Here is a 112,132-nt window from a genome sequence, read left to right on the forward strand (position 1 = left end):
ATTTTCTTATTTAATTTTCAACTTTCGGGGAGGGTCACATGATTTTTTTCCTCAAAAAGATATAGCCATTGGGAAAATTTCTAAGAAAGTATGGTCTGCATATGGTGCTAATATTCTTGTTGAAATTGTACATTTTTTTTGTTCACTAATTTTTATGTATTTATATTATGTTGATTTTTATAATATAATAGAGATCATAACTGGTCAAAAGTATACTATTATTTTTGTGATTTGCTAATGTAATATACTAAACTAAAATAATATCTTATGAAGATATTTGTGCATCTGACTTAAAATTAGTTATTTGTAAATCATACTGAATATATGATGAGCATTAGGAATTGTGACATTTTTTATGATAAATTATAACATTTATTTTATGGAATATTTTTGTCATTTTTAATTACAATAACATTTGATCAACTGTTACCATAATTGAAATTTCCTGGTCATTAGTTTTACTTGTTAAGGATTTTGAAATATTTTACTTAAGATAAGCTTTTGAATTTAAAATGAACTGACTTGATACATCTTTTTTTGAATTTTGAATTATGGATTTGTCAGTATGATTATTTTTCATTTGTTAATTTTTTTGTTTTGTTTTTAAAACTATCCCAAACACTAGCATATATATAAATATTCTATGAAAACTTGTTTATTAAAATATCATGTTTTACTGCAAGTGGAAGGCTTGTACTGATTTGTATGAAGGTATTGTACAAGAATGGAGTTTGTACATGTTGCCTTAATGCTCTGTGATTTTGTTATTTCATATTTTGCCATCTTAAATGTATAAATTTTTAATACCAGTGCCATTGTTATCAATAATATGCCAAAGGTGTAGAATTTTCTTCATTAATAATGCATTTAATTTTTTTTCATGATAATTTGTTAATTGAATATTTTGATGGATTCAGCAGTGTTAGATCCCTGTAAATATACACCTCATTTGTTTAACTATCATTTTTTTTGTTATAGCTTAGTGAATTCGAAGCCACCTTTGCAGTCTAGGTGGTGATTGTTGTACTTAACACCAATCATTCAATCAGTTTGAAAACAGTATGAAATGAGAAAAAATCAAAGTACATTTTGTAATATTTTCTAAATGTAGATAAGCCATAGAATTTGGCCTATTGTAAAATAATAAATTTGCATGTAAATTATCATTAAATTGAGATAATAGAAATATACTTATAAAACAAAAATAAAGCATATGTTTTGTCTTGATTTTAAGTGAGTGTTTATTTTATTATTAAATTATCATTACATCACTACAGGAGAACATAATCTCTACTATTAACAAAGGTAAATGTGTTAGCAATTTTTTTTTTAATTTTAATTAAAAATTAAATCAATTTTTGATGCTTCTCCAGGATAACGTTTGAAAATATTATAGCACAAAAATAATTTTTACATGATTTAAAAATCCAGAATAATAATTATTATCTTTTCATTGTGCTAATTTTTTGCTTTATTATTTTTTCTTTTAATCCATCAAAAAAAATATTTTAAACATGTTTTATAGCAATACATTTCATTGATGAAGTGAAATTCAAGCTGTTTTAATTGTCATTATTAACTTGCTATTCACATTTGCTTTGATTCTACGGTTCAGGATCAACTTATGAAGATTTGATTACTTTTTCCATGTTGTGCAAGTTTCAGTATAAGATATTGTTGTACTTACACTTAAGGTTTGGTTTTAGAATCACACAAATGCAATTTTTTAAAAAAGAGCATTCATTTTAAAATGCTGTTACTCTTTTTCTTGTGATATAATTGGATGTAGAGGATATGGGCACAAAATTAAAGAAATGCTTAGCACAATGAATATGGCAGTGTAAGACTTCTGAAAAAGCATGTTATATGTATGCCAAAATTTGTGATTCAGAAATATATTGATATGGAAGGCATTAAGATAGTGACATAAAATATTTAAATGAAATTTATAACAACCATTGTTTTTGGCAAGCCAACTGGGCAGTTAGAGTGAAATACTATTAGAAGTGAAAATACTATATACCAGAAAGCAAAATATACTATTTGTCGTATGCAAAATGTGCTATTATAATTTTTTATATACAGTGGCTCAAAAAATTGAGAGTACACCTTACTTTTACTTAATAAATTCGACTTTCAATATAAATAACACATTACCGGGTTGTACAAACATGTTTTTGTTTTAACACATAACAAATGGTTTAATTTAGAGTAAAAATAAAGAAAAATCAACGAAAAACTTCAAAATCGAAAAGTTTCAGAAGCATTTTAAATAATCATACGCTGAATTTTGTCTCAAAAAATTGAGAATACACCAATGAAATTTTTGCAATTTCACGCACAGAAACAAAGTGTCACTATTATGTTGCATGTCTTTTGGCTCTTATAATGGCCTCTAAACGTCATTGTACCGATTCGACCCATTTTTGGTGGTATCTGAAGATATTTTACCCAATTCTTCTTGCAACACTTGTTTGAAATGTGTTTTGTTTCGAATTTTGTGTTTTTGAACCACTTTTACGAGTATGGCCCACGAATATTCAATGGCATTGATGTCAGGTTACTGTGGTGGTCTGTGTAACTGCTGTTTACAATGAAAATGACACCATATTTTGACGTTACGTGCATTCTGTTTGGGGTCGTTGTCCTGCTGGAAAATGGAATTTCCATCTAAACCCAAATTTTTAATACTTTCCTTTAAATTGCTGCAACTATATGGTTCATCCAACTTGTTGCAGAAACTTTTGAAATCATAGGCAGAAGTGTAATGCTGAAACTGTGCGAAATGCCATTAGACAAGCTGGATATAAAAGTCACATTGCTAGAGAGAAACCGTTAATCAGCTTGCAAATTCAGAAAAAGCATTTGAAGTTTGCAAAAACTCATCAATTGAAGACCAATAACCTTTGGAAGAAAGCTATATTTAGTAATGAAAGTAAACTCAACATTTTTGGCAGTGACAGCCATCGTACTGTATGAAGAAAGCTTAACGCTTCTTTGGATTCAAAAAATTTACGCCCTACAGTTAAACATGGCGGTGACTCCGTTATGATTTCAGGTTGCATGGTTTCATCTGGGGTAGGAAATTTAATTTTTATAGATGACATTATAAACGATATAGTTTACTTTGATATACTTCGCAGCAATTTAAAGGAAAGTGCTAAAAATTTGGGTTTAGATGGAAATTTCATTTTCCAGTAGGACAACGATCTCAAACAGAATGCACGTAACGTCAAATATGGTGTTTTTAAACAGCAGTTACAAACACCACCACAGTACTCCGACATCAATACAATTGAATATCTGTGGGCCATACTCGAAGCAGTTGTCCAAAAACACAAAATTCGAAACAAAACCCATTTCAAACAAGTGCTGCAGGAAGAATGAGGTGAAATATCTTCAGATACCACCAAAAATTGGTCGAATCGGTACCACGGCGTTTAGAGGCCATTATAAGAGCCAAAAGACATGCAGCTAAATACTGACACGTTCTTTCTATGTGAGATATTACAAGAATTTCATTGGTGTATTCTCAATTTTTTGAGGAAAAATTCTGAGTATGTTTATTTAAAATGCTTCTGAAATTTTTCAATTTAGAAGTTTTAGGTTGGTTTTTCTTTATTTTTACTCTAAATTAAACCATTTGTTATGTGTAAAAACAAAAACATGTTTGCACTACCCGGTAATGTGTTATTTATATTGAAAGTCGGATTTATCAAGTAAAAGTAAGGTGTACTCTCAATTTTTTGAGCCACTGTATATCTACATTTATCTTTATGTAATCATAGACCAGTAGCTAATTTCCGAACCGTAGATGTGGGCTCCAGTTGTTAACAAATAAATAAATGAAAATAAGAGTGATTTTTTATGTTATTTGAGTCAACAAATGCCTACTCAATAATACTTAAAGTATAGAATCTAAAGTTTTATTCAGTCCACTGGTCTTGTTAGATATAACTAATAAAATCTTGATTTATTAACAACAACAAAAAACGACTCTTTGCTATTAAAACTGGCTGAGTATGATGCATTGAACTTTATTACTTGCATTTCAATGGCCATCTAGAGGAAGTTTTTAAGACATCGCTTCAAATTGAAAATAAAACAAATGATATTAGGTTTTGGATCTCTTTTGTCTACATCACTTGAAGAATGTATTAAAATATTTAGAAGCGAATTTTAATACCGATTTATTTTCTTTGAGGAGATTGGTGAATTTGCATGTTTATATTTTAAATATACTTGAATTACCGCTCCAACGGACATATTTCAGTTTTTTAAATATTCTTTTAATATATCTGGTTCCCGACAGGGAATCCTAGAGATTCCAAGTTCGGGGATATTCTGTGGCGAATATATATATATATATATATATATATATATATATATATATATGGCGTATAGCATTTATGACAATTTTGGTGTTAATCTTCTATTCCGTTTCAGCTATATGATGCTCTAAATAAGGAGAGTGTAATTATAACCATTTGTAAATAAAAATGAAATTCTAGAATAGTTGTAGATGTAGAGATTTAAATCATTCCATAGATATTATTTAAATGTTGTCCACAAATACTATGAAGGGCAAAAAATGCTTTAATGAATGTTTCATAATTATGAATTTAATTGTTTGTCTTTTTATTAAAATCATTTTTCGAATTTCAAAAAAGATTTTTGAAACTCTTATTTTAGTCATTCTTATTAAATAAAAATGTTACAGATATTTTAAATCATTTTATATTTGCTTCTAAATAGCCACTGGTAATATATAATTTCTTTTGTCATTCTTTAAAAATTATTAATAATTCACAAAATAAATTTTCTTTTGGCAGTATTCAAAAATCGTTTGGGGAATCGATATTCATTTTAAATAAAAACAAAGCTCCTGATGATGGGAGGACGATTATGTTTTATATTAACTTTTTAGGCTATAGAATTGATTTTTCCTTTTTTTCGTATTCATTTCGAAAGCAGATCATTTGAATTTATACATTTTTTAAACATCCATAGGTATTATTAAGATTTCAATAATATAATTAAATAAAAAAAATAGGTTTTATTCTTTTAAAAACAAATTTTCCGAACTTAAAAACTATAAGATTAAATGAAAAATTATACGTTCGGAGATTTTTAAAATATTTTTATTATACATTAAAAATATTAACACGACGATGCAAAGAACTGTATAAATATAGATTTATTAGTTTGAAGTTTCTAATAACTAGTTTGGCGGCGAAAATATATACTTCGGAGCGTTTCCTTGGAAATTTTAATTAAAATTATAATTCATTAACTATTGAGTGAGATTTGGTTTTCTTTCTTTCTTTGGCGATAACTTCAGAAAATATTGCAGGGACGTTAATTTTTACGCTATTTAATTAATAAAAAAATTGTCTTTCTTAAAATCGCAATTTAATTGCAAATTTTTCTTAAATTTTGGTTATTCTTAAAAAAAAATATTTTTTTTTGTGTGTATGATTTTTAACAACAGATTTCATTGTTGAAATAAAATTCAACGTCTTTTCATTGTTGTGTCAAGTACAAAATCCCGCGATATCCATAAATTGTTGTAAATTAAACAAGACGAATTATGTTTAATATTTGTGTAGCTTACCAGAGAAATAAGAATATCAAGCTTTAATACTCTAAAAGTTAGCAGATAGATTATTCTGAAAGTTTCGTTTTTAATAGCGGTATGATGTCATGAGGAACTCTATTAGAATGTTCATATACACAATGAATGGAACAGATATAAGACCAGTTAAAATAATACAGTTTTGATGTTTACAAGTTGATAAGTAAAAATATTTCTTTGGAGGAATAATAAATTTTAAATTATATGTAAAATATTTAACTGGAAATCACATAAATAAAATTCTTGGCTTACTCTCTTGTAACCGAAGGTAATAGTAAACAATAAATCGCATTTTGAATTAAAACATCAGATTCTGGATTTGACTGCTGTGTTCAATGTTCGAACCACAAAATAGGAGGTGAACAGTTCAATTCTCTACCAACATATTAACGGTAACTGCTAGAATGGATTCTTTAAGAGGCAATGCAATATATGCGTTTTTGTTTTTTTAAATCATGTTTATGCCCGTTTTAGCTTTCCGCCGAGCGCCAGTTAATAGTTTTTGCTTTCTCATAGATGAAATACGCAAACAGAAAGTATTGTAATTGTCAATAAATAAATAAATAAAAAATAGAACTCAAGATTTACACGAATCTCCATGTTTAAGATCCATTTACCGGGGTCCGAAAATAGTTTTCCTGTCTATGAACACAATAATCATAAAGCTTTGAACTAGCAGGATGAAATTTGATATACGATCTTAGCACCAAATTTGTAGATTTCTATAAAGTTTTTAAAAAAAGTCATTAATATATAGGCTTTCTGTCCGTCTATTCAAATATAAATTAACACAATAATAACAAAAAGAGGAAATCTAGACAGATAAAAGCATATGCAAAAGATCCGAGTACAACTGGATGCGATAACTACAAAACGCCATGAAATTTTGAATCCTTTTTACTTTCTCTTAAGCGAAATAAATAGAAAACATTATAATCGTATAGAAAAAATATTGTTTTCCGTATTCAAAGTATAGAAAAAGTATTATAATCGTCAAAAAATTTGAAATTTTGACGAATTTTTACATTTTAGAAGTCTCTGAATCCGAAAAACGCATTTTATTTTTTAAATCTATTTGTAAAAAGGATAATTCGATAACGCTTTGAGTCTTGGCGAATGAAATTTGGTATATATTTACACCAAATTTGTAAAATTCTATTAAATTTTAAAAGAAATCTATTAAGAGGAAGTCTATCTGTCCGGCTGTTCAAATATAAATTAATACGATAATAATTAAAAGTAGAATATCAGATGGATAAAATATGGTACATAGATTCAGCATCTAAAATGCAGATTTTTATCAAATTTGTCATAGATTTGACCTTCTGTAGATCTATGCTTTCAGATAGGTAAGCGCGAAAACTCAAAAGCCCAACTATTTAAATATATAAAATTTGGTATTTGATTTTGTGACTACAATTACAATGACTCTGTCAAATTTTGGAAAAATATATCAAAAAGAAAGGAAGTCCAAAATATGCATTCGGTTTTCTAATGCTTGTATAATAACCACATTACAGGAAATAATTGCAAAAAAAAAAAAAAAAAAAATGTCAAAGATTGAGCGTTAATCGGCTCTTTCCACAAGTACATCTATAAAATCCACAAGTACATCTATTATTGATAGGGATTGCAATACCGGACCAAAATCTCAATACCGGTATTCGGTATTTTTTAGACCTTAATACCGGGATACCGGTTTTAATACCGGTATTAGAAATTTTAGAGAAAGAAAGAAGACCCAGGCGTTTTTTTGTTTTATTTGTCAGTTTTATTAGAGAGTGTAAATATCAGTAAAAATAATTTGTAACATAAATTATAACAGTATATAAAGAATCACAAAAAAGTAAAGGAACAGTTTATTTATTTAAATCACAAAAAAGTGTAAATATAACTAATCAGTCTGTGGTAATATTACAAATTTTTGAAATGTGATCTTAAAAAATACAATGCATCAATTGTAGTGTCATTAAGCCTGGAAAGTAATTTTGTGCAAAAATTAACAGCTGTCGAAAACGCTCTTTCGGCATCTACGCTAGTGGGTGGTATTGTTAGCAATGCGCGATATACTTTTTCCAAGTATTTACCTCTAAATCCATCATCTTCAAATAAATTTTCTCCGTTTACTTTAATAACTCTTGAACATTTTTTACATTGTGCCACCATATTCTTTTCACCATATAAATAATGGAACCAAACCGAAGTATTATCAATTGATTTTTTATGTTCTTTAAAGTTATTCTTATTCATTATTATGGGTTATTATTTATGAGTATACATATAATAAATCTGAAAAATATTTTGATCCCTAAAGCAATCCCTATGATATGCAAATACAATAAGAATAACAAACTCATCAATTTAAAAAAATCAAAATATTACGCACTTTTTTCACAACTGCAACCTTGTGTTCACAGACACGAATATCAGACTACGAATGCTGCGCGTGTGCAATATTGCTCGGAGCTGTTATAGGATAATTTTTACCTTCCTTCTTGGATGATTCACATACTGTTCGTCTACATTTCGACGATTCCATCTCATTAAATGGAGTGAGACGCGGAACAGCGTATTTCCGGTATTCACCCTTGGATTTCCTCTATTAGATACTTTTTAGTTCGATTTTTTTTTTTTTTTTCACATGTATGTACGTGTTATCGCGTGAACATGTAGTGGAGACTAAACTAGAAACTAGAAATCTTTTATAGTAAATACCGAAAAACCGGTATTTAAACTTGTGAATACCGATATTACAAAATGGCAGAAATGGCTCGAAATACCGGTATTCGGTATCCCGGTATACCGGTATTGCAATTCCTAATTATTGAGTATACGAAGAAGTTTAGGGTAGATCGTTCCCGCTGGTTTATATACAAGATAGTCAAAAAACGGCTATCTTGTTTAGAGGCATCTGCACTATAACTTAAGAAAGGAGTGAAACCATATTTTCTATTCTCTTTCAAAAAGGCTCCCAAATAATTGAATATGCAAACAAATAAATTAGTAGCAATAAATTAAATTAGCGCTTCATTAAGACAAACAACTTTTGTATTAAAATTTTTTCGATAACCTCAATTATTAGGGGCTAAAAAGTAATTTTCAACCCGTAATTTTAACTCTTTCTAATATCAACAATTTATGTTGCCATTTTTGAGAAAGATGAAATAAAACTTCTATCTTTATTTTATTTCCGTACTATGAAATTGTTTAAATGCACGTTAACTAAAGACTAAATAATCGAATAAAACTAATTAAATAAAAATAAAGGCAGCGAAAAATTTAATGGCAGTATTATGTAAAAATGACCAGCTTAAAATTTTCTAGAAGGTGCGTGTTATTTTGTTCTTTTAAAAATATTTTATTATAATATTTTTCTTAGAATCGAGAGTGAGAAGGTTTTTATTTTTTTATTTTTACTTATTTATTTATTTTATCTATTTCTCTGATAAAACAGAAGAATCGCCAAGGCTGAAGAAAATTCTTGCCAAAGCTATTAAAATTCGCCAAACTAATAATGTAAAAAAAAAAAAAAAAAAAAAAAAAACACACATTTAGCGACTTATTGATTAAAAAAAATAACAAGTTGTCACCATACGCAGGCATGTATCTGATTCTCCTGTATGGTCATTTCTCCTTAAAATGAAACCACATTATTTTCTAAAATTGTATTTTCTTCGCGAGTATATAAACGAAAGATTAAAAAAAAAAAACTCGCACATTTACTGATTACAGAATCTCATTAACCGTTAGACATTCATTTGAAATTTTTCATTTTATTTGGTGTTTGTTTCTTGGATAGAGAAAGTTTTCTTTAAATGTGATTAAATATTGTCGAAAAGATTTAATTCCTATTTTGAAAAAAATGAAGCTCATTATTATAATGGACTACAAATTTTCTAATCGGCCGTCAAATTTTTGCCAAAGCATAAATTAGATTGTTGCTCTAATTGAATTTTGAATTATATATTATGATATTCATTATATAATTTTTTTAATAAAATTCCATACATTTTGTGCAATAAAAATAATTTTGCTATGTAAAAACGAAATATTCGTTATTCCAAACTTTAATAATTTTATCGGTTCTTTGGTTTGAAGTCTGCCACGTTACTGGGATTAGATTATATAGTATATAAGAAAGACAATCATTAAGGCTTTTACCAAAATATGGGTACTAGTATCAAACAATTAATTGCCAAAAAAATCGCCAAAAATATCCCGTTAATTTATTGATCATACTTGCCGATGACATGGTGTTAAGACTAAAGTTCTCCAATGGTATGCAGTTAATACCCAATTATGAAAGTATATTAAAAAGAACTATGATATATTCCATTTTACTCCATTAAAGTTTATAATTGAAATATTCAAAAAAGTATAATACAAAATCTTAATTCTGATATTAAGAAATGCAAACGATTTTCCCCTTCCAGTGTAATTGGAAAATGAAACGATAAATTCGCACTTTCTACATAAAAAAAAAAAAAAAAAAAACGCATTTTAATAAAAGAAGAAGAATTGCAAACGAAAGTTAAATTCTTCAACCATATTTAAAATACAGAGATAAACTTTTATTTCTTACCAATACAAACCTTTGTCATTTGATTAAAAACTTCAAAGTTTTTCAACAACCTATCATTTGTAACAAACCTCGCTATATTCGTATATTATTTATATGTATAATAATTGTAAATACTATTTACTTTGAAATAAACACTGAATTGTGAAATATCAACCTCTATGATTGCTTCGAAATATAGTAGTTCATTGTTTTAGTCTAAGGATTCAAAGAAATTTGAAAACAATTATTTAAATGAAAAGAAATCTACCCTTGCTTTCCAGCCACCTAGAGAAATTTTTTATGTAAATTATTTATGCAATGTGCTGTTTATTATTCAGTCGAACCTCTGTGTAGCGAACTTGAAAATACTCTGAAAAAAATGCATTATATAGAAATTTCGATAAATAGAAATACAGACATTTTGCAGTATTTTCTTATTAAAAGTAGTCATGCACAGCTAGCAAAAAATATACATGAACAAACAGTTTGAAAAAATAAATAATATTTAAATACCTGTATTAATATGTAATACCGAGTTTTCACTTTATTGCATACGAAACGTAGAGAAAGTACTGTTTTCGTCAAAAAATTCGAAGTCCAAATTTTGACAGATCTCACCGAGTGCGAAAGACGCATTTTTGACTCTATATCTATGTCTGACCGTCCATCTGTTGGTGAGAAGGGTAATTCAAAAACGCATTGAAGACGGATGAAATCTGATTTGATATTGATTTTTACACATACCAAATTTTGAGCGAAATCCGTTCAGAGGAAGTCTGTCTGTCCATCTATCCGAATATAAATGAGCAAGATAACTATTAAATGGATAAAATGTGGTATACAGATAGTTAAAGTTTGGATGGATCGAGATGGATAAAATTTGGTATGCAGATTTAACATCTGAATGTAGATGCTTATCGAATTTGTGAACCAAATCCATTGACTTTCTGTAGGTTTGTGCTTAGACAAACATATAAACCGAAAACCCATTGTCAGAAATATATCAAATTTTGTATGCAATTTTGTGACTACAATTGTAATTCTGAATCAAATTTTGCTTTAGAAAACACACACACACACACACACACACACACACACACACACACACACACACACACACACACACACGCATCTAAAACTCAAATTCGATTTTCGGCTGCATTAACCGCATGTCTGGGATTAATAGCAAAAAAAGTCGAGGATCACATGGCACATTTAGTAAAAAATGTTAAATTCATGCCAAATGGCATTATTTCATAACAATCAATATCTCCATGCAAGGCATTTACAGTTTTATCCTAGGTCAAAGATTTTAAGTAGGGTGAGGGACATAATATTTTTATTAAAGAATGTGCGAGGAGGTTTTGGAGAAACCAATTACACTGGTTCAATCTGTTAACAGTGTATTGGAAAATTTGTGATTGTATGCATAAAACGATTATATATATTTTTATTTTTAAACAAGGTAATTTCTGCAGTCTTTTTGAACAAAATCTTTTGTCAAAGTCTTTCCAAAACAATCACTTTTATTAAAGGAAGTAAAAAAAAAAAGGTATATTAGGTATAAATTTAAAACTGTCAGATAGTTAGGCTTGCTTCCAATACATGTTTACTAATTGACCTCTTAATCCTAAAATGCATCGTATAGTCATTTGGCTACACGTTTATATTTCCATTTATAAGCTTCACTCGACTGCTCCAGTGGGTAACAATGAATGTTTGGAAATCCCTTTTTAAATGCTCTTTGATAAACATTTGTAGAAAAAACCGATATATGGCAATAACGGTACTAGAAAAATATATAAAGTTGAAAATTGGAAAAATACCAAGATGATTGTTGCACCATTAAAAATAGTATCAAAATCTTTTTATTTTGCGATGTAAAAATTTCATTAAAGAATCGTTATACCGCTGTTTGTGTCATTTAGGATATTATTTATTTTAAAATGTATCTATTTGTCGATTTTTTTTTAAATTTTAAGAAAACGAGTAATTTAAAAATGTTTTTAATAATTTTTCTAAATTATATATAGCTATTCAATGCACATATATTTTTTGGAACAAAATAAAACGTCATGCATTCTGGGGTTAGATAATTCATTTTTGCTGCCACCATCGAGGTTGATTCAATTTGATCAAAGCAATCATTCTGATCAATGAGAAAATCAGCCACAGTTAAATTCTCATGCATATGAGTAAAAAACTGTTTGAATCGAATATCATAATTTATTATGGATATTGGATTACTATTTGTTTCATCAATTTTTATTTATTACTAGCCGTCTTTGACGACCAGTTAATTCGCTAGGATTAATGGTTGTTGAAAATTTCAATGAAATATTTTATGTTACTTGATATTAAGAGCTTCCTCAATTTCAAATTTTGATAGATATCCAATTTATACTACTGTAAAAGCCTCGCATCATTCTGTTCAATTATGCAACACATTTCTATAATTTTCTGTCCTTATTTTTATGCTCCCAATTATGTCACATTAAAGAGCAGCAGTATTTAAAAATGGGCAGTATTTTTTTTTTTTTTTTTTTTTTTTTTTTTGCTCATTTCTTGATACTAAAGTTAAACAAATGTAAATATAAAAAAATAAAAAAAATGTTTAAGTATGTCTTATACTGAAACTAATCAATATGAAAAAATAAAAAGTTGCCTTTTTATATTTTGATCATCCACTGCTAAAGAAAAAAAAAAATGCCAGAATGAAAAAACAATAGCAACAATGAAAACAATATGAATTTTAGTTTAATAATAAAATTTATTGTAAAATATGTTTAAAATATTGTTTAAAACCTAAAGAAAATTATGCATCAAAAATTAGCATGATTGAAAAGATAATTTTTAAATTTAAAGATGATCGTACAAATCATTTTTGTGCTGTAACATTTTCGGAAGTTATCTCGGACGGCTATCTCTTGCTAGTTTTTTTTAAAAAAATGTTTGAAAAAAAATGTTTAAATATGTCATACTGAAACTAATCAATATGAAAAAATAAAAAGTTGCCTCTTTATATTTTGATCATCGACTGCGAAAGAAAAAGAAAAAAAAAAAAAAAAAAAAATGCCAGAATGAAGAATCAGTAGCAACAATGAAAACAATATGAATTTTACTTCAATAATAAAATTTATTGTAAAATATGTTTAAAATATTGTTTAAAATCTATTTTTAAAAAATTATGCATCGAAAATTAGCATCATTGGAAAGATAATTTTTTAAATTTAAAGATGATTGTACAAATAATTTTTGTGCTGTAACATTTTCGGAAGTTATCTCGAACGGCTATCTCTTGCTAGTTTTTTTTTTTTTAAAAATGTTTAAATATGCCATACTGAAACTAATCAATATGAAAAATAAATAAATAAATAAATAAAATCAAGTAAAAAATAAAAGGTCGCATCTTATATTTTGATCATCGACTGCGAAAGAAAAAAAAATTCCCAGAATGAAAAATCAGTAGCAACAATGAATACAATATGAGTTTTACTTTAATAATAAAATTTATTGTAATATATGTTTAAAATATTGTTTAAAATCTATTTAAAAAGAAAATTGTGCATCGAAAATTGGCATCATTGAAAAGATATTTTTTTTAAAATTTAAAGATGATCGTACAAATCATTTTTGTGTTGTAACAATTTCGGAAGTTATCTCGGACGGCTATCTCACTAGCGGCTAAATCACAACAAGCTGTGTATGAGACGGACGAGTCCATTGAAAGACGAATTTTTTCGTAGGGACGAGGAAGAGACTAGTTTTTGTTTACAAAACTGCAGGAGTTCGCAAATTGTGCTCTAATTGGTAGATTTCTTTCTCACAGAATTTTCTGTGCTGTATTTGCTGCAACCAATACGTGTTGTTTAGTTTGGTTTATGCGTACTTTTTCGTCTGCTCTTTTTCAAAATGGGGAAAATAAATCTTCCAGGGAAATATATTAAAATAATTGAAATTAATGAAAATTTGGCTATTTTCCGTATTTCCGATATTATAAATAACGAATTAGCGTGAAGAATTATTAAAATAAGACTTGAAAATCAAGCTTTTATAAGCTACCATAAAATATCTATATGCAGATATACTATATTTATTAAGATATTTCGATAACATTAAACGGTATAGAAATCATTATAATTCTTATTGAATATGCATGTGCAAGAAGAGATTTATTTTTTAATTTTATATTAAAATTATTACCATTAGATGTTTATCTGCAAATGCATTATATTTATTAAGATATTTTGGATGAAATTAAATGGCATAGAAAACATTTCAATTCACACTTAATATGCATATAAAATATCACAAGAGGAGACATATTGAATCAAGAGAGATTCAAAATAAATGAATTAAAAATCAAACTTTTTCTTTTGCTGATTTTTTAAAATTTAAATATAAAATTCTTACTTCTGCCAATAAAAAAATTACTTCACTTATAAATTCATATTCTAAAATATGAAACGTTGATGGTATGTATCAAGAAACAGATAGCAGATAAATGTTGTAAAGTGGTGAGCACCAGCTGCTCCTCGAATATTTCAACTCTGGTATGGATAAAAATCGCAATATTTCTGACTTATCTTGCAATGAAGAAATAACATTCCCAATGGTTTCATTTTTTAAGCATTGCCCAGAGATTTCTGACTTTTCTTTGAGATTTAAACTTTTAGGTAGTTCTTTTTGAGCAAACTGGAATTTTCAGAAAACAGAGAATTGAATTCTGTTTAGTTATTAACTTAATATCAAGATTTATAAATATATAACTAGTTTATATATCTCTTTTGAATATTTATTGCTTGCATTTTTGTAACACATATTTTAGGAATAGATTAAAGAATATGAACAAAAATCAGAAACAGTTAGGCGTGTTCAGAAAACACACAAATCAACTGGGCGCCTTAATGTTTATAAATGTGACTTAATATGCCAACACAATGTGCGACAAGTAATAACTAATATTTCATATTTTATTGCTTCAAATGCATTACATGTGTGATTTTAGACACTTTTTATTTTATTATTTAGATAATAACAAGGTTAGATTTAAAGTTTATTTGCATGTGGCAAGAGACAAATTTGTATCTGTCTAGTTACAGATATATTTAATTGCACCAAATTTCATTATAATAAGTATTTGTATTATTCATGTTTTTTAAATTGTTTTAGTGTTACAAATCCTTAAAAGTTTTAGAGTTTCCATACTCTGTACTATATATTGACATATATTTTTAACCAAAGTCCGATCTAAAGTTCATTTTGCTTGATATTTGGTGCCTCTCTTGTTACACAGCACTTGGCAAATGGTGCATAGTTTATATGTATTTTCCTCGTAAGGAAATATTTTTTCTTTTTATTCTATTTTCAATCTTCTGATCAGTTCGATGAACAAAAGAAAATCCAGTGATTTTTTGTGTGTGTGTGCTGTTATTTGTGATCTTTAGAATGCACATTTCATTAATAAGAGCACATTTTATGTTAAGAAAACATTTTAAAAATTTCATATATGGACCTGAATTGAATTTAAAAGCTGTACCTGATAGGCCATTTGCAGCCAATGAAGGGTTAAAAATTGAAATAAAGTATTGATTTATTTATAATTTTAATAAATTTATGATCTTTAAACACATTTGAAATATTGTTAAAATTTTTAAAAAAATAAAGACTTTAGATTGATTTATTATTAGTTGAAATTTTTAAAACACTACTTCATACTCTATAAATAATATTTATTTTCTTCTACTGAAATTCATCCACACTTAATGCTCTCATTATTAATAATTATATGAAAACTATTTTGACAGTTACTAAAATGTAAGAAAGAAAGTAAAAATACTTAATGCTTTGCAGTTCTTAAAATTACTATTCAAAGGTAACTTTTAATTATTTAAATTTTATTTATAATAATAACATAATAACAAATGATTATATATATATATATATATATATATATATATATATATATATATATATATATATATATATATATATATATATATATATATATATATATATATATATATATATATATATATAAAATCATATTTCTGCTGTTGCTGTATCTTAAATGCAGGAACAACATTTCCATAGTTTGCTTTTTAAGAATTGCCCAGGGATAAGGATTGCCCTTAAATTTCTGTCTTTTTTTCTTTTAAGTTTTCAAACTTTTAAAGAAGAAGAAAGTTCTTTTGTTCAGTACTTCGAAACAACCTACAAAAAAAGACCAGAAAAGTGGGCCTACTGCTATAGAGAAGGATTAGGAATAAATACAAACATGAAATTAGAAAGGTGGCACCGCCAGATAAAGTATGAAGAAAGTGCAGGAATTGTAATGAAAAGATTAGATAAATCAATTGCAGTTATTACGAATGCCATCGCTAAGAAACTCCTGGCAAGAGTTATATCAATAGAAAGAGGCAAGCTGACACATAAAATGATTTCAATTCGAAAGAGACATGCCAGCAGCATAGAAAGGAAAGATATTTATAGTTCTATTCAATTAAATGAAAATACATTTATTATTACGAAAACAATTGGAGAATCAATTTTTACTTACAATGTAGAAATAATTAATGCTACAGAATGCTGCCCAATAAAATGTGACCAATGCAATGTGTGCATACACTCTATATCTTGCACCTGCATTGGTTATTCAATAAAATTTTTAATTTGCAAACATATTCATTATATTTGTCAAAAATTAGAAAAGAATGATAACTCACAACAGAATGTAGATAACATTGAAGACAATTTAATTATACAAATCGATGAAAAAAAAGAAAAAGAAAGAAAAGCAAGTTTGTGAAAAAAATGCAATAGTTACAACTCTTCAAATCACTAAAGACCTAAATATTAGGAAAAACTAAATGATTCAACATTTAAAAGAACTGCAGTCAACAATATTAGAATGGGACACATTACATCCTCTTCCAGATGTGGAAGAAAAAATCAAAGCATAAAAGCACTTTTTCAGGTAGCCACTGCTTCGACTAGTAGTTCTCATAAAGAAAAGGAAATGTTAAAAGTATCCAAAGCTCCACCAAACAAACATATTAGCAAACAAAAAAAATTTATAGTAAAGAAGAAAAAATCAAAACAAAATCATCAATAACAATTTTTTAAACTAATTATTGTATTTAAGTTAAATGTTATTTTAAATTATATTAAAAATATTAGTCCTTGAGAAATTTTGGAAAATGTATATTTCTGTATAAATGTGTGTATTTTTTCTTTTTTATTTACATATAAATAAAGTATTTCTATTTTTTTATTTGAAATTTTTATAAATTTACAAGGACTGCCTAGTTATTAATTTAATTTAATTTCAATTTTTCTTTATTTCATTTAAAGGAGTGCAAAATAATAATAATAATAATAAAAAACATGTTGACATAGATTTAAGTAATTGAATGAAAACAAGAGAATAGATATTTGAATAAACAATACAAAAAGCCTTGAGTTTCATTGCAATAACAAAAAATGTGATACTTATGAATTAACAGAGAAAGGTTGGCGATAATACGATTTTTTTTGTATAAACAGCACATACAAATGCGTTTTCTTCTCGTAATTTATCGCTCATAGGTTAATGCACTTTGGTGTTACATTTGGAGCTTTTTGGCCCTTCCGTCGTTAATTACTATCAAAATATACTTAAAAGGGGAAAGTATTGAGTAATTTCTTAAAACATGAAAAATCAATGAATAATATAATTCTTGTATGAAAACCCATATGATATTAAAAAAAAAACCGTCTTAATGGCAGTTTTTAATGATTGAATAAAAATTTTTAAAAAGTGATTGAGTGAAATGGTTTGAGTCCTAGTCCGTCAACAATATATATAAATTTATACTTCTTCAAAGGTAAGGGGGGGGGGAAATCTTCGTAAATTACTCGTAACCTCAAAAGAAGTTTAATCCACAATTAGTAATGTAATAACATTTAAATCGCTGAAAGAGCGCCTTTAAATGGTATTTAATCAGTAGGTAATGTACCTGCAATATATATTTTCATTCAATCGTAGTAAGTTATTAGTAATATAAAATTTAATTCACTACTTAAATTTTAATTAATTTTTTATTTTAAAACTGTGTTGGAAACATTCCCTGAAAAATGAGCTGGTAGAGCAAATTGTAAATTAATTTATAATTTTGAGTTGCGTTTATTTAATAAAGTGATGGGAAATACTCGTTTTCGGATGCAGTATTTCTATAAAAAATTACATAACTTGAATTCTATTATTCATAAAAAAAAAAAAATTAAGAAAACACAGATGTGTCGATCCAAATAAATAGGCTTTAAAACAAAACAATAAAAAACTCAATCTGCCTTTTCAATGCAGTAAGATTCCTTCAACCCTCGATTATGCTTTAACGCTTATCCAACAACATAGCTGCGGAAGAAAGCAGCAACACGGTTGCGTATGATAACTGTACTTACCTACGAATAAAATAGATTCGCCCATCCAATCCACAACCGTGTTGAGCTTTAGCCGCTAGTGGCTATCTCTTGCTTAGTTTTTAATTAAATAAAATTTAGAAAAAAAAAATGCTCCAAGATGCACATTTTCGCCCACCAAAATACAGGGTGGTTATAATTAAACTTCCCCTATAAACATCATCCTACAACGCAAACGGGCGAACGGGTTGCGATGAAATTTGGTATATAGGCTATGCACGAGATGCGCGCATGAAATTTTTTGGGGAAAAAAAATGTAGTTCCAAAATGTCTACCAGGGGGCACCTTTCCCGGAAAAACATAAATTTTAACACAATAAACGATCGAAACGGAATACAGAAACAACATTAACATTTATTGACTCGTTTCTGATCACCTTGTCATCGAACCATATTAAGTAAAGGTAAGGAAAAAATAACAGTACGCTGTTTGAGAAAAGAAAAAGTTCAGTTTTGCAGAAACAAGAACAGATTAGGACGAAATTGCACAAGAGCAGCAGTTGTTAATCGAGTCCAGAACGGTGTAGGGAAAGGTGCTCCATGTGACCACCCTCATTCACCTGCAAAATTTCAAGTCGATGGACAGTATGTTCAACAGCAGATCGTAACTGACCAGTTGTAATGCTTCGCACGTGAAGCATTCTGGAGTTCTTAGTATCATTCAACTTCGCAACAAGATACCGTTACAGCCGGAAACATCGACATAAAACATGACAACGCCTGCAAACATTTCTTATCCTAACCTGTTTTGCATAAAGCTTCCTCTTCTTCGCAGCATGCAAATCTCGGTATTCCCCCCCCCACCCTTAGAATTGACTGCTTTTCCCGGTTTTACATTTTATTACTCACAATTCTTGTTCCGGATTGTTAATATTGTTTCTGTATTCCGTTTTGAGCGTTTATTGAGCGAAATTTGACGTTTTCCGAAAAAGGTGCCCTCTGGTGGACATTTTGGAACTTTTTTTTTTTTTTTTCGAAATTCCGTGAGCGTATCTTGTGTGTACCTATATACCAAATTTTGATGCAATCCGTTCATCCGTTTGCGTTGTAGGATGCTGTTTATAGAGGAAGTTTAATTATAACCATCTTGTATATCGTGTGCAAGTTTGAAGGTTCGAACTCGCACCGTTTGGGTTCATAGCCGAGTAACAAAGCCACTAAACAAAAGTGTACACTCCTTTTCGGAGGTTGTTATCTGGCTTATGAAGTTACCACCACAATCTATGCCAAAATTCGTTTGCTCTAGGTCAGAAGGTCTGCTCTATTGAACTCCGACACACACGCACGCACGCACACACACACATACACACATAGAGAGAGAGAGAAAGAGACACAGACACACACAAGTTCTTCTTCATTATTAGTAGATATCGAGTTATGTAAAGAAAAAACTGGCAATGCTATATATAAAACTATTATGAAATGCTTTTTATCTTTAATTTGTCAATACATTTCTTGCTTTATACCATTTAATCAAAGCAGGATTATTAAACAGATAAGATAGGCAACTGATTAAAGAACCCCTTTACTTTAGCAAAACAATGTGTTGGGTTTTTTTTTTTTTTTGCTTTATTATCAGAGTAATTTAATCCAGTTCTTTAATTCTTTTTAAAGAATCATCTACTCGAATTTATTGAAATTAAAATGAAATATCGTTTAAACTTTAAAATTTCTATAACCATTCTTGGAATATTTTTAATGTTTAAGATTCTCTAACAGATAAATACAATTTATTTTTTATTTTTTAATTTTTTTTTTGTCATTGACTGGGCTAGAATTGTTTAAGATTTGTAGGATTTTGAGGCAATGCATGCTTTGCACTGCCCCCTCCACTTCCAAACCACTAGAAACCAGATAATTTTTATGTGTTTCAATTTGATCGAAAAAGGCAATTTTAAAGTAAAAAAAAAAAATTACAACAAACTGAAATAACAGAACACATAACTTCGAGTCAACTTCATAAACGTTGGATTCAGGATTTTTTTTTTTTATTTTTGGAAAATGAAAAATATTAAAAAAATATTTTTATGAAAGATATTAAAAAGTTTTCGTATTTTAAATACTCAAAAGGGAAATCTACCAAGACTGTTGATTTGTGAATCAGTCAATCAGTTTTTCAAAGAAAAAGACTATAGTGAAAATTGGCAACTGATTTGAAAGAATGAAAATTATCTTAAGAATAATGTTCTGAAATATGAATTATATTTATTTTTATTTTGAACATGCTTTAATAAACGACTTTTACGAACTAAATAAAAACAAAAAATTAAATTACAAAAAAAAATCGATTTTTTTAGGCATTTTTTAAGTATTTCTCTATTTTATAATTCAGTCATGTCTTGATTGATTTAAAAATCCTGCCAAATGTTTTATCAGAATATTTAAATTGCGTCAATCATTTTTTAAATAATTTTATTTAAAATTACCTTTAAATTGCCTTTTTTTAAAGCAATACACAAAAACCAATTTTTTGAAACAAATAAATGCTCTTTTTATTTCTGCTTGTCCTAATCTTTGTTACTTAACAGCTTTTTAAATTGATATTTAATTAATTAAAAAATTGTTTTTGCAAATTAAGAAAAGGAAGAGGGAGGACGCCACATAGTTCTAAAGTTGCATTCTTTAGCAGACATAAATTAAGAAACTTGCATTGCCTACATAGCTTAATCAGACCTGAATATAATGAATGCGTTAAGTTTAATTTCACTTACTATCTATCCCATTATATTTATTTACTCATTAACTTTATTATAGGAAATATTAGTATGAATGTAAAATTCATATAGTTTTCAAAAAGTAGAATTCACTCCTGTTACTTCTTCACTTTCATCAAATATAAGGTACACAAAAGAATTTAGTAATACTTTCCTAAAATTCTTCCTTTGAATTGCGCCAGTTGCCTTATACGCTATAAATATGTTACTATAATACTATAATGTTACTATAAATATGTTCTTTTCCACACATTCGTCACGAATCGAAATGAACGATTTTATACATTCTTCATCACAAAATTCAAAACTAATAATATTTCTCCTAATTATAGCTACAGCTATACCAACAAATTGTGGCAATCTTTCTTATCGTCTGCTTCAGTGGCTAGATATTCGCGGCTGGTAGATAACGCCAAGCAATTTTCTCATCTTTTCGGAGATGTCAACGATTCTCGAGATTCAGGTGCAGTGTCTTTTTATTAGCAGGTGCTCACTTTTCCATGCGGGAACGTGGCTGAGTGACGTCACATCACAAGTCGAATGTTCAGATGTGTTTTATCGCAGATGTCAGAACCTTACGCCTGTAGGAAACACCAGAAGAGGAAGTTCTACATCCTCTAGTGTTCTGTTCGTTCTCTAGTGTCTGCTGTTCGAATACTGAATTCTGAAATGGTGTCTTAATTGTATTCTGCTGTCAGGTATGTGAAAGATTATTTATTTATTATGTAATTAAAAACTGCAACGGAGAACTTTAAAAAGTAATTAGAAATGAATAAATAAAATAAATATTACGGTAACGAAATTCTTGGAACCATATGAATTCAAAGGAATATTTGAAAAGACGGCAAATTTATGTGGGTATCAAAATCAAATTGAACAATTTCTGAGAGTAATTTTATTATTATTATTATTTATACTATTTTCTTGAATTTTTCCAACTTTTAGAGTTGTTCTCAGACTTTTAGAGTTTGGAATTCAAAATTTCATCTTTTATGGACAATCTTACATTGTAAATTTTTGCTTTCCTCCTTTAACCAATTTTGGAATATTAAATAATTAATATTAATTTATTGTTGAATTATTCATTAATATTTATTATTTTAAAGGATTACGCTTTATTTTGATATTAAGAGGATATTTATTTTCTTAAAAAATTACAATAAAGGATTTTTCGAACTTTCTTTTAAGTTTAAATTTCCTTCTTGCTCTTATTAGCTTTAAAACGGGTGCAACTAACACCTCCTAAAGTACTTTTTTGGTGCAACTTAAGATGAAAATCATTGAAATAAAATAATAAAAAAGTTTGGAGATAGAATTTTTAAAATCGTCTGTTTCTCGTGTTACGTCAACAAATTAAAAAATGGAAGTAAAATTTTTTCTTTCATTTCTTTGTTTTATTCTATGTCTTTGTCAAGACTTCTCTCCCTCCCCGCCCATTTTATAAAATTTCATGTCGGCTTGCTTGATGGTTTTCTGTCTGTCGAATCCTCTTGTTTATGTGTCAATATGAAAGTCGTATTTGTCAAACGGGATGTTTTAATGGTTTATTACGTAATTTGTAATCACATTGCAGGTTCAATATAATTGTAAATTATTGAAGAAAATGTTTAAACATTTAAACGGTGAAATTTTTAATTCCACACATTTTTAAATGCGTATTTGAGTATTAACATTTAATAATATTAACATTTAATGTTGATATTTGAAAAATGTAAGTGCCGAATTCAAACGATCAGTTTTTGTTGTCATTTTTTTTTTAAGAGGCTTCATTTTTTTTCTTTTTTCTCCAAAATCTTTGTAATTTTTTCTAAAATATTTATAAATTGTTTGAAAGATCATGTTTGTTCAGCCCGTTGTTCTGAAACATTCATTGCTATTGGTTAGAATCTTGTCTCTTTTTTTTCACTGATTCTTACCCTTCATAAAAAGAATTTCGAAATATTAAATTACCGATTTTAAAAGGGTAATATTTTATTTTTTATAATAAAAGGATATATCTTTATATTTGTTGTCATTTTAATAAATAATGTTCTCCCATAAATAATGTTTAGTTTTTTTTTTCGAGTTTTCTCACTTCCTTTTTGTTACTCTGATATTAATATATTATTAAATTAATATTTAATTAGATAAATAATCATTAATAAATCAAACAACAAATATAATTGTTTAATCACTTTATTATGCATTATTTCTATAATACAATTTACTACGGAAATCTTTTAAATCAATATAATAATGCTTTTGTTTACATTTTTATAGAAAATTCATTGATAACATCTTCACAATTTAGTTTATTTTGACTAATTCAGATTTTATAAATAAATGATTAAGTAAGTAAATAATCCTTAACCAATGCCAGATTTTAATTACTTTTTAAAAAATTATTTTGAAGCTTGAGAAAGATTTTACCTCTGAAGCGATGGTTATTGATGCGATCATCAGAATTTTCAGAACAGAGATAAAATTGGAATACCATTTAAACAAATTATTTTTAAATAAATATTTATTATAATAATATTTGTATTTATGTGGTTTTTGGAAGGCAAAACTCGACAATAAGTTTTGATTCCATTGAGTCCTACAAAATCACACTTAAATCTTTACAAAAGTGGAGGAAATCGTTTGCAGTCTGTTTGTAAGAAAACCATATTCATGTTTCATGTTTATAAAAAATTTCTAACCTTTTCTTAAATGAAACATTAACACTTTAGATTAAGACTAGAATTATGCAATGGAGTAATTATTTAGTAGATATAGCTACTTATAAACTAACTGAAATTCCTAAGTTATTATTTCGAACTATTTCTATTTTTGTTTAATATTTTTCTCCTTCGATTTTTCCTTTTTCTTAAAAAATCAATTTTTGAAAAAAATAAAATGTCTTTGCGTTGAATTTAAACAAAAGCAAAAATGAAAATCATTAAATTTCTTTATGATAATAATGTAAAAAAATCTTTAAAAGAATTTGTATACAGAATTTCAGTATTAATTAAGAATTTAAGTATTCATTTTGAAATTGATTTATTGAGTCAACTTATTTAAGACAAAAATTTAAATTAAATTAAGCAGTACTAAGAATTTTATCCTTTTGATTTTGATTTGAATTAAGATAAAACCAATTTTAGAAAAGCCTAGTTGATATGCCTGTGGTTTTCCGGGATTAAAATTCTTTTATGTATAATATTTTTAACATATAAAATTCCTTTTTATATAAACTTTTATAATGAACAAAATATCATTCATAGACATACGTATTGATAAAAAAATAACGATTGAATAATTCTAAATCTTAATATTGTACCCAAAAATGGAATGCCATAAATGTCCTTCTTGTGCTAAAATTTTCAAATAATTGAAAGAAAAATTGTAGAAACATAATGTTAATACAAGTGTAAAAGTGATTAAAAAATATTTTTAGATGATAAATTTTTTCGGAATAATTTCTGAAGGAAAAAGAAAAGGAAGGGGACAAAACGTCGGCTAACATTTCATAGCCTGAACCCGCGGCTGTCATCGAACATTGCTTCATTGTCTCACAAGAAGTTTACTTTTCTTGTCACTATTTAAGAGAATGACTTATGCCTATTTTTAGTCATTTTGTTAAATCACTATTTTCAAACACAAACAAACCAAATCAGAAGATATGTAACAAAATGAAACAAAAAATTTTTTAAAAAAATTAGTGGTTCAAAATTAACAATTTCAATGTGTTTCAACTTTTAAAAAAGTAATAACTATTGAAAAAATGTTGATAAATGAAATTGATGTCATTGAAATGATGAATTTTTGAATTTTAAGGTAGTTTAAAAATGTTTCTCCGGGAATAATTTTTCCTGAATTTATTGTGTAAAAAAGACGAATTTTACATTAATTCCTAATTAATTAAATATTTAATTAATTCCCCAGCTTCTGGTCTATTTATTTTTAACATAGTAACGTTTATAAATTATAACTAGTTTTATGAATTATGCAAGTGTTTATTTAATTCAATTGAATTAGGAATTATTATTATAGAATATAAAAGTATGAATTATTATTAGAATTTTAATGTGTTTAAACTTTTTAAAAAGTAAAAAAAAGCATTGTTCAAAAATGAAATCAATAAATGATTATGATCATTATTATTGTTATAGAGTTATTAATTATCTAAAAGCTAATAAGGCATACTATCTATAAATTCTGACGTACATAATTCAAAAACGATTTAAAAACCTTTGACCGTTAGGCCTAGAGCTATGAATTTGGAACGTAATTAATTCTCATGTGAACGGTGAGCATATTAAGGAAGCATACTTCAAAATTTTAATCGGTTAATTATTTAAAAATCATTCAAAATTTTAGTATTTTCATAATTACTGCATTTAGAACTATTTTACAATAATCTAAAATTTTTAAAAATAACCTTTTCAATGATATAAATTTTTATTTCTGTGTAGACGTATTTCTCTAATTTTAATAAACTAAAATATCTTTATGCGCTGTTTTGGTTTCGAGATTAATTTTGTTTCTTCTTTTTTTTAGCCAAATGTGTTCAACATTCTTTTGATACTTAAAATGTAAGATGTAAATAAATAGGAAAATAACTGCCATTTTATGGATTTCGGGTTTAAAATACATCTGAGTGTCTAAATTTTGCTACGGAAAATCGAAACGAATCCAATTTTTGTTCTGCAATCTAATTATAATCAAGTTTGAAAAATTTATCATAGAAATTTTTCCTAAAATTTAAAAAATCTCTCAAAATGTATATAATCAAGTTTATTTTCGATTGCACGAATGTGTTGGAATTTTATGATGATTAACTGTGTGCTTCAGTCATTTAAATGTTTTTATGTTCACAAAACTGATACACTATCTGTAAATTCAGCGGTAATAAAAATCGTTCAAAATATTCCGTAGAGTACATTGTTGGACTTAAGCTACCAATTTCACTTCTTGGGTTGTAGAAGCGAAACCAAGAAAAAGGTTTTCAAATTTCTTTTTAGAATTTTGATTAAATAAAAAGTAATAGAAAAAGTTGCCCATTTTCCTCCCAAATAATTATTTATTACCTTCATCACATTACTTTCAATACAAAAAAAATTTCTATACCACTCTAAAATTTCAAATATTAATTTTTAAGCTATAGCTGACAAAAATTGCAAAGAAATAATGACATTAAAACTCAATAAATGCTAAAAACACTTATTACTATGTTTATTGCCATTTGCATAAAATAAATCAATAATAAATGATAAAATTTTCATTAAGATTTCTTTTTCTGATATTAAGCAGTTGTTGTTATTTTTTTTGTTTCAAATATTGTCAGTCAGGATAAACCTATTTGGCTTCTTTTTTTAATAAACAAAAAAATCTTTTCCAATGACAATATTAAAAGTACAAATTGTAAAATGCGATATGCATATTTAAAAAAGAAAATCTTTCAAAATGTTCTGTAGGAGCAAATTGTTGAACCTAGAGGAATTAAATTTGCCAAAAAGTTAATTTGTCTCTGTTATAGATGTTTAGTAAGAAATAATTTTCAAAAGTTTAATGAAATTTCTGATAAAAAATTAATTGAAATTTTATGTTTTCTATTGGATGGATTCTATTGTTGAACAAATATTATTTTTAACTATTTAAAAATTTTTTAAAAAAGCCTTTCAGTGATGCCATTTTTTTTCAATACAATTTTGATCGTTTTAATAAATTTAAAAATAAATACTTTTAACTATATTTTATTATGACAATTTCCATTGCATTAAATACAGGATTTATAATTCACTAGCACTGCTAGATATTAACTACATTTTATATGTGCACGTTATAATACTGCTAATATAATAAAGAGCATATTTTTAAAAATAAAATAACGACAGACGGATCAAATCCAAAACATAATCATGCTATGACCTTTCAGACTCTAGGTTAGAATAACATTTATCATTTTTTTTTACTTATTTTTCTCTTAAAAATAATCACATTTCGCTTTTTAGTGAAAAGATTATCAGAGGAAAAATTAAATTTGTTATTATCACGAGAAGTACCTCTTCCTTTAATCTAAGCATTTAACAAAATCTAGTGTATTTAAGAATTTTTGAGTTTCACTTTAAAATAGTTAATTCCTTTTTTACTTTCTCGTATACGTTGTATAGAGAAAATATAGTAATCGACAAAAATTTCGAATACGAGTTTTTAACGAATCTCCACGTTTTAGACCTTCCTGAGTTCGAAGAACACATTTTTTTGAAAATGTCCATCTGTCATTCTGTGACAAAGACAACTCAAAAACACTTTGAGCTAGACGGTTGAAATTTAGTATACGGCTTTTACATCAAATTTACATATTCCTATTAAGTTTTGAACGAAATCTGACTGTTCAGTCAGTCTGTTCGAATATAAGTTAACACTATTACCACAAAACGTAGAAAGCTAGATAGATAAGATTCGGTACACAGATTTAACATCTATAGTGTAGACATTTGTCAAAGTTTGAGCCAAAACCAACTAAAAGTTGACTGTCTGTCGGTCAGTATTTTTAAAAACACGTAAACTCAATAATTTAGAAATGCTGGGACTTAAATACATCAAATTAGAAGTGGAATTTTGTTTATACAAGTGTAGTTTTGTGGCAAATTTTGATTTCAATCGGTTGGGAGAAAACGAGTACTATTAGAAAAATTTATTTCTTCTCTTATTAATTAAGGAATAATAAGACATTTAACATTTATGTAGTTTGCCAGTCAGATAAAAAAAATGTACAATATCTCTAAATTTAAAGTATGGGTGAACCAGAAATTTAAGCTTTTAATAATAACCCTATAATGTTATGGGATTTCAATTAGGAAAGTGCATGTATATAATGAATAGAACTAAAGTAATATAATTAAAATAATATGACTTTAATGTCAAACAATTTGGCGGAACCAAGACATGAAGTTATGTGTAAACGATGTATTTGAAAATAAATATTACCAACATTTCTGTCGAACCAGCTGGTCTTCTGAGGCGACTAACATACAATAATATCAAGAGACAATGAATTCTTGATGATGTTTATCGGTGACGTCTACATAATTGCAACTCCACTTGAAATTATTCTATTAAAATCCCACAGCAATCAGAATCACGGTCTTCCTGATTATTGAAACATTTGACAAGACTAGACAATAAACCATCTTAAACGAAGAAATTTATTTTTCTCTAATACTATTACTTCAAAAAATAGTTTTAGCCAACTCCAAAGATATTGAATCGCAAACAATTCGACTTGCTCATTGAATGCTCTTTATAACAGATGTGCAAACAAGAAGCCGGATTCAATAAGAATGTTGTGTAGATTTGTGTTGCTCATGCGGCACTATGTTATTTGATCAGTTTTGATAGCTCGTATGATTTCTTGCACGTGAGGTCTGGTGGAATGAAATTGGGGGCGGAAATATTCATAACTTCGTTTTCTTTCAAATTCTTCATTATTTGGAAGAAAAAAAATAAAGAAAAAAAAAATTCTTTGGGGGAGGGGAGATAACATTATTTATATATATCTAATATATTTATATATATCTGCCGAATAGAAGTATCTTTTGAAATTTTAACAACTTCGATTATTCGAACTTTATTTCATTACGGAAGTGATTTTATTTAAAGAAGCGATGATAAAATTGCCGCCCGTTTACATCGCGATATAAGTGCGAAAGAGACAGAAATTTTCCCGTTCAGTGATTTTATGAAATTTTGATAGGGATTTCTTTGGCGAGAGTCGACTAAGGAAAGGAAATCTTAGGTATCTTTAAAAGAATATTGCAAGCATTAAAAATTTCTTATCTCCTAATTTAGAGTGTGGAAAAATATTTAAGACTGTAGTTTTATAGAAAATAAGAGACCATTCTAGAATGAAGTTACCATGAGTTAATTTAAGGCAAAAATTTGGAACTTAATTAGATTTTAAAATATCATTGCAGATATATATAAATTGAATGACCGTTTGTTTGAACCTTCGGCATAATTGAACAACATTTGTCACACACACCCCTTAGCACTCAGAAGGATTAATCGCACTGTTAAAAAAGATTTCTATCATCTCATAAAGGAGGTGAAAAGGGGAATATAATTATTTTTTATTTTCCTCCATGATTTTGGAGCATATCATTTCTCGAAAATTATTTCCACTTTATCTTAATTTTTTTTAAAGTAGCTATTTAATGATATAAATTTCATTTTTATACGACTATTTCTCCAATTTTAATCAATTTTTAAACTTTTTGTTCCATGATAATATTTAAATTATGGTTAAGGGTCCAAAAACATCTTAAGGAGTTGAATATAAGAACTAAAAAACATAGGATTTAAGATTATAAGTATTTTGTTTTGTCTTTATATAAACTAAAATTATCCAGTAAGATCCTCCTGAAAGGCAACATTTTTTCGTCATTCTCTTCATTTGCTATATGTCTTCTTTTTTGAAATCTGTGATGAAAGGATAGACTGCTTTATTTTATTTTTCTGGAATAAAATTTGCAAAATATTCCTTTCCGAATTCCCTTTCCAAAATGAAGCACGACTTCTTCTATTACCAAAATTTCTTTTTTAAGAAACACTCAACAAAGAATTTCAAGATTTTTTTGTCATTTCACAGATGCATCTAAATCGCAGTTTATCAATTCTATCGCAGGCCTATCAAACACTCAATCCTTTTGTTACCAAATTCATTAGATTAATTCTATCCTTACAGCCAAAACTTTTGGAATTTGCCTTGTCACTCATAAGCTCGCAATTCCCGGAAAGAATCTACTAAACTGTCTGTTAATGTTGTTAATATAGTCTTTCTGTCCTTTTAACCTTGAAATTTTTTTTCTAGCCAACCTCTGAGAGTTAATGATAGAATAACTTAAAAAATTAATTTGAACAAATCACAACCAAAAAAATCGCATTGGTATGGATTCCAGGGCATTCAAACATTGTTTGGAATGAAAAGGAGGATTATCTTGCTAAAACAATCACAGAATCATATTCATATTTTGAATAGAATACTTTTGGGATTTCTAGGCCCAATTTCAAATGTATCGAAATGTGAGAAAAATTCACTCTTACCTTGTCATTCCGGGATCTTCTAAATGAAATAGAATCGAGGTATTCTAAGGTGAATTAGACCACATAAAACATCGATAATCCAAGTATTCTCAATTTTATAATCACTTTTATTTGCAGTACACAGGCACAGATAATTATATACAAATATTTACATATTTCATTTTACGTGCATTAATTCTTTATAAAACACACAACTATCTTTGGTTCCATCATACACACTTCATCAATCCAAAGTCAAACCTAAATCATGGGAAATTTTTTCATCGACGTCACCAGAGCGCATGCGCTACAGGGTTACATGTAATTAGGGTTACGCCAGGAATCCCAACAAATACTTTTGAATACTTTACTTACTTTTACACAAATACTTTTGCAGGCTTTTGAATATATACTTTTGAATGCATAATGTCATACTATTAAAAACTCTCTATACCAAATATGCACCGAATTTATCAAAATAGTAAGTACTAAGAATCTCTAGGAGAGATTCCATTCATTATTTTTCCTTACATCATGGCTTAAAAATAGAAGAAAAGATGTAATAAAGGTACTTCTAATTGCCAGGATGATCATCACCCCAGTTGTACTAAATAAATTTGTACTTTATAACAACCCTGATCATCAATCCTATAACCCCTCCCCCCCCAAAAAAAAAGACATTGAACATATTTTCGCGCACTGTTTGAAGTATTCATATCAAACAACAAACCTTTGGAGCGAGCTCAATTTCAATCACCAGGACATTTCGTGATTAAAATTAAAATTTTGAACCATAGAAATGTTTTTCATAAGCGCTTTTTACAAATTTTTCTACATTCACTGAAATTTTTGTTTACTTATTAACTCTGACTCTCTGGCATTAGGGGATGACAGCCTTAGCTGCTAAAACCCCAATTTATCCATTTCAATAATAATAATAATTGCGTATTTTGTAAATTCTTTGAAAATATTTATCGTTTTAAGAAATTACAGCTTGACACCATAGGCCGTGATGTGCCCGATTCTTTTCTATAAGCAATTCACCATTTAAACTAAATTAAATTATTTTCCGAAATAGCATTTTCTTCTTGACAATATATGTAAAAGCGAAAAATCACTGTATAGTAGACTTCTTTAAATGTGATTAAATGCTGTCGGAGAGATTTAATTTATAGTTTGCTATCCAAAGAAAATACTTATATTGAAATTGTCTGTTACAGTGATCAACCAATTTGCCAAATGAATATCAATTATTTTGCAAAAAAAAGTAAAATGGGTTGCTGCTCAACTTTTGAATTACATTTTACAATATTCATTATATGAAAAATATTTTTTTTAAATAAAATTCTGAATATTTTGTGCAATAAACATAAGTTTTCTTATTTAAATGCTTTCATTATTCCGGAGCTTTCGATTTGGCGGTCCTTTGGTTTGATGTCGGCCAAGTTACTGAAAGTATTAAAAAGGACAACCATTATATCTTTTATCCCAGCACGAGTCTTTTACTAAACGCATAATACCAATTAATCGCTAAAGATATCATTTTAGTTTATTGACTATGTTTACCAACTTCAAACGGTATAGCCTAAATTTCGCCAATGACATGCAGTTAATACAAAGACACTGAACTATATTTAAAAAAAAAAAAAAACTGATGATTTTAAATTTTTTTTCGGTTACTCCAATAGTTATTGAAATATTCAAAACTGTAACATATAAGTTCATATTTCAACATTAATTAAGAAAAGCAGACGATTTTTCCTTACAATATAATTGAAAAATAAAACGACAAATTCGTACTTTCTATCATAAAACGGTATTCTCTACATTTAATTGAAAAAAGAATAATTGCAAACGATATTTAATATGCAAAAATAAGCTTTTATTTCTTGTCAAATGATACAAACCGTTGGATTTTTTTTAAAAACTTCCAAGCTTTTCAGTAATATAACTTTTTTAAAATTTATACATAGTAAACATATAATTTTTACAGATTCTCAGATTTTTACTTTCGGAGTCCATGCATTTTGTGCTTCGTAATATTGTGGTGAATAGCTTATAAGCCAGTTAACAACTACGCTGCACGAGCAGTTTCTTTTGTATCGTGGTCATGTTACTGGACTGCGAACCACAAGGTCCCAGATTCTATCCTCGATTATACCAATCCAGCTACAGTATAATGAAGAAAATCAAATTTTTTCTATCCTTTTAGAAGCCTTTTTTAAAGCTAAATTTTGACACAGAACTAGAACTTTAATAAAACGATGACACAAATTTTCAATTACTTAAGTATTCATGTTTTTGAGTTATTTCGTTTATATGCATATGAACGCATTGACCGTCGGTAAAATCTTCGCTTTTAGTTCAAAATGTCTTGCATTTATACATTTTGAATCATGAGACAAATACTTTATCATACAAATATCATCCATCCTGTTTTTTCGGCTTTGTAGTTATCGTGGTCAGTTACTCGAGAACAAACAAACTTTTTTGATCTGGCAGGCAAACTTCATTGAGACAAATTTGATGACCAAGAAAATTAATGTAACGATAACATGCTTAATTCCATCTGTTTGGATCAAAGCCTTTATGAAACATAGTATTTCATAGACAGATAAAATTTTAAACATCTTTTTGGACCCAGAGAAGTCTGAAACGGAAAGATTCATCAAAATCTTTAGGTCAAATCCTTTGACGATTATAATACTTCTCTTTGTGTATTTCGCATGTGAGAAAAGGATAGAAAGAGGTGGATTCTGTTTTAATATTTGTCCTGGGAGCCATCTTATGTAAGCATGCCTCTGACCCAGTGATCTGCCAAGTAGAGAGCCAACACACACACGCACACATGTACAAACATATACACATACGAACAAACATACACACACATACGAACAAACATACACACACACACGTACAAACATACACACACCCACTCATGCACAAACATACACAGACACATACAAACATGCACATATATATATACACACACACACGTATAAACATGCACTCACGCACAAACATACACACACACACATACAAAAAGGCACACATATATACACACACGCGCGCACTCACGCACAAACATACACACACACATATATATACACACACACACACGCACAAACATACACACACACACATATATATATACACACACACACGCACTCACGCACAAACATACACACACACATACAAACATGCACACATATATATATATACACACACACGCACTCACGCACAAACATACACACACACATACAAACATGCACACATATATATATACACACACACACGTACAAACATACATACACGCACTCATGCACAAACATACACACACACATAAAAACATGCACAAATATATATACTCACACACACAAACATGCACACACACACACATACACACACACATACACACACACACAGTATCCGTTATTAGCATAAATAGCGTTATTCACTACAGAACCGAAGTTGGCTTTTGCGCTAATAAAATCTGAAACAAAATCATGAAAGTAAATCTCCAAAATACATAAAAATTATCTTTCTGGCGTTTTGTACTTCTTGTATTTTGATCTTCATTTGGTTTTCTTTCACAGAGACATATTTCTGTTTTCATAAATATTTGTGAATTTCTTTCATAAAGTTACTTTCTCTACTTTAATTAAGATATTCATAAGTCGAATCTTTTTCAAGTAAAAATATACGAGGAAATTGAATGAATACGACTACTGACAGTGACGGACTTTTTGAAAAAAATGTTTCTATTACTTGTTTTTGACAAATTTATGGCCGATCTAGCTACAATTCATCTTTATCTTCCACGTACAAGTATCTTACTTCAGGATAAAGAATATTTGTGCTATCAGGTTATAAATTATAAAAGAGAAAAATAAAGGCTTGCATTACTCTTCCTCGTTTCTAAATTTAAGGCAATTGACCTCCAGAATTTTTACCATTTTTTTTTATTTTTTTTTGCTTTTTAAAAATTAAATTATAGCCAAACAATGAATAAACAATTTTTAAAGAATTAGTCCTTGGAGCATGATAAACATATTAGAATGTATTTGATGTTTTGAGCACAGAAAACAAAATCGCTCAGCAATGATGTCTTATGTATGACAATAGAAATAAACGTAAATTATAAAGCAGTTCAAACTAATGTATAAAATAAAATCATGTTAATAAAAAAAAAATCCCGTTAGTTTTCCAAAAATTATATTTTTAAAATTTTTATGAGACTCTTCTAGAAAAATTCAGTCAATTAGAAACATTTTTTTTATATATATATAATAACATCATTACGAAAAAACCGTATACTCGTATCTTTAAAATTGAATGATTTGATTGAAAATGAACTCACCAAGTTAAACTATATACCAAAATAGAAATAAAATTTGTTACATATTACAAAAAATAAAATGTATAATAATATTAAAGTTAAAACCCTTTATGGTTGTTTAGTGCATATTAGTGGTACCATCACGTACTCTTAAGATTTTTTTTAATGTTCAGATTGTCATTTTTATTTGTTAAAATTAAAATACAAAATAAATACATGTAAGCAATTTATTGTGGAATTTATCATAATTTTTCAAAACGACATTTTAGCAAATTAATTCACAGACGAATTATTTGATTCCATTTAACTGTAATTTAGCTGTTTATGTAAAAACATATAGTAAATGTAAAAATATTTTTTTAAAAAACTGCATAGTGAAATGCAGACGATTTTCTTTTATCACAAGATCTTCCAAAAATACATTTTATAAAATGTCTATCTATTTGTTTGCATGATTTTTTTTATTATATGCACCAACTGCGAAACTTAATAGCAAGAAAGTGGACTTTTCTTTTATTTAACATGTTAATGTCTCAAGAATATTTTACTAAATATGACTCCCATGATCTGGTTCTGTATAATATATATACATTTGTAAAGTTTGTTTTAAATACGAATAGACAAAATTATTAAATTAATAATATAGATAATTTAAAAGTTCCCAGAAATTTTTTTCTTGCATTTATCTTTCTAAAAAACATCATGTTCATTTAACTTTTTCTAGATAAGAGCTGAAACTTACATTTTTCTGTGTTCAGTTTGAAATAAGAGTTAACTCATTCTTCTAATTTGAGCTTTTGTCAACGTGATGGCAACACGTTGATAAAAGCTGCTTTTCTCATGTACGCGTAACGTGCTCATGCAGGCTAAACTTAATTTTTTATTTTGTGCGAAATAAATTCTTAGAAAATATTTTTAAAATTTATTAAAAGGGGAAACTTAATTTATATGTTAAAAGGATTATTATTGAAAAAATAATTATTATTGCTATTTTTTGAGCTTTAAGATGATGTAAAGATAATTTTTGTATTATAATATTTTTATATGTTATCACGAAAAACACCTACATTTCCCTTAATTCTTAATTAATTAAAATTCTTATTAAGATTTCAAAAAAAAAAAATGGCTCCTAGATGCACATTTTCATCTTTCAAAGTATACACATTTTTTTTAGTTCTAAGTCAAACCATTTAGCCTATACAGCGCCAACACACACAGAGATTCATCTTCATTATAACTAAAGACTATGAAGAATTTACAATTCCAAATGCTTTACATGGGTATTGTAAGCATACCTGCATTGACAGGTGTCTACGTAACAATTATTGTAAGCATACCTGCATTGACAGGTGTCTACGTAACAATTATTGTAAGCATACCTGCATTGACAGGTGTCTACGTAACAATTATTGTAAGCATACCTGCATTGACAGGTGTCTACGTAACAATTATTGTAAGCATACCTGCATTGACAGGTATCTACGTAACGATTATTGTAAGCATACCTGCATTGACAGGTGTCTACGTAACGATTATTGTAAGCATACCTGCATTGACAGGTGTCTACGTAACGATTATTGTAAGCATACCTGCATTGACAGGTGTCTACGTAACGATTATTGTAAGCATACCTGCATTGACAGGTGTCTACGTAACGATTATTGTAAGCATACCTGCATTGACAGGTGTCTACGTAACGATTATTGTAAGCATACCTGCATTGACAGGTGTCTACGTAACGATTATTGTAAGCATACCTGCATTGACAGGTGTCTACGTAACGATTATTGTAAGCATACCTGCATTGACAGGTGTCTACGTAACGATTATTGTAAGCATACCTGCATTGACAGGTGTCTACGTAACGATTATTGTAAGCATACCTGCATTGACAGGTGTCTACGTAACGATTATTGTAAGCATACCTGCATTGACAGGTGTCTACGTAACGATTATTGTAAGCATACCTGCATTGACACGTGTCTACGTAACGATTATTGTAAGCATACCTGCATTGACAGGTGTCTACGTAACGATTATTGTAAGCATACCTGCATAGACAGGTGTCTACGTAACGATTATTGTAAGCATACCTGCATTGACAGGTGTCTACGTAACAATTATTGTAAGCATACCTGCATTGACACGTGTCTACGTAACAATTATTGTAAGCATACCTGCATTGACACGTGTCTACGTAACAATTATTGTAAGCATACCTGCATTGACACGTGTCTACGTAACAATTATTGTAAGCATACCTGCATTGACACGTGTCTACGTAACAATTAAAATAAATTGATTAATATAAATTTCTAAGAATTAATTAATTAAAAATTAGAAAATCAATTCTTAGTTAATAAAAAATTCTTAATTAAATAAAATTATGACTATCTACAATTTCTTAAAATCGAATATAAAAAATATTTTTCATAGTATACCTATTTAGTATACGCATCCCAAATATTTTTCCACTACAACTTTTTACCAAGTGCCAAATAAAAGCTTAACAAAGTTATTGTTCATAGTATGAATGGATTCTGGGTTAGAATAATAATATTAAAAATGTAAGAATTGATTTTTTTTTCTACTTTCTCGCATGCGAAGTAGAAAGTATTGTTATCGCCTCTCAAACTCAAGATTTTAAAGAATCTTTACATTTTAGATCTCTCTGAGCTCGAAAAACACATCTTTAGAAACTGTCTAAAAAAATACTTATAGCTACATAGATGAAATTTGGTATACAACTTCGCACCAAATTTGTATATTTCTATCAAATTTTGAGCAATATCCCTTCAACGCAAGTCTTTCTGTCCGGCTGTCCGAATATACGTTAACACGATTGCTGCAGAATGAGGAGAGCTAGAAAGATAAAATTTAGTAACATAGATTTAACATCTCTAGTGTAAACACTTATCAAATTTTTAGCCAAATCCAATAAGGGGTTGACCGTTTGTCGATATGCACTTTCAGAAATATGTAAATGCAATGAATCAAAAATGCAATGACTTACATATATCAAATTCACCATGGAATTTTACGACTACAAATGAAGTTATTTGGGTTTTTTTTATTAGGACATTTATAAAGTTTAAAGCAATCGAAAATTTTCTGAAAAGTGTTTGCTTTTTATATTATAACAGTATTTAATTTTGTCAATTATTTTTCCGTAAGTAATATTATACAAATTTATGACGTCATAAATTTTTAACTCCACTAGAGAGCTAGGAAATTTTAAAGGATTTCAAGTCTATCTTTCTAAGCATTTAATTTATATAAACCAATGCTTCAAATTAAAATGTTTTTTTATATATATTGTTAATGTAAATTAGAATAAAAAATTTATTTATTTATAATTTTTTTTTATTTTAATCAAAATTAATTTTTTAAAACAACTTCTACTATTTTGGTTTACTTTATTTATTTATTTACCTATCCTTTTTTAAATTAATTACGACCAAACAACTCTTTTAAGTAGACGCAAAAAAAAAAAAAAAAAAAAAAAAATCAGGCATACAAGTGTAAAAATCTTACAGCCGGCGTCCTGGCATAGGCGTAGAGCGTTTTCCCCGTAATATGGGAGTCCCGGGTTCGAGTCCCGGTTCGGGCATCATTCTTTTTCTTCTGTGTTCTCTCTGTGAGGTGTGAGAATGTGCCCCCTGCAAAAAGGGGTTGTGCAAACGAATACGACGCATGAAGTAGCTAAGGCGTACTCTTGGCCCAGTTGGTGCTGCTGAAAAAACAAGAGACGCTCACGCGGCTTAAATCGCCGACAGATAACTGTCAGCGGGCTTTTAAAGTACCATAAGTCACAACTTAACAGAAGTCTTACAAGTCAAGCACGTCGAAATTGGCGGACATTGCACGTTCTTCTGTAAAATTTGTAACAAATTATTTCAGTATGAATTGATTATTAACTCAAAATTATTGTCTATATGTTAAGCTGAAAAAATATTTCAATGCTTTTAGCAAAGTGACTTAACTTCGCGTGTAAACTTACTTAGAAAGAGGAAATAAAAAACAGAAAGAACGGAAATACTGGACGGAAGACATCTAATTTACTTCCGGAGACTTAGAATGTCAGAGGAAAGAAATTGAACCCTAAAAGTATATTCTTAAAATGAAAATGGTTGATTAATTTAAAAAATAATATGAATGTTTCTTTTATGTCCAGTTTTACAGCAATATAGTTTTTTTTTCTTATTATTTTTCGAAAATTGTATTCTTGGAAAAATGTGAAACATTATTAAATCAAACAGTTTTTTTTTTTTTTTTTTTCATTCTTGAAAAAATGTGAAACATTGTTAAATCGAACAGTTTTTTTAATTTTAATTCTTGGAAAAATGTGAAACATTGTTAAATCAAACAGGTTCTTTTTTTTTTAAACTCTTCAAAAAATGTAAAACATCATTAAATCGAAGGTTTTTTTTTTAAATTTTATTTCATTTTTTTTTACTCAAATGTGTTTACAGTATCATGGAGATAGAAATAATTTCATTATTATTATTAAAAACTCTAAATATTTCTTTAGGTAGATAGGAAGACTAACTATTGCAATGGTTTTCCTGACGTGACTTCGGGAAAATTTTTAACCGGCTTGGAATATGTTGTAAGAAATATAAAAATCTCGGATGAGCTCATAAATGGCTCTGCTACCTCAAAGAGAGTGTAAATGATGGAAAAGGGGGAAATTTTCATTTAGCTATAACTTCCTTAATATTGAAGATAGAAAATTAAACCAAATAGCCAAACTAGCGTCTTATTAAGGGGACAACTTTTGTATTTAAAGTTTTTCGATAATAGCAATATCTTAGGTGCAAAAAAGTTATCTTTCAAGCCCTAATTTTGATTGTTTCTAATATCAATAATTTATGTTGCTAGTTTTGAAAAAAAAAATGAAATAAAACTTTTACATTTCCTTAGTGTGAAATTGTTTAAGTGAGCATGGTGTAAAGATTAAAAGCTTGGATAAAACTAATTAGATAAAAATAAAGACAAGGAAGATTTAATGGCAAAAAATGATCATTTTAAAAATTTCCAGAATCTGTGTGGTTTTTAGTTCTTTATATATATATATATTTTTTAATAAATCTTGTTATTTCGGAATTTTTGTTAATTTCATGGTTCTTTTGTTTGATATCTGATGTATTGTTGAGAGTATATTGTATTAAAATCTCTGTAATAATAAATAAGTAAAATATAAAATACTACAGTTAATAATAAATACAATAGTGCCAAAGAATATTTTTTTAAAAAAATTAATGATAAATTTCCTTTTGCACCATTTAATAATTATAAATGAAATATTTAAATGCGCAACAAAAAAATCTTGATTCCAGTATTAATTAAGAAAAGCAGACGATTTTTTTCTTCCAATATAAATGAAAAATCAAACGATAAATTCTTACTTTCTACCATAAAACATTATTGTTTGCATTTAATTGACAGAACTATATTTCCAAAAAATAATTAATTTCTTGAAATATTTTTAAAATGCAGTGATAAATTTTCATTTCTTGCCGATTAATATGAACTTTTGGTACTTGCTAAAAACTACAAAACTTTTCAATAATATAAATTTTGTAACAAGCCTAGATTTGTAAAATATTTTTATAATATTTGTACTTTAATATTGTTTATTTTTCATAATTATTAAATTATTCGATAGCAGTATAAATATTACCTATGGTTGCTTCAATATGTAATATTTTTTTCATTACACCATAAACGAAGTGTAGAGATGGTAATGTAATCGTGGAAAAATTCAAATTTGAGATTTTGATGAAATTCTTCGTTTCGGACCTACTCGAGTCCAAAAAACATATTTTTTTGCATTATGCCTATCTGTCAATCAGCTCGTCTGTCTCTCTGTAACAAAGAGAACTCAAAAACATTTGAGGTAGACAAATAAAATTTCATATACAATCTTTTCATTAATTTATAGATTTCGATCCAATGTTGAGCAAAATATGTTCAGAGGAAGTCTATCTGTCTAGCTGTTTAAGTAAAAATAGACTCAATAATTATAAAACGCAAATAGCTATGTGAATAAAATTTGGTACATATGTTTAGCATCTAAAATAGAGATTCATATCAAATTTTGAACCAAATCTGTGGTGCGGTTTACCATCTGTCGGTTCGTACTTCATAAATATAAATACGATAATTCACAAGTGCCATCATTTAAATCAATGAAATTGGTTATGTAGCGTTGTGATTACAATTATAGTTTCAGATTTTGGTGTGAATCTCTCAGCAAAAAGATGTGAAAATCATGTCTTCTCAAAATCGATTCAGTAAAAATGGCAGATTCATGTCAAAAGTCTGTAATATGTAACTACTTTGCATGGCGTTAGTGAACGTAATTCAAGGTATCCGTGGCATTATCCAAGGTCCACAATTTTATGTGGGGAGAGGTGTGGGTGAATTAGTACGAGGGATGCGAGAATGTTTCGGGAAGATCATTCTTGTTGATTTTTGTTTAAGGAATGAAAGCAATTTTAAAATAGTAACTTAGATGAAAAGGAATCTACCTTTCCCTTCCAACTTGCGTAGAGGAATTTTTAATAACCTTTTATAGGCAAATGATAATAATGACAGAAAAAAAAATTCTTTCTAAAACTTATTCACCGATCGAAAGAAATGTTACTGAATACTGTAAAAAGTGTTGTACATTATATTTGACGGTGAAGTGGTTAAGAATATATTGGAGATGGGGGCAGTAAGGATGGGAAACTTGAAAGTCAGTATTCTCTGGGATCAGGTTAGGGTTTCGGTTGCCGGTTTCTGATAAATGTGCTACTGAATTTTATTCACTTCAGTAATGTTATTGACGGCAAGAAACACTAAGGCTATTTTTGAATGGACTTCGCAATTTTGAGTCGCTGTCAGATGACAAGGACACACATGAACTGGCACCCTCTTTCTAAACTTTTGCACCACATCGATGGAAGGATATTCGGTCTCTCGCTGGTGCAGCAGACCCACATACATGATGGTTCTTTGGTGGAATCGGGTCTCGAACCTAGAACCTTCCGGTTCCTAGACCTTACCACCAGACCACCGCGGCTCCAAACTGCTGAATGATAGACACCATAATTTGATCATGCATCTTATCTTATATAGTAAGTTGTCTAGAAAAAGAAATTAGTGAAACATTTGACTACAGGGAAAATAAAATGTTTTATGTTCTCTTGTTCTGTTTAAACAGTATTTTTTTTTTTTTTTTTTATCTCAGTTAGATGTCAAATTATAAACTTTTCAAGTTTTCCTGATTTTTGTATAACTTTTTATCTAAAAAAAATGACGGCAAGAAACGGCAAGATGACGGCAAGAATTTTTAGATGATTTAATAAATCATCTAAAAATCTTTTTATTATATAATAAAGCTTTAGAAACTCTATGTACAATCTCTTAATTTTAAAGATTATTTTAATATTCAAATGATTCAATGGTTTATTTGAAATTCTATGAAAGCATTTCTCACATAAGATATATTAATATTAATATTATATTCTTTCAGATTTCGGATGTAATTTTGAGGACGACTACAATATTATCTCTACGAATTTTTGACTCATCCCTTTTACAAACCATCTCATCATGAAGCTTTTCATCTGCATCTTCTTTCTTGTGGTTGTCATCGGACCTTGCATCGAGGCGAGGAGTTTCAATTTCGGAAATTTCTTCCTCGGAAGTGGCAAGAAAGCTCTCGACAACGATGCAGACGCTCCACCTGCAGCCTCAGAACCCAATCTTTTCGAAAGCGATCCTTTAGACTACAGTACCGATGTTGATTCCGAGGGATACAATTCATCGTCTGATGATATCTTCGATTTTGATTTCCAGAATTCATCATCAGATAGTTTAGAAACCTCCAGTCGTAACGAATCGGATAATATACCCATCAAATCTGATAATACGACAACCCCAGTAGCAGAAGTTCATAACAATGAGACGCATCTTTCTGACAAGAAAGAAACGACAACGTCTGTTTCCTCCACTGTGACCAGCAAAAAAACAACGCTGGCAGAAGCCGCATCAACTGCTGCTAACATATCAAAAGAATCTCAGAGTACAGTCGCTGCTGAACAAGAGGAAGTCGTTTTGGGAACAACAACTGGAGCCACAGCTGTTCCGATTCCAAGTGAGTTTCATAAAAGTATTGTATTGAGATAAATATATTGCAAATATATGAGCTTCATAATGCTTCAATACATTTATTACTTTTAGGAGACAATAATCACTAACTTCTTGATTCGAATCCCAATGTATCGATTTAGTGAAAATATTCCAGATTACGATTTTTACTTTCGCGTGGTCGAGGTATACAAATATATGTAATATGATATTTTAACAATCTAAATTAAATCCTAATTAATTTCCAAAGTTTTATCTTAATTTTACCCATATTAAATTAATTCTAAAATGGTATCTTACTTCCTGATCCAATTCCATCTATTTTATTTAATCAAGGCTACACGAGCTCTGTGAAACTATTTTAACCACTTCACTGTTTTATTTTCTTTACTATCTAATAAGATGACACCTTCTATTGTGGGAATATGCTCTTTTTTCGATTCAAATGAAAATCCATTGAATACTTGATTTATTTATGTATTCTAAGTAATTTTAATTTTGAATTATAATAGTTATGAATGGTTTATTTTTTGCTTACAAATATCAAAATTCGATAAATCGATGCACGTATGGCATACGGGCAAAACAGTTAAGCTGTTAATGAGCATTTTCCAAAGTTCACCGAGTGAAGGGATAAAAATGTGTTATTATAAGCAAATTCTTTTAAAAGATGCCTAAATTCCCTTACCTAAATCGACACGTGTTAAGACAATCCCTGTCAGAATCTCACAGTATAAAATTACTTGGGAAAAATATTTCTATCTCTTTTTCTTTTGCTTTTGTGTCGTGCTGTAAATTGATGTATCTCGTCGCTTCTTGCTTGTACATAAATTATACCTCCCGGGGCGGAATAAATCGGAAGTTTTAAAATTTCAAAGAATCTTCTCTATTCGACCACGAAACTGCTTAAAAAATGTGGTTTCATTATATATATAATCATATTTTGGCAGTTGCATGGCCGAATAGAAGAAATTTTAGAAAATTTAAAACTCTGATTTATTTCATCACAGGAGGCACAGTTTATGTACAAAGAATAAGCAGTAAGAAATACGTTCGTCTACATCGAGACACAAGAGCAGAAAAGCAAAAAGAACAAAAGAGACAGAAATTTTTCCCTGAGGGATTTTATAATGAGATTTTGAAAATTAGTTCTTTGACACTTGTTGATTTAGGCAATGGAATTTTAAGGAATCTTTAAAGAAATGTGGTAAGCATTAAGGATTTTTATTCCTTCACTCGAAATGAGAAAAAATGTTGAATTTGGCAATTTTAGAGAGCGCGTGTGCAATTTATTAAATAAAAAAAAAGTGGAATTGGATCAGGAAATAACAGACCATTTTAGAATGAATTTAATATAGATTGACTTAAGATAAAAATTGGAAAATTAATTAAGACTTAAATTAGATTAAGATATATCATTACATATGTTTATATTAATCGGCAAAAAATATTAAAACTTGAGATTTTGATGAATTTACATGTTTTAGATCCCCCTGAATCCAAAAAGCACATTTTTAATTGCATCTGTATGTCTGTGAACACGATAATCCAAAAAAAGCTTTGAACTAGACAGATGACATTTAATATATGGACTTCATGCCAAAAAAAAAATCCGTTCAGAGGAAGTAGGGCCATCCGAATACAAATGAATATAATAACTATAAAAAGTATAGAATAAGATAAATAGAATTTGCGTCACAAGTATAGCATTTAAAATGTAGATCTGTAGCATACATTCATGCAAATGAAATAACTTAAAATGTCTTTATTTGGCTAAATGAAATTTATGTAATCTTATTTATTATAAGTATAATTATGTATCAAATTTTGACTAAATTGGTGGATCCCTCCCGGCACCCCTCCAAGAAAAAAACATTCTCTTTTTCGTCACTGTATAAAATGCTTGTAGTGAAAGCTTATAAGCCAATTAACAGCTACGCTGAATGAGCAATTGCTTTTGTATTGTGGTCATGATGCTGAGCTGCGAACCACAAGGTCCCAGGTTCTATCCTCGCTCATCACAATTGGCCACATGCTCATGTGGGGGATCCATGGTACAATTTTTATGTTGGGTGGGGTGGGGATACTATCTTTATTATAGAATATGCAAGAAAGTTTCGAGGAGACCAATCCCGCATGTTGCTACGAAAACCTTGATCATAAATCTATATGATCTCTATTTTCACTGAAGCAGCTGTATTTTGAATGGAAAGAAAAACGAGTATGTGTCATCTCTTTGGTTTCATTATAATTCAGTTAATTTTAAATATGCAGGTATGTCGGTTTTTTGTAATGAGCGTATTGTAAGAAAAACTCTTACTTCAATACTTATTTTTATGTAGGGGGACCGTAGAAAAATTTAAAAGGTGAAATAAATATATATATATATATATGCAAATTTGTTATTATGATCATATACAACTTTTCATCCCTTTAGTTCAAAGTATTTATGAGCTATATTATTCGCAGACAGAAAGGTACGATTCCAAAAGTGTATTTTTCGCTTTAGGGGACTAAAACACCAAGAATCATCAAAATTCGGGGTGGGGTGGGAGTGTTTGACGATTGCAATATTTATTTTTTATATATATTTCATGTAGAAAAGTTGCTAATGGCTGATTTAGATCAAAACTCTCATTAGAGATTGTAGTAACTTAGAAGATAATTTTTTAAATGTGGCTTTCATTAATGTTAAATAAAAGGTAGGTTTTTTTTAGTATAATATTGCAGAAACTTTTAAAAGGACTTTTTTTCCAACTGAGATTAATTTCATGACTTTTTTTTGCATATAGTTATTATTATGCGTATAATTATTATATAGTTATTATCGAACTTGAAGGAATCTTCTATGAATAATTTCATTCGTTTTCATCCATCTGGTTTCCTAATTCCAATCTAGATTGAATTCCATCTGGTTTCAGAAGGTGTCTTCTCTTATTAATTTTCGAAGTTTTGAGTTTTATTTTTAGAATTATTTAAAAAGACAACTATTATAATTAATACCTTGTCTTTTTTAAAATTAGTTTTCCTAACCAAAATGAATTACCAAATTGAATCTATTTCCGTGATTATGATGTCACGTGATAAATGTCATATGACGTCAAAATCTTTTTCTTTCACCAGGATGCCCAGTGAAATTAGAAATTAAAAATTTTCCATATCAGAAATGATGTATTTTATACTTAATTCTTGCTTAATTCTTTTCTGAATAGTGCATCGAATTACAGATTTTTTTTAAATTTAAATTTCTACTTATACTAAAGCAGGATGTGTATGTATTGATACTCTAAAAAGTAGACAGTCTAATTTAAAATTATCAAATTTGTTATACATATAATTTGGAGGTAAAAATGCACACATCTGAGCTTTTTTAAAATTTTTTAATTAGAATTTAAATTAACTAAAATTCCAGAGCGATTTTGGAATTCTTTCATGAAAAATTCCGAAAATATTCTTGAAAAGAATTTATTTTTATACCGTTCTAAAATTAATTTTTTTTTTTTTTTAATTCGCGCCATTTTAACTCCCGCGCATTTTTTAAAAATGGGTGACGATTTTTAAAAAAATATTTTTTGAACAATTTTTATTTTTTTAATGAAATTTAAATTCATTATATCGCCAAATATTTAACTGCATGCTTTTTTCAATCGTTAAAATCTTCCATCGCTTATTATCTCATTTTTCTTATTAGAGATTTTTATTTTATTTATTTATCTTATTATCTTATTATATTATATTATTTATTTTATTATCTCTAGTTTATAGTGGTAATTAGTAAATGAATCTACAGTAATGCGAAATACAACATGAAATTAAAAGATAGATCTCTCATACAGCTAATGACCTTGTGATGTCATGATATTTGACATTAGGAAGGTTCATTCACACAATACGCTGAACAAGTGTAAGTCTATTAAAAAAACAACTCTGCTTTAAACTCTGTCATAATTTGATGGTTTGAAAATGCTTCGTTGAGTGAATCATATGAATAAAGTTATGCATAAGAGATTCAATTGAAATTAAACGCAACCAGTAAACTAGCTGGTTGCTAATAGCGGCTAGTCTGTAATTAAATGGTAATTATTTCGAAAGGCAAAATATCGCTTTGGATGTTCAGATATCTCAAATATCCCTTGCGCTCTTATATAGACTCAAATTCCAGTATATATCCCAAATAACTAATGCCATCTCTTTGGGGATTACTTAAATTAGTAGTAGACATTTCAAAGGGAATGTATGGATAAATTTTAATTGTAAATGATAATTTTTAATTTTCAAAATCACGCGTAATGTTTTTTTATTTGACTATCTATCTATTCCATCTAGTGCTATTATTACTATGTGTATTGTTTCATAATTATTTTTCATGTCCGGCAACTTTGCAAAAAAATCTATGGTAAACAAAGAAATAATTTACATACATACAAGCCACAATTAATGGAACAATAATTAGATCAGGAGTTAGATTGATTTTTGTTCCAAAAGGGTTGTACTTCTACATTTCCTGATGAAATCGTAACGCCGTTGTTTTCTAAAATTATTTAGAAGACACTCGGAAATAGATTGCGCAAGAAATGCACTAAAGGAAGCAATGAAATCAAGAAATTATCGTTTGTTTGATTGATGTATTTTCAAATAAGCATTTTTCAAACTAATTATATTGCTGCATCAAAACCAGAACAGAAAAAAAAAAAAAAAACCAAACGATTTTTCGCTATCTTTTCTATTCGTTACTGTATTTTTTTTTTCTTTGTGAAAACGCCAGCTGTATTGATTCGTTGATGATTCAGTAACCGATCCGTGTTTGCCTTCAAATTTAAATTTGCACTATCGTTTCGAAATATTTCTCGTGTAAATGAAGACTTAAATTTGTTGTGACGCCATGGCACTGACGCATAGTTCATGCAATCGATTTGTAATCTGTTTTAACCTGTTAATTGAGATGTTTCAAAATCTGGAATACTTTAACGTGTGATAATGTTTTTAAACTGACGATTTTTTTTTTTCTTTATAAATTCCTTGAGTTAGATATAAAAATCGTTCATAATGTCAGGCTGGATCATCGTATCTAAAGCTAACAAATTTGTCACATAGCTACTTCTTGGGTAATAGGTGCGCATTAAGAAAGATGTTTTAAAATTTTTTAATTAGATTTTTAATTAATTAAGGATTAATATGTTTTTGACGTTTTCTTTCCATATCTTCGAAGTATATTGTTGTACAAAAACCATTATTGCATCACTTTAGAACTAAAAAAAAAATAGATTTTCTGTAGCCTGGTAAATCTTAATTTTGTGCAATTTTTCTTTAATTTCAAATTGTTTTTCAAAATTAATTTTAAACACAATCTATACTACATATTTTTTTACTTCTTCATCTGTTTATTGTACAAAGTTGTGGCTTTTTCAACACTAGGTTCGCGCTGTCACTAATACTACGTACGCTGTTTTATAAATTGTGGACTATGAAAGAGGCTGTAGACGTGAGTGTTCAGATTTTTATTTTCAGCGCTCTTACATGAATGCTTCGTACTTCGTAGTATAGTGAAGAAAGTAAGAATTTTGAACACCTTTTGATCGATTTATTTAAACTAAAATTTTGCACATAACTTGCACATTTAGTAGTAAGACAAATTACCAATTTCATTCATTAACTGTTGTGTTTTTGAGTTATTAACTATATATGTAAGACTGAGTGGGACAAAATGCCCATTCAATCCCATTTGGATTAGTGTCTAGGGTACTGATTAAGGAAAGAAGAAACGTTTAAAGAAAAATAGTTAATTTATTTAGAATAAACAAAATTTACAGGACATTAACAATTAAGACAGGAATGGTTAATTACATTAAATTTAGAAGTTAAAATACTTATATGGTACCAACGGGCGAAGCCAAACAAGATGTCTGCACATAGCAAAACTAACTGTAACAGTAACTAGCAGTAATCACTTTAAGGGACTAAAGTGATTACTTATAAAATGACATAAAACAGGTTACAGCGTTCTTAGCGACGAAATCGGAAAGTTACAGAAAAAATTCAACAAATAAAGGAGAACCACCAAAAAGTCCAGTTAGAATAATATGCATTATACCATAATAAAAACACAGGAAAAGATTTCATGCAGTTATCTTAAGTTGGAAGTGATATTTGCATTTAAAATAATGAGCTCTCCGTGTTTTAAAAAAAGGATTCGTCCTAAATTTGAAAAATATTTTCAATAGAATTCCAACCCTCGAATAATATTTTAGATTTTTCAAATTATTTTTTATTTACTTTCTTCACTACTTAAATATCACTTCGGCGTTGCTGAACTCAGGAAACACTATATGATAATAGTGTTTCCTGAGTTCAGCAACTTGCAACATTCCAAAATATATGTCCTTTATTTTTAAAATGAACTTGTTTTGAAATTACGAAAATTTCATAAATTTAATCGTAAATATCTCCGCCAATTTTTCAGATAACTCCATGATACTTTTTCCTGTTTAATATGATATAGTGTAAATTTTTCTAACTAGACTTTTTTGGACGATAAATCTTTTAATTTTTTCTTTGTCATCTTTTGTAATTTCTTAATTTCGCTGCTAGGGACGCTGTAAATTGTCTCACACAATTCAGCATATTCATTCTGCTGTAGGTAGACTTTACTTCCCTAACTATATGAAATAGTGTTTTGAATTCAAAGGGTTTAAAAGGACTCGATCAACTTGCATATAAATTTTGCTATTTTGTTAAAGTCGTTAAAACAAAGGGAAAATCATCATTACAAAATTATGCTTAAAACTAATTTGTATTATTTATGAAAATAAAAAATAAAAATATTGCAAGAAAATAATATTGATATCACTGCGAAGTTAATTTGTCTAATATTAAAGTGTTGCCAAAATAGTTATGCAGATATATGCTCTGAAATTATTGAAGAAAAACGTTAAAATCTGAATTAATTTTTACTTAAAAACAAAATTACAATTTTCAAAAAACGCTTTTCTTAACGTGTACCTTTAGCCCAAAAGATAATTCTGTGCCAAATTTGGTAACTTGTATCCAAATATTTGTCTTCTACAAATTTTGATCGATTTAAAAACATTGTTCTGTTGAAAATAACATGCCAACGTACAAACTTTTGCCATTACAATGTTTTCTCACTATTTAAGTGAATTTATAATCAACAATTCTGAGTTGAATCATATATTACAATTCTGTTTCAATTTCCCTTTTTTCAATCAAATTTATTTATTAGAATGTTTTAAACCCTGCTTAATTGAGCATGTCTCATAGGAAATGTGACAGTCAGAAAGTTCCCCGAAAGATGATTCACTTTCAACGGTATATTTGTGATCGTAAGACTAATACAGCAAATACCGCATAGTAATTTAATAATCCAGCTGCTCAAACATGTCCGTTGGAAAGATCGCTCTGTGGAATCTAAGTGAAATATCAAACTGTCTACGCACTTTCCTGGATTTTAGATTCTGAAATTTAAACATTGTTATGGGATGCATTTTCCTTTACTGCATTCCAGTTTAAATTATTATTTATTAGTTAAAACCAATGGAAGTGGTCTCTGCAAAACTTTCTCGCATAATCTCTAATAGAAATGTCATCCCAGCGAATGTTTTGCATGACATTGGCACACAATAATCACGAAATATTAATTTTTGTCGTGAATTTAACATTTTTACTGGATTTATCGTGCGATCCTTCGCAAGTTTTTTTAAATCAATTAATCATCACTGGCATGCTGTCAAAAGTATTCTAAAAATCTAATTTGGGTTTCAGACGCGCTTTTCCCAATCGATTGAAACACATAACTACAGTTAAAGTCTCAAAATCCCATACCAAATTTGCACTTACATTTTTCTAAAAGTATAGAAAAACAGATGTTCAATCCTTTGTTAGATTTCTCTAAAAATTTGGCAGGTGTCTTTAATATAGATATTAAATCCGTGTATTGAATTTTGTCTATAATCTACATTCGCTTTGTATATTTTGTTAACATATTCGAACAATCGTGAAGACATATTCAAACGATCGTTTCCTCTGAACGATTTTGCTCAAAATCTGACAGAAATCTACAAATTTGGTTTTAAGCCTTTATACCAAATTTCATCCTTCTAGCTCAAAGATATCTTTGTCACAGACAGACAGATATTTTCCAAAAATGTGTTTTTAGAACTCAAGAAGATGTAAAACGCGGAGATTCGTCAACATCTGGAGTTCAAATTTTTTGTTGATTATTACTTTCTCTATATTACATATACGAAAAAGTAAAAGATAGAGTCGAGTGGAAAAATTAAAAAATAATTTCATATTAAAACCTTTTTATTTATTATGGGTTAATTATTTTATAAATAAATTGATATGAATAATTCATTATTTATTATTCATTAATGTGAAGATTACGTTGTTATCTAGGCTCCGGCAAAATTTTTCCAGGTCAGATTAAAAGTAGACATACATAGAAGTTCGCCATTTCAATAATTTCATCATCGTCACAAACTTGGAACGAATTAAAATAAATTTTAGGCAATAAACTACTCCACTTAATTGTCTTAGAGAATCATTATCTTTCATTAAATGTCATGGAGTCAATTCGCATCAAGTTGGATTTAGCACTCAATTGTAGTGAAAGCTTATAAGCCAGTTAACAGCTACGCTACCAGAGCAATTGCTTTTGTATCATGGTCATGTTACTGGGCTGCGAACCACAAGGTCCCAGGTTCTATTCTCGCTCATTCCAATCCGCCACATTTGTGACCTCGGACGATGAACCTTCGTACAGGTGTTGTGGCACCATCTACCTGCCACCAAAGTCGCCAGATTCACTTGACGCAGCAACCACTCACCCACACACGCTCACTCGCCATGACGCTTGGCAATGCTCAAATGGGCACGAGCGCATTAGAATCAACAACTACTACATCACCACTCAACAGCCATATCATTCGTCTCACCTCCAACTCACTGGAGGGAGAGTCTGTGGTGAAAAGCTTATAAGCCAGTTAACAACTACGCTACCCGAGCAATTGCTTTTGTATCATGGTCATGTTACTGGGCTGCGAACCAGCAGGTCCCAGGTTCTATCCTCACGCATACCGATCCGCCACAATCTAACTTCATAATGTCTTGTATTGTTCTGTGTCATCATATCTTTTTGCTTCCAACAATATATTTCTAAATCACATTTACAAGTACATTTGATTTGAACCATTTGAATGGAATCCCTAATTCCGTTGTTAAAATTCTTATGTTTAATTTCTATATTCTTGAACATGAAGTAAAGAAAGAGATAGGATCATAATTGTTAAAAATAAAATTTGATGTCGATATGTAATTGTCATCAGGAATAATTATTAATTATTTTTCTGATCAATGTTGATTAAAATTCTAGTGCAGATAGATATGTCAAAAAAGAAAAAAAAAAAAAAAAAAACTGGTACGAAAATGAATTCCTGATATTTACAGATAAAATTTTTGAAAATAATCATAAAGTATTTGAGCAATTATTTAAACTTACTCAAGCAGATTCATATTTTCATATTTTTCTTTAAATAAAGAATAATAAGTACAGCATTTTTACTTTTATTGATATTCAAAAAGCGTGGAAAAATGAATTATTTTCCCCCTATTATATTGTTACGAATTTGTAATAATACATCTCTCCGCAATAAATCTCCTTATATTGAAGATCGTTTTGCTATACTAATGATTTATAATATTTATAATCACAAATTATAAAATATATTTTATATAAAATATATAAAATAGTACAAATAAAAAGCTTTTAATCCCCCTTTAAAAAAATTGCGGAGCAATATTTTTTTATCACAAAAACCGAGCAGTATTATGTGGAAATTAAGTGGTAGTGAATATCATAAGAAAAAAAAAAGCATGAACAGTCATCAAAAGTTAAAAAATATACAGTGGCTCAAAAAATTGAGAGTACACCTTACGTTTACTTGATAAATCCGACTTTCAACATAAATAACACATTACTGGGAAGTGCAAACATGTTTTTATTTTTGCACGTAACAAATGGTTTAATTTAGAGTAAAAATAAAGAAAAATCAACGAAAAACTTCTAAATTGAAAAGTTTCAGAAGCATTTTAAATAAACATACGCAGAATTTTGCCTCAAAAAATTGAGAATACACCAATGAAATGTTTGCAATATCACGCATAGAAGCAAACTCTCTCTATTAAGTTGCATGTCTTTTGGCTCTTATAATGGCCTCTAAAAATCATGGTACCGATTCGACCCATTTTTGGTGGTATCGGAAGATATGTTACCCCATTCTTCTGGCAACACTTGTTTTAATTGGGTTTTCTTTCTAATTTTGTGTTTTTGAATCACTTTTTCGAGTATAGCCCACGAATATTCAATGGCATTGATGTCAAGGTACTGTGGTGGCGTGTGTAACTGCTGCTTAAAATGAAAAAGACACCATATTTTGACGTTAGGTGCATTCTGTATGGGGTCGTTGTTCTGATGGAAAATGGAATTTCCATCTAAACCCAAATTTTTAACACATTCCTTTAGATTGCTGCGACCATATGGTTCATCCAACTTGTTGCAGAAACTTTTCAAATCATAGACGAAAATGTAAGTGCTGAAACTGTGTGAAATGAAATTAGACAAGCCGGATATAAAAGTCGCATTGTTAGAGAGAAACCGTACATCAGCTTGCAAATTCAGAAAAAGCATTTAAAGTTTGCAAAAACTCATCAATTGAAGACCAATAACCCTTGGAAGAAATGTATATTTAGCAATGAAAGAAAACTCAACATTTTTGGCATTGACAGTCATCGTTAAGTATGGAGGAATCCTAATACGGCTTTGGATTCAAAAATTTTAGATACTGCAGTTAAACATGATGGTGACTACGTCATGATTGCATGGCTTCATCTGGGATAGGAAATTTAATTTTTATAGATGACATTATATACGATAGGGTTTACTTGGATATACTTCGCAGCAATCTAAAGGAAAGTGCTAAACATTTGAGTTTAGATGGAAATTTCATTTTCCAGTAGGACAACGACCCCAAACAGAATGCACTTAAGGTCAAAATATGGTGTCTTTTTCATTGTAAACAGCAGTTACACACACCACCACAGTACCCCGACATCAATAACATTGAATATTCGTGGGCCACACTCGAAACAGTAGTCCAAAAACGCAAAATTAAAAACAAAACCCATTTAAAACAAGTACTGCAGGAAGAAAGGGGTAAAATATCTTCAGATACCACCAAAAATGGGTCGAATCGGTACCACGACGTTAAGAGGTCATTATAAAAGCCAAAAGACATGCAACTAAATACTGGCACGTTCTTTCTATGCGAGATATTACAAGAATTTCATTGGTGTATTCTCAATTTTTTGAGGCAAAATTCTGCGTATGTGTATTTAAAATGCTTCTGAAATTTTTCAGTTTACAAGTTTTTCGACGATTTTCCTTTATTTTTACTCTAAATTAAACCATTTGTTATGTGTAAAAATAAAAACGTGTTTGCACTTTCCGGTAATGTGTTATTTATATTGAAAGTCGGGTTTATCATGTAAAAGTAAGGTGTACTCTCAATTTTTTGTGCCACTGCATATATTTTTAATTTCATATCCGTATTTTAAATAAAAAGTTAATAAAGATAATACAGAAAGTTGTTGCTTCAACGAAACTGCCAGATTGGCATGATGGTTCTAGATTGTAATGCCAGATGGTTCACAGATTCTTATGCCAGTGAAAGATTGGGTATTTTATAACAGAGTAAATCTATCTTCTCGTAAATGTCAATTAGTAGCATCTTTGATGATATCATTTAGAAAATACATTAAAGATTTAAAAACAATAATAGAAAAATGATTTTTTTTAAAAAGTCCTTTATGAATCTCTTAAAGTAGAAGAATTTTTTTTTTTTTTTATCAAAATGTTGGAGATCAAAGCAAAAATAGTAGTAATGTGGAGCTCAGAAAATAATACGAGAAAGATATAAAATAATTTATTTCATAAAAAACGGATAACTTCCCAAAAGTCATTTCAAAAATACTAAAATGTATTATAAATTTAAGTTAATCTAGAGATAATAAACGATTTGTTCTAACTTTTAATTTCTTGACAAAAAAAAGTATTTTTACTTTTTAATCTATACTTAAAATAAAGCTCAATGTGTGTGTGTGTGTGTGTGTTGGCGCTCTACAGGCCAGGTCATTTGACATAAAGCTACCAAATTTGGTACATGTATACCTTAGAGGTCGGGAATGTGCACCTGGGGTCCCTTTTTTTTGAAATTTTGATTAGAATTTTAATTATTAATTAAAAACTAACTTTCCCGCCAAAAAAATCTTCCATTTTCCCCACCGCCAAATGAGTAAGGCTGTAGTTGTTTTTTTCTCCCAACAGTAATAAGGCTAGGGTTAACATTTTACGGCTAATTATTTCAAACGATTCTGTTTATTTTCTTAATGTTTTATGCATTTAAAATTAAACATTGTTAATTAATCCATGTTTCAGATTCATTCTGAAGTACTTTTGAATTAAAATAAAACAGAATAAAGGAAATTAAAAATGTCTAATCTGCATAGCGCTACCCCAACTGCGGTAGAAAAATTCACGCATTTGCGTTACCGTAACTGGCGTTGAAAATTCACGCATGCGCATTGTGTTCTGATTGTTGGCATGGCAACCATTATCAACGGACGATTTAAATTACTTTTAGGTTAGTTGTATGCTTTTGTAAGTAAATTGTATTTATGTTAGTTATATATTTTTTTGTATATGCTTATAGTTTTAAGTACATCGTTTTTTAAGTAGTTTTTTTTTTAACCTGTTTTCAATGATTTAAATTATTTTTAGGTTAGTTGCATGCTTTTGTAATTAAATTGTATTTATGTTAGTTATATATTTTTTTATATATGCTTATAGTTTTAAGTACATCGTTTTTTAAGTAGTTTTTTTAAACCTGTTTTCGACCGATTATTTTAAACGATTCATTTTATTTTCTTAGTGTTTGGTGCATTTAAAATGAAACATTGTTAATGAATCGATCCGTTCATGATGAATCTGAGAAAATTTTGTTGACAAATTCTTGAGATATTACATAAATTAAGAAAGATATTCTTTAGTGCCCATAAAGTTTAAACGCTCAGTGACTCTATTATCAGTAATCATATTTAAAAAAAAATGCTTCGTTTCAGTAAAAAAATATTATTATATTAATTGCAGATTAATCCTTTACACTTTAATTTAAAGCATAAATTCTACGAGGGGTAACAGAAAATTAGAGAGATACATATCACGTTATGACTGAAGGCCTTTATAATATTATGAGTGAATTATATGACTATCAAAATTTGAAGTTTTAAAATATTTTGCTGAAGAATCTATTAAAGTTGGAATTGCATAAAATATTTAATTATTAAAATTTTAAAGAACATTAAGATTGGCGAAGTGGCTGGTCGCCAAAGGCGGCTAGCACACTAATAATATTATTTTTAGTTATTTAATACTCATTTAATAATTTTTTTCATTTTCTTTCAGAAACAATTTTCCAGAAGAGCATTGATTGGGTGGTAAGTTAATGGACTTATTATCTTTTGGTATCTCACTTTATAAAAATAAAAATATCGTTTGCACATAAGATTTTATTTTAAAAAAAAGATTTTTATTGCGATACGTCCTTATTAACGAAAAATCATTAATAATGCATTTAATAAATAAAATGTATCGAAATAATGCATTTTATCAAAAATTATTCTTTTATTCTTTCAGTCTCATTAAGTCATTATAAGTTAAATAAATTACTTCTAGTCTATAATATTCTGTAGCTTCTAATACTCGCCAATATTGCAATAAAGATTTAATTTTTTTAAAAAAAGATAACGAATATTTAATCTTAAAATGCATACCGAATTCTCTTAATAATATATCTTTCCCTTATACTTAATTTGCAAAAATTTATATCGCGTATGAAAGGATCTGTATATACCCTTATATATATTTGTATATACCCTTATTCCTCATCAATCTTTTCGCCAATGTGATTCTCTTCTCATTTTACCTTCACCTTCTCCCCATTGCGACTGTCTCCGAATTTTTTCTACTGTCTCCGAAAAGTTTCCCAGAATACTATATATATTCAGCTTAATGAAATGAATTTTAAAAAAAGCCATTAAAATGCGTTTGTTTATGGAAAAAAAAAAAAAAATTTTTTTAAACACAATCGTTTTGACAGCTGCGGAATAAAGTGCAAACATTTAATGGGTTCGGGGAAAGTGTTAGTGTTAATATTTACATTTCTGGAGCAGCTGAAGCTAAATAGAAATTCAAATCCAACAAAGATATAATTTTTTTCTACTTTTCTCTTTTTCCTTTTGTTTATTTCAGAACATATATTAAGAATTTAAAAAGGTTGAAATTAAAAAATAATATAAAAACATTTATTTTGAGGACGTTTTTTTTTTTTTTAATAATTTGATAATTATATACTGCTTGTTAACTTCTAATCCTAATTTTAAAAAATGAAAAAATTCTGTTCTAAGGCCTGAAAGATGTCTGTGTTAAATTATCAATACTAAATTAAAGAAATTTGTTATTCGGAGAATTTGAAAATTTTAGGAAAAAAATAATTTTATAGAGAAAAAAAATCAAAAACAGATTCAAATATTTTCATCATTTATATCGGATCACGCATTTACGCATTTTGCAGATAGTATACTTTCTTATAAAGATTTTCATGTAAAAATGTTTTAAAGCACCTAGTTAACAGATAACTGCATATTTTATTCCAACACAGAAATGGAAATATGGACAGCCGCAATACAAAACTATTGAATATCACTGGTATTAAATAATCTCTTTAATAATATATCTAATGATAATTAAAATAATAATAACTGTATGATTATTCAGTGAAATAGAAACATCCTTATGTGAATTAAATTACTTTCCGATTTCCGAACTCTCTTTGAAATGTTTTACGTTTAGTTTAAATATTTTCAGCAATAAATTTCAAGAATTCATTTTCCCACAATTTTTTTGGTCTTATTTTCATATCTATACTAAAATTTTAGTCAATATTGGCTCAAAAAGGTTATAGAAAAGCATGCAATGGCAGAACATCTCGATATAGAAATGAGCTCAGCTCAAGGATTGAAACAATTACTTAAAAAAATAGTTGGAAGGAAGGATTTTTTAATCTTTTCTTACCCAAAAATTCTTATGTTTAACAACACGTTTAAAACTAATGATAGATATTGAACAATTAATCTTTATTTAATAAAATAGCTTAAAATAAATGGAGCAAAGAAAAAATTAAATAACATTTGTTAAGCCGAATGTCAATTAAATAACATTTGTTAAACCGAAAATCAATTAAATAACATACGTTAAGCCGAAAATCAATTAAATAACATATTTTAAGCCGAAAGTCAAGTCCGAATACTTTACCTGACAAATAGACGAATAAAAAATTTTTATATTTGTCAATTATTAATTGACGAATATAAAAATGACAACATTTTTACTTAACCCTATAAAGCTTAGCTGGAAAAATCTTTATTTCTTTCATTAATATGTATTAGCAAGTTTTCAGACATTGTCTTGAAATGAAAAGTCTACAACTCAAAAAATATTTATTTCTTTCTTTTTTCTTTTTCTTTTTTCTCCCCCCCCTTTTTTTGTAATGATATTTGTAGAAGGCAGACAGATTTTCAAGTTACTATTGCAAGATGTAATTGATAAATAATCTGATACGGGCCATCATTAGATTATTGAATTTAATTTTCAATATTAAAGCCCTACGAAAAACTTTTTTTTTTTTTGAATTCCTGTTCTTTTACTAGAGGTAAGGATCTAATAAATGAGCAATCATTTATATTATGACTAACATAATTTATGTCCCTTTCATGTAGGAAGATGCTTACACATTGAGCATCTTGATACCAATAACAGCTGGTGTCCTTTTTGCAACAACCATTATCGTTGTAGTGGCTCTCTGTAGATGCCTGAGAAGATGTTGTAGACGCAGAGCATTTAAACGGAAACCACTCCCGGTAAGTTCCGTCGGTTTAGTTTATTATTTTTCCAACATGCACTTATCGATATATCAAAATATAATATTTAGTATATCATATTTGCCAAAATATTTTATCGATCCAAAACAATTATATCGGAAAGTTGGATTTCTAACTAAGCAGCCTAGTTGATGGAACAGCTGGTAAATCGATTAAAACTGTTTTAGCCTAGCTGCTAAATAAACGAATTTGTAAAATGTACAAATCCTATGAGTTATAAAATATGAAAAAAAAAAAAAAAAAAAAAAAACCCAAAAAAAACTGCAGTGTGAACATATGTATGTGTACGTCGTCACCATTTATTTCTTAAAATCATTATGAAATGAAACATAATTATTATTTATAATACATTGGTTTATAAATTATTCCTTTAATTAATCTTATATTCCACTTACTAACTTGTAACGTAATAATTTTTAATGCTATATTTGCTTGAAGTTTATCATTCGCTTAAAATTTCTTCACCGGTCTTTATTGACCAAAAAAGATCGGCAAAGATATTGTTCCGAAATTTCCGGGTTCGTTTGGATAGTGGGAGTTATATGGTGTGGAGAACCCTCAATCAGCAGGTGGCAGTAGAAAATAAAAACAAAGAGGTTTATTTACACGAAGACACACAGGACAGCACAAGGACGACAACTATATACAGCACAGAAGACGATTATCTTCAGCCTAGACGTGCAGCATACAACATACTCTACTGCAGACAGTAGCACACAGCTTAGTTCAGCACTAGCTTCACTCCATCGCTGCTCCGCTTATCTCTGGAAGGCCATTTCTTTACCGTCGCTCCCGACGACTCCCCGGCAGCTGCAGCTCCTTTTATAGGTCTCAGGAGGCGGGTCTAGAAGCCTCTCAACCAATCAGGAACGTTCGAGGCGTAACTCGGTTCCTACTGGATGGAACGGGAAAATTCTCGATGTTTCGGGTATAATTTATTTTGGTGCCAAATTCGTCGCCAAGCTCTGGGACCTCATATGGAACCAACTATGCTGGGAAGCCCCATCACAGATTCGTAACAATATCATGTCATCTATTGAGTATTTTCATTAATGATATCCGGTTAAACCTACAGTTTGTCAGTGGCATGTAGTTAATAATAAGTACGATAGTGTAGAAAAATAGATTTTTAAAAAACCTGATGATAAATATCCTTCTTACCCAATTAATAATAATAATTGAAATATGTAACAATAAAATCTTAAATCCAATATTAATTAAGAAAAGCAGGCGTTTATTTCTTCTTCAATGTAGCACATGAAAAATCAAACGATAAATTCGTACTTTCTACCATAAAACGTTATTATTTGTATTTAATTGAAAGAACACAAATTTGCAAACGATAGCTAATTTCTTGAAATACGTTTAAAATGCAGAAATAAACTTTCAGTTCTTGCCGATTAACACAAATTTTTGGCATTTACTAAAAACTACGAAGCTTTCCTGGATTTATATATTATTTTTATAATATTTTTACTTTGATATTATTTATTTCTCATAGATACAAAATTATTCGGTAGTAATATAAACAGTACTTACAGTTGCGTCAATATGTGATATTTCATTTTTTTTTTTTTTCACCGTAAACAAAATGTAGAGAGGGTATTGTGATCGTCAAAAAATTCAAACCCAAGATTTTGATGAAATTCTTCGTTTCGATCTTCCCTAGTCCGAAAAACTTATTTTTGGCATTACGGCTGAGTATCAGCCAGTATGTCTATCTGTAAAAAAAGATAACTCAAAAACGCTTTGAGGTAGACAAATGAAATGCAATATTCTGTTTTTTCACTAAGTTTGTACATTTCTATCAAATGCCGAGCAAAATCTGCACAGTAGATATCTGTCTATCCAGCTGAGGGGTGCCAGCTCAGGTGCCATCCTCGTCATCTGACCGCGGTTCAATATTACGAGGTCCGTCCCAAAATAGCCCTAGTGTTGCTTAAAACGGGATGTTAATATAGCTAACTACCTAACCAACTGCATGAGTACAAAAGGATTCAATAATTACAAAATGCTAAGAGTTATGTAATTAAAATTTGGTACACATCTTTAGTATCTGAAATAAAAATCTGTAACAAATTTTGAACCAAATCTGTCAAGCAGTTGACCATCTGTCGTTCCGTATTTTCTCATGCATGTAATAGTAATTAATTCATAAACTCAATGACTTATAGCAATGAAATCCGGTATGCTATCTTGTGACAATTGTAGTTCTGTGTCGAATTTTGATGTGAATCGGTCTACGAAAAAAGATGTTCAAATGTATTCTCAAAATAGATTCATTAAAAATGATTGACTCCTGCCAAAGATCTGTATTTTGTAATTATCATCTGGTGATTGACGTTCACTAATGCTACTTTGCATGGCATTAGTGAACGTCAATCAAAGTATTCATGGCCTTATTGTCACAATTTTATGCGGGGGGAGCGGGTGGGATTGCATTAATTGGAGTTAGGGATTGCAATACCGGTATACCGGGATACCGAATACCGGTATTTTGAGCCATTTTACAATTTCGTAATACCGGTATTCACAAATTTAAATACCGGTTTTTCGGTATTTACTAGAAATTTTTTAAATTGTCTCCTCTATATGATCAGGGATCGCCAACATAGCAAAATAGTATGCGTTTTTGTTTTTGTCTCCCCAACTGGCGAAATTAATTAGCTAATTAACGGCTTAATTAATTGCTTAAATCTAAATTAGCGAAACATGGATTATCCCTGAAAGAAGATATTGTATCTATAACGACTAATGGAGCAACAGTTATGAAAAAATTTGGAAAGTTGATTGGTGCAAATCAGCAATTGGGCTATGCTCATGGATTTCAATTAGGAGTAATAGATGTATTATACCAAAAAAATAAAGAACAGAAGAATCCAAATATTGTGGATATAGAAACTTCGGATTCCGACATTGAAGAGAGTAAGAGTGAGAGTGATATTGACAATGAAGATAAAGACAATGTAATTGTGGAAGAAGATATTTCTAATGAGGATGAAATATTAACCCATCAAGAATTGCTTCCTATAATTTATAAAGTTCGAAAAATTGTTAAGATATTTAAACTTTCCCCTACAAAAAATTTCATATTAAAAATATATATACTAACTGAAAATGAAACAGAATATATGTTAATAATATATTCTAAGACACGTTGGAACAGTTTACTCCTAATGATGGAACGGTTTTTGAAATTTAGAAATCCAATCCAAAAAGCAATAACCGACTTAAACCTGCAAATTAATTTTTTCAGACAGTGAATTCATCTTAATATCCAAAACTATATCACTTCTACTTCCAATAAAGCTGACTATAGATGCATTATGTCGGAGAGATTTTAATTTATTAACAGCTGCCATCATGAAAGAACAGCACAAATCACTATCTGAAGAACGTAGACGTAGATGCCGAAAGAGCGTTTTCGACAGCTGGTAATTTTTACACAAAATTACTTTTCAGCTTTAATGACAGTACAGCTGATGCATTATGTTTTTTAAGATCACATTTCAAAAATTTGTATTAGTACCACAGACTGAATACTGATATTTACAATTTTTTGTGATTTAAATAAATAAGTTATTCCTTTACTTTTTTGTGATTCTTTACATACTGTTATAATTTATAAGTTCCATATTATTTTTTGTGATATTACACTCTCTTATAAAACTGGCAAATAAAACAAAGAAACACCTTGTTTTCTTTCTTTTTCTAAAATTTCTAATACCGGTATTAAGATCTAAAAAATACCGAATACCGGTATTGAAATTTTGGTCCGGTATTGCAATCCCTAATTGGAGTGTATGCGAGGATGTCTCAGGAAGACCATTTCTGTTGATTTTTGTCAAAGGATTTGAATATAGTAAGATGAAAAGGAATTTACATTTGCCTTCCCGCTTGCCAAGATAAATTTTTTAAAATACTTTTTATTCGAGCAATAAGTGATCATGTGATAAAAACTTCCCTATATTTTATTTCCAGGATTCAGTTAAGAATTTGAGACCTTCAGATCGGGCAAGATTGTTGGGAGACACATCTGATGAAGAATTCTAATACCAAGAAAATATTTAATTGCTCACAAAGAAAAACTGAACAGAGCTGATGCACAGTGAAGGAGGAAATATGAACATCAAAGAGAAGAGAAAATGTATTTAAAAAAAAAACAAACAGAAAAGCAATGTTGATGTATCTACAGTGCCTTTTGCAATTTCTCTCTTGGTAACACCAGTTTACACATAAACACACAGTGTTCCTCAAAGTTGTGAACATCACCCAATTGCTTGTATAGAAAGAAAAAAAAAAATTAAAAGACAGATTATTTTTTAATTTTATGTTTAAACCTCATAAAAAATGCAACAAAATAAATCAATTTTGAAAAAAGAAGCAATCTTGTCCAAACAAAAATAAAGAGCACTTACTGAAGTTATAGTATGGTAAACATCTGTATAAAAGAAGCAGATTATTAAATCAATATGTTAATTCATATGTATAGAATGCAATGTTATTTTTGATATTAGTTTTACAAATTATTTTGTATAGTTTGTATTTAATCTGTTTCTGTAAGATAACAGGTTAAATTTTTTTTTTTATTTATTACTAATTTCTTCTCTTTTTGCCCAAGTAAATATGTAAGGGATTAATAAATTGCTATTTATGAGTTATTATTCCATATAATCTTTTTTAATGAATTGATACATTAATGTTTTAGTTATTAGTAATATTAAGAATTCAATACTTTGCAAAATTATATTTACTATTATTATTGCTATATAGGTACTTGGCAGAATTTTTTCATTTGTTCCATTAAGCAAATTCATTGTTATATAAATCATGATAACTAATGTAAACCTAATGAGATATCAATGACATGTAATCAATTTAATAAGTTACAGAAATATATATATTAGTAGAAACTGTATTTTAAATGTATGCATTTTGTTTTTTTCCCAAAGGAAAAAAAAAAAAAAAAATCACTTTTCTGTATGAGTAATAGCTAGTCACAATTGTCGTTTGTTGTTCAATCAATGGATTTTTTGGAAAAAGAAAATGAAATAAAAATAAAAAAAAACTTATCTAGTTTATATTCTGTCTATAATACTTACTTTTCACAGTCTAAGATAAGACTAAACATTTTTTAAAGTGGATTTGAAAAAAAAAAAAAAATCATATGTAAACATGTTATTGCAAAAATGTTAAATATAATCAAAATCAATGATATATAAAATGGCAGCCATCTATTTTTCTACAAAATCAAAAATTCATGCCTTTCAATTTTTTTTAGTTATTTAATATATTTATGTCTTAAGTTGAATTAATATTTCTTTTATTTCAAAGAAAACAATTACAAAAAGATCTATGTTGTAGAATACAATAAAATAAAAAATTATGAATAAAATGCAAGACAATTAAGAAATGAATGCAGTATTTAAAAATAAAGACATTCATGAAGTAAAATTTTTATTTTGAAAAAAATAACACTGATGACTCATCAGAACAAATTATAAATTACTTTAAAAACAAAAATGTTTTAATTCATTATTGATAAATTCAATTATTATAAACAATTAAAAAATGAATTTGATTGCTTGATTGTATCATAATATTCACAATATACAAAAAAGACCAAATTAAAAAAAAATCCATTAATTATATTGATTTCAGGGATGAAATACAATACCTTTAAAAAAAGTAATGTAATCATATTGCTAAAATATTTCAACAGTATTTATTTTAAAGTAATAAATTCATTGACAGATCAAATACACAGTTTAAAAAAGAAATAATATTTTATCTTTAATACATTCTCACTATACATTTAACTACACTGATATACAAATGCAAGCAGTGTTTACACATTTAACGATTTCACAAAAAACATATACCAGTATATGTTGTAAAATTTTTTTATAAACTCAATATGATAAGCAATAATTTACCGATTAAATATCACATTTTGATGTTAATATAGTTCTTTCAAATCAAAAAACAAGATTCAATACCCAATGCTGCAACCATCTAAATTATCTAATCCTTGCAAGAACTGCACTTATTAAAAAAATTTACTCGTATATAATTAATTAAACTCAACCAATTCCTACAAAAATAAACTGATATAGTACATTTCAAACAATAAACATTTTCTTGAATATATATACACCTCTATACATACACCAAAAGATCTGAATATTTTGCATATTTTTTAAAGTTTGAAATTGAAAAACATCTAAACTAAAACAGCACATCATCTTCATTGTCATTTTCCAGGAGATTGGGTGCAGAATCAACTTCAACACCCCGAGCTTTTAATTCTTCTTTCAATCTGTCATTTTCCGCTCTCATTGCTTTTTTCTTGCCTTGGATCTTCTTCAATCTGGAAAATAATCAGCAATGAAATATTTTTATTAAGAAATTGCACATGGAATCAAATTTATAACTATATATAGTAAAATTCTTATAAAAATATATCTTGCCTATAAAATTCTTCTCTTTCTCGCTCATCTAATTCTGATGTAATGTAAGCAATAGTTCTTTCAATCTTTGGAATAACAACTGAAAAAAAAAAAAAAAGAATTTTATGAGTATTTAAACAGCTTAAATAAACGGAATGCCAGAAAAATAAATAAAAATGCATATTTAAATTAACAAAATGGTATTAAAATATAAAAATAAACATATTATTAATAATAACTATTTATATATATTCAAATTTTTTGAAGATAAGCAGGTTTTTTGTAACATTTTTATAAAAATATATTTTTGCAATTTATAAAAGTCACCTACAGTATTCATTTTATTAATTTAGTAATATCAACCAACTTTGATAAACTATATTTCAGTATTTAAAAAAATTATTTTGAGCTATACTTGCACAGTAAAAATAGAACAAATTAATTGGTGAAATTATTCCTGCTGTTGTGGCTAGAGCTCTGCCCAAGATTTATTTTGGAATTTCTTTCGAAAACATAAGATGCTAGGGATAGACATTAAGGATACTTTTATAAAATATTTCAAAAATTTATAAAATTGATACAGTGGTCATGACTGGAGTTATCTTGTCAAATATTTCTCATATAGAGAATGTACAATGAAATATTATTTATGAGATTTCTCTTGAAACTGGGCTAAGTTAGGATGGCAGGCAAACACCGATGATTTATTAGTAGGTCATGAGATGTAATATAAATTAAAAATTGGCAAAATATGTAACTGACTGAGATAGGGAACTTTGATAATTCTTCCTACAAAAAATGCAAGGTGAATTAGTGTTTTTGAGATTTTTCTACAGTATGAGAAGACATACAAAGAACAAACTCCCATAAGAAAAAAAAAAAAAAAACATTATAGAGGATGGTTGACAAAGTTTTTTTTTTCTTTTCAAATTATTTTAAATACGTAGATGAACATTCATAATTTTTATGCCAATATATTTTCCCAAATTCTTCACATATAGTGTTAATTTAAAAAATAACGTAAATAATTATAAAAAGAAAACATTACAAATATTCCTACTGTGAATAATTATTTTGAATCCAGTGACACATTTTAAAAAAATAACACCCTAACTAAAAATTGCAAATTAAAATTAAACCTTTCTGATCAGTTAATCAGTTGTCATCATTTTCTTAATATAATATAAAATTTATATTTTTTTAAAACCATCACAATGAACAAAAAGTCATAAACTGCATAGCTCATTTATTAAATATTTTAATTCACTTAAAAAAATCTGCAAATATTTAAATTAACACTTTTTTTTTTTTTAATATACTGAACAGACTTTCCTACAAGTTTATTTGCTTGATATGAGTTTCCTAAGAAAGGATCTCCAAATAGGAGAGTTACATACTGATAGCGCTATCTAAATAAGTGATAAAATTCAAGCCAAAAAGTAAGATAGTAAAGAAGATGTGGCAGCTATTGAGTAGCAAGTACATATCTAAAAACTAATTAATATATATTGGAAACTCAATGAATCTCCAAGACAAATAAAAAATTAAAACGAGGCTTTTCTCCGAATAAGAATTGCAAGCTAAGAGCATACTGATTAAAAATTTCAAAGGTTTTTTCTGATTTTCATAATTTAAATTGACAACAATTTTATTTTATAAATTAATAGTAATAATAAACAATTTATCAAGAAATAAATTAACATTCAAATCTTTTTTTAATGCTAAACTTCATGAATATCAAACTTATAATTTATCACTTTAAAACTAAACTCATAATACTATTCCTCAAATTTTTCTCTTGTCAACCCCCCCCCCATCTTTTTAAAAAGGGAGGAAGTCTCAATCATTTTTATTAAAATCACTTTTTTCATAGTTACAACTAAGAAAATGACTTCAAAATAGGAAATAATAATAACAAACTTTAAATTCATGTTAAATAAATAGAAATTTTATTTTAAAACATTAAGTTTTGATAGAATTATTCAAATAAAGAAGAAAGTGCTGCACAAATTTCTGCTATTCAAATACTCTTCAATATGATTTTATATGGGATCATAACTCCAAATTTTATGTGGACTTATTTAGGCTGAAATATAATTCACAGAATTTTACAATTTTTTTTTATTGAAAAAAAATTAGTAAAAGTATTTATTATAGAAATTCTAAGGGAGGAGGGAAAATACAAACCATGTTCAAGAGCATTCACCCTTCGATTTGTAACCTTGATAACTTCATCTAAAGTGATGAAAGATGTCTGAAGAGATGCTAAATCAACTAACAGGTGAACTGCTTTAGCATAATTTTTTTTCAGCTTAGCCAATTGTTGTCCACCTCTAGCCAAGCCAGCCAATTCATAGGCTAATTAAGAAAAAAGAAAAGTTAATAAAAATAAAAAGATTCCAAAATATAATTTGTGAACAACATTCAAAAGTCAGTTATAAGAAGTCAAAAGTATTCAAAATATTTTTGATCACATACATATATATCACAATGTCTCCAAATACTGTTAATGTATTTATATTACACAAAGTTACAGAAAGAATGCATAACTCATTTTCTTATAGGATATTGATTATTGGTATTTAACACTGAATTATGTTGAAATAAATATATCAGTTACATTTAATTAAATAAGGATTAAATTTTTAAAAATAGTGTTATGATACACTATATTTATACAAAAAATTTCAAATGCTACTGACTACAGCAACTTTGCTACGATTTTTTTTTAAAAAGTACTTTCATTAAATTAACAACAAAAGTTCAATCATACAACAAATTAGTTTGAAAGATTAACTTTTAATAACCAAGATTATTTTTGATTTTCAAGTAAAATATAAATCTCAAGTTAAGATAATAATGAATCAAAAATTGACAAATAACATATCAATAATAAATAAAAAAAGGGAAAAGCTGGAATTCAATGATTGTTTTTGCTGTCTATTTAAAATCTGCCTTCAATAAGAATTTTTCATTACATAATTTAAGCATCAGTTTTTTTGTTTTTTTTTCAGAAATAATTTTTTTTTTCAATATTTATAACTTTCAGTTACAAAGAAGAACACACATATTATAAAAGTGTACATTATATTTTAAATTTATTTGAAAATAAGATAGCAATTTAAAATTTTAATAAATATTTATTAAGAAAAGAAAATATTACATTATTTACAGTTATATAATATAACTATAAACATATATTTGGTCGACTTGCATCTTTTGCATTAATAAAAAAAAGGACAGAAAATATTTAAACAGTCCACAAAGAAATACATCATTACATGTTTATTAAAATGGAAAAACTATGAAAATACAAATCTCATGAAATAAGGCTTTGACTTTATATTGTAGAGATGAATTAGAAAAACATGATTCATCTGAATCAGCAATAAACTACTTAAATTATATGAAAGAGTAAATGATGAAAATAGTTGCTATACTATATATTTTTTTAAATGCACGAGAGCATTTTAAATTTTCCCAAAATATAAAAATTCTTATATTACATCTCTAAATTATAAAATAAAGAAAAATTTCTTACTATCCACTCCATTTTGAAAACTCTCAAATACAGGAAGATTCACACCTAGAAGAGAAGAAATTGTCTATATAAAATATATCGAAATATTTATTTAATACATGAATTTCACAATAATTCCATTGACACATTTAAAATAGAAAACGAAATAACAGGCTGATTGTATCTATTATAATGATAATAATAAAAGAAATGCAATAAATTTTAAATATAACAATAAAAAAAACCTGTTGATTATGTCTGAATTTGAATCCATTAATAGTCATCCATGCACATTAATAGTTTTAAGCCCATAAAATTAAAATCAGAATACAGCTTGTTAAGGGAGATTTAGGTCTATCTTAGAAACAAATACTCATCTTTCTTCATAAACAAAATTATATTTTATTAATGCTTGATTAGGAGTACCTTAATGCATGTTTCTATTTTTGTTGCCATTCTCTTACTGAAACTAACCCAGCCTCTAAGTAAGATAAGAAATCTGCACAGATGGTCTTTATATATTAAAAAATTATATATTTTAATACAAACAATGTCTAAAAAATAAAGAAAAAAAAATATGAATGCTGAATTTCAGTTTGAATCTGATATGAAAAACTTTGGGCAGTGGAAATGATGCATGAATTCCTGGCAACAGATTTACACTCTTCCTCTACTACTATATACATAAAAAAATAGTAATTTCATACAAAAATTCTTAATATCAAATTTTATTAAAAATTTACTTAAATTTCTTCATTTTTTTTTTCAATTGAAAATATGTATTTTGATGAAACAGTTTACCCAGTACAGACTTAGCCAATAAATATTTTTCAGTCACTGCAAACACTTTTCAATTCTTACTTTACAGCAGTATTTGTCACCCAATGAGCAAAAAATTTATCACATATTAAGGTTACCTCAAATTTGTAAAATTTAACAAATAAATGAAAAAAATGGGAAGGAATATTTCTTGTTACTGATAATTAAAAAAAATATTAGAAGCTCATTGTAAATATTTCAATTCCATTTAAAATTCAAATCTAATAAATATATATATATTTATTTATTAGATTTGAAACATATTTTAACAGCAAGCGGCTGAAAAAAATGTTAAACTTTTGGAATTTTAACTTCTTTTCACTTTTAACTTTAATAAATTTTCAATTTATTTTATCACAGGAGCCATATTATGTACAGAGAAAAAAATAAGACTAGAGATGTGTCCGTTTACATCACAATATAATAGAAAAGTTGTAGAAATTTTTCCCTTCCGTGATTTTATTGTAAGAATTTGATAGCGATTTCCTTGGCACGTGTAGACTTTGGAAAGGGAATCTTAGGTATCTTTAAAAGAATGTTATATTAGGGATTTTTATCTCTTCACTCTGAGTGTGGGAAATGAAGAAGTCATCTGTCTTTTAGAGCATGTGCAGAAATAAATAAAAAAGTGGGGATGTAATCAGAAAATAAGAGGGCACTTTAGAATGAAGTTAATATAGGTAATTTATGATAAAAATTAGAAAATAAGGATTTAAATTAAATTAAGAGATATCATTATATATCACTCAATTCAAAATTCATAAAATTTACCAGCGACATTGTCCTTCTTGCTGCGGACTTTGATTTGTGCTTTTGTAACATTTTGCAAAACAATATGGTTGAAATCCCCAGTAGTAAATTTAGCTTCAGCTAAAGAGAAAGCAGCTTCTTTCATCACATCTCCCATAAGAGATTTGGTCTGAAATTAAAAAGAGTGTATTATATATATATATATTAAAGCGTACCATTTTCATAATCAAATTATCTTAAAAATATGTTATATAAATTATAGAATTTATTTTTTCTTTAGTGTCTTTTTCTCCTATATAAACAGCAAAAACACACATTTCTGCAAACCAGAAAAAATTCCATGCAGTGCTAAAATTTTCAGAAGCATCCAAACAAAAAATATTAGTCATTCATTTAAATGCTTTTACCATATAAAATTTAACAGTGTTCCATATAATAACTAATTTTTCATCAAAATTACTAATTTGATTTCAGAATATTCTTTTATGAACATTATTAATTTAATGGACACATTTAATTACAGACATAACTGAAAGATACTTTCCTAAAGATATAATTAATGATTACTATTAAGAAACTATATGAAAATAAAGAACTGCAGACTATGTAAATATAATCTTATCTAAGGATATGGAGTGAGAAATTGCTGCAAATATTAAGCATTTTTAAACATTCTAAACATAGAATGTTTTCTATCTTATAAAAATTGATATTTATTTTTGGAACATTAAAAAAAAAAAGTTTGAATGTGTAATTTTTTATATCTTCATATTTATTTATATAATATCTTGTACAGTAAAAAATAAAAATGGGAGGCATTTTAATTTTCTCAAAAAAACATAAAAATGATCTTCAAAGATGAAAAAAATTATCATTACTAAAAATTAAATCTATTTTCATACGATCAACAATGAAATTATGCTATCTTTTTCACCATTTCCTAAAAATAACAGGTTATCAATTTAGATGGATACATCATTTCTAAGAATGCTGCCACTGATAAAGAAGCATAGCATCATAAAAAATTTTGTATTAGGATTTTGTATTTGTAGCAACAAACAAGATTCAACATGATTGAGATGGAAAATGAAAATTTCCTCTTATGCTAATTCCCCATATTTTGCAATCCAGAGCATTTTATCTACAGCCTTATAAAGCTGAGAGCTAAAGCATTCCAGGATGGTTGCAATTATAAGGATGGCAAAACTGCCATGAAATTAATGACAAAACAATACAATGTTTTAACTTAACATTTTTAGATAAATTTTATCTATCAGAAAAAATTAGCAGCATTTAAAAATGACGAGACTATAAAAATTATCTTATTGCAACTTACTTTCGAGGTTTAGTAAAGGAGGTTTTTATTTATTATTATTTTTTTTTTAACATTTCATATTGTAAGAGGGAGGGGGGAATCAAAAGTAAGGACTTTTAAGGTGCTTAAAAATTATATTCAAATTTAAGAATTTTGCCCCATGAATGAGAGGGTGCTATGCCTCATGAATCTCTAATGACTGTCATTAGTAATACATTTAACCTTCATCTTCTAAATGAAACTTTAAGCAGTTTCAATTAAAAAAAGTTACACTTTAATATAATATTATGGGCTAGAAATGCAGATTATATACAATGCTGCTTGATCATGAAAATTTGCACCTACTACAACTCAGAAAAAAGTTGAATTTATATGGAATTACTGAAGGTTTCATAATTTATAGAACATAGCATAATGATAAAAATTCGAAATAATCAAATATCAGAACAAAACCGAGAATGGAATATAACTATTGAATAAACAATTAAATGATCAAATTATACTGATAACTTATTAAACAAGGCTTTAACAACATAATACAATGTATTATTTTTTATGATACATTATATTATGTTGAATCACATATAAACATAAATATGTAAACAAATGGTATTACACCATATTGATATTCATACAATCAAAAGCTGCAAGTATAGGAGACAAATATAAATTACAAATAAAACAGAAAATAACTCTAGCAATTCGACACACTGCATCTATTCTGAACCAAAGGATAAGGGAAACAATGAAACTGCAAATATAAACAAGGCATATTTTTTTCAGAAATTTTTATATTTAACATTTAATATTATATAATATTCACTAAAACTGTTCCAAAAACATTTTTTAGAGATTAAAAAATTATATTTAAAAACTGAAAAATCCACATACCTCAACAATTTTTTTCAGAATTTGTCGAAATCTCATTTGCAAAGCATCTGCTTTTCTTTTCAGAAGGCCATGTCCCTTTTGAGCAGCTTTTAAACGTCCCTTCATAATGGTCATAGCCCTAAATAAAATTTAAAATCATGTCATTATGTATACTAATATTTAAAGAGAAATATTTTAGGAAACTAGCAAATCAAATTTGTAACAAAAACATAATGTACAATATGGAAAGTAAGTATAACATATACAATAAGAAAAGTAAAATAAACCATAACTATAAATATCTTCAAGAAAAATCAAATTAATTCCATTTACACAATAATTATTTATAACTGAGGTAAATGCAATTTATTCAATATATACAAATTAAATTTTAACATAATAATGTGTACAGGTCGGATTTCTCATTGCAAACTGCATCAAGGAAAAATCTGTACATAAAAATTGCTTATAATAACTGACAAGGCTGAACCCAGAGCAATCAAATTTGGCATTTATCTTGAGTAATAAATACTTATTAAGAAATTGTTGTTTTTCGAATTACAATAAGATAAGAATTAATTAAAAGAATTTAATGTGCTTCTGTAATAATTTAAAAATGGAATTATTTTACAGGAATAATTTTTACAAAACTTTAAAGTTAAAAAAAAAAGTTTATCAATGATATAAATTTTATCTCTGCACAATTTTTGTCTCTAAGTTAAAAATGTTTTAAGTACATTTTACATAAATATTCTTCAGTGTTTTATTTATTACATGAACACTTACTTGCACTGCAACATTATTAAATCCATTTTTTTGTGGGTACATAATTACATTGCTATGTAATTAAGAATAAATCTAAAAAAATTAATCATGCCTAAAACGTCATCATACAGCATCTCAAATTAGAAACTCAAATCAGCTGTTTGGTTTATTATATATAATATCCTACTCAAGTTTATACTTCGAATTCTTATAAAATTTTAAGGAAAAATTACCCGTTACGATTCCAATTATGGATACACAAGATTTGACGTATCAAAAAGAGGAATTTGAATAAGAAACTGGAAAGTGGTTCTTTTCCAGTTATATTAAAGTAGAGGGCACAGTAGGATTAAGAACCCCCTAAAAGTAAAATCTATCCTCCATTTGAATTACCAAGTTATTATTCTTGGCTTTCCATATTAATAATAAATCAATTCATCAAATATATGGAGATATTAGGACAGAGAAATAGGGACAAAAATTAACTGTAAAAGAGAAATGAAATTTGTTTACAAGTACAATATGCATAGAGTGAAAATCAACATACAATCACACACACAATTGATGCACAATCTCAAAAAGAGCACCATAACTTTGAAGAGAATGAAAAAATTTATTCTACTTTTATGCATATTTTAAACATAATCTTTAATTATATTTTCCAATTCCTACACAAAACAAATCAGTAATACAACAGCTGAAATAAAAAATACAATAAGACACAAAAATGCTATCTTAATAATGATCACTTTGCAGATAGATTCGCTATGCATGTAAATTATTTTATGTCGAAGTAAAGAAATAATACATTAAATTCAAAAAAAATAATATACTGAATAATATTTAAATACTACGCAATTCACAATTTATATTAATTCACAGTCTAAACAAATAGTATATATATTTAAATAACGAAAAGTACTTCTGTAAATGAAGAGCAAGAATGAAATATTACTCACATTCGAGATGGGAAAACTGGTATAGTATCTTTACCACTCATATTTTCGTATTTTTACAATTAGTTAAATATAATTGAAGAATTATTAATATGATATTGATTAGACTTCAGATCAGGTGACTCGAATGCATACAACCCATCAACACAAGATCGAAACTGCGACCGTAAATAAATGAATTGCAAAAACTTACAGTTAGCATGAGAATGAGCCAATGGAAAAATACTTAGAAATTTTAGCCTAAAGGCATACCAAAACATATATTTGCCGTGGTTATTTTAATTTTGATATTTAATAAAATTATTCCTTTCTGAATTTTACTTTACGAATTAAAAAATAAAAATTGCATTAAAACATGAACTATAACTTCAAATCATCGTCGAAAAACGAATGTTTCGTTTTGTTTTGATACAGAATCTTGAAGAATTTTTAGAATCTTTTAAACTTTTGATTTTATAATGAATTTTCGTGGACGCCGTGGTACGTAATAGATAAGTTATAAAAAATTAAAAAAAAAGTTTCATGGAGTAAGCTTGCGAAATGTCTTTTGAAAATTTTAAATTACTCATAAAGCCATCCTATTTAATTTAATCAATTAATTATTCTGTTCTTATTTATTCATTAGTGACGGCTCATATGTTAATGATATTGAAATTGACATTATTTTGTAATAGGCGACCAAATATTTATATTTTAATTGCCTTTAATTTTTCTGTATGAATCTTCAGTTTTTAAATCACCAATTTTTTTCGGTATTATTGGCACGAAATTATATTGTATGTTTAGTATTATATGAATATGTGAGTTTTATGAATATTTTTCAGAACTTCTGAAAAATTCTTGTCGTGTTAAAGAAATAAATCGATAAAAATTGAATCGTTCTATTGTAAAGATATGCATACATATTGTAAAAACTTACTTTTTCTTCCTGAATGAGAATAGAACAGTGGTAAATAGACTTGATTATGTCTGTGAATTAAAGAATTTCTGATGTGTAAATATTTTTATATACAGGAAGTGTAGAGAATGTTATATTAAAAAATAAAGTCATATAAATTAAAATTATATAACTCTGCTGTCCTAATTAGAGAAATTTAAGATAATATACACGTTTTTCAAGTTTGGACTTTTAATAAAATCAAAAGTAAACTTCTAACAACCAGAAATCTAATGTGTGCTTAACTAATTTTATTAAGTGTTACGAGTTGGAAAATGTGATTTTTGAAATATTATGCATTTTAAGAGTAATAAGTATGCAGTTAACAAGGTATCAAAATACCAGTTCAGAAATACATACTAAATAATTGGTTATTATAGTCTTTTGTTGTTGTTTATCAATATGACTTTCATAAGTCTGCACTTGTGGTTATATTTAGAAGCATGGTTAATGCTTATGCTACACCGTTAAAACTTGCTATAAATAATGGTGTATCATAAAAGGAGATATATGTATACCTTCTGCTTTACTTTAAAAAAAAAAGTATCTCTTCAATATCTTTTTACTTTATTTAAGAGAGAATCTTATATAAAAAGGCATTTTTCTAGTGCAATTTCAAAAAAAGAAAAAAATGCTCTTTCATAATGTTTAAGTATTCTAAATTTTTTATTATTTCATAATTTTTCTTTGTGTTTATCATTAGGAAATGCACAACGAAAACAGAAAAGGCCAAATGAAGAAAATGCTGATGTTACTGAAGATAGTTCTCCAATAGCCAAACTCTTCAAAACATATCAAATTGAGTTGGATTCTAGATATGATAAGCATGAAAGACTTGTAAAGAAAAGCAGAGATTTAACTATTGAAAGCAAGAGAATTATTTTTCTTCTTCACAGAGTTTCCAGGTAACCTTTATCACTTTCTTCCTTTTGTTAAATTTTGAATTATATTATACTTAATTTTCTAGTAATTCAAAGGTTATCAAACTTTTGTTATTTGGGTATGTACATCTTTCTCGGAAGTAAAATTGCAGATTAAATTCTCTAGTCTTCATTTAAGAGATTTTTTAAAAAAATATTTCCTTAATGACAATTTTGTTTGTTTTGTACATCTAGTAAGACTTTGACACATTAATTCATCTTTATTATATTTTTAAAACATTATTAAAACTCTTATTTTTTGAGTGAAAGACATCTCGCACATAAAAATTGTTACTCTCTCTTGAAAAAATTCAAAGAAATTTCGAGAGAAAAATTCCTTTACTGACAAAAGAGTTAACAATTGTTGTTCTATTGAAATTTGTTTTGGACCTCTGATATAACTTATTTAAGATATATTTTTAATTAGTCGGTTGCCATTGGCAATAGGTGAGGATCGAACTCGCAACCTTATGGTTTGTAGCCAAGTAACATGACCACAAGACAAAAGAAATTTCTTGTGTCTCGTAGCTGTTATCTGCCTTATAAAGCGTTACCACAAGTCTTTTTTCCAAAAAATTTAAGATGTTGGAAGCTAAAATTTTAGCATCTGACATTCTATTTTCATTAATTTTTTCATATTTTATGTATAAGTATTTGAACATTTCTCTCTAATTTAAAACAAGAAAATCAAGGTACCTTATTAATAGATTTTTAATTAATTATTTTCTAGATAAGTCCAAAGACTTTCTTCACTGATCCTGTCAATGAAGAATCCCCCCCCCCCTTCCAATAAAGTTTTATTTTTTCTTTGATTTGTCATGTTTCCAAATTAGGAAGCCATGAATCATGAAAATTTGTATATGAAAAACACTTAATGTGGAGGCAAAATCTTATCAAATTTATTAATTGTCATTTAGAACAGATGGCAAATTTGGATTGTATATGTATTCAACTAAAGTTTGAGACAGTTTTTTTTTTAATTGGATAATTTAGGGAAAATGAATTTAATAAATACAATTTCTAATATAAATTGAGTTTAAAACAAGGATGTATTAATAATTTTATTTGTGAAATCTAGTACAAAAGAAGTTGCTTGATTGTAAGCAAATTAAAGCATAACACTTTAGTAATATTGATATGAACTTGATTTCTGAATTGGTACAATAGCTGTTGAGAATTTAGTTGATATTTTTTCTACCTTGGAAATGTAAAGTGAAATAGAGTTTTTTCAGTTTCAAATGATTGCTAATGTTACATCTAGAAGTTGTGAACTTTCATATAAAATAAACTTTTTGAACTTGATCCAGTGGTTGTGGATGATGAATTCGACATTGGGTTTCACTAAAGGAACATATAAAATAATTTCTTTGCTTAGTTTTGGTAGCTTTAAGTTTCTCCTTTTTTGATAACATTCATCATGTCACAAGCAATATTGTGATAGCTAGTATTTAATAATAATATCTGTACTGTATGTAATTTATTTTATATTTGAGTTATTTTTTTTTATTTTCTTTATTTTATTTTTAATTTATTATGATTGACACATTTGGCATTTAAAAATTTTCTAATGCCTAATTTAATCTATGCTTTAGAAATAAATTGCACTAATACATTGCTTTATTGAAATATTAACTATAGTTTTGCATACTAAAACTGTAGTTTTGTATTTTTGCAAAATATCTTATAAAATTGGGATTTCGTAAGGGAAAAAGTAAGCTTTTAAATTTCAATTATGTAGCTGAATCATAATAGAAGGACTTGCTTTTACTTCACATAAAAATTGATTCTTAAATAAGATTATAAATATTTATAAATAGCTAAATAAAAAGAGATGGATTAATAAAAAAATTTAGTGGTATAAAATTTAATTAAATTAGTCTGTTTTTATATTAATCAAAATATGTATATGATACAAAATGAAGAGTGAAAACAAATGAAATTTTTTCTTGTTATGTTAATGTATTGCATGCATCAAAGGTATAAAACATGAGTTATGAAATATTTTACGAAGCTGCAACTTTCATTGCCATTAAATTAGAGAAAAAATATTGCTGAAAGGATTCTTAATCAAATGATGATTCAATTAGATTAAAAAATGCTTCATTACTATCTGTAAATTACTATCTTCATTACTAAATAAGAATTCTATTCTTGTGCATTAAAATAAATTAAGGACTGTTATATGAGAAAGAATATTAAATAGAGTTCTAAAATGCTAAAGATTGCTGTAGAAATTCAGTAATGTAAGCAGAGTTTTGATAAGTTAAAATAAATTGTAAAATAATTTTATGAAATTGGGGAACTTCTTATAACCAAAATTAATATATTTTTTTCAATTTTAAGAGAAGTTTTAAAATTTCTTTTTATGAGATATAATTAAATGTTGTTTATAAGCTTTTTTATATTAGACCCATTATTTAATTTTTTTCAATATATTCCTCATTGTAGTAGATCCTAATTAGAGATTTATGACCTCTGAATGAAATATTAGAAGTATGATTTATATTACAAAAAATTAATATAATTTCATTTAAAAATACATATTTTTTGCTGATTATTATTAAAATAAGAAATTTTTTTAAATTAAATTTAAAAAAAATTGAAATTGCTATATTTATGATGATGATGTGCTTTTTTAAAATTAAAAATTTACTTTTATTTGGTTTTGTAGCGATGGTGGCAAGGATGAAATTCTGAAAGAAGCTGAGGATCGATTAAGTGATTTATTTAAAAATGTTATTAGTGGCATATCTTCAGAATTATCTAAGAGGGAACTTTATCAGTTCTTGAGAGCATTTAGTCCAGGTAAGAGTAAAAGTATGAAAAACTCCATATTTAAGTATTGATAATTTCTCAGATTTGTTCTTCATTATTGGTTAATTTTTGTTATTCGTTAAAAAATAATAAGTTAAAATCAGTGAATGTAATCGATTTAAAACTGTATTAATTTATAACATGTAATGCATTTCATAACTGGATCGACATCTTAACAATGTTATATAGACAACAAATAGCTACATTTCGAGTCAGTCATATGGCCACTTCTAATAGTATTTCTCAGAATTAGTATTAAAATGCCAAAGTCAAAGAATATGTAATTTTTTCCTTGTGTTTTGTTTTTACTTCCTAATAAATTAGTGTGTGTGTGTGGGGAGGGGGGGATTAATGAAACTTTTCCATTTTGATCACATTGCCACTAATTTACCAGCATTTGTTTGCTGAAATGCTTTAGAATTAAGCAAAATTATTCGTAAATATTTAAGGAAAGTTGTGTCAAAAGCTTTATTGACCATAAATTGTAAGTTTTCAAATTAAATCAATAGAAATAATATTATTATTAATAATAAAAATAAGATTAATGAAAGTAAACTCCCAAAAAATTATTAATATATTTCATATTATTATAGTATGTTGTATATTTTACTTGTATATTTTGTTTTAAGTTACATTGTACCCTCCCCATGACTTCCAGTCTGTTTGGAAAATACTTTTAATTTAAATTTAAAATAAGTTTTTTTAAAAAAATTACTTTTATGTGATAATAGCATTTCTGAAAAATTTAAGTGATGTGGAGATAAAAGAAAATATAAAGAATGAATATTTGTATTATTATTATTGTTTCTCATTATGTTTATTATCTATCATTTGAAAAATCTTAACAGCAATATGAAGCCATGGTCTAACAGATTTTTTGCAGGTCTTCAAGAATTTGTTGAAGCATTTTCATTTTACTATTACTTGAAACATGAAACTCTAGTACATATTGGAGAAATTCATAATCCAGATTTTTTACAGAAGTCCTCCGAAGTAAGATGTATTTGCATACTTAACAATTTTTATATAATCTGAAACTAAAGAAACACGCATCATTTGTATGAATTTAGATTTATTATATGTGTTTATAAATTCATATTAAAATTTGTGAATAAAAAAGTAAATATTTATTATTAATACTGGATTTATATCTATTTTTTTATTGATTACATTGTATGTGATGCAGATAAAGTTAAGGCAGTCATGCACCACATTAAAATGAATTTGGAAATGAATGAGTGTCTAAAGATAGTCTAAATCTGAATTTAAGAATGGAAGTGAAATTTGAAAATTAAATTTTGAAAAATCTGAAAATTATTGAAAATCCTATTCTAACGAGAGGGCTGAGAGAATGAAAAAGGAATGCCTTTATTTTATTGTTAGTTTTATTGTTATTTTATTTAAAGCATACTGGTGTAAATCTGCTTGTATAGGTCAAAATATTGTTATCTTGAAAAAGCAGTTACTTTGCAATGAATAAAATTTGAGCATAATATCTCAGAATGTTTCAGATTGATCAGTTTTGATTTTGCAATTTAAATTAATAAATAGATTTTAACCACACCCAGTTTAACCACACCCAAGCCCTTAATGAAAGGAAACCTCTTTACATTCAGAAGTAAACACTTAATTCTGTGTGTCCGAGGCCTGGTTATGCTTACTAGGCTTAAATAAAGCAGATTTTGATTTCCCGAACCAGATTATTTGTTCACTTTGAAATAAAATACGGCATTACAGATGTTGCTTGACAGCTTTGAAAGATCTCATTCAGTCGTATGATTAAGAATTATCTGTTATAAATATTTGATGCAAGGATGTTCCTTTTCACAATTTTTGTTGATTGAAGTAGGGTTTTTAAATTCATGTAATCTCATTTTTCATTTCAGATGCTATCTGTAATCATGATTTTTTAAAAAACAGTCATGCATTATCTTTTATTTTTTATTCACACTTGTATTTTGAAGAGACCATTTCGCTGCCTTTCATATATTCTGTCATGAAGGATGATAACACACTTCTTGCATCACAAAGTAGAGACATCAAATTAAAAAAAAAAAAAAAAAAAAAAGAATATTCATGCATTTATTTTTCTGGTATGTGCAGATATGGTCAGTATTTCATATAGTGTAGGATGGGGATTTACAACACCTTTTGATAAGTGTTGATATCTTCCATTACATTATCAAAAAATGCTAGTTTTCCCTATAAAGATATGAGACTATAGTACAGTTATAAATTGTGCTAAAATTAGTTTTTGCAGATGTTTGTTGTATTTTGTTATCCATTTATATATGATTTTAAGGTGAAAGTATTATAACATTTTATGTATCTGTTCAATTAATTCTAAATACTCATTTAATTACATTTGAAAAATCTTTTTTTATTATTTTTTTAATTCTTAATGTAAATAACTGATAATTGACATGAAACTGAAGGCATTGTTTATAGTATTATTAATGAGCTTACGGAACCATTCCATTTAAAGTGAAGCTATATGTAAATTTAGCTGTGGTCTTTACTTAATTTGATACTAAAATACTTTTTGTAGATGTTATTTTGAATCATTTACGAAATTTCTGATTTCCTATGATGATCTTAGTAAATAATTGCATTTTCTTTTATGGCATTAAGATTAAAATGTAAGTGATAGAAAGCTGCCACTTAGTCTTTATCTGAATGCAGAAACTTGTTGATTAAGCATTGAAACTTAACGATTCATAGTATTGACTTTTATATTTAATGTTGATATTGGGTTCATTATAATGCATTGATATTAATTTGTATTCTGTTTCATTGAAATAAGTTTATCTGTAGATCTACTAAATGTTTGTCAGAACAACAAAAACTGACATTAAATGGAAGTAATTTTTTTTTTTTCTAATTAACAATATAGCAAACTTTTTTTGCATCTAAGACATTTTTTTTCAGTCAATGCTTTCTTTCATCATAGCAATTGAAGAAAAAATGTCACAATAAATCCTATAAATGTATAATCCTTTTTAATATATATTGATTCATACAACACTTGTTTATCATTTCATTTTCCATATCTTTGAAGCCAATATAAGCATTAATTACATAAGTTTTTATTAAGTGACAAAATATTTATTGAATTACAATTAACTTTTGTTGGTGTAAGTATTTGCTCTTTCCAAAAAGAAATTTTTACTAGGAAGCTAAAAAGCACATCACACAAACTGCTTAAAAATAATACCATGAAAATTTCAAAAGTCTGTGAGATATTTATTTATGAGTCTGTGGTAATTAAAGATATAAAATAAGGTATATTGGATCATGATATACATTTATTGGTTTCATATTATGAACCATTTCAAGAAATTGAGAGCATTTCTATGTACTATAATTTTACCATGGTTAATTCCAAATTTTCAAATTAGGCTGTATAAAATTTACTTATGAATTTTCACTAAAGACAGCCTGAAATATCCTTTTAAAATAGGGATCTTATCAAGAAAACGAACTATCAAAAAACACCTGTTCCTTCATTCAATGAAATCTGAACATGAGATTTGTAGTGTCTCCTTCAATCACATATTGGTTATTATTCTTGTTTACTTCCATTAGCAAATCATCTAATTACCATAAATTGGTGCAGTAAGACAGAAAATTTATATGATTTTCTAGGTAATTAGAGGAGACATGAAACAGCTCAATGGAGTGGAAAAATTCTAATACATTAATATTACGGTTATTATAAGAGCCTGTTACAAAAACACAGTAAGAGATATGTCAGTCTGCATTGGACACAGATGTAAAAGAGACAAATTTTTCCCTTTGGTGATACTATAAGATTTTGATAGTGATTTCTTTGACATATGTAGACTTAGGAAAAGGAATCTTAGGTATCTTTGAAATAATGTTGTAAGGTTTAGGGATTTTTATTCCTTTGCTCTAAGCATGAGAAAATGCTGAAGTCGCCAGTTTTATAAAGCGTGTATAGAATTAATTAAATAAAAAGCTGGAATTGGATCATGAAATAAGGAAACATTTTAGAATTAAGTTAATATAGGCTAAATTAAGATAAATATTAGGAAATTAGAATTTAGATTAAGAGATATCATTACCTATATATATAAAGCCTTACTCTGTATTTTCTTTATTATTAGATTCCTGTTGATCATAAGAGCCCAGAATCTGGATTGCCTTTGTCTGCTTTGCTCACACCAACAGATTTTATTTTAGGTATTGCAGATTTGACTGGGGAATTGATGAGAAAGTGCATCAACAGCGTAGCTGCTGGTGACATTGAAGAACCATTCAGGTTATGCAATGTGCTACAAAATATATATGAAGCTTTAGGTAGCTTCAACTATAACAGGGAACTGAAACGCAAACTCATGGTTTTGAAAAACAGTATGCAGAAAGTTGAAAATGCCTGTTATGCAATCAAAATCAGAGGTTCAGAAATTCCTAAACACATGTTGACGGATTTCTTTTCTAATGAAGAGGAATTCAAGGAGAATATTGATTGTGATGTTTAAGTTTTTTATACTATGATCATCGTTTTTTTTTTTTTTTCATTGAATCATCATTTAAATAAAAGATATTTTTAAAAAATGTATTTATTATTTTGCATTGGCTGATATATACTTTTAATATCAAATAACTTCTTTGTTATATTATTATTTACAAAATTATATCATTAGCCAAAAATTTCGAAGTAAATTTTGCAGATAAATGAACTATCTATATGAGCTTTTTACTATCATATTTATTCATTGACAGTTGTCAGCAAACTATTTAGACTTATTAATTAAAACTAAAAATAGTTAATGGTATATTGAGTCTAGTGGCTATTTTTATGCTGTAATTTTTCTGCATTAATAAATTGAAAATCTTACAATTATATATTATTAATTGCCATTCAAGCCATGAAAAAAAATGTTCATGCTACTTCATTTTTGTGGCAAACTGTTAAGGTCATTCATATATTGATATACACCTTTAAACATGAGAATTTTAGAGAATCTTGTAATGGATATAATAACTGTGATAGCTCATATGATAGTGCTAAAAACGGTTTTCTTTTCTCTTCCCTCCTTAAGTGTTGATTTGATAAATAGCCAAACATCAAAACCTTGTAAAGGCATCATTGAAAAAAAAAATTATCTCTGTGTGTCTATGAACAAAAAATTCAATTTATTTGTGCTTTTAAAATTAATTCTTTCCTCACCACTTCATCTAAAAAAAAAACTTTTTGGCTATGCAGGCTTTTGTTTTTGCTACACATCTAAAATAGATTGTTCTGTACCACCTATTTTATTACTGAGCCTACTTTAGTTTACTTTATATACTTTAGTTTCTTTTTTTATAAGGAAATTTCCTTTCCTAGTTACTATTCCCTGTTCTGTACCACCTATTTTATTACTGAGCCTACTTTAGTTTACTTTATATACTTTAGTTTCTTTTTTTATAAGGAAATTTCCTTTCCTGGTTACTATTCCCATTCTCTTTATCTTATAAATTTTTTTGGTTGGCAAGCATATGATCTTAATGTATTAATAAGTTTATTAATGCATTAAACTACAACTGTGTTAATTTTTCCATTAATTCCATTTTGGATTCAATTGTTGAAAATAGTATTTTAGATTAATAATAAAAACCTTTTTTTAATTATCATTTATAAATCCTTTTAAAAATCCCTCTACATTACACAACAAATTCATGTTTACACAAACATTTTCAAATGGGCATGTGCTATATCCTAATGTTCTCAATACTAAGATTCCTGAAAGTTTACAAATAAAAATATATAAAATTGAGATTTTTCTTGTTATATATATATATATATATATTAAATTTCAGACTTTAAGCATATAAAATGACAGTAACAACTTTTTTTCCCCAATTATCTGTTTTTCTGTCTCTTTTCACCTTTTACTTATTAGGATTAAAACTTTTCTATTTTTCTATCAGGACATCTGTCTATTCGAAATACTTGTTATTGCAACAAGTACTAAACAGTTATTCTGAAAAGTGTCCCATCCCCTTTTCATGTAAATCCAAGTATATGCCGTTGATTTTAATTTATTTGCATGGCAATAGGACATTTGTATAGAGTTCTTGGAATAAAAGACTCAGGACTTTAATTTTACTCGATAGGAAATGATACAACAACATGTATCTAAATTCAGTAAATAGGAATTTAAAAAAAATCCCCTGAGTTGAGGTTTACAGCAAAAAGCCTTGGGCAAAATTATCATAAAGATACTCAATTTTTAAAAAATGAAACGCAACAATAAAAAAATGTTGTAAATGAAAAGAAATAACTGTTCCTAGGCTTTAGCTCAATTATACACATTTAGCATTGTTAATAGGGGTGATTCCATTCCGTATTATTTTTTTTTAATTATTTGCAGCGACTTTCGATTTTTTTCTGATCACACATAAGATTTCATTATAATCGGAAAAATTAAAAAAAAAAAAAAAAGAAAAAGAAACCCTTAAACGGCAATTTTCAATTGCAGTGATCAAACTCGATAATCAAGTGTTTCTTTAACAAAAAATCGTTTTTGCTGTTGCTATTTTCCACATTCGTTGATGGCCGCGATTTGGCGAATTTAGAGACAAGGTCGTTACATAATTATATTCGGAATAAAATTTTCGAGAATCATCTTCCTAGTAATATAATTATGATGATTATAGTTATTAAATTTATTCTGAATTTGGCAAGCTCAATTTAGTAGTTTAATTATATTGTTCCGTTTAAAAGCAACATCAGAGCTATTTTAGGACGAACCACGTAATTTTGAAACATGGTCCGACGAAGAGGACGACTTCTGATCTGGCATCCTCTTCTCCAAATTTCCACACTACACCAACAGGAGGGCATTTGACTTGCGGATTTAGCGTGTATTAGACGAGATCCGTTCCTTCAATGGAATCGGGAAGTTGCAACCCTCCAGTCCTGAATCCGAAACCATGCCACAGGCCGCCGCAACTTTCCAGTTTACTAGAAAAAGAAATGCTTTAAAAGAATTGATTATATGTTGAAATAAGTCATCTCTGAAGAAATATCTTCATCAAGTTTAATAATTAGAATCCTGCTCTACATGGTGAAGCAATAACTTTTATTGTTTTTATGAAATTGATCGATAATTTGTTATATATGATTTCATTCGATGGAAAGTTGAGAGACTAAAAAATGAAAAATTATCAAATAGTTGTTCGTTCTTTGAAACAGGAACTGAAAATATTTTTAAGTCGAAGAATTTGAGCTGAAAAAAGATGTGAAAATGAATTACTTAGTCTTGAAAAAATTGTTTTAGTTTTATTCAAGGATCCATTTATGAATTTAATTATTCATCTGTCATCTGATGGTGGTTCAAAATTACAAGGTCCGTCCCAAAGTAGCCCTAGTATTGCTTTAAAACGGGACGTTAATTTAACTAAACTGAACTAAAACTAGCAATAATTCAAGAATTTCTCTGATTCATCATAAAATGCAGTTTTTGGTTTTACTTTCAACAGGATTTGAATGGTGTGAATTATAATATTTTATTTTGTTTCAGTAAATATATTTACTTCTGTAAAAATTACTAAATCTAAATTTTTATACAATCCTTTGTTCTTAAAAAATAATATCCAGGGAAATATTTTCAACATTTTAAATAAAAATTTAAAAGTAATTATTTTGTGCGACCAAATCGGACCGAGTTATAAAGTTTTGAATATTACTATTTTAGGGCAATCAAAAATTTCATAATTTTAGATTAATCAACCTTGGAGAAAATCCAGATGCTGTTTGACGTACATTCTTTGAGACGGTCAATAGAGTGATTTAAAATCGCGCGTTTTTATAAGATAATAATATAATGAGCACAAAGAAGCAATTATAGAAATGAAAAAAAATAAAAGTCATACAGTCTGTATCTGGCGAATATGGAGATATAGAGAAGCATGTGCTGAATTTTTTTGTTTGATATTCACAAATAATAATAGGACTGCGAAAAGGCATATTATCGTAAAACATAAAACCATGGGTTATTTTGCAATAATTCAGATCGCTTTTGATATAGGAGCTTGTCTGCGATGTCTTTGATTGTAAAGCGATAATCACCAAATATCAGTTCTCTGATCTGTTCAACCTATTTAAGATTAGATGAAGTGGATGATTTATTACACGATGTCATCCTATGAAAGATTATCTATCTTTTAAAAACTTTTTATACCACTCCAGTATTCTTATTTTTGATGATTTGTTGTTTTTAAAGGATTTTTTTTTTTGTGTGTGTGCTTCATTTCAGATATTTCTGCAGCAGAAATTACCTCGCAAAAACAAATTTTATTGCATATTCTTTAGTTAGTTGCTACAAAATTAAAATTGTTATCTTGTTTAAATAAATAAATTTAAAAAAAATATTTTCAGACGATAACATACATGAAATCAAATATGAGTGCTACCAGAAGTTTATATAAATTGTAAAAATATTTTGCTAAAATTAGCAGACGATTTTTAGTGCACATGTATGTTGAATGAATCATTCGCAAATCAAATGATTTCTAGACTATAATCAAATGATATTTATCCAGCAGAACTCTCTTGTATCTACAGCTTAACAAATATGTACCAATTTACTTAAGAAGAGTATATGGGCCGTTCGTTGTTAGTTGCTATAAACTTCATATTACAAAACGCTAAATGTTTGGAGACGAAATTTTAAACGAAAATGAAAATTTACAGCATAATTGGGCAGTGCGATTCTATGACATTTTAGAACAATTTGTCATTTCTATTTCTAGTAAAGATGAATGTGTGTGCGTGTGTTGGCGCTCTACAATCCAGACCATTTGAGCTAGAGCTTCCAAATTTGATCCAGATATACTAAGAAGGAGGGAATGTGCTCCTCGGAGCACTTTTTTTTGAAATCTTAATTAATTAAAAAATAAGCTAAATTTTTGATTTTTAAAGTTTAAAAAATTTATGTTTTCAATGATGCCAATTTAATTGTTGCTAAATTCTTTAGCTGCAATTGATTTTTAAACATACTTTTAAGTATATTCATTATGTAATTTCATTGTTGTGATTGAAACAGAAATCGTTTTACGAAATATTTGATCGCTTGATTTTTCTCCATTGCTGAAAGCTAAAAAAGGATCCTATTTAATTTGCATATAGTTTAAATTACGAATAAAAAATTGAAGTTATAATGATAATTTAATAATAAGATGTTAATAATAAATAAATTTAAATATGCACCGAACATAATAATGCTATGACGTCACGGAAATGGTCTCCATAAGAAATGTTTCATATGCACAATGAATAAATGGAAGACTATTAACCCTTTGCACTTGAGAGGTGACTCATGGTCACCAGTTGAAACTTGACCGAAAAAGTTTCCACAACTAATTATATATATATATATATATCCAAACAATTAAAAAAAAAGACAGTGTGAGATTAAAAAAAATTATATAAATTATAATTATATTTTATACCTCTTAACAATGAAACGAGCTTTTATATTCTGTTAATAATTATGCATCTAATTACTTTTCCAAGTGCAAAGGGTTAAAATAATAAGTTTTAAGTCTCACAGGAATTATAAATATGAAGTTTTACCTAAATGATTTAAATGAAATTAAATATAACTAATATCACCAGTGAAACAGCTGATTACCAATGGCAACTAGTCATACGTATGTGTTAGTGGTCCTGAGTATATTTCAAGAGAATGAAATAACGAAAAATGGTTGGGTAAAAATTGCAGTTAAATATGTATTTATAAAAGAGTCTAAAAGTAAATGTGAATTTCAAAAACTGTGAATAAGTTTTTTTGATTTGACAAATTCTAATAGGTTTTAATTTTAAAGTTTTATAACAAAATTTCTTTAATTTGAAATGTGTATGGAATTTAATCATATAAAAGTTAACATTCAGTAATGTTAAAAAAAATATTATCTTACTTTCTAAAATATTGAATTTCCAGATAGAAAAATTTTTTCATAAATTTTATCATGGAAAATGTTTTTATACACATAAATAATTTTTCAAAAGTTTCTTGATAAAACTTTATTAATGATTTAATAATATTTGAGATATGGTGATACATTTGATAACTAAGATTAAAAATTTAAGTAGCAGCAATAGGTCAAAAATAGGCATAAAAAGGGCAAATAAAGCAGAAATATCACAAATAAACCATGCACTATTGAATAACAAAAATAAAACGAGGTAGAAATTTTACAATCAATATTGAATATCATCTAAAAGCTAGGAACAATTATAAAGTCATGCATTTATAATATATGTGAACTTGAAAAAATTAACACTTACCGGATCAGAGTATTGCAATATAGTGAAATGAGTAAGTTTATTTTAATGCAGTAGGTTTTTTTTATTATAATGAAAAAATTAAATATTATAAACTTTGAAAGTCATTTGTATTTCATATAAGTGCCCACTATATGCACAATATAAATTATTTCCTTTACATGACTTTTCATGAAACTATTTGCATTATTTACATTTAAAACTTGAGTATTAAAGGCTTAAAAAAATGAGTCTGTAATTAAGGTTCTGAAGAATTATGAAAATAATTATGCATTGTAAATATTTTTTTTCAAATGTTAAAAATTTGTTTGGTTAAAGCAAAAATAAAACAATATTAATATTTTTAAAAGAAAACAGAAAGATTTCAATTTTTAAAATTATTATGCTTATTAAAAAGGTCATGTCAAGTGTCAAATTTTAAAAACTTAAATAAACAAATAGGTACAATCAAATCAATAATTACATATATTTAATTAAAAAATGTGATATTATTATAGAATGTAATAAAACTGGCACACTATAAAATTTGTTTTAATAAAAGCTCATGATAATATTTTAATTTATTTATAAGGTAAATATTTATCTATATTTTATCGAAAAGGCACACTATAAACTTGTTATATGCTTATACAGATTGGAATTTAAGTGTATTGTAAATTAAAAGAAACTAATAATTTATTACATTTTTGTTAACATCTATATTTACTTTTAAGAAGCAAAAAGGAAAGAAATACTGGTTTTAACTTAGAATATATTATATTATATAATATATATATATATATCCAGTTATTGAATGTAAATAAGGGAAATGAAAAATAAAATGTTTTTCTTTTCCCTTATTTTTGAGAATCCAAACTGAAAATTCTTACAAATTGATCCATTGAAAAGTTTTATAACAATTTCTAATAATTAGCTAATAAAGATTACAACAAAATCTTCAGGTTATATACAATCTCTTTTTCTTCGTAGTATTTTACAAATATGAAAAGCTGTGGTACTTTGTTAAGAGCAATAAATCGTTCAAAATATAAGAAATTTGTATCACCCTGATTTTTGGCTGCAATAACAAACATATCTATATAACATGTAATATGGAAGCTTCATTTGCATTTCCTTTATAATAAAATACAATATTTTGTGTGTATGTTTTTCTCTTCATTTTACATTCACAGTTTACTCTTAAGTAACTTTGTGCATTTCTAAAATTTATTAACATTTTTTTTTATTAGCCTACAAAAAAAAAAAGAAAAAAAAAGCAGAACATGCATTTCTTGTACAATTCTAAAAATCTGAATATTTCTTGAAATTTTTAAATAATTCTCTAAAAGTTAAAAAAAAGGAAGAAAAATTGTTTTTTAATAATTAAGAAAGAAAGGCTTTGTTAAAATATTTATCATTAAAAAAAGATTCAATTTCATTAATATGAGTAGCTTTAAAAAAAAAAAAAAATGTTTCCACTCTGATTACTTTTTAAGCACTTTTCTTAACTCAAAATTGATTTCTATTCTTTCAGTGGCTGATTCTTAAACCTGACATAAGATTATCTTTTGATGTGTATATAATACAAGGCTGCAAATCTTTTTTTTTTTTGTAAATACATTAATATAAAGCAGAGTAACAACAATTTGTTTTAACACCATGGACACTTAATTTCCAAAACTATATTAAAATAAAAGCAATTCTGTAAGTACAGCAATAAAATTAGACAAAAAAAAATTAGAGCAAATAATAAAACTATAATCATACCAGAAAGGAATGCATAATATTTTTTTTTTCCTTTATACAGAACAAAGAAAGCAAAACAATGAATTTAATCTTATAAATTTCATTATAATCTGAAAATAAATTATTACTAACATTTTTATGTATTTAAATGAATAACAGTGGAATACATTTTGTCATGAGTAAATTATTAGATTTAATAAATAAGAAGAGTACTTTTCTCAACATTTACAAAAGAGTAGCTATCTATAAAAATAAAACATTTTAGTCAATAAGTACAGAAAAAAAAATGAGTATGACATATTTTTAATCCTTAATAACAAAACTAACAATTTTAAGCACTGGTCTAGGAATAAATGTACTTTTCCAATAACAAACTATGCTTCTAATAATTTAGGTATAATTACAGAGGCACATAATAATTTCTTTGTGCGTGGTTTCAAAACTTGAAAAAGAAAATAAAACTCCTATTTATTAGAAATGAGAATGGAAAAAAAAAGAAAAAAAAGAAAAAAACTACTTAATGTTTAAAAAAGTATTGAAAGAATGAACTAATGTCTTCCAAATTATTATAAAATGTCCTTCATAAAAAACCGTTTTTTAATGCTATAACTTTTTATAGTAAATGCAGAAAGTGCAAATTCATATACCAAATACATTCGACAAAACACACTTAAAGTCAACAATATTACTTATTTAATGGCATTTTTAATTCTTTTCTGTAACTTTTTAGACTTAATATGTTAAGAAAAAGAGAAATGATTTAAAGAAGCATTTGTGATATTACTGTAAAATAACTGGTAAAATATTGTGAAAATAAATACACCCCCCAACTCCTTTTTTTTTTTTTTTTTTTTTCCTTTTTGAAAACCTGAACAATGAATAAGCATTTCAGTGGCTATAATTCTGTACTTTAAGCATCTAAAAAGGAATTTTGTTGGAGTTATAAACTTAAATTATTCAAAATAGTAAATATGTACTTTTAGTCTCTTACATTATAAATTAATTGACAAAAGCATATATAATGGCATGCATAGCAAACATGTCATTAAAGTACAAGAGGTTAATATTAAAAAAAAAAAATCAAACTAGTACCAAATAAAGTAATTAGCAAAATTGATCAATATGCTTGAGATTTAAAAAAAAAGCCAATATCTTGGTTCTCATGCCTTTTTTATAAGTATAAACATCAGTTTAGTGCATGTTTCATACAGTGTTATTGCACATTTGATTTTACAATAGAAATCAAAACTTTTGTTCTAATGCTGATAAAATAAGATTCATTACCAAATTATGAATTAAACAATTCTCTTTCCCAGCATAATTCTACAAGAATATAGTTCTTAATTTAAAAGATGAAGCTATTTAGAAATGAAGTTGTACAATATTTACAAAAACATCTTCTACATATATTTAAAGCAAATAAATAAATAATGTACATATATATAGTTATTTTTATACAAATATTTACCTGCATTCAGCTCAGACATATTAACTTTTTTTTATGTTAAAAAAATAAGTCAACAACCGAGACTAAACATAGAGAATTTGTATGACTAGTACTAAGGTTATGAACAAAATGTAATTTTCTCTCTAATTTTTTAAAAATATTTCATGTAGACTATATAAATAAATTTACAAACCTTAAAGGTTTATAACTTCATTGTAATAAAGAAACTCATACAGATAAAATGGAAATTATACTGGAAATTCAAATTTAGCTTGAAATATTCTTGTCAATTTACAAGTATGATGCTTTATTTATTTATTTTTTCTTTTCTTCTCAAGAATGTGCCGCAAAAAGTTTTTAATAAATGAAATGCTATAATTCAATCTTATGATGGCTACCTAGTAGTTGACGGAATTTTTCAAGATTGTACACACTGTTGGAGAGTCTAAAACAGAAAATGAAATAACATTTTAATGAGAAAAAAATCATGCATAAAAATACTTAGCACTTTTTAAATATATCTCTATATTTAAAATAATAAGAAAAACAATTAATGTAGCCACCGCTCCAACCATTGGTTCAATTTTATGGTTTCATATGAAAGTTTATGACCCCTAGATATAAGGTCCCTTGCCCTCCTCCTCTCTCCAATTTTGAGACAAATTGAAAAATAAAGCTCTGTAATGCATTCCCTATGGAGAAGTCTTGTTACAGAGTTCGTCAGCCAAAACCACAGAATTTCTATAAAATTTGTTTCATATGTAAGCTCAAGATATGTAAAAGTTGACTGAATGTGTACATTAGATACATTGTTTAATAGGCTGTGATTGACAAGTTTTGTCAGGGTTTTTCACCATAGAAATTTTGAAATAGATCTTGGAAATGGACATTGGTTAGAGAAAGGAACCATTGATTTGATATGACCTTCATCTGACCATTAATGGTGTTAATTTCATATGAAATAAAAATTGATAAAATCCATAGAGTATTGGATTTAGATGTTTCTTTGGTTTCACTAATTATTTTAGATACATAGATGATGAATGAACAATAGGTTGCTGAAGGTGACTATTTAAAAATAAATAAGCTTTCTAAAATAGTCTTTCATTTACACCAAAAAGCAAAAATTTCTTAAATCCAATATATTGTCACCAAATAAGGACAGTATTTTATGAAAATTGTAAAATGTGTGAAATGCTTATAGAAATAAGCATATTATAATTTGATGCCATTCATAATGATTTTAATTTTTTTTAATGCTACTCATTGTATTTCTATATCTTCAGAGTATTAGAATTTCATTCTTTCTCAATTTCATATATTAATTATATAATTAATTTCGTATATTCGTCGTCTCAATATATTCTCATACATTAGAGAAACTTTACCCCCTTTTTTTAGTATAATAAAACTGAGTACTAAAAAAAATAATTTTTACTTTATAATTATTAGACTTTATTTCATTATTATTATAAGATGACAAAAACAATATTTTCTGAAATTCAATAGTAAATAGGACAGCTCATATTGAATCAAGATTCAATCAAAATTAACCAACTTACTGAAATTAAGTTCTAAAAATATTCGCTCTAATTCTAAAATCTCCTATTTATGTTTTATATTTCAAATATTTTGGTGAAAATGAAGAATATAAAAATTATATGCTTAAATTAATTGTACTCTGTTAAAATCAAAAGTTCATACTGAGGGTAAAAAAACATATAAATATTCCAAATAGAGTTTCAAATAATTTAATTCTTTTTTAACTATCTTCTCATTTCAATGCATATTTAAGCACTAAATGTTACTATATTTGAAGATGGTACAAGTTTTTAAATCATGAAGACATTTAGTAAGGGAAGATATTAAAAACATAAATAAGTAAATGAAATAGTAATCCTTTAAATCTAATTATATTTTTATCAATCATTAATTGTGATTGATAATACTTATTTTCACTTGCTCAAATTTTGACAAAGCAAGCAAAATTTTCAATGGCTTCTGGCAGAATGAATTTTTTGTTTATGATCAACAAATAATTTGGGGATTATAATTCAAGATAGGATAATAATTCAGAACTATATAAATTATGTTATAATGGAGTTTACTGTACAGAATTCAAGTATTTAAGTACTTCCGTTTATACAGCATCATAGCAAGAATTCATCATCTTTCAATTAAAATAAAATATGCTCATAAATTAATCGTATATACATTTTTTTTAATGTATATAAGATTTAAAAATGGACAGAATCTAAATAACTTACTAAATAAATTACTAAAATAAAATTTTTCATACCTTCCAAAGGCATTAAATAGTGATACCACTTCTGTACGAGAAAGACGGAATTGTTTTCGATTATTCATGGAATAATTAGTAGGCATATCTTTAGAGAATAAAATTTTGAAAGCGGTTCCCAAGCCTTGCACCTAAAATAAAATATTAAAAATATGCAAAAATTATAGTAATAAAATATTAAATCATATGAATTTAAATTCTTTAGAAAATCAAATTTTTTCACAACAAGATTTTGTTGGAAGTTGGACAAAAATGTATCCAACAATGTATGCGATTATGTAATGGATGAAACTATTCCAACATTGTTACCCTAGAGTTCAAACCATTTTCATTGTTTCATCCAATACATAGTCGCATGATTTTTGTTCACTGTTGAAAGTTAAAGAAGAAAGATTCAGTTTAATATCTGCATAGTTTAAAGTATCTTGAAATTTAGATTACCAGGGTATTTATGCTTTTTAATTGAGTTATGATTAATCAAGTTTAAATTAAGAGAACTTAAGACAATTAATATAACACAGCTTTAATACCAAATTAATTTGCAGAATCAGGGATATGAAATTATATTAAACCAATATATACATAATCAAATATAAACAATATTCCTGTTGAACTATCTGGTTGCCAGAAGCGATTAGTATAAAATATTTGATAAAATATGTAGCTAAATAATTCTATTTAACATTATTTTTACTTTTTTGTATATGAGGTACACAAACAGAAAATACTATTATCATAAGATCAAATGTTGTTATCAAAAATTGGAACAAAATTTGACTCATCTCTACATTTTAGACAACATTCTGTTCAAAAAACATACTTTTGGAATTATCCTGTCAGTCAGCAAAATAACTCAAAAATATTTTGAATTAAATGGGTGAAATTTGGTTTGTAATCTTTAACATCCTTTTTTGTAATCTTCTATCAAATTTTGAATTGAATCAATTCACAGAAAGTCTGTTTGTCTAGCTGAATGAGAACAGATGAATATGATAAATGCAAAATGTAAGCAACTCAGTGAATCAAACTTGGAACAAAAGTTTAGCCTTTAAAGTATAAATGTTTTAATATATCAATGGGTTGGCCATCTGCTGGCCTTTTAACTGCATATAAAAATGACAACTCAGAAACGCAACAGCTTGGATAAATGAAATTTCTTAAACAATTTTAAGCATCTAAAATGTAGATTCTTAAGAAATTTTGAATTAAACCCATCAAAAGATTGAGACACCAAAAGGTTGAGCATAGGTCTTAATCAAATCAAATTTAAATGAAAAGAAAATATCTATATTTTTAACTTTTTAATTTGAAATATTTATAGCTGTAGAAATTTTTATGGAATTATTAAAGCAAGATTTAAACACTGTCAAAACACTGGGAGTAGATTCAATCAAGATAATTGATTTATATAAGATATAATAAAACATAAGTAATTAGAAACAGGTATTTTATAATTGTACACATACTTTTTACAAAAATATAAATGACCTTAAATAAAACATTAATATACTTGTATTGAAAATTGCTCTAAGAAAAATAAATCAAACCTGTATTTTCCCCCACAGACGACATTTATCACAGCCAACACAATCCATAATCTTTGATATGTTCAGAAAATGTTGTCGAAATTCTTCCTAAACAGCAAGAATAAAAAAAAAAAGATTGCCTTAATGATAAATGTTAAAAATACACATTATATAGACATTATAAATATGAACTGTACAAAAAAAATTAACCATCTCTATCTAGTTTAATGATTTCACAGAAAATTTCAACCAGAATGAATAGAATACTAAATGAAATTCTCAAACCATCTTTGGTGAAAATCAAACCATATAGATGCAAAGTAGTCTAACTTCAACAATAGATTATTATAATAAACATATTTTATTACCATTTGAAAATAAAAAGACAAAAGAAATATATTATTATGATATAATAAATTTATCCATATTTATGCATTATGGAAATAGATTTATAGCAATATATTTTTTAGTTTTATGATATGATTATACCTTCAAATAATTTTAATATTATGATAATAATTTAATAAGTCCAGCTGACATATAAGGCCTTATTTGGAATGAAAATACCATGTATATTTCTTAAAGAAATATTTTTACTGTAAAAAATATTTTTATAAAAAAATGCATTAAATCCTCTTATTGTTTATAATTTTACTTTTAATTAAACTCTTAGTATCAGTTACACCAAACAACCTTTAAAATTCATAGGTTTTTTTTTAAAAAAATTAAAGCTTTTTTTTTTTTACAAAAACTTATTTAAAAAAATTATTAGAAGTCAAATTTTCCCCATAGGTTATAAATAATTTTTAAAGAATATAACATTTAATTTTACTTTGGAGGAAGTAATTCAAAAACAAATAATTAAAATAATTTAATATATCTATAATACCCTCATTCAAAAAGAATGTCAACATTTAAGGTAATCTTTCCTGTATATTTTTCAATTAATAAAAAATTAACCATTTAATTAGTATTGAAATTTATGACTATCCATAATAAAATTCCCTATACTGAAAGCAATTATAAGCAAAATGTTGAAGAAAATTTATTCACCAGTTTGAATTTCTTTAGCTTATAAATCACTAAACAAGAAAATATTATTTATATATTTATTATATAAATAATTAGAAATACATAAAATTAATGCACCTTTAGTTTTCTAGCTTCTTTATCATTGCCACGAAACATAACTTTCTCATCAAAATGATCTGGAAAAGATCTAAAAAAGAACAATAAACAAATTTAAATATACATGTATAATTTCAACCCAGTTATTCTAAACCTAGATATATATAGAGATCTCACCTTGCAATCTCCAGCATTTTTGTAACGGCCATACGAACTTGTTCATCATTTGTTTCATTGCCAGTATAGTAAATTTCATTTTCAAAATATGGAGCAGCTTTGGCAATGGCTCTAAGTTCCAAAAGGTATGTAAAATACAAGTTTTTTAACCACTGAGGGCCCTCTCCATTCGTGTATCTTGGATCAAACCTTCGCTGGAATTCTTCAATATTTGTACCCCATTCGCCTTTTGAAAAACAGTCTTTGGCTAAAAATAAATTTTATGCACAACTAAATGAAACAGGTAAATATTTTAATCAAAAAAAAAAGCATGAAAACTTATATTCAACATAAAATATTTTTTAATAAAAAATATCTACAAGCTAAATCTTTAAAAATGAAAAAGTTAAAAAAAAAATTATATATGCATTAATGATTCCAACATTTCCTTACTGGTAAAAAAGTAATATAGAACTATAAGTATTATATAATGCTTTGAAATACGATTTTTTTAACAAATTTAAGAACACAAAATTTTAAAAAATATTAGAATAAAACAGAAAAGGTAAATTAAATCATTCATTAGCTTGGAACAGAAGCAAATGGAATCTAAATGTTATTTTTAATATTACTTTTGCTATTTTTTTTATAGTTAATAAAAATGTCATCAATTTGCAATATTAGAATAATTATGAAAAATTTAGTAATACCTTTCGTATAATATTCTGAGCACAAATGGATACTGATGCTGGAATGAAGCCCAGAAATAGCACGATAGAAAGCTCTTTTTTCCAAGCACATTGCTGTTAAAAAAAAGTAAAAATTAATCTTGAAAATACACTTTCCAAATATGAAGAAACTACAATTTTAGAATAATAAATAAGAACTATTATTTATTTATAACTATAAAAAATAAATTTTTAGAATTTAAATATATAAGATATATTTAAATAAAAATAAGACATTGATTTTAATAGCATTATACTATATAGTAGAAAGAGGTATTGTTATGTCAGAAGATATTTGGTATAAAATGGTTAATGACAATATGACATTGAATGAAACAGTTAACAAAATAAGTAACATCATGTCACGGATTCCTCCAAACAGGTTTAGCACACAGTAATTCAATTTTTTATTTAACAGCAGGTGTTCATGAAATAAAACATTTGCAGTCAACTGAGGAATGTGTATGGGACTGCATATATAAATATCACATGGAATATTATTACTGAAATCACAGTTCTACTTTCATTTAAGCAAACCATATTCATCTGTCATGATAAACAGAAATTTAAAGAACATATCATCTGAAATAATCGGGTAACTAAGTTTTATTTGCAGACAACTTGTAATTTTCTGATATTATAAAGACGTATTTAGATTCTGATATAATTTTCATTACCAATATTCAAAAGAAATAGATTATAAAACAAATAAAAAAACTTTAAAAAAATGACACTGATATAAATATTTAACTTCCAATATAAACAATGATATATGATACGAAATATAATTTTTTTTCCTTAAAATTTAAAAACTTGATAACTTTTATACATACATACCATCTATGTTTTTTGATGTAGTATATGGGCCATATCCACCACCAAACCTTTAATAAAAGCATCAAAATAAACAATTAAAAATAATTAAGAAATCCAATCAGCAAATAAAAATAATTCAATAAAATATAAGAAATCTTCACTATACCTGAAACAATTTTCTTTATAAATGCTATTCCATATGCGGTGAGCTGAAGGACCTTTGTAGCCAGTATATCGTTCAGGATTCAATAATAAATCAACATATTGTAGCTCAGATGAATTTTCATCTAGAAAGCAAATATTTAAATTCCATGTATTACATTTGACTTAATCATAATTTATACAAGATATAAAATAACATTTTGCAGCAAATACATAAATTCCAATAAATAGAGATTTTGTCTTCCACAAAGCAAATATTTAACAACAAGCATAATTGAAAAAAAAAAAAAAAAGAAAAAAGAAAGAAATGGCTTTCACAACATACAATTGTTGGGAATTGTATGTTGGGAATTGTTGGAAGTATGGGTTGTTTGAGATGTTTTTGAATACAAGTTAAAAGATAATAAGTGCTAAATCTGCGCTGTAAAAAACTGTTAAATAAAAATAAATTACAGTAAATGATTAGTCAACAAATAGTTTCATCTGTGATTAATTTGAGTACTGGTCACTTCAGTAAATAATTAGACACAAGATTCTTATATTCACACACAAAAAAAAGTGTATCGAAAAAAAAACTTTAATGCTGAACAAACTAAAGAATATATGGTAATCAAGACTTGCAGAATTACACCTTACTGCAAATTGTTTTGCAATAAGGTGCAAGCTTCAATTTATTGTCACTATTATGGGATAAAAATAGACAAAAACAGTAAATCAAGTAGTTCCTAAAAACAATAATGAAGTAGCCAGGCAAGTAGACAAGAAGACATATTAAATTCAAACCAAAAGTCAGAAGCGAGAACATGTATATATCCATGAATTACTTTGGAAAGATAATGTAACAACTACTTACATAACATTTTTTGGATATTAAATAACTAATTTCTGTTCTTTGAATTTTTATAAGTGCTTTTTTTCAGGAGGGGGGGGGGGGTGTATGTAAAAGAAATAATGACAAGAGACAAGATCAGCAAAAAATGCCAAATGGTATGTATTATAATTATTCACATATAAATACATATAGTAATAAATTACATTTAAATAATTCTTTTGGAACTTCACAAGACATTTTTTTTTTAAAATTTCAAAGCAAATAATAATAGTAATAACAAAACTACTGCCCAATTTATCTTGAAATCAAGTGTTCTACAAATCCAAATTAGACTCTATCATCAAAAAATAAAACAATTATAAGGATGTCAACATAACCCGATTCATTGCATCTATATGTCTGCTAAGATCAGATAGTTTTACTTCGTGAATTTTTAGTTATTTTTACATGAGATATTGCAAAAAAATTATCTGAATTTTCAATCAGATTTTTGAATTCCCATTAGTAGCCAAGTAAAATAATTTTAATGCAGTATTAACCTATATTTGCAATTTCTTTCTGTTACTTATCTAATAATTAAGTTTGATATCTACAAGAATGTTTAAATAAATCATATGACAGACAAATAAAGAGAAATACAATATTTTGATATGCAAATTTTAATATTGCTTTTAATTGTTAACAATTTTATTTAATAACTACAATAATTGGCAAGCAATATTTCTCAGAAAAGTAAACCAGGCATATATTCATGACACAACACTTTCAACACAATAATAGGTTTGTTTTGCCATTTTTTGAAAGAATGAAATGACTTTCTCTTTTTTCATTTCTAGATTATTATTTTTTTTAATAATTTACTACCCAGTATATATATATATATATATATATTACAAGCTTCAACTGAGATAGATGAACAGAGACTAAAGCAAAGCTTACAAAAGATTATTCATTCCAATTTTTCAATCAAAACTCATACATCAGGATACACTCATATCAGGATATCGTGCAAACCTTTTTTTTTATCATCATGTGATGCTAACAATTTACCACAGGAAAAATGAATAATCATTAAAGAAAAAAACAATATAAAAACATATTTAAAAAAAATATTTTTAAAAATCTTTAGCAAAAAGAAAGGAGGGGACAAAAAAGAAATGTGATGATTATTACAATGCTAGATGCAGAGTTTATTATTTTAATTATTATTTAAGAGTAACATAGTATTCATCTGCAGTTAGTTGCCACTTGTGACAATGTATTGTTTGAACTGATCGAAATAGCATGGAACACATTTCCTGTATCTAAATACATAAAAATTCTGCTAGCTTTAATGACCAAACAATTTTCTTGTAATGATCAATTTCAATGATCAGATGGGAAAGTATGAGACAAACAATATGATTAGAGAGGAGAAAAAAACATACATTTTTCTCTAGATAATTATCGCCACTGAATTAATCATCTGCAATGTTCTATCTACTTCTATTTAATGAGCAAATTGTTGAGACAAAAGAAAATTATCAGTTTCAAGTTGAGCAAACATTTCACTTTCATCATGAAAGAAAAATGTAACCATTGGAGTAAATACAGTTAATATGGGACTAAGTCAGCAGAAGGTTGCAAATATGCTAAAAATTTATCAACTTTTGCAAAATTCATTGCTGAAATTTAGAAGTGGAACTGAATATGTAGTCTGGAAGAATAAAATTTTGATGCTTAAATGAAAGTGACGTGGGAAGGTTGAGAACACAGAACATGCTTGTTGAAGAAGTGATTTCTCAAAGTGTAGAAAAAAGAAGAATGTGTGAGTGAACCATTGCTTTGTCAGAAGACTAAAATTTCTAAAAAATGTTACATGGAAGTTTTCATAACTTTTTAACAAAGCTTAAAAAATTAAGTATGTATAATTTTTTTCTATTTTATACATTTTGTCAATTTTCTAATTATAATGAAAGAATAATACAAATGATGCTGTGTATATTATTTTATATTTCTTTGGTTGGAAGAAGAAGGGTGTTTTTGTATCGTTACATTAAGCAAATATTGTAAAGCTACAGTAATAATGAATTGCTTTTAAGACATTCTGATTGTACTATTCATTCAGATAAAAAGATCATTAAGGTATAGATTCAAAGTGATCAGAACAAATGATGTCCATTATCTTAATATAAATTACTGTTTAACACTTAAAAATTTCACAAATTTCAAATTAGAAAAAAAAAAAAAAAAAAATTAGAATAAAATCTCATAAAGAAATATTTTTCATCTTCAATGGTAAAACAAATACATATGACAAACAAAGAATTATAGATTGCTTAAATACAATTTTAAGATTAAAAACTAATTGCTAATGCATACCATCCATTTCACAGAAAGTATCCACAGAATCGTCATGCTTTTGCCATCTCTGGAATCCTTCATAATTTTCTTCACTGCAATATATATATAATTTTCAATTTTAAAAAATATAGGAAACATTGTTGATGTTGAACTGAGAATAATTAAAAAATAAAATATAAAACTTTAAATATGTTAAATATTTATGTTCCAAAATAGGATATGTACTACAAAATTCTCTTTTCACAAAATATAAATTAAATTAATATGAATAATCCTGTTGTTAGTATAGGGAGGTAGATTTAATGATTTAAAAGAAACTGTAATACTAATAAAAATTTATCAATGAATATTAAATTTCCAAAATGAATATTAGATATCATTAATTTTATTTTTATCACAGCAGCAATTTAATAAATTTTAAATACACCATTGAAAAGTAAATTGTTAGCATATCAAGAAAAAAAATTACATTCAAAAGTTACTTCAATGGCAAATTTTATAAAATATAATATTAGTATTTAATTATGGTAAAAATCTTTACTTATACATCACTAAAGATCACCCACCTAATTGTTTGATTGACTGCTCCAAGTCCATCATTATTTTCATCACAGGCTTCATCACCTTGAGTTAATTTACCATTCTAAAATCAATAAAAGTATATACATGTATTTTAACAAAAATTTCAATAAAATCTTATAATTTCAATTTAATTTTATAATTTTTTTTGTATTTATTTTTTTTAAGAAAACCAAAATCAATATCTAATTAAATGAAAGAGCCGGTAACTGAAATCCAGATCAATTCCCCTTTTAAAGACAAAACATAATATTTGACTGTCATATTTACATAAAATTTTCTTTCAGACTTGCATATAAAATTATTTTAATTGATCAAGTAAAGTAAGGTACTATTTTAACTCAACTATTCAGCACTCCAAAAATTTGTAAATTAATTTGCTAAGCAATCATGATCAAATGTCTTATTCAATTTTCTTTGGATTTAGTATGACAGTCCCAAGAAGTCATAAAAAAATGACTTGTAAATAAGGAATTACATTTTTTAAATCCATTCCCACTTTTTCTTTTTACATATATGTGAAGAAACAAGAATAATATTTTACAAGACAACTAATATTTTAATTTCTGTTATTTTTTTTAAAGTATTTAGAATTGAAATCATGGTGAATAATATGTCTATAAAAAGTTGCTATACTCATGGATGAGGAAAATTCATGAAAATATCAAGCTTTTTTTGCAGCATTTATTTAGTTTTAAAGTATGCTTTTCAAAATAAACATACAGCTCAATAAATATTGAAATGATTAATTTGTAGTACAACGAGCAATTTCAAAACTTATTTAGCCTTTAAATTTGACATAATTTAATAATAAAGATGAATAAGTATATTTGTCTATGGACCATTAGACAGGTCCATGATCCATTAGAACAGACCAATAGACTTAGAACCACCAATTTTGGAAAAATAAATTTTGGAGGGTAGAAATGAGCTCTTCAGAGCAATTTTTTCAAATATTTAAGAGGTATTTTAATTACAAATTAAGCAAATTTTTGGTGTTTTTCAATAATAACACCTAAAATGATTACAGCACAAACATGAATTTCATAAAGAGAAATAGCAAAATAAAGCAGTAAGATCCATCAATAAATTTTTATAAACTCATTCATCGTAGTAAAATTGCCATTTTACCTTTTTTGATTCACCTTTAAACCCTTGACCTTTTAACCCAGGAGGTATCTGTTCCTGAAAAGAAATGATAAAAAAATTATTTGCAACCAAAAACAACATTTTAAATTCATTTGAAGAATATATGCAAGTATATATAGTATAATATACAAGTGTCTTCAGCCATTAAAAAAAATTACCTCTGGGCATGCCTTTACAGAGCAGTCTTTTATTGCACATTTGCTATCATCTGGCCAAAATGGACAGCCTCTATTTAAATTCACCTACAATGTATCAAATTAATATTTAATGCAATTATTAGATAGATCATAAAAAGAAAAACAAAATTGAAATATTTGTACTAACAATAAGGATAACTAGTTATGTATTGAAAAGAGAGAGAAAAAAAAAGTCACAAATCAACCTAAATTACGCAAAAACAGCAATAGAACTGTCACTTAACTAATTTTTGATGGTTATCATAAATAATGACTCCCCCCCCCCAAAAAAAAAATACAAATACCAGTTGATTTTTTCAAAAGTTATTCACATGATGAAATTGAATAATTTATTCAACAAATTCCAAAGTTATTTTTCAAATTAAATATCCTTTCAAAAGAAACTTAAAAAACTTATAATTTTAATACTAAATTTACAAAATATTTATAATTTGCTCTGAAACTACAAAAAGACTTGATTTAAAAAAGTTTTATATAAAAGAATTCAAGTTAAAATATATATAATGTCCCCAAAAAATATATGCATATTTTGAGAATAACTATTAACAAAAAATTAATAATAAATATTATCTATCGTAGCTTTATGTAAATGCTGAATCTTGTTAATTTTTGGAAGGTGTCAAAATGTTCATCATTAGCATCCAGGCATTATATGATAATGCCAAGAAATTTATAAATAACTCTATAGAAATTAGTTTTTGAGGGCATTTTTTTTCAATAGTTGTTTTCTACTCATTGAATATAATTGTTTAGGCCACAAGAATTAATATAAAAAAATCTCTCATATATCTGTACCTGTTAATATATTTGTATCATTATATACCAGTTAAGCACAGGAAAAAGAAGTAGATTCAATATATTCCTCTTTTTGTTTCATATATTAATCATATTTCCATTTGAGTAGGCTTCTAATTGAATCATAACACAAATTAATCAATAAAAATTTATTCTGATGATAGTAATGCATTAATTTAGGAATCTTTGGTTTATGTTGTTAGTTATGTAACATTTATTCCAAGTGAAACATATTTTTAAGCTGTATGTACATATACCTAAGCACCTGATATTTAATAAGAACAAATTCACAACATGAAGAATAATAAATATAATTAAATTTCTAAAGAATTAAAAAGGAAGAATTTTAATGTTTTAATTTAATGGTTACTATTCTTTGTTGTTCTTTGTAAGTGACATTATAAATTGTAAACTATAATAATAAGAAGCATTCAATTTAAGATAGAATGCTGAATTATATAAGAATGCAGAAAATTTATTCAAACTTACCTTAATATAACGAAAAAAGTCAGTGACTAATATACTTCGTAATATAGGATATAATTTAATGTTATTAAAATAATCAACTGTATCTATGTTGCATGAGCAGTCATCTATTCGACCTTCAAGCTATAAAGAAAAAAACAGAAATTTTTTTTTTATGAATTCTTTCATTAACTCTGAAAATAATTTAAATTCCCCCAAAACAGTTATAAGAATTCAAGTTGCATTATTTTGCTTTCATTCCATTTAATTGTGGATTTTGCAATATAGAAAGAACAATAATATGATAAAAAGTATAAACATATCTAATTATCTAAATAAATGGTAAAGAAATAGTCATTTATTATCATAAACATCAATTCATAATTCATTAAATAAAAATAAAGAATTTGTATGTGAATTTCAAACACTTTCTCCATAAACAAGAGCATCGTACTGATAATTGATAGTATAATAAAAAAAAAATTTCAATGAAATATTTTATTAACTTGGTCTTAATGGCTTCTTCAACAACATGATTAAATCAAGACATGCAACAGAAGCAAAAAAATTTATGATTATTATGACAGTAAAGCAGACATCAAAATCTCCACTTGAAAATTTCAGACTTCAGCAAGGCACAAATACTACAAGTACTTAGGTTTTTATAGCTTATAAAACTAGTGACAAGAAAATGAAAGGGTGACATGACAAACAAGTGTCCAACCCTCACCTCTTTTTATATTCACAGACATACAATGAATTTTGTCATTCAGAAGGAAGTAAACTGAGTATGCAGATAGCAAAACTTTTTAAATGATGCAATCTAAAATTCAAATTACAAGATCATATATTAAATTTCAATAATTTAAATTGCTATGATTTTCAGTTACCATGCTTACATACATGGTATGTATAGGCTATAGATGACCAACCCATATACAGATTTGGTTCAAAACTTGACTTAGATCTATAATTCTTATAAAATACTTTGCACTAAATTTTATCTATCAAGCCTTTTTTTACCTTATTACTTGGACAGACAGGCACAAAACTTTCTTTGAATGATTTGAAAGAAATCCACAAATTTAGTGTAAAAATAACATAACACAGTTCATCCATCTAGTTTAATGCATTTTTATATTATCATTTACACAAGTAAACATTCTTCCAAAAATGTATTTTCTGAGCACAGGACGCCTACATTATATTTTCTAAACTGATATGAAATAGGATGTAAAAACAGAAATAAAAATATTCTAAAATAGAGATTACGCCAGACATAAAAACAATCTAAATTTATTTCAAAGTTTATAATTTGTAGTTTTATACTTTCATGAAAATTTAATTTAGTATTAGCTTCAAAACGGGTATGTACGGGTAAAGGGTATGTATATAATCAAATTAAAAATGAATTTAATTGTTCTAGGATTAATGAAAAACACATATTTATTTTTGCATCATGAGAAAATAAAATCACACCACAATTAAGAATATTTAGAACAAGCAGGAATGGCCTATACTTTCTAATTTTATTTTACATTTTATACTAATGGCCTATACTTTCTTGTATGATACCTAACAATGGTATAAGCTCCCCCCCCCACAACATAAAATTGCAGATTTTGGCCATGAATTTGTCTGGATTTCTATTTCCAGAATCTAGCACATGAGTACTATGCAGTATAATGTGGAAAACTGAGCATACTAAAACATTATTTAATGTATAAAAATTTTATAATCAATAAGTGAAAACTGATTTAGTAGCATTATTATACTAAATGGTGTCAATTTTTCCCCCTACTTAAGAATTTGCTATCATTAAATTTTTTAATTCAGCAATTAGAAGGGATATAGTGTGGGTTGGAAATAGACTCAATTACCAAAAATTATGTCTATAAATCTATTGACGAATTTATTTAGGAATTTTTAATATGGAGAATAATGTTAAAATTTTATTTTTTACAACAATGGAAATTATGCAATTATTTTACACTAAGATAGAATACCATTAATTCCATCAAAAAACAATTCAATGGAAACTATAAACTTCAAATAAGTATTTTAATAGTATATAAAAAATATCCACTTTGAAAACCTAAAGAAATCCTTAAAACATAACATAATTTTTATATCTTTGTTGATATAAAAAGTAATAATATGTGCTTTATTGGAAGCCTATCTTCCTAGTATATTTTATTTATTCCATAAAATATAAATTTTTAGTATATATACATGATTAGTGACAAACTGACCTATTATTTCTATAAAAATTTTGCATTATATGGATCTCTCAGTTTTCAAAGTAAAAAACAAATCAATGGATATTTCTAATGCTACTTCAATTTTTACTAGATAATAATTGCTGGCTATAAAATTAATTTATATTTTATGTCAGAATGCTATACATTGCATCATATACATGAAAATCATGCTTTACATATCAACACATACACAGTATGTTCAATCACATATGCATCCTTAATTCCTTTGAATAAATTTATTTAAGTAAATTATAAAAATAATACTTAAATAAAAACATACAATGTAAAATATTTTCTATCTTTTAAAGCTGTATAATCCATATTTTTAGGCTACATCTTAGTAACAAACATCCAGATTTAATAACAATTCTTATTTCACAACTTCCAATATATTAGTGCTAGACAGAGTTATTTTTAAAAATGTGATATCAAAATTTCCCCTAACATTTCAGTCATTAATATACAATCATTTATTTGAAATTATTCATTTATTTCATGAAAATTATCGGCAAATGAGAAACATGGATTTCAGATGAATTCATTTTTAAACGATGACAATTATACAAATATTCCAATCAACTAACAAAAATAGAATCATGATTTCCATAAAAATTAAATTAATATGAATGATTTTATACTAAATGCTATATAATCTAAAAACAGCATTTAAAAAAATCAATTAATAGATGTAGAATCTAAACATAAAATATTAATCCGAGGATTATTCTTACCTCAGCGAAAGTATAATGTATTACAGCTTACCTTGCAAAAACAACCACCGCTGCCATAAACCACACAGCTACAGTACGTTAATAAATAAGTAATTGTCCAATAAATATGAAAATTAGGGAAAAATTTCATTTTCTAAGCTGATTTCTTTACATTTATGTTCACAAGAAAATGCAGAAAAAAGTAAATAAATAAGACATTCCTTGATATCAATTAAATGCTAGCCAGTAATACTGCTACGTGCGAAGAAAACTGTTGATTATTAAAATGCATCCTTCTGAGATTTAATAGGAAAACACAGATGTTTTATTTCCTTTCATAATGTCAACAACGACGTGTCATTACGATATTTCTGGTTTGCGTTAGCAGACGCACGTATCCCGTAAGTGCATCTCCAACCGGTTGTCAAGGTGTAAATCAATTCAGTTCACTTGTTAGAATCAGTTTCCTTTTTTGTTTATTTTAGAACGCATAAACTTCCGCTGTATTGTTATAACTTCCCTTTTACGTTTTGTCAACAAAGATCTAGAATTTTCATTACTATTTTTGAGGATGTTAATGACTATTTAAAAGCCTCTTATAGTCTGAGAAGGTTTGAAAATAATCTGGAAATCTGAATTTTTATAAATTTATTTACAAATCTTTTGAAAATTATTTAAAATCTAACAATTTTTTTTTCACAGTGTGATTGCAAGCATTTTTTTTTGTCATCGCCCACACTTGCAAAATTTAAACTATTTTTTTTTTTGTTTCGTTTTTTCTTGTATTGGTATTAAATGACGTTTCTTTTTTTAAAAGATCAAACATTAATTCGTTAGAAAGAAAACTGACAAATAAAAAGTAAATACAAAAAAAAAAGCGCACAATTTATTTTTTTCAGTGAAAGAGAGACAAAAATTATTTGAACTTGGCATGAAAAACTGTATACAGCCATTAATGGGACAGCAAAAAACTCGTTTATAGAATTTTTAACAGATAGCTTTAATAATATAATCTATATATATCTAATTTAATTCTGAAGAATTTTACGAATGTATTAGTCACCAAAGATTAAGGGATTAATCGGTATTTGGTAACGATTTATGTTGTTATGACTTTAAAAAAGTCATTTTGTATCTCAATCAAAAGAAATTTTTAAAGAAAATCTGATTTATTAAATAAAATAAGGAATAATATTTGAAATATAAGTTTTCGCTTTAATCTTCCTTTATTGACTGCCATAAGATGCAATAAATTGAACTTAACGAAAGTTTCCATTTTTACCTACTCGCAACTTCGGCTTCCTATTGTGTTTGTTGAGACTTATTACATCCTTTCGTGAAAGATTTTTTTTTCTTAGACGAATTGCCGGGTTTTTTTTCCCAGCAACATTTTGATGAATGTTTTAGAATAGTTATATAAAAATATAATTTTCTGAAAATTAGTAATTGTATGTGGAAATATTTCAATATTACAATTTGGTGTACTTCAGGTGCATCATCATATACATACTGGTAAAAAACCATATATCATGCAATTTATATGAAAAGCAATTGAAATAGCATTGCACAATATATTAATAATCATTTTCATCGATTTCACATTTATACGCAGTTTTAAAGCATTTATATGAATAAGAATTATTTCAATTCTTATTGCACTTTGTTGAAACATTTAAAAAGTATTAAATTATGATGAAATTTTTATGAAATATTACTTCATCCAAATTCATGATATATATTTATAAGTAAATTTAAACAATTGAAAATTAGTTAATTTCACTTAAAATGAAATATGAACCTGTCTAAGATATTCAGGAAATATATTAAATTCATTGATAAATATTCCTTACAATTAAATTTACCATAAAGAGGTAAATAATTTTGTTAGAATTTCAATTATTTAGCTTTAAATTTTTTCTCTTCTTGTGCAATACTTTTGCTTCCAATTAAATTGCCCTTTTCATAAATACAGCAGATGTTATTTTCTATAAAATGAAACTTTTTAATATTCAAAAGTTCTGACTTACCGATTTCAAATTTTCATTTATTAATGCCAATTTACAATTTCTATCAAATGCACACAATTCTTTTCGATTACTAATTTATTTAAGGTATTAATTTAATGTTTTAAAAATTGCATACTATATTTTGAAAGAATATAGAAATAATTCATTGTTTATACTACTTAAACATATGTATAAAATTGGGAAAAAATCTGGCAAATTAAATTAGATTGCTCAGTGGATGCTGTCCTTGAGTTTATATGTTCTTAACTTCTGGACATTGCATTTTGCTGTTGAAAATAGCATAATGAATATAAATACCTATTAAATTTTAAAATACATTTAAAATACAGACGAAGACTACATGTTATACTTAATGATATGATGTGATGAAGAAGAGAAAAAGCAGAAGATGAGAATTAGAATTAATGAGCAAGAATAATTTATAATAACATAATAAATTTGTATAATGAAACTAGAAAAATTATATTGAATTAAAATATAAAAATATGAATATATTATATTCTAAACTGACATAATAGTATGGTCTTCAGTTCAATGACAGAATGTTAAAAAAATAAAAACAAAATGCATTGAGCTTAACATAGTTTCTACAATAAGACCAAAGTAACCTTACAATATTAAAAAAACAAGGAAAAGTGGCCTTGCTTGTTTTATATAATGCCTTTTTTTTTTCCCTCTAAGAACACTCTTGGTAAGATTTTTATTAAATTTGACTTTATAAATTGGCATATTTACTGAAGTCCTTATTTTTTATAACGTAACAATCATGACAGTTTTATATTTCAAATAAGATAACTAAATGTGGAAGTAATTTGTTTAAAAAAATATACAATAACTAAATATTGTTTCCTGATAATTGTGAAAATACATTATTAAAAAAATCTGATATCAGAGAATTTAGATAAATTTTTATTTTAAAATACTTTGTCATCTGTGAACAATAGTCTAATTTGTATTTGCAAATAGTAGTCAGATTTATGCCAAAGTTTGTAAGTTTCAAAGTATGCAATCAGCAATTCTAAAATTAAAAACTTAAAAAATCAATCACACTATCAATCCTAAAAAGTTTTTTTTTTTCAAAGAAATTAAACTTTGTAAGAAACATTCTGCATTAATCTATAAATTCAATCGAACTTTTTAGCTTATATATTTTTTTATTTTTCAAATATGTATTAGAATGCCATATGTTGTGCTTCATTTTTATACTGTAACAGACTAAGGTTTATTTATGATTGCTGTAATTGTTGAATATGGCATAAAATATTGATTTTTATCTCACTGTTAAAAATTTTACAAATATGATAAGCTAACAAAAAAGTATCAAATTAACTAAATAATATTTCAAGGCTGCTGCCATTTTATCATAAGATAAAACTTACACTTTGAAATTTAGAATTCCAGTTATATCT

The 112,132-nt window shown here is 27.1% G+C and overlaps 4 protein-coding genes across 4 annotated transcripts; 2 read left to right on the plus strand and 2 right to left on the minus strand.

Moving 5' to 3' along the window:
- Nucleotides 1-21,899: 21,899 nt before the first annotated feature.
- Nucleotides 21,900-63,238, plus strand: LOC129957678 (uncharacterized). The gene is made up of 5 exons (XM_056070126.1): nt 21,900-22,067; nt 42,279-42,902; nt 56,433-56,464; nt 58,805-58,945; nt 62,948-63,238. Exons 2-5 carry the CDS (start codon nt 42,359-42,361, stop codon nt 63,017-63,019), a joined length of 789 nt encoding a protein of 262 aa, XP_055926101.1. The 5' UTR covers nt 21,900-22,067; nt 42,279-42,358; the 3' UTR covers nt 63,020-63,238.
- A 1,372-nt stretch (nt 63,239-64,610) lies between these two features.
- On the minus strand, nt 64,611-74,566 carry LOC129957159 (V-type proton ATPase subunit D 1-like). Its single transcript, XM_056069336.1, has 7 exons — nt 74,414-74,566; nt 72,711-72,828; nt 70,526-70,673; nt 68,957-69,001; nt 67,603-67,773; nt 65,437-65,515; nt 64,611-65,336 (listed from the first exon to the last, which is right to left on the minus strand). Exons 1-7 carry the CDS (start codon nt 74,452-74,454, stop codon nt 65,195-65,197), a joined length of 744 nt encoding a protein of 247 aa, XP_055925311.1. The 5' UTR covers nt 74,455-74,566; the 3' UTR covers nt 64,611-65,194.
- Nucleotides 74,567-74,675: 109 nt separating this feature from the next.
- On the plus strand, nt 74,676-83,621 carry LOC129957158 (translin-associated protein X-like). Its single transcript, XM_056069335.1, has 5 exons — nt 74,676-74,890; nt 76,051-76,252; nt 78,939-79,072; nt 79,965-80,074; nt 83,209-83,621. Exons 1-5 carry the CDS (start codon nt 74,869-74,871, stop codon nt 83,581-83,583), a joined length of 843 nt encoding a protein of 280 aa, XP_055925310.1. The 5' UTR covers nt 74,676-74,868; the 3' UTR covers nt 83,584-83,621.
- An 8,874-nt stretch (nt 83,622-92,495) lies between these two features.
- Nucleotides 92,496-109,124, minus strand: LOC129957406 (ERO1-like protein alpha). Its single transcript, XM_056069712.1, has 14 exons — nt 108,749-109,124; nt 105,750-105,869; nt 104,427-104,510; nt 104,251-104,304; nt 103,107-103,183; nt 102,559-102,632; nt 99,370-99,490; nt 99,225-99,271; nt 98,370-98,462; nt 97,681-97,927; nt 97,525-97,594; nt 96,397-96,483; nt 94,850-94,980; nt 92,496-92,995 (listed from the first exon to the last, which is right to left on the minus strand). Exons 1-14 carry the CDS (start codon nt 108,845-108,847, stop codon nt 92,923-92,925), a joined length of 1,377 nt encoding a protein of 458 aa, XP_055925687.1. The 5' UTR covers nt 108,848-109,124; the 3' UTR covers nt 92,496-92,922.
- Between the last annotated feature and the right edge of the window lie 3,008 nt (nt 109,125-112,132).

Source organism: Argiope bruennichi, chromosome 11, assembly GCF_947563725.1.
Source record: "Argiope bruennichi chromosome 11, qqArgBrue1.1, whole genome shotgun sequence".
Lineage (NCBI taxonomy): Eukaryota > Metazoa > Arthropoda > Arachnida > Araneae > Araneidae > Argiope > Argiope bruennichi.

Coding starts and splice junctions, on each gene's coding strand:
- LOC129957678 (XM_056070126.1), top strand. CDS start 42,359: ATGAAGCTTTTCATCTGCATCTTCTTTCTTGTGGTTGTCATCGGACCT. Junction 42,903..56,432: donor CACAGCTGTTCCGATTCCAA/GTGAGTTTCATA, acceptor ATTTTCTTTCAG/AAACAATTTTCCAGAAGAGC. Junction 58,946..62,947: donor TTAAACGGAAACCACTCCCG/GTAAGTTCCGTC, acceptor TTTTATTTCCAG/GATTCAGTTAAGAATTTGAG.
- LOC129957406 (XM_056069712.1), bottom strand. CDS start 108,847: ATGAAATTTTTCCCTAATTTTCATATTTATTGGACAATTACTTATTTA. Junction 102,633..103,106: donor GCAGTCAATCAAACAATTAG/GTGGGTGATCTT, acceptor TATATATTGCAG/TGAAGAAAATTATGAAGGAT. Junction 96,484..97,524: donor AAGAAGCTAGAAAACTAAAG/GTGCATTAATTT, acceptor CTTGCTGTTTAG/GAAGAATTTCGACAACATTT.
- LOC129957158 (XM_056069335.1), top strand. CDS start 74,869: ATGAATTTTCGTGGACGCCGTG. Junction 76,253..78,938: donor CTTCTTCACAGAGTTTCCAG/GTAACCTTTATC, acceptor TTGGTTTTGTAG/CGATGGTGGCAAGGATGAAA. Junction 80,075..83,208: donor TTTTACAGAAGTCCTCCGAA/GTAAGATGTATT, acceptor CTTTATTATTAG/ATTCCTGTTGATCATAAGAG.
- LOC129957159 (XM_056069336.1), bottom strand. CDS start 74,454: ATGAGTGGTAAAGATACTATACCAGTTTTCCCATCTCGAAT. Junction 72,829..74,413: donor CCAGTTTTCCCATCTCGAAT/GTGAGTAATATT, acceptor AATTTTATTTAG/GGCTATGACCATTATGAAGG. Junction 65,516..67,602: donor GGTGAATGCTCTTGAACATG/GTTTGTATTTTC, acceptor TTTTTTTTTCAG/TTGTTATTCCAAAGATTGAA.